At 42.4% G+C, this 144,179-nt stretch overlaps 1 protein-coding gene and 1 pseudogene across 1 annotated transcript; both read right to left on the bottom strand.

Moving 5' to 3' along the window:
• Positions 1-9,251: 9,251 nt before the first annotated feature.
• Positions 9,252-10,151, bottom strand: LOC128045742 (olfactory receptor 10AG1-like; annotated as a pseudogene).
• Positions 10,152-15,188: 5,037 nt separating this feature from the next.
• LOC128044773 (alpha-1,3-mannosyl-glycoprotein 4-beta-N-acetylglucosaminyltransferase C-like) lies at positions 15,189-75,695 on the bottom strand. Its single transcript, XM_052637195.1, has 4 exons — positions 75,588-75,695; positions 73,837-73,990; positions 69,802-70,856; positions 15,189-15,302 (listed from the first exon to the last, which is right to left on the bottom strand). Exons 1-4 carry the CDS (start codon positions 75,693-75,695, stop codon positions 15,189-15,191), a joined length of 1,431 nt encoding a protein of 476 aa, XP_052493155.1.
• Positions 75,696-144,179: the final 68,484 nt, after the last annotated feature.

Here is a 144,179-nt window from a genome sequence, read left to right on the forward strand (position 1 = left end):
GATGCCATCCAGCCATCTCATCCTCGGTCATCCCCTTCTCCTCCTGCCACCAATCCCTCCCAGCATCAGAGTCTTTTCCAATGAGTCAACTCGTCTCATGAGGTGGCCAAAGTACTGGAGTTTCAGCTTTAGCATCATTCCTTCCAAAGAAATCCCAGGGTTGATCTCCTTCAGAATGGACTGGTTGGATCTCCTTGCAGTCCAAGGGACTCTCAAGAGTCTTCTCCAACACCACAGTTCAAAAGCATCAATTCTTCGGCACTCAGCCTTCTTCACAGTCCAACTCTCACATCCATACATGACCACAGGAAAAACCATAGCTTTGACTAGACGGACCCTAGTCGGCAAAGTAATGTCTCTGCTTTTGAATATGCTATCTAGGTTGGTCATAACTTTTCTTCCAAGGAGTAAGCATCTTTTAATTTCCTGGCTGCGGTCACCATCTGCAGTGATTTTGGAGCCCAAAATAATAAAGTCTGACACTGTTTCCACTGTTTCTCCATCTATTTCCCATGAAGTGATGGGACTGGATGCCATGATCTTGGTTTTCCGAATGTTGAGCTTTAAGCCAACTTTTTCACTCTCCTCTTTCACTTTCATCAAGAGGCTTTTTAGCTCCTCTTCACTTTCTGCCATAAGGGTGATGTCATCTGCATATCTGAGGTTATTGATATTTCTCCCTGCAATCTTGATTCCAGCTTGTGTTTCTTCCAGTCCAGCGTTTCTCATGATGTACTCTGCATAGAAGTTAAATAAGCAGGGTAACAATATACAGCCTTGGCGTACTCCTTTTCCTATTTGGAACCAGTCTGTTGTTCCATGTCCAGTTCTAACTGTTGCTTCCTGACCTGCATACAGATTTCTCAAGAGGTAAGTCAGGTGGTCTGGTATTCCCATCTCTTTCAGAATTTTCCACAGTTTATTGTGATCCACACAGTCAAAGGCTTTGGCATAGTCAATAAAGCAGAAATAGATGTTTTTCTGGAACTCTTGCTTTTTCCATGATCCAGGGGATGTTGGCAATTTGATCTCTGGTTCCTCTGCCTTTTCTAAAACCAGCTTGAACATCTGGAAGTTCATGGTTCACGTATTGCTGAAGCCTGGCTTGGAGAATTTTGAGCATTACTTTACTAGCATGTGAGATGAGTGCAATTGTGCAGTAGTGTGAGCATTCTTTGGCATTGCCTTTCTTTGGAATTTATAAGTAGTTATCTCTACCCAAAGAATCTCTGCCACCTGGCACATTTAAATTTCCAATTAAAATCATCACTTTGTGAATTTTCTAGCTTGTTGTATTTTTTTTTTAATTTTCCCAGATAGCTCTCACTCAGAAAACGTTTTCCTTCAGCCTCTCCAGGGAAGAGGACACAGTGCATTTTATTTCTTAGATGTGAACAGAGTGCTAAGTAATATTATTTGTGGGCTCCCCAGGTGGTACAGTTTGTAAAGAATTGGCCTGCCAGTGCAGGAGATGCAAGAGACACAGGTTTGATCCCTGGGTCAGGAAATTCACCTGGAGTAGGAAATGGCAACCCACTCCAGAATCCTTGCTGGGAGAATTCCACGAACAGAGGAGCCTGGTGGGCTACAGAGTCATAGATGATTAAGCACATACACTCACACAGTATTATTTGGGTCAATCCAAAACAGGCACCCATCCAGTTCTTACCTTAACTAATATGAATGCATTATGCAGAGCCTCTGTATGATATGTTCCTTGATTCCTAGTTAGAGGACAGATCTGTGTAATAGTTATAATACATATTCTGATGGCAAATATTTTTATGTGCAAAAGTAGTGTGTTATTGATTTCTTCAGCAACTTGAGATTTAGCTGATGAATGTATTAAACATACATCAAAATTTAAAAATTTAACCCAAGGTTAATCGTAGTAGGAGAAAATTTTTCCTCTCCTTTGCAGCCTACCACCAATTTTTCCCAAATTTATTTTACATGTTCAAGGTGTGAATACTTTCAGACTCTAGTTACAATAAAATGAGACTCTGGAATAAGCACAGCTGAGATCATGGGAAAGATTCTAAGCAAAAAGTTTGTGAGTTATATGTTTCAAATGTGGAAAAATTTCTCCAACATAAAGATTGTTTAAAAATCTTAGCTTAGAGCCAGGTTCTCATAACCCCAAAAATTGGATATTGTTTCCTATTATTTAGTAAATAGTGATTTCTTAAGGTTTATGATTATGAAGAGAAAACATTTACAAGAGGGAACATATAGTAATGTGGCAGTGCAAGTGATTTGGAAGGTTAATTAAAAAGTATCAGGGGCCTCAAGGAAAGATCACAGAAGGCCCATGAGTAGTGGGTGGTGGGACAGGCTTCTCATGGGGACCGGATGTGATAAAGGACAGAAGGGGAGTGAAAGGCCAGCCAGGCTGAGCTCCTGCAGGAGCTCACCCAAGAAATAGGTAGTGCTGGGAAGGAGTTACAAGACCTTGTGATTCGCATAGTGCAATATTATGCCTGGGCTTCTCAGGTGGCTCAGTGGTAAAGAATCTGCCTACCAAGGCAGGAGAGGCCAAGGATGCAGGTTTGATTCCTGAGTCAGGAAGATCCCTGGGAGTGGGAAATGGCAATCCACTCCAGTATTCTTGTCTGGGAAATCCCAGGGACAGAGGAGCCTGGCAGGCTATTGTTTATGGAATCTGACGAAGAGTCTGACACAGCTGAGTGACTGAGCACAGCACAGCACAGGATCATGCATAAATAAGCCTTCTGATGGAATGGAATAGAAATTCCAGAAAAGACTCAAATATACATGAAAAATTGTCATTGACTAAAAATAGCCTACCAAATTGGTAAAGCATGGGCATTTAAAATAACTGTTATTCAGACAACTCGGCAGCCTTAGAGTGAAAAAAAAACATTATGTGTATTTTTGATAACTATCTCACAGCAGGATAAGCCCTAAATGATATACAATTTTGTATATTTTAGACTGAAATGATGACAGTATTCTAAGAAATGGGGTTTATGGTTTTGGAGTAAGGAAAGTTTAACTTATTAAAATTTAGAATGCAAGACACACACACACACACACACACAAACTGTGTAAAAATAAATGATTCTAGATGCTAAAAAGTAGCAAGCCCCCAAAGTGTCAACTATAATTAATATAATGGAAAAAACTGTTACAATTGATTTCAAAAAAAGTGATCTCGGCTCCTTCTTTAATACAGAGGAAAAGTCCAAAGTATAAATTTTAAAAATAGGTAAAGCAGATGAGTTAACAATTCACAGAAGAAAATTATTCCTTCAACATACAGACAGCAGCTTCATTTGTTAAAAAAAAAAAAAAAAGTAAATTGTAATCTGAACAATGATACAGTGTTAAAAAAAATCTGAGACATTTTCCTATGCATTGTGTATGTGTGGAGAGGAATATTCAATTGACCAATATCACAATTGTGCTCACTCTTTGAATTAATCAGTAAGCATGCACACATACTAAGATACGCAGTAGCATGATATTACAACAAATTTGTGCTTGAAAAACTGTGACTATTTTATGACTTAATGACCCTTGATTTTGATATTGTCATCTATTCTTTTTTCTCCCACAGTTATATATCTTTAAAATATGTTCTATAATTTATCAAAAATTTCTAGTGCTTGAAAGTAGATTGGCTTATTGTGACCCAGTGCCTCTTAACCACAAATGAAAGTTATTTGTTTTTAATTGTTTTACAGGTTGGAAAATTAAACTTGGCTTTAAGTGTGTCCTTTTATAAAGTTGTTGATTTATTTTTTGAAGCAATTCTGTAGCATCATCAGTCTTGAATCATATTTTTGTTGCTTGATCACTACTTTTTATAATAAAAGGTAATTCATTTTTCTAAATTAGTTTCAGAAAAAAATAGAAGCATAGCCAAAAGTAAGACAGAGTATTATGCTTTTTTCCATGATAAAATATGCTCATTAAATAAAATTTAGGAAATAGAGGGAATTATGTATATACATATGATAAATGGTGTGCTAAATACTGCTTTTCACCTTAACAAAAAGGAAATGTACAGTATGATTATGATTTGGTTTGCTTAAAAATATGCTTAATGCATGCTGTATGTAATTGCATTTTATTCATTCCTATAAGTCCTTGGTTTTCCTCTGTGTGAAATTATCACAATTATAGTCAATTCTAGTTTGATAAAGATTCGACATTATGAATGATGCAAAATGAGCATTCTCAGATGAGTCCCTTGACACACATGTGCACACATTTCTTCCGGTATAAGGGCAAGCTTTTCTTGATGAAGGCAGGCTGTGTGCCAATATGTTGTACAGTTCACACACCAGCATCAGGGGAGAGCTTTCATTACTCTACATCCTTCACGTATGTGATAGGGTGAGTTTTTTGTTTATTTCATCCTTGTAATGAATGTGTCATAGATTTCATTTGGTTTTAATCTGCTTTTAATTTGCATTTACTGGTTTCTAATGAGTTATTTTCTTCTTTTTTCTGGACATTTACTTTATTATGTCTTGTGAAATGCACCTTTAAGTCTGTTGTCAATTTTTCTCCTGAATTTTTGATGTCTTTGATTTAGAGCACTCCTTTAACTATAGTGTATTTAAACATTTTATGCTGAAAATTTTCACTCTGAAGAGCAATATTTCTTCTTTCAGGAAGTGCAACAGATTAATGTTTACATTATGACTAATAATTTTATCAAAAACACTTTTCTCACACCAACATCAGGAAGTTAATAAACATTATCTTGGAAAAGACTCATTGTTATGCATTTTACTTAAGTTTACAAGTAATGTATCTGAGATTACATTTTAAAATACATTTTGTGAAGTGAGGGTCAAGCTCTCTTCTTTCGCACCATTATAGATAATTAAATTAATATAATTTACTAAATGGCCATCTTTTCTACATTTTCTGCAGTATGAACTTTGGCTTATTCAAGTGTGCCCATGTTCTATAGTCATTCAACGAATATTCTCTAAAGCTTTCCATATGCAGTAATCTTTGCTAGCTGAAATCTTTTTAAGTAAGTTATAACAATACAGAGGGAGACAAAATAGAATATACATTATGAATTTTGGGTAAAAATATTGGGAGGCCAACTGATAGATAAAATATACTATATTGTCTTAGTACTTTGGCCACCTGATGCAGAGCCAACTCAATGTAAAAGACCCTGATGCTAGCAAAGATGAAGGCAAAAAAGGAGGAAACAGCAGAGGATGAGACGGTTAGATATTAATAGTGTCACTGATGCAATGGACATGAATCTAAGCAAATTCCAGACATACTGGAAGACTGAGGAGCCTGGCGTGCTATGGTCCATGAAGACACAAAGAGTCAGACATGACTTACCAACTGAACAACAAATCGAATAAGCAGTGAATTTTTGCTGACAGAGACTAGTCCATTAAGTATGAGATCAGCAAAAAAATTAATTTTTTATAAATACAAACACTAAGGAGATAATCCTGATATCAGAAAGTCAAGCATAAAATGGCAAGTTCATGAGGATAATCAATTTATATTAATACAGGAAGCAAAATTTCAAATAATGTCTGATTAAGACAAGAGCAGAACTAAGTGGGGAAAAAGATCACTAGCTCAAAGCAGTGGATAAGATGTTAAACATTAAGGCAGTCATTTTCTCAAGACTGTCGTGACATCCTTATTCCTCAGAGTATATATCATGGGATTAAACATCAGGTAACATGGTATAGAAAGGAGAGAGAAAAAACCTTTCCTGTAAAAATGTTTGGAATCACATCATAAATACGTAATGGTTCTGGGTCCACAAAATAAAGGCTCAACTATGGGGCTTCCCAGGTGGCACTAATGGTAAAGAACCTACCTGCCAATGCAAGAGACATAAGGGAAGCAGGTTCGATCCTTGGGTAGGGAAGATCCCCTGGAGAAGGGCACAGCAGCCCATTCCAGTGGTCTTGCCTGGAGAATCCCATGGACACAGGAGCCGGCTGGGCTACGGTCCACAGGGTTGAAGAGAGTCGTACACAACCGAAGCAACTTAGTGCACATGCATGATGTGAGGTGAGCAGGTGGAGAAAACTTTGGCTCATCCCATTGCTGATGGCAAGATAGGATGAAGAAGTGATTTTACTGTAGGAGCCAAGTGTCAACTGAAAAGGGGTCATGATGAACGATTCACTAATAGTACAACTACAGAGACTGACATCTCATTCAGAAAAACATCGCCACAGTCCACTTGTAGTTAGATCCAAAAATGACAGAGGGGAAATGTGGCATGTTTGCCTTATCCTGGAAGTAACACCACTGATCCAAGAGCTAAGCATCATCAGCTGAATACAGAGCTCCTGGTTTATAAGTAGAGAAAGTTGCGGAAGTTATAGTTGGCCACATAGCAGTCACGGGCCATAACTGTCAAGACCAAGTATTTTGTGTCCCCAAGAATACAAATAAAATATATCTTTGTAGTGCATGCAAAAAATAATATAAGTTACTGAGGAAAAAATACATGGGAATTTGAGAGCCTGGTCAACTGTGATTATAAGAGTATTGTTGGCTGATACATGTTGATGTATGGCAAAATCAATATAATATTGTAAAGTAATTAACCTCCAATTAAAATAAATATATTTATTTAAAAAATAAAAAGAGTATTGTTGTTGCTTCTCACCAGGACAATCACATAAAAAAGGAAAATATTACAAAGAGAAACACTCAAACATTGGGAATACAGAAAAATCAAAAAAACAGTGTTATCACTGAAGTGAGATGTGCTTCTTGGTTGTGTGTGTGTGTGTGTGTGTGTGTGTGTGTGTTTGATGTTATCTCTATGAAAAGAGTGAAATCAGTAATTTTTATTTTTATTTTCTATAGTAACTTTATTTTATATAGTATAGCTGTATATAAATATATATTTGTTGTTGTTCAGTCTTCCAGCCGTGTCCAGCTCTTCACATCCCTATGGACTGCAGCACTCCAGGCCACCCTGTCCCTCACCATCTTCCAGAGTTTTCTCAAGTTCATGTCCATTGCATCCATGATGTCATTCAATCCTCTCATCCTCTGACATCCTCTTCTCCTTCTACCCTCAATCTTTCCTAGCATCAGAGTCAGCATCAGAGTCTTTTCTAATGAGTTGGCTGTTTGCATCAGGTGGTCAAAGTATTGGAGGTTCAGCTTCAGCATCAGTCCTTCCAAGGAATATTAAAATATATATGTTTATATTATATAAAATATATATTATACATATGTAAAAGTGTCTATGTACATATGTATACATTTCATAATCTTAAAATTTATCTCTATTTGTAACTATTATTAAATCCATTTTAGTCCTTTTTTAAAGACATGACCAAACATTATATATTCTGGCTCTGTCTAGTTCATAAAAAATGTGCTATTTCTTTCAAACATCAAATATTATTTGGCTGGTATTGAAATTTCTGTTAGCTACTAAATATTCTGTAGAATGTTGGGAGGCAATAAGAAAAGAAATGTAGTAATTTTCTTCCATATGTAGTTTTTATTTTCTGAATAAAATTTATTATTTTTGTGATGGGCATATTATTCTCTTTATAATTAATCCATACTACAAAAACAGTATAAATAAATAAATAAGTCAGACATTATCTGAACTCCTATCACTGTAAAGCAGCCATTTCTCTCTTCTGATACACATCCAGATATTGCTGACATATATACACACCAAATAGAGAGATGCACATGTGAAATGCCATGTGAATATATGGATGCTATCTCCCTTTGCTTCACAAATATAGAGTTATGTTTTATATATGTATTTATGTACTTACTTACATGCCTGAAAAGCTTGGGATCTCCTCACTGGTGTGGCTCTAAAACATTGTCTTGAGAGACTGTGCGGCATCACATGGGAAACGTGCACCCGTGTCTACTATGTTCCAAATAAGAACAGCTTCCCTTTGCTTTGCTAGTATTGTCTTTTGCAGTATTAAAAAAGCTTTTAATAAACATCCTTGAGCAATTAACCATCATTCTTGGGCAAATATTTTTATGAGGGTTCATTCATATAGTTTTTAAAGTAAAAAAATATATACATTTTTTAAAATCATTGTTCCCAAAAGATACAGAATTTATTCCAGATGATTAGAATAAAAACACATTAATAAAATAACTGCTTACACAGTGTATTACTTTCCTAGATGTAATGTAACAAATTATCACAAAATTGAGTGGTTTAAAGAACAAAAGTTGACTTTCTCACATCTTTAAAAGCCAGTGTCCCAAATCACAGTGCTGGCAGGGTTTTCCTCCACAGACTCTAAAAGGGTAGTCGCTTCTTGCCTCTTTCAGCTTTTGGTGGTCCCTGACCTGCTTTGCTTCATGGCTGTGTCACTCCTGGTTGCTTCCTCCATCTTCACGTGATATTCTTCTATGTGTCACTGTGTCTCTATTTTTAACTTAATCGCTCTTCCCCCCTTATGAGAACAAAGAACACTGATCATAGGATATAGTGCCCTTCCCTTAAATTAAGATAATCTTATTTCAAAGTCCTCAACTGAATTACATCTGCAAAGGCTCTTATTTTCCTAATAAGTTCAGGTTTGCAGGTTGTAACCTGACATGTATTTAGAGGGATCAACATTCAACCCAATGCAGTTTATAGTTTAAATCCTAATACTCCTAGTACTAAGGAGACACTACAAGAGCAAAACATGAAGCTACAAGCCAGAGGAAATGATGTCACCAGAGAACAGTCAGCACTGAGGTAACAAAGGATCCTTTCAGGGTTTGTACTCTGAAAGGGTTATGGACAGATGCAAAACAGAGAAAGAAGGAAAAACTGCAAGAAAGCACTCAGATTCCCCTACTCCCACCAACTTGGATGTGCTTGTTGTTTTCTCATCTAAAACCAATCCTAAATAACAGAAAAGGACAGTGAATATGCCTGAAGGAATGGGAAGTTTCAAGCAAATTTCTTACAGGGCATGACCATGATCATTAGTTATATAGCAGTTAACTATCATTTTATTGGTCAGGAAATCTCTTAATTCACTCTTTCCTAGTGAGAAGAAAGATAAGTCTTCAGAACAGATCATTGCCATGGAGATAATATGTGCTTTGATAACCCAGAAACCCTTAGCTCTTTGAAACTAAGGTCCTTTCACATAATGTGAGATGGCAGTGATGATATTAAATATCATTTTATAGGAACATAGAAATAAACTAGATTATATTTTCTGATGTATTTACATGAGAAACATAGAAACAAATTGCTTCTGTAATTTCAAGCCTTCGAGTCAAGTTGATAATTTACTTAGTAGTTTTCTCAGTGCTACTGTGATATATTTGTTCCTCATAGTATATATAATTCAATATTGGGATCCAAACTGTGTAGAAAAGAGAGATCAGCTTCCCAGTTTTTTCAGATTGATTTGGTTTGGGTTGTAAATAGGTGGTAGAGGCTGTGCCATAGAATAAGACCACCACTGTGAGATGAGACGAGCAAGTGGAGAAGGCTTTAGCCCTCGCTCTGGCAGATGGCGATTTCAGAATTTTGGAGATGATTTTACCATAGTCAACAGAAATGGAACCATGATGAACACCACTGAAACTGCATAGACTGCTATCTCATTCACAAATGTGTCTCCACAAGCAAGCTTGAATACTGGGGGGAGGTCACAGAAAAAATGATGAATTGTGGTAGACCCACAAAAGGGCAGAGAGAAAACCTACCATGTTTGCTCCATTACAACAGGAACTCCACTGACCCAGGAGGCAGTGACCAGCTGGACACAGACCTGGGGGCTCTTGATCAGACCATGGTGAAGAGGGTTACAAATGGCCACATAGCAGTCATAGGCCATCATGACCAAGAGGAGACACCCTAAACCTCCAAACAGAAGGACCAAACACATTTGTGTAGCACAGGCAATGAAAGAAATGTGCCCTTTCTGGTTCAGAAGGTCTGTGAGCATTCTTGGGATAGTGACAGTTACATAACAGATTTCTAAAATGGAAAAGTGGTTGAGGAAAAAGTACATGGGGGTCTGGAGAGTAGGGTCAATTCTTGTTATCAGTACAATGACATTATTGCACATCAGGATGGTCAGATAGAGAACTAAAAATATCCCCAAAAGAATCCATTGGAAATTGGGAATATCAGAAAACCCCAAAAGAATAAATTCCATCACTGTGGTAATATTTGGAGAAGGTAATGGCTCCCCACTCCAGTACTCTTGCCTGGAAAACCCCATGGGCAGAGGAGCCTGGTAGGCTGCAATTCATGGGGTCTCGAAGAGTCGGACACGACTGAACGACTTCACTTTCACTTTTCACTTTCATGCATTGGAGAAGGAAATAGCAACCCACTCCAGTGTTTTTGTCTGGAGAATCCCAGGGACAGGGGAGCCTGGTGGGCTGCCATCTATGGGGTCGCACAGAGTCAGACACGACTGAAGTGACTTAGCAGTAGCAGTAGCAGTTGCAGCAGCAGTGGTGATATTTGACTTTTCTGTTCCTAATTTGTACTCCATCTGTAGATATGGTAAACTCAAGATGGTTAATTCATTAATGCTTTTGAGCAATGTTTCCCTTCTGTTAACTGGATCAGATGCATGAACCTATTTACATAATTCATGCAAGTGTTCCTGCCTTTGCCTTGCTCAGTTTCTAAGAGATGAGATTTGAAACCTCAGCAATGAACTGATGTGCAGTTAAAATCAAGTAGAGAAATAAAATCTCCATTTTCTTATACTTGGATGTAATGATACCAGAAGGCTTCCCTGGTATCTCAGCAGTAAAATAATTTGCCTGAAATGCAGGAGATACAGGAGATGTAGGTTTGATCCTTGGGCAAGGAAGATCCCTTGGAGGAGGGGATGGCAACCCACTCCAGTATTCTTGCCTAAAAAATTCCATGGACAACGAGCCTGGTGGGCTATGGCCCATGGGATCACAAAGAGTCAGACATGATGGAAGTGACTGAGCAGCAGCAATAATGATACCAGAAACAATACGATGTGTACATTTTTATTTAGAGCTTATTGTGCAGCAATAGTATTAAATTATTTCACCCCTTTTAAAAGTGAAATTATACACAGGTTTGCTATTGTTTTTCTTTGAGTTCATCCATTTCTTTTTCTGTACCTATTGACTTATTCCATTTCCTTTCAATTCAAAGATTTTCACTTAAAACTTTTGCCTAATTCTTATTCAAAACATTTTAAGCCCTCCCATTTCTACTCCAATGAGAACTGACTTTCTTAAACTCATTCCTTGTTACTGGGGGAACAGATATGTGTAATCATATTGTTCTCATCTGTGTACCTCATCCATTGGTTATGCTACACATGGAAAGCATGTTACATCATGGGGTCCAATAATGTTCCCTATTAATACCCTCTGTACACTGCATTACAAATACCAATTAACCTTTATCTCAGTCCATAAATATGACCCATTCTTCATGATATTTGGGGTTCCATGATAGCTCAGTTGGTAAAGAATCCACCTGCAATGCAGGAGACCCTAGTATGATTCCAAGGTCAGGAAGATCCACTGGAGAAGGGATAGGCTACCCACTCCAGTATTCTCAGTCTTCCCTTGTGACTCAGCTGGTAAAGAATCTGACTGCAAGGAGGGAAACTTGGCTTCCATCCCTGGGTTGGGAAGATCCCCTGGAGAAGGGAAAGGCTACCCACTCTAGTATTCTGGCCTGGAGAAGTCTATGGACTGTCCACGTGGTCACAAAGAGTCAGACATGACTGAATGATTTTCACTTTCATGATATTTTAATATAGTCTGTTCTTAACATATGTGATTCTCTGATCCATTGTCATCTCTTCAGTTCAGTTCAGTCGCCCAGTCGTGTCCGACTCTTTGCGACCCCATGAATCACAGCACACCAGGCCTCTCTGTCCATCACCAACTCCCAGAGTTCACTCAGACTAGCGTCCATCGACTCAGTGATGCCATTCAGCCACCTCATCCTCTGTCGTCCCCTTCTCCTCCTGCCCCCAATCCCTCCCAGCATCCAAGTCTTTTCCAATGAGTCAACTCTTCGCATAAGGTGGCCAAAGTCAAATAAAATATGTCCTATATAATTCTGTTGTAGTTTTATCTAATAAATGTAACTTTATTTAAACCTTATGATTATTTATTTTAAGAATGCTAATGGCAAAAGCATGAATGGGACTAACACACACACACATACACACAGGCCCGTTATCTTGCTTTGCTTCAAGTTCATATAATCAGATATCAGGCAGTCCACACTTTGACAATTCTCATAACACTTCATTAATGTTTGTTCTCTAACTGTTTTCATATTCCATTAAATCTACTCTATCTGTTCTCGTCTTCCAGCCCTACAAACTATTGTTTTTGCATTCAGTTCAATTCAGTTCAGTAGCTCAGTCGTGTCTGATTCTTTGCAACCCCATGAATCGCAGCACGCTAGGCCTCCCTGTCCATCACCAACTCCCGGAGTTCATTCAAACTCACATCCATCGAGTCGGTGACGCCATCCAGCCATCTCATCCTCTGTCGTCCCCTTCTCCTCCTGCCCCCAATCCCTCCCAGCATCAGAGTCTTTTCCACTGAGTCAACTCTTCGCATGAGGTAGCCAAGGTACTGGAGTTTCAGCTTTAGCATCATTCCTTCTGAAGAACACCCAGGGCTGATCTTCTTTAGAATGGACTGGTTGGATCTCCTTGCAGTCTAAGGGACTCTCAGGAGTCTTCTCTAACACCACAGTTCAAACGCATCAATTCTTTGTCGCTCAGCCTTCTTCACAGTCCAACTCTCACATCCATACATGACCACTGGAAAAATCATAGCCTTGACTAGATGGACCTTAGTTGGCAAAGTAATGTCTCTGCTTTTGAATATGCTATCTAGGTTGGTCATAACTTTTCTTTCAAGGAGTAAGCATCTTTTAATTTCATGGCTGCAGTCATCATTTGCATTAGCACTTTGATAAATAAAATTGAGTCAACAGATACTTTCTCATATTTCTCTATTTCCACTAGAATTAGGTTTCAAAATTATCTTAAGTGAAAGTTTTATTATAAATAATAATATTATTATTGTTATTTCTCTTATATCTAATTGTATTTATCATTTTAAAAGTTAAGAAATACATTGGTTAAGTTATTAACTAATTTTCAGATCAAGGTCTCAGAATTTCATATTTTTATGTTTTATCCTTTGCATCTTAAACCTTAAATTCAGAACTATTTTAAATAAAACCATCTAACATCTTAACTTCATTGATTTACATGAAGTTATCTATGAGAATATAGACGTTTTGACCCTGTAAACTTTTATAATTCTTTTGAGTCAGGAAGTCACTGTCATTCTGGAGGATTCTTCAAAGATCAGCTGTTCTGAAATAGGAAGTAGTTGACTTCCCTGGTGGCTCAGACAGTAAAGCGTCTGTCTACAATGCGAGAGACCTGGGTTCGATCCCTGGGTTGGGAAGATCCTCTGGAGAAGGAAATGGCAATCCACTCCAGGACTATTGCCTGGAAAATCCCATGGACAGAAAAGAACCTGGTAGGCTACAGTCCATGGGGTCGCAAAGAGTAGGACACGACTGAGCAACGTCACTTCACTTCACTTCATGCTCACCCTGGGGGACATTTTCTCTTGAGTATCATTTTAATTTCTAGAAGACTGCTTCTGTTTGCTGATCATCTGGGTTTATGTTTTAAAATTACTTTTTCCGTAGATGACTTGTCTTCTGCAGCTCCTTCTTGGCATAAATGTTCCCCTCTGTGGGGGTACAAACTTAGTAGAGAAATGACACTCAATTTTCTCATATCAATAGTACTTTCTGGAAAAAAAATAAAACTTTCAATTTATTGCATTTCAGACCATTAGTAATTGCTGTAAATTTGCCTTCCTTAATTTTATTCCCATAATTCATCCAGATCTCATCTTTCACATCTTTAGAAAAATGTGTCACTTACTAATACACAAATGTGGTACGTTTGTTCTTTCCAATCCATTCCAGGGAAGGTTAGATCCCTTTTCAGAAGTGGAACACTCTGTTCCTAGATTAACTTTTGTTAATGTTAATGTTGTATCTGCTGACAAAAATCTGGGTAGTTTTATTCATGTTAGGATATCTAGTTGGTCATCAGTGTAGGTATCTAGCAGATTCAAAATGAAAGGCACCCTAAAAATGACTTAGAGCCTGTTGTGCAGAGTGAAGTAAGTCAGAAAGAAAAAGACAGCTATCCTATATTAACACATATGTGCACATGTATATGTGTGTGTGTGTGTGTGTGCTTGAGAAAAATGATACTGAAAAACCTATTTGCAAGGCACGAATGTGGATGCAGACATAGACAACAGACCTGTGGACACAGCAAAGGAAGGAGAGGGTGTGACGAACTGAAAGATTAACACTGAGACATACACACCACCGCATGTAAAGCAGATGGCTAGTGGGAAGTTTCTAAATATATAAAACAGGGAGCTCAACCTTAATCTCTGTGACAACCTGGGGGTGATGGGGTGGGGTGTGGGAGGGAGGTTAAAGACAGAGGGGATGTATATACACCTATGACTGATTTACTTTGTTGTACTGCAGAACCAACACAACACTCTAAAGCAATTATCCTCCAATTAATAATTAAAAAAAAAACCATTTTAAACTCAATTATTTAAGACAGGGAAAAAAAAAAAACACTCCTACAAAATGCTTTTTTATTTCAGCTACTTCCAGGCAGGTATGTAGGTAAAATTGTCAGGAATGAGGTTACAATGCCAATATCCACTTCTGCTCATAAGCACATTTTTTTCTTTCTGTTTAGAGATTCTTTGACAATTTGAAATACTATTCATGTTTCTAAAATTGCGTTTCTTTTTTGTATTTTAAATTTGCTTCTCTTTATTACAGCATGTTCCTCATAAATTGGACTTATGTATTCTTTTTTAGGATTGATGTTGTATCCATGTCATTTAATGTCATGTTTATTTACAAATGAGAATTGCACTGATGATTTATTTCAACTAAGTTTTACTTACAGGATGGAAAAAACTGAATGTCCGCCACCCATCACCCATGTGAGTAAACTGATGTAATCCTTAAATCTATAGTTATGATAGTGAATTGAATGTTTCTGTGTTCAAGTAAATATCATCATCACCTGAAAACAAATCTACACTCTGAGACAATACCTCAAATATATCGGTGTAAAAAAATAAAGAAACATTTTACAACCATATTACAGCACACGTTTGCAGTCAATGATGAAGAAACCCTGGTTGTTTTCATCTAGGAGTCCCACTGTTCCTACTTCTTCTTTGTAGTTTTCTACTGGATCTTCAGCATGAAGATCCTGAGATGGCAAACAGACAGAACATAAGGAAACAAATACACTATTCAGAGCCTCTATACATAATAAACACAACACTTCTACCCACACATCATTGTAGAAACTAATCACCTGGTCCAATGTAGTTCTGAAAAGGTTAGAAAATGATGCTCATTGTATGTCAATAAAACAGATGTATTTGAAGAGCATAAAGCCAAACTCTGCCACTGTCCTCACTTTTGGTCACTAAGAAAAGGGTGTTATAGCATGCTGCAACATGTATACCTTTAGACTGATGACTTAGCATGACACATAACAGAATAAGTATTCATGGTACATATTTATGCATATTAATTTGTTTTATAGATATATTTGAGCCTAACAACACAACATTATTATTATTTTCATTAGGCTTTGATGCTTAAATTAGCAATAGTGGTGAGGCATAATTTACATAACATAAAGCACGACCTTTAAAATTCAGTGATTAGTTGAGATATACTTGACTTATAGCATTATATTAACTTCTGCTGAACAACATAAATATATTTTAAATGATCATCACAATGTCTAATTTTAATATCCATCAATGTTAGTATCCATCACCACACAAAGTTATGCATTTTTTTCTTGTGATGTGAATTTTTAAAAATTTCTCTTCAGTTCAGTTCAGTTCAGTTCAGTCACTCAGTCGTGTCTGACTCTGCAACCCCATGAATCGCAGCACGCCAGGCCTCCCTGTCCATCACGAACTCCCGGAGTTCACTCAGACTTGCATCCATTGAGTCAGTCATGCCATCCAGCCATCTCATCCTCTGTCATCCCCTTTTCTTCCTGCCCCCAATTGCTCCTAGCATCAGTCTTTTCCAATGAGTCAACTCTTCACATGAGATGGCCAAAGTACTGGAGTTTCAGCTTTAGCATCATTCCTTTCAAAGAACACCCAGGGCTGATCTCCTTTAGAATGACTGATTGGATCTCCTTGCAATCCAAGGAACTCTCAAGAGTCTTCTCCAACACCACAGGTCAAAAGCATCAATTCTTCGGCACTCAACCTTCTTCACAGTCCAACTCTCACATCCATACATGACCACTGGAAAAACCATAGCAACTTTCAAATATGCAAAATTATTTAAGTATAATCACCATGCTCTATATTATTTTATTGGGCACCAAAATCAGTGTGGCTGGTGAGCAGCCAAGAAATCAAAAGGCATTTGTTTCTTGGAAGAAAAGCTATAACAAACCTAGAGTGGGTATTAAAAAGCAAAGAGATCACTTTGTTGACAAAGCTCCATATAGTTAAAGCTATGGTTTTTCCAGTAGTCACGTGTGGATATGAGAATTAGAATATAAAGTAGGCTGAGTGCCGAAGAATTGCTGCTTTCAAACTGTGATGTTGGAGAAGAATTTTGAGGGTCCCTTGAACAGGAAGGAAATCAAACTGGTTAATCCTAAAGGAAATCAACCCTGAATATTCACTGCGGAATTGGTGCTGAAGCTGAAGCTTCAATAGTTTGGTCATGTCATGTGAAGAGCCAGCTCATTGACAAAAGGAGAAGGGGACGATGGAGGATGAGATGGCATCACTGACTCAATGGACATGAGTTTAAACAAACTCCAGGAGATAATGAAGGACAAGGAAGCCTGACATGCTGCAGTTCATGTGGTTGCAGAGTCAGTCAAGACTTAGCCACTGAACAACATCAACACCATGCTGTACATTGATTGGATTGCTATACATTTTAATAGTAGTTTTATAAATATGACTAAATTTAAATTTACTGCCTTGCTGTTTGTGTTTTATTTCTCTTATACATATATTTTCTCTTATACATATATATTTTCAATGTTTTCTCATATTATTTTTTGTGATTTTAATATACTTTTAGTATTTATGTATCACTTAGACACCATATTAAAAAGGAGAGACATTACTTTGACAACAAAGGTCCATCTAGTCAAGGCTATGGTTTTTCCTGTAGTCATGTATGGGTGTGAGAGTTGGACTATAAAGTTGAGCACTGAAGAATTGATGCTTTTGAACTGTAGTGTTGGAGAAGACTCTTGAGAGTCCCTTGGACTGCAAGGAGATCCAACTAATCCATCCTAAAGAAGATCAGACCTGAATATTCATTGGAAGGACTGATGCTGAAGTTGAAACTCTAATATTTTGGCCACCTGATATAAAGAACTGACTCACTTGAAAAAACCCTGATGCTGGGAAAGATTGAGGGTAAGAGGAGAAGGGGATGACAGAGGATGAGCTGGTTGGATGGCATCACCAAATCAATGGACATTAGTTTCAGCAAACTCTGGCTGTTGGTGATGGACAGGGAGGCCTGGGGTTCTTCAGTCCATGGGATCTCAAAGAGTCGGATACAGCTGAGCTACGAACTGAACCATTTTGTTAATCCAATGCTCCTTATTAATTTTTAGCTGTAACTGTAGAGTTTGCAAAATAAATATCTGCCTAATACAATCTATCATTAAATAAATTATATACTTTAATATGCAAAATGTTGAGATCCCCCCCAAAAAATACTCCTATTTGGACAACATTATCTTTTGTTTTGTATTATTGCTTTACACTTACTCTTTTTTTAATTTTTATGAGAATATAGATGATTTCCAATGTTATATAGCTTCTGCTATACAGCAGAGTGAATCAGTGATACATAAGCATACTTTGACTCTTAAGATTCTATTCCCACATAGATTACTGCAGAGTATTGAGTAGGGCTTCTGTGCTATACAGTAGGCTCTTAGTTAGTTAGTGAAATCGCTCAGTTGTGTCCAACTTTTTGCAACCCCGTGGACTGTAGCTTACCAGGCTCCTCTGTCTATGGGATTTTCCAGGCAAGAATACTGGAGTGGGTTGCCATTTCCTTCTCCACAGAATAGGTTCTTACTAGCTATCTATTTAGACAGTTTAGTTTGTATATTTCAACCCCAATCTCTCAGTTTACCCCTGCCCTTCCAACCTGGTAACTTTAAGTTTGTTTGAAACGTGTGTAATTCTATTTCTGCTTTGTTCCAGTTCCAGTTCAGTCACTCAGTCGATTCTTTGCGACCCCATGAACTGCAGCATGCCAGGCCTCCCTGTCCATCACGAACTCCTGGAGTTCATCCAAACCCATGTCCATTGAGTTGGCGGTGCCATCCAAACATCTCATCCTCTGTTGTCCCCTTCTCCTCCTGCCCTCAATCTTTCCCAGCACCAGGGCCTTTTCAAATGAGTCAGCTCTTCACATCAGGTAGCCAAAGTACTGGAGTTTCAGCTTCAACATCAGTCCTTCCAAAGAAAATTCAGGACTGGTTTCCTTTAGGATGGACTGATCGGATCTCCTTGCAGTTCAAGGGAATCTCAAGAGTCTTCTGCAACACCACAGTTCAAAAGCATCAATTCTTTGGTGCTCAGTTTTCTTTATAGTCCAACTCACATCCATACATGACCACTGGAAAAACCATAGCCTTGACTAGACAGACCTTTGTTGGCAAAGTAATGTCTCTGCTGTTTAATATGCTGTCTAGGTTGGTCATACTTTTCTTCCAAGAGTAAGTCTCTTTTAATTTCACGGCTGCAGTCACCATCTGCAGTGATTGTGGAGCCAAGAAAAAAAAAATCTGCCACTGTTTCCACTGTTTCCCCACCTATTTCCCATGAAGTGATGGAACCAGAAGCCATGATCTTCATTTTCTGAATGTTGAGCTTTAAGCCAACTTTTTCACTCTCCTCTTTCACTTCCATCAAGAGGCTTTTTAGTTCTTCACTTTCTGACATAAGGGTGGTGTCATCTGCATATCTGAGGTTATTGATATTCTTCCTGGCAATCTTAATTCCAGCTTGTGTGTCTTCCAGCCCAGTGTTTCTCATTATGTACTCTGCATATAAGCTAAATAAGCAGGTTGATAATATACAGCCTTGACATACTCCTTTTCCTATTCGGAACCAGTCTGTTGTTCCATGACCAGCTCTAACTGTTGCTTCCTGACCTGCATATAGATATCTCAAGAGGCAGGTCAGGTGGTCTGGTATATCCATCTCTTTCAGAATATTTATTCCACAGTTTGTTGTGATCCACACGGTCAAAAGCTTTGGCATACTCGATAAAGCAAAAATAGATGTTTTTCTGAAACTCTCTTTCTTTCTCGATGACCAACGGATGTTGGCATTTTGATTTCTGGTTCCTCTGGCTTTTCTAAAACCAGATTGAACATCTGGAAGTTCACGGTTCACATATTATTGAAGCCTGCCTTGGAGAATTTTGACCATTACTTTACTAGCATGTGGGGGATGTGTGAGATGAGTGCAGCTGTGTGGTAGTTTGAGCATTCTTTGTCATTGCCTTTCTTTGGGATTGGAATGAAAACTGACCTTTCCAGTCCTGTGGCCACTGAGGAGTTTTCCATATATGTTGGCATATTGAGTGAAGTACTTTCACAGCATTATCTTTTAGGATTTGAAATAGCTCAACTGGAATTCCATCACCTCCCCTAGCTTTGTTCATACTGATGCTTCCTAAGCCCCACTTGACTTTACATTCCAGGATGTCTGGCTCTAGTTGAGTGATCATACCATTGTGATTATCTGGGTGATGAAGGTCTTTTTTATATAGTTCTTCTGTATCTTCTTGCCACCTTTACTCAATATCTTCTGCTCCTGTTAGGTCCATACCATTTCCATCCTTTATCGAGCCCATCTTTGCATGAAATGTTCCCTTGGTATCTCTAATTTTCTTGGAGATTTCTAGTCTTTCCCATTCTACTCTGTTCCTCTATTTCTTTGCACTGATCACTGAGGAAGGCTTTCATCAGTCTCCTTGCTATTCTTTGAAGTTCTGCATTCAAATGGGTATATCTTTCCTTTTCTCATTTGCTTTTGGCTTCTCTTCTTTTCACAGCAATTTTTAAGAGCTCTTCAGACAGCCATTTTCCTTTTCTTGCATTTCTTTCTCTTGGGGATGGTCTTGATTCTTGTCTCCTGTACAATATCATGAACCTTTGCCCATAGTTCATCAGGCACTCTGTATATCAGATACAATCCCTTGAATCTATTTCTCACTTTCACTGTATAATCATAAGGGATTTTATTCAGGTCATACCTGAATGGTCTAGTGGTTTCCCCTACTTTCTTCAATTTAAGTCTGAATTTGGAAATAAGGAGTTCATGATCTGAGCCACAGTCAGCTCCTGGTCTTGTTTTTGCTGACTGTATAGAGCTTCTCCATCTTTGGCTGCAAAGAATGTCGCAGTCTGATTTTGATGTTGACCATCTGGCGATGTCCATGTGTAGAGTCTTCTCTTGCGTTGTTGGAAGAGGGTGTTTGCTATGACCAGTGTGTTCTCTTGGCAAAATTCTATTAGCCTTTTCTTGCTTCATTCTGTACTCCAAGGCCAAATTTGCCCGTTACTCCAGGTGTTTCTTGACTTCCTACTTTTGCATTCCAGTACCCTGTAATGAAAAGGACATCTTTTTTGGGTGTTAGTTCTAGAAGGTCTTGTACGTCTTCATAGAACCATTCAACTTCAGCTTCTTCAGCATTACAGGCCAGGGCATAGACTTAGAATACCGTGATATGGAATGGTTTGCCTTGGAAACGAACAGAGATCATTCTCTTATTTTTGAAATTGCATCCAAGAACTGCATTTTGGATTCTTTTGTTGAACATGATGGCTACTCCATTTCTTCTGAGGTAATCTTGACCATGATAGTAGATATAATGGTCATCTCAGTTAAATTCACCCATTCCAGCCAATTTTAGTTTGCCAATTCCTAAAATGTCAACGTTCACTCTTGCCATCTGCCATTTAACCACTTCCAAATTGCCTTGATTCATGGACCTAACATTCCACGTTCCTATGCAATATTGCTCTTTACAGCATAGGACTTCACTTCCATAACTGAGTGTTGTTATTGCTTTGGCTCCGTCTCTTCATTCTTTCTGGAGTTATATCTCCACTGATCTCCAGTAGCATATTGAGCACCTACCAACCTAAATAGACCTAAGTCGACCAAAATTGAACTGCTGCTACTGCTAAGTCGCTTCAGTCATGTCCGACTCTGTGCGACCCCATAGACGGCAGCACACTGGGCTCCCCCATCCCTGGGATTCTCTAGGCAAGAATACTGGAGTGGGTTGCCATTTCCTTCTCCAATGCATGAAAGTGAAAAGTCAAAGTGAAGTCGCTCAGTCGTGTCCAACTCTTAGCGACCCCATGGACTGCAGCCTACCAGGCTCCTCCATTCATGGGATTTTCTAGGCAAGAGTACTGGAGTGGGGTGCCATTGCCTTCTCCAAAACTGAACTAAGATTATTAAAATAGATAGTCATGGCTCCTCATTACTTCCTGGAATTGAGCCACTTAATAGCCCCAGAAACCTTTCAATGAAGGGGAATTTTGGCCCTCTAAAGAAGGACTTGCAACAATAGCCATCATTTTTGTTTGTAATATTTATCCCACCCTCCCAAGAGAAACACAAAAATTTTGTCAAGGTAAATGCACTTGGGAAAAGGAAATAATCATAATTTTCTAAAACTACTGGACACTTTATTGGGGGGGGCTCCGAAATCACTGCAGATAGAGACTGCAGCCTTGAAATCAAAAGATGCTTGCTCCTTGGAAGAAAAGCTATGATCAACCTAGACAGCATTCTAAAAAGCAAAGACATTACTTTGCCAACTAAGGTCCATCTTGTCAAAGCTATGGTTTTTCCTGTAGTCATGTATCGATGTGAGAGTTGGACTCTAAAGAAACTTGAGAACTGAAGAATTTATGCTTTTGAACTGTGGTATTGGAGAAGACACCTGAGAGTCCCTTGGACTGCAAGGAAATCCCACCAGTCAATCCTAAAGGAAATCAGTCCTGAATATTCATTGGAACGACTGATGCTGAAACTGAAACTCCAGTACTTTGGTCATCTGGTGTGAAGAGCTGACTCATTGGAAAAGACCCTGATGCTGGGAAAGTTTGAAGGCAAGAAGAGAAGGGGACAACATAGGATGAGTTGGTTGGATGGCATCACTGACTTGATGGACATGATGGACATGAGTTTGAGTAAGCTCTGGGAATTGGTGATGGACAGGGAAGACTGATGTGCTTCAATCCATGGGGTCGCAAAGAGTTGGACACAACTGATCCACTGAACTGAACTGAACAGTGGTTGTGAAATGACACTGATTCCAAGGGACACAAATTGTCACTGTGATCACCCAGGTAAAGTAGAACCTTATGGGGGTCAACTTATCAACAGAATTTTAGCTCAGATTCATCTCATAGTGAGTCCAGGGAGTTCCTGAGCTCATTCTATAGCTATTTTCCAAGTTCCAGAATGTATAATTAGAATAGATATTCTTAGCAGTTGGCAGCACCCCAACACAGGTTCCCTAAACTGTAGTGGTGGTGTAGTGGTGTCATGGTGAGAAAGTCCAAATGGAAGCCATTAAAACTGACCATTTCTGGGAAAATTTCACAGTAGTACTACATTCCTGGAGGTACAGAGATGGATGCTGTCCTAGTGCATGCATGTGTGCTGAGTCACTTCATTTGTATCCTACTCTTTGAGACCCCCCTGAACTCGACAGGAGGCCTGACAACCCTGTTACAACTCAAGAGAAAAGTGGAGTTCTATGCCTCAAAACGAGACGAGGCCTGACTCCCCTGTTGAAACTCGATAGGAACCTCAAGATGCCTGTCGCAACTGGAGAGGAACCCAGAGTTTCCCACCTCAACTCAAGATGAGGCCCTATTGACCTGCAGCGACTCAACAGGAATCCCAAGGTGCCCCTCGCAACTTGAAAGGAGGTCTGACTTCCCTGAGGCAACATGAGAGGTTCCCTGAGGTCCCCGTCACAACTCAAGAGGAACCCTGAACACCTCCCATAACTCTAGAGGAACCCCAAGTTCCCCTTCTGCGGCTCGAGTGGAACCCTGTGTTCCATGCTAAAACTCGAGAGGAACCCTGAGACTCCACCACAACCCTAGAGGAGCTCTGAGTTACCTGCTGCAACTCAACAGGAACCAAGTCTCCCATGGCTACTCAAGAGGAATCCTGCATTCCCACCCGCAACTCAAGTGGAGCCCCAAGCCCACTATTTCAACTCAAGAGGAACCCCAAGTTTCCCACCACAACTGGAGAGGAAACCCGTGTTTTCTGCCACAATTCGAGAAGAGGCCCAACTCCCCTGCTGCAACTCGAGAGGAGCCCCAAGTTCCAGATTGCAACTGGAGATGAGTCCCAAGCCCCCTGATGTAACTTGAGAGGAGTCCCAATGTCCCCAATGAAACTCAAGAGGAACTGTGAGAATCCACCCTAATTCAAGAGGAGCCATATTCTGCATCATGAGGGGAGTCCCTGGCAACACATCAGTGACACTCCCCTCCAAGAGCTGGAGAGGATCCCCTCACCACAACTAGAGAGGAGGCCCCAGAACATCGCACCTAAAAAAGAGGCACCGTGCCACAAATAGTGATGAGCACACTGAAATAATTCAAGAGAATCTCTCACAGTTACAAAGGAGGAGTCCCTTGAAAAACTAGTGAGGAGAATCCAGGCCAAAGTCAGAGAGGACTCCCCACCCACTGAGACAATCCTCCACAACTTGAAAGGAGACACACCAAAACTCAAGGGGAGCTCTGAGTCCCCTACCTCAATTCAAGTGGAGCCTTCCATGGCAACTAGAGAGGAACTGTGAATTCCAAGCTGTAATCGAGAGGAACACCAAGTACCTGCTTCAAATCGAGAAGAGCCCTGAGTCCATTGCTGCAAATCGAGAGGTGGCACGAAAAGAACTTGAGAGGAGCTCTGAGTCCCCTGCCTCAACTCAAGAGGAGCTCTCATGGCAAATCGAGATAAGACCTCAGCACAACTAGAGAGGAGCACCACACCACCACATAAGAGGAGCCCATGCATACACATCACTACAAGAGAGGATCACCCACAGCACAATTAGAGATGTGCAGCTTGCCACAGTTAGAGAGGAGCCCCACCACACAATGCAACTATTGCAGAAAACCTCTGTCCAATGCAACCAGAGAGGAGACCTCCAACACAAGTAGAGACTTGACCACCCACCACAAATAGAGAGTTACCCAACTGTAACAAGAGAGGAGCCTTCTGGATAAAACTAGATTGGAAACCCCACCACAACTAGAGAGCAGCCGCTTGCCAATAGCAAATAGAGTAACAACTATAACAACTCAAAGGAGCCACCACACCACAAATCATTAGAAACCCCTAATACAGTGCAACTAGAGAGAGGCCCTGGCCACAACTAGTGTGTTGACCAGGTGCCACAATGAGAGAGGAGCCTGCATACCACATCTGGACAAGAGGCTTTGCATCCCACAATGATTGAGGAATAACACTGCCAAATACAACTTTAGAGGAATCACCAAGTCCTATGCTACAACATGAACAGAGTCACTGGCCACAACAGAGGAGCTACCCACCAAAACTGGAGAGGTTTCCTCCAACACAAGTAGAGAGTAATCCACCATGACATCACATAGAGAGGAGCCCCTCTGCTGCGAATAAAGATGACCCCACTGAAGTAACTCAAGAGTAGGCCCTCACAAGTAGAGAGGAGCAATCATGCTGCAATTTTGAGGAACACGTAGTGCTCAAAGAAGAGAGAACCCCCCTGCAGAGCCCCCCATCACAACCTAAGATGAGGCCCCAATGCAAATCGAGGAGCCCCGAGTCCACTGCCACAACTCAAGAGGAGGACTCCACCGCTACTCTAGAGACGCCACCTGCCACAATGCGAGAGGATGTCCCAGACATCATACCTAGAAGGAGTCACTCTCCAGCAAATATAGATGAGCCCCCCTCCACCAAAAAAGAAAGGAGGCCCCTGCACACTGCAATGAGAGAGGACTCACTGCAGATATTACAACTAAATAGCCCCTTAGTTCTGTTCAGTTCAGTTGCTCAGTCGTGTCTGACTCTTTGCGACCCCATGAACCGCGGCACACCAGGCTTCCCTGTCCATCACCAACTCCTGGAGTCCACTCAAACCCATGTCAGTTCATCTTTCATTGTCCTATCTTTTTGCCTTTTCATACTGTTCATGGGGTTCTCAAGGTAAGAATACTGAAGTGGTTTTCCATTTTCTTCTCCAGTGGACCACATTCTGTCAGACCTCTCCACCATGACCCAGCCATCTTGGGTGGCCCCACATGGCATGGCTTAGTTTCATTGAGTTAGACAAGGCTGTGGTCCATGTGATCAGCTGGCTAGTTGTCTGTGATTATGGTTTCAGTCTGTCTGCCCTCTGATGCCCTCTTTCAGTGCCTACCGTCTTACTTGGTTTTCCCTTACCTTGGATGTAGGGTATCTCTTCATGGCTGCTCCAACAAAGTGCAGCCACTTCTCCTTACCTCGGACATGGGGTAGCTCCTCCCGGCCACTGCCCCTGACCTCAGGTGTGGGGTAGCTCCTCCCGGTCACTGCCCCTGACCTCGGGCTTGGGGTAGCTCCTCTTGGCTGCGCTTGTGCACTGTCGCAGTTGCCCACACTTGTGCGACATCATAGCTGTCCCACTTGTGCCCCTCACCACAACTAAAAAGGAGCCAGCACACCACAACTAGAGAGAAGCACACCAGAACTAGAAAGGAGCAGCCACACCACAGCTAGAGATATTCCCCAACCACAGCTAAAAAGGAGATCCCACTGATACTCAAGAGGAGCTCACCAGCACACCACAACTATAAAGCAACCCCCAACCAACAGGTAGAGAGGAGTCCCCAACCACAACTAGAGAGGAGCCCACCACTGAAACTGGAGAGGAGCCCCCTGCTTCATCTCAACAGGATCAGCTGCATAATTTTAGAGCAGCCCCAAAGCCCCACAACAAATTGATATGTGCCTATTGAGACTATTAGAAAGGAGCCCATGACCGCAAGTACAGAGATGCAACAACCACAACTTGAGAGCCCAGTGAACACCGCAGCTATCTTGGAGTGTCCTGCCACAACAAGAAACTTGAACCCTGCCACAACTGCAGAGGAGCCTGCACATCAAAACTAGAGAGAAGACCTGCACAACTAGACAGGAGCCACTGGAATTCAACTTCAGGAAGAGCTCGCCAGCACAACAATACACAAGCTTCCTGCCACAACTCCAGAGGAGACTACGTTCCTCAGGCTGAGAAGAGCCCCATACATCCTGTAACTGTTACAGAAAAGCCCCACCCAATGCAACTAGACAAGTGCTCCCTCAACCCAACTAGAGACTTGACCACCCATCACAACTAGAGAGGGTAAGTGCCTCCAAAGTTATTGAAAAACCCCTAGCACTAAAAGAAAAGACCCCTCACCATGGAGTCCCCCACATGACGAACGCGAAAGGAGGCACAACCGCAACTCAAAAGGAGACCCGAGTACCTTGTGGATCTGGAGGAGCCCTACAATGAAACTCGAGAAAAGCCACTGTCCTCAATGAGAGAGGAGCCCTCCGGACATCACATCCAGAGAGGAGCTCCCATGGAACAACTAGATAAGTGCAGTTTGCCACAAGTAGAGAGGAGCCTGCACACCACATCTGGAGAAGAGTCCCACGCATACCACAATGATTGAGAAACACCACTACCCAAGGCAACTAGAGAGGAACTACCGAGTCCTTTGCTGAAACATGAGAGGAGCCACTGGCCACAATGACAGAGGACCCCACCACCACCACCACCACCAAAACTGGGGAAGTTTCCCTCACCACAAGTAGAGAGAAGCCCACCAAGACATCACACATAGATAGGAATGCCTCTGCTGTAGATAGAGATGAACCCCCCGAAGTAACTTAAGAGGAGGCCCTCACAAATAGAAAGGAGCAACCATACAAAAATTTGTGAGAAAAACCTAGTGCCAAAAGAGGAGAGGACCACCCTGCACAGCCACCCAGCAGAATATAAGAGCAGTGACAACTGCAACTCTAGAGGAGCCACAAGCCCACTGTCACAACTCAAGAGGAGGATGCTGCTGATACTTGAGAGAAGTCACAGACCACAATACGAAAGGATGTGCCCTGATATAGCACCTAGAGATGAGTCGCTCTGTGGCAGTTATAGATGAGTGCCCCAACCACAACAAGAAAAAAGGCCCCTGCACATAGCAATGAGAGAGGACTCCCCTCAGATATTGCAACTAAAGAGACCCACACCATAACTAGAAAGGAGCCCACACACCAGAACTAGAGAGTAGACCACAAGCACACCACAACTACAAAGGGGCAGCCATATCACAGCTGGAGAAAACCCCCACACACAACTAGAGTGGAGCCCCCACTGACACTTTAGTGGAGCTCACCAGAATACAACTAGAAAGAAACCCCCATGCCACACATGGAGAGGAGTCCCCAGCCACAATTAGAGAGTCTGCCACTGAAACTTGAGAGGAGCCACCTGCTTCATCTCAACTGGATTCACTGCCTCCTTTTGGAAGAGCCCAAGCCCCCACAGCAAACTGATATGTGTTTCCTGAGACAAAAGGATGGCCAACTTTTTCGCTCTCCTCTTTCACTTTCATCAAGAGGCTCTTTAGCTCCTCTTCACTTTCTGCCATAAGGGTGGTGTCATCTGCATATCTGAGGTTATTGATATTTCTCCCTGCAATCTTGATTCCAGCTTGTGTTTCTTCCAGTCCAGCGTTTCTCAGGATGTATTCCGCATATAAGTTAAATAAGCAGGGTGATAATATACAGCCTTGACGTACTCCTTTTCCTATTTGGAACCAGTCTGTTGTTCCATGTCCAGTTCGAACTGTTGCTTCCTGACCTGCATACAGATTTCTCAAGAGGCAGGTCAGGTGGTCGGTATTCCCATCTCTTTCAGAATTTTCCACAGTTTATTGTGATCTACACAGTCAAAGGCTTTGGCATAGCCAATAAAGCAGAAATAGATGTTTTTTTCTGGAATGCTCTTGCTTTTTCCATGATCCAGCAGATGTTGGCGATTTGATCTCTGGTTCCTCTGCCTTTTCTAAAACCAGCTTGAACATCAGGGAGTTCACGGTTCACGTATTGCTGAAGCCTCGTTTGGAGAATTTTGAGCATTACTTTACAAGCATGTGAGATGAGTGCAATTGTCCGGTAGTTTGAGCATTCTTTTGCATTGCCTTTCTTTGGGATTGGAATGAAAACTGACCTTTTCCAGTCCTGTGGCCACTGCTGAGTTTTCCAGATTTGCTGGCATATTGAGTGCAGCATTTTCACAGCATTATCTTTCAGGATTTGAAACAGCTCAACTGGAATTCCATCACCTCCACTATCTTTGTTCATAGTGATGCTTTCTAAGGCCCACTTGACTTCACATTCCAAGATGTCTGGCTCTAGATTAGTGATCACATCATCATGATTATCTGGGTCATGAAGATCTTTTTGTACAGTTCTTCTGTGTATTCTTGCCACCTCTTCTAAATATCTTCTGCTTCTGTTAGTTCCATGCCATTTCTGTCCTTTATCGAGCCCATCTTTGCATGAAATGTTCCCTTGGTATCTCTAATTTTCTTGAAGAGATCTCTAGTCTTTCCTATTCTGTTGTTTGCCTCTATTTCTTTGCATTGATCGCTGAAAAAGGCTTTCTTATCTCTTCTTGCTATTCTTTGGAACTCTGCACTCAGATGCTTATATCTTTCCTTTTCTCCTTTGCTTTTCGCCTCTCTTCTTTTCACAGCTATTTATAAGTCTTCCCCGGACAGCCATTTTGCTTTTTTGCATTTCTTTTCCATGGGGATGGTCTTGATCCCTGTCTCCTGTACAATGTCACGGACCTCATTCCATAGTTATCAGGCACTCTATCTTTCAGATCTAGGCCCTTAAATCTATTTCTCATTTCCACTGTATAATCATAAGGGATTTGATTTAGGTCATACCTGAATGGTCTAGCGGTTTTCCCTACTTTCTTCAATTTAAGTCTGAATTTGGTAATAAGGAGTTCATGATCTGAGCCACAGTCAGCTCCTGGTCTTGTTTTTGCTGACTGTATAGAGCTTTTCCATCTTTGGCTCCATAGAATATAATCAATCTGATTTTGGTGTTGAACATCTGGTGATGTCCATGTGTAGAGTCTTCTCTTGTGTTGTTGGAAGAGGGTGTTTGCTATGACCAGTGCATTTTCTTGGCAAAACTCTATTAGTCTTTGCCCTGCTTCATTCTGCATTCCAAGGCCAAATTTGCCTGGTACTCCAGATGTTTCTTGACTTCCTACTTTTGCATTCCAGTCCCCTATAATGAAAAGGACACCTTTTGGGGGTGTTAGTTCTAAAAGGTCTCATAAGTCTTCATAAAACCATTCAACTTCAGCTTCTTCAGCGTTGCTGGTTGGGGCATTGACTTGGATACCTGTGATATTGAAGGTTTGCCTTGGAGATGAACAGAGATCATTCTGTCATTTTTGAGATTGCATCCAAGTACTGCATTTTGGACTCTTTTGTTGACCATGATGGCTAGTCCATTTCTTCTGAGGGATTCCTGCCCGCAGCAGTAGATATAATGGTCATCTCAGTTAAATTCACCCATTCCAGTCCGTTTTAGTTCGCTGATTCCTAGAATGTCGGCGTTCACCCTTGCCATCTCTTGTTTGACTGCTTCCAATTTGCCTTGATTCATGGACCTGACATTCCAGGCTCCTATGCAATATTGCTCTTTATAGCATAGGATCTTGCTTCCATCACCAGTCAAATCCACAGCTGGGTATTGTTTTTGCTTTGGCTCCATCCCTTCATTCTCTCTGGAATTATTTCTCCACTGATCTCCAGTAGCATATTGGGCACCTAATGACCTGGGGAGTTCCTCTTTTGGTATCCTATCACTTTGCCTTTTCATACTGTTCATGGGGTTCTTAAGGCAAGAATACTGAAGTGGCTTGCCATTTCCTTCTCCAGTGGACCACGTTCTGTCAGACTTCTCCACCATGACCCACCCGTCTTGGGTTGCCCCACAGGCATGGCTTGGTTTCATTGAGTTAGACAGGGCTGTGGTCCTAGTGTGATAGTGAAGTGAATTCCCCTGGCACAAGCAGAGTGGACACCCCAGAATATCACACCTAGAGAGAAGCCCCTCTGCCACACATACAGATGAGCTCCCTGAAGTAAGTTGGGTGGAGTTCCTCACAACTAGAGAGAAGCAACCCCACTATTAGCAAGGAACCCCTAGCGCCAAAATTACAGAGGATCTACCCCGTGGAAATTCCCACACCCTAACCAGAGAGGGCACAGCCCCACAACTCAAGAAGAGCCCTCTAGACCTCACACATAGAGAGTAGCCCCTCTGCTGCTAATAGAGATGAACCTCGCACCACAACTAGAGAGAATCGAACCCACCACAACTACAGAGTTTACTCTGAAAACAACTAGAGAAAAGACAAATGTCAAAACTAGTGACCAGCCACCCACACATTGCAACAAAACAGGACTACCCTTCACATCCTTGCTAGAGGTGAGCCTCCCCAAGGCAATTCAAGAGGAGGCCCCACTGTAACTTGGGAGGGAGCCCCACCACAACTAGAGAGGAACCCTGCGTACCCCTCAACTCGAGAGGAATGCCAAGTTCCCCCCATGGCTCGAGTGGAACCCTGAGTTCCATGCTGCAACTGGAGAATAATGGTGTTCTCACCACAACTTGAAAGGAACTCTGAGGCTCCTGCCTCAAAATCAAGAGAAGCCTTCCATGGCAACTAGAGACGAAATTCAAGTTGTGCACTGTAACTGAGAGGAACACAGAATATCCACTCCAGCTCATGAGGAGCCCCGATTCCCCTGGTGCAACTCAAGAGGAACCCCGAGCTTCCTGCTTCAACTCTAAAGGACCCGGAGTCCCCTGCTGCAACTCAAGAGGAGGCACCACCAGAAACCTAGCGGAGCTCTGAGTCCCTTGCCTCAACTCAATAGGAGCTCTCATGGGAAATTGAGCTAAGACCTCAGCACAACTAGAGAGGAGCAACATGCCACCACAAAGAGGAGCCCAGGCACACATCATTACAAGAGAGGAGCACCCATAGCACAACTAGAGAAGTGCAGCTCGCCACAACTAGAGAGGCACCCACAGACCACATCTGGAGAACAGCCCCACCACGCATCACAACTATGAGGAAAAGCCCTGCCCAATGCAACAGAGAGGGGATGCCCACCACAAGTAGTGATTTAACCAAGAACCACAACTAGAGAGTTGACCCCCACTGCAACTAGAGAGGAGCCTTCTGGATAAAACTAGATTGGATAACCCACCTCAACTAGAGAGTAGCACCTTGCCCACAGCAACTAGAATAATGACTGCAACAACTTGAAGAAGCAGCACACCACAACTAGAGAGAAACTCCTAGTACAGTGCAACTAGAGAGAGCCCCCGGCCACAGCTAGCTTGTTGACCACATGCCAAAATGAGAGAGGAGTCTGCACACCACACATGTATAGAGTCCCCTGCATACTGCAGTGACTGAGAAACACCACTGCCCAAGGCAACAGAGACGTACCACAGAGTTCTTTGCTGCAACACAAGAGGAGTCACTGGCCACAATGACAGAGGAGACCTCCACCAAAACTGAAGAGGTTTCCCCGACCACAAGTAGAGAGGAGTTCACCAAGACATCACACATAGAGAGGAGCTCCTCTGCCACAAACAGAAGGGAGCCCCCTGAAGTAAACCGAGAAGAGGCCCTCACAAGTAGAGAGGAGCAACCAGCCTAAAATTTGTGAGGAAAACCTATTGTTCTAAGAAGAGAGGACCCACCTGTAGATGCCCATCACAACCTAAGAGAAGGGACCACTGAAACTCGAGAAAAGCCCCGAGTCCATGGCCAAAACTCAAGAAGAGCTCTCCACCACTACTCGAGAAAATCCACTGGACACAATGCAAGAGGATGCCCCCACACATCATACATAGAGAGGAATCACACTGTGGCAAATATCGGTGAGCTACCCCACCACAATAATAAAGGGGGCTTTTGCACATTGCAGTGAGAGAGGACTCACCTCAGATGTTGCAACTAAAGAGACTCTCACCATAGCTAGAGAGGAGCCTGCACACCAGAACTGGAGAGTAGCCCACCAGCACACCAGAGATAGAAGGGAGCAATCACACCACAGCTAGAGATAATCACCCACCACAACTAGAGAAGAGCCCCCACTGGCAACTCAAGAGGAGCTCACCAGCACACCACAACTAGAAAGAAACCCTCATGCCACGGGTAGAGAGGAGTCCCCAAGAACCATTAGAGAGGAGCCCTCCCACAGAAACTCCAGAGGAGCCCCCTCTTTCATCTCAGAAAGATCTGCTGCCTACTTTTAGAGGAGCCCCAAGCCCCCACAGCAAAATGACATGTGCCTCCAGAGACAAATAAAAAGGAGCCCACCACCACAACTACAACTCTAGAGCCCCATGAACAATGCAGCTAGCTTGGAGTCCTTTGTCACAGTAAGAAAGTTGCACCCTGCCACCACTAGAGAGAGAAGCCTCCCACAGCTAAACAGGAGCACCTGGAATTAGACTTAGAGAGGAACCCGCCTTAACAATAAACAAGCCTCCTGCCGAAACTCCAGAGAAGCCTGCATTTCTTATGTGGAGAAGAGCCCCATACACACTGTAACTGTTGAAGAAAAGCCCTGCCCAATGCAACTAGGGAGGAGCTCCCTCACCACAACTAGAGAGTTGACCACCCATCACAACTAGAGGGGGTAAACCCCACAAAAATGAGTTAGGAACCCATAGCACTAAAAGTAGAGAAGACCCCTTGCCCTGAAGCCCCCCACATGGCAAATGTTACAGGAGACACAATCACATCTCAAGAGGAGTTCCAAGTACCCTGTGAAAACTCTAGAGGAGACGTTCGACCCAACTCGAGAGAAGCCCCCGTCCACAACTGGAGAGGAGCCCCTCCTAACACCACATCTAGAGAGGAGCCCATTCACTGCAGAGAGACAAGTCTCACACTACAACTAGAGACAAGACCCCCCTGCATATCGCAATGAGAGAGGAATCCCCACAGACATCCCAACTAAAGAAGAGCATCTCACTACAACTAGAGAGGAGCCTGCACACTGCAACTAGAAAGAGGCCCCCATATTACAGCTATAGATGAGTCCACCATCACACCTAGAAAGGAGCTGCCCACTGAAACTTAAGGGGAGCTCACCAGCACAACACAGCTAGAAAGGAGGCACCATGCCACAGCTAGAAAGGAGTCCCCCACCACAATTACAGATGACTGTATTAGCTGCTCAGTTGTCTCCAACTCTTTGTGATGCCGTGGACTGTGTAGCTAGCCAGGCTCTTCTGTCCATGGGATTCTACAGGCAAGAATGCCAGAGTGAGTTGCCTGCACTTCTCCAGGGAATCTTCCTGACCCAGGGATCAAACTCAGGTCTTCTGCATCCCAGGCAGATTCTTTACCATCTTAGTCACTGGGGGCCTATGATGAAAAGTGAAAGTGAATTTGCTCAGTAATGTCCGATTCTTTGCAACTCCATGGACTATAGCCTATCAGGCTCCTCCATCCATGGGATTTTCCAGGCATAAGTACTGAAGTTGGTTGCCATTTCCATCTCCAATTACAGATGAGCCCCCCCACCAAAACTCAAGAGGTGCCCCCTGCAGCAACTTAAGAGGTGACTCATGCTACAACTGGAGAGGACCCCCAGCCACAAGTTGAGAGCCTCATGCACCCTGCAGCTAGCTTAGAGCCCACTGTCACAACTAAAAAGGAACACCCCTCCACAACTAGAGAGGAGCCTGCACAACACAACTAGAGAAAAGGCCTCCACAACTAGAGAGGAGCTTTCACTCAGATCATAATAAGAAAGAAATCCCACACCCCAACTAGAGGGGAGAACCCCATGGGAATTAGACATTAATTTCACTGATCATCACCACTAGAGAGAAGCACACCAACACATCACAGCTAAACATAAGCCCCTTGCTATGAGTAGAGACGAGGCCAGCACACCACAACAAAAGAGGACGTCCCTTGCCACAATTAGAGTATATTCCTTCAACTCACAACTGGAAAAAGTGCCCTTTCACATCACAAGCAGAGAAGAGGCACCCTCACCACAGTCCAAGAAGAGTGTGTTACCACATCTAGAGAGGAATCCCCATACCACAACTAAAGAGGAGCCCCCACTCACCCTGCCACAACTGTAAATGGGTCTGCAAATCACAACTAGAGGGGAGCAGAAACAAAAATGTCAGTTGACCTCCACTGCAACTAGAGTGGAACCCCATGCTGTAATTATACAGTAGCCTACCACACATCACAAGTAGACAGGAGCCAGCCTGCTAATTGCTAGTAGAGAGGAGCTGCCTCACGCAGCTTGAGAGAACAGCCTTCCACAACTCTAAAGGAACCCCAAGTTACCTGTCACAACTCGAGAGGAACACTGAGCCCTCCACCACAACTCGACTGGAGTTCTTTGCCATCACAAGGAAGGAGCCCCCAGCGACAAAGCTAGGAGCCCCACCCCCCACCAAAACTGGAGAGGATTCCCCTGCCAAAACCAGAGAGGAGCCCTCTGGCACATTGCACCTAAAGAGGAGCTCCTGTGCCGCAAACAGTGATGAAGACACTAAAGTAATTTGAGAGGAGCCCATTACAAGTAGAGCAGAGCAACCCTGTGAAAACTAGTTAGGACCCCCAAACAACAAGTAGAGCTAATACCCACCCTACAGAGAACCCCAGATGAGCCACTCTGCAATGAGAGAGGAGCCTCCAAACCCCTCCTGAATTTGAGAGGAGGCCTATGCCACAACTCAAGATAAGCCCATGCCACAATGAGAGAGGAGCCCATCTGCCAGAACTAGAGTATCCCCCCTACCACAGCTAAAGAGGAGACTCTGGACATTGCATCTAGAGAGGGCCACCTCCACAGCAAAAAGAGATGGGCTCGCTCCTGCAGGTCCCGTAGAGCCCCTACAAATGTCAGAGAGAAACAAACTTGCCAAAACTAGCAAGTAGATCACACACCACAAATAGAGAGCAGTTCCCTGAACATTGACACTTGAGAGAAGCACTCCAGCACATTACAATTAGACAGAAGTCTCCTGCCAAAACAAGAGAGAAGGCACACACACAACGACTAAAGAGGAGGGGCCATGCCAAAATTAGAGAGTAGGCTTGCGGATATCACACCTGGAAAGAGTGCCTGTGCAAACCACTCCCAGAGAGCAAGCCTCCACCACCATTCAAGAGGAACACTCCACCACAACTCTAGAGGGGCCCCACAACACCGCAACTAGAGAAGACCCCCCTTAACACAACTTGAAAGGAGCCTGGACACCACAACTAGGGAGAAGCCCACCCGACACGACTAAGTGTTGACGCCCCACACCAACTAGAGAGAAGCCCCATGCCACAGGTAGTTTAGCCACCCACACATCACAACTAAACAGAAGCCACTCTGCACACTGCTACTACAGAGGAGCCACACACCCCAAAAAAACTTAAGTGGAGGCCCTACCTCAACTCAAGAGGAGCAACAATTCCCATGACACAACTCGATTGGAGTCCCCCACCACAACTAGAGAGGAGCCCACACACTGAAACAAAGGAGCCCAACCAGACACCACATGAAGAAAGGAGGCCCTGCACCCCACCCCTAGAGAGAAGCAGTCTTGCACACCACATCTAGAGAGGAGGATCCACTCCAATACTAGAGAGTAGCCACTCAAACCACAAATAGAGATGAATAGCAAACTGCACCTAGAGAGGAGCAGCACAGTATAATGCAGCAAGACAGGAGTTCCCACTCCACAGCTAGAGAGGACAACCCCCGGAAGAGTACAGCTAGGTAGGACCACCCCAGCACATCACAACTAGAGTGAAGCCCAACCACCAAAACTAGAGAGTTGAATATATACCACAACTAGATAGTTGACATTCAGGCATAACTAGTAAGGAGCATATCACCACAACTACAGAGGTGCCACCCCCACCTTAAGTCACAACTGGAGTGGAGCACCACTGCCATAACTAGAGTGGATAGATAGATAGGAGCACAGATAGGTAGACAGATAGGATCCCTTGCACAGATAGATAGGAGCATGCCCAACACATCACAGTTAGAGAAAAGTGCCCATGCACATCAAAACTAGAGTGGAACTCCCACACGGATCATAATGAAAGAGGAAGCCAACACTACAAGTAAAGAGGAGACCCCTGCTGAAACTAAAGATAAGCCCCCCGTTAGAGAGGAGCATACCCACATATCACAATTAGACAGAAGTCCCCTGCCACGAGTAGAGAGGAGCCCACCATACCACAACTAAAGAAAACACCCACTGACACAGCTAGAGAGTAGCCTCCTGCACATGGCAACTAGAAAAAGCGCCCCTTCACATCACAACCAGAGAGGAGCTACATCCATCAAATTTGAGAAGAGCTCTTTACTGCAATTAGAGAGGAGCCCAACCACACAACTAAGGAGGATCCCCTCTGCCACAACTAGAGAGGAGTCTGCAAATGACAACTACAGAGGAGCTGACCCACCACAAATAAAGACTGGATCCCCACTGCAACTAGAGAGTAGAGTCCCACAAATTGCAACAAGACAGGAGCCAGCCTGCACATCACTTCTAGAGGATCTATCCCAGTGCAATTCAGGAGGAGGCTCCACCACAACTTAAAGGAACCCTGAGTCCCATGCTGAAATTCAAGAGAAATGCCAAGTTCCCCACTGCAATTCAACTGGAACACTATGCTGTAACAAGAAAGGATACCCTGGCCACAATGACAGAGGAGACTCCCTGGCACAACCGTAGTGAATACCCCAGGCAGAAATAGAGTTGAGTCCCCCAGGACATCACACCTAGAGAGAAGTCCCTCTGAAGCATATAGAAACAAGCACCCTGAATTAAATCGAGTGGAGTCCCTCACAACTAGAGAGAAGCCAAGCCCACTAATATTTGTTAGGAACCTCTAGCACCAAAAGTAGAGAGGGCCTTTCCTGGGGCGCCACCCATACCCCAACCAGAGAGGGTACAGCCCCATAACTCAAGAGGAGCCCTCCATCACAACTCGAGAGGAGCCTGCTGGATATCACACATAGAAAGGAGCTCCTCTGCTGCTAATAGAGACAACCCTCACTCCACAACTAGACACGAGCTTGCAGACCACAACTGGAGAGAATCGAACCCACCAAAACTACAGAGTTGACCCCGACCCTAACTAGAGAAAAGTCCCATGCCAAAACTAGTGAACAGCCACCTGCACGTTGTAACAAGAGAGAAGCCAACCTGCACATCCCTGCTAGAGACCAGTCACCCCAAGACATCATGAGAGAAGGCCCCGTTACAACATGAGAGGAACTATGGGTAACCCCCCAATTTGAGAAGAAAACTGAGTTCCCTATCACAGCTCAAGTGGAACCCTGAGTCCCACATTGCAACTTGAGAGGAACCCTGAGATCCTGCCACAACTCAAGGGGAGCTCTGAGTACCCTGATGTAACTTGAAAGGAACCCCAAGATTCGTGCTGCAACTTGAGAGGAACACAGTGTTCCCAGCCACAACTCGAGTGGAAACCCAAGTCCCCTGTTGCAACTAGAGAGGAACCCCGAGTTCCTTGCCTCGACTCAAGAGGAGATCTGACTCCCCGGTTGCAACTCGAGACAAACCCCGAGTTCCCCATCACAACTCAACAGGAATCCTGAGTTTCCCACTGAAACTTGAGAGGAACCCTGAGTTACCCACTTCAACTCGAGAAGAGGCCCAATTCCCCTGCTACTACTCGAGATGAACACCAAGTTCCCCGTCACAAATCAAGATGAGCCTCAAGCACTGATGCAACTCGAGAGGATTCCCAAGAGGAGCCACCCCCACCACAATTCAAGACGAGAACTCTACCTCAACAAGAGAAGTAGCTCCATACCACAACTAAAGAGGAGGCCTCCCCTGCCACAGCTAGAGAGGAGTCCTCAAACCACAACTAGAGAGGAGCTGAAGCAAAAACGTCAGTTGACCCCACTGCAACTAAAGTGGAGCCCCATGCTGTAACTATACAGTACAGCACACCACAAGTAGACAGGAGGCAGCCTGCTAATCTCGACTAGAGAGGAGCTGCCCATGCAGCCCAAGAGGAGGCCCCACCACAACTCTAAAGGAACCCCAAGTCACCTGTCCCAACTTGAGAGGATCTCTGAGTCCCCCACCGCATCTCGAGAGGAGCCCTGTGATGCCACAAGGAAGAATTCCCTAGGGACAAAGCTAGGCGCCCCACCCCCACCAAAACTGGAGAGGATTCCCCTGCCAAAATTAGATAGGACCCATCCAGCACATTGCACCTAGAGAAGAGACCCTCTGCTGCAAATAGAGAAGAGCCCCTCTGCTGCAAATAGAGACGAGGTCCCTGAAGTACTTGAGATGGGCCTGTAACTAGATGGGAGGAACCCCGTGAAAACTAGTGAGGAACCCCAATTACAAAAGTAGAGAGAACAAACCCCTACATAAAGCCCTCAGAGGAGTCAGCACCCCAATTAGAGAGGAGCCCCAAGTCCTCTCCTGAACTTGAGAGGAGGCCTATGCTTCAGCTCAAGAGAAGCCCATGGCCACAATGAGAGAGAATCTCACCTGCCAAAACTGGAGAGTGTCCCACCACAACAGAAGAGGAAACCCTAGACATTGCACCTAGAGAGAGTCCCCTCCACCACAAATGGAGATGAGCCCCTACTACAAATCAAATACATCCCCCTACTACCATCAGAGAGGAATAACCTTGCCACACCTAGAAAGTAGACCCCATGCCACAACCAGAGAGCAGCCCCCTGAACATCACCACTTGAGAGGAGCATTCCCACACATTGCAATTAGACAAAGGTCTCCTTCCACAACTAGAGAGGAGGCTCCCATGCCACAACTAAAGTGGAGGGGCCATACCAAATTTAGAGAGCAGGCTTGCAAATATCACACCTGGAAAGAGTGCCTGTGTACATCGCTACCAGAGAGGAAACCCCCGTCCCAATTTGAGAGGAACACTCCACTGTAGCTCTAGAGGTGCCCACACACACACGATGAATAGAGAAGAGATCCCTAACACAACTCAAGAGGAGACTGCACACCACAACTAGAGAGAAGCCGAACCGACACAACTAAGAATTGACCCCACACCAGCTAGAGAGGAGCCCCATGCTGCAGGGAGTTTAGCCACCTAGACATTGCAACTCAACAGAAACCACCCTGCACATTGCTCCTAGAGAGGAACCACCATACCACAACTCGAGTGGAGGCACCACCTCAATGAGAGAAGAACACCAAGTCCCCTGATGAAACTCGAGAGGAGTCCCCCACCACAACTAGAGAGAAGACCACACACTGCAACAAGAGAGGAGCCCACCCAGACACCGCATGAAGAAAGGAGGCCCCACACCCCACCCCTAGAGAGTAGCAATTTCATACACCACATCTAGGGAGGCTCTAAACCAATACTGGAGAGTACCCCGTCAAACCACAAATAGAGATGAGCCAGAAAACTGCACCTTGAGAAGAGCAGCACAGCATAATGCAACAAGACAGGAGTTCCCACTCCACAGCTAAAGAGGACTTCCCCAAGCACAGCACACCTAGGGAGGAGAGCCCCGGCACATCACAACTAGAGGGAAGTCCAACCGCCAAAACTGGAGAGTTGAATACACACCACAACTAGATAGTTGACCCTCAGGCGCAACTAGAGGAGCACACCGCCAAAACTAGAGAGGTGCTCCACCCTCCCTTACATCGCATTTAGAGTGGAGAACCACTGCCACAGCTCGAGTGGACAGCCTTCCCACAGGTAGATGTGAGCGTGCCCCACTCATCACAATTAGCAAAGGTGCCCATGCACATCACAACTAGAGTGGAACTCCCACATGGATAATAACAAAATAGGAGGCCAACACCAAAACTAGAGAGGAGACCCCTGCCACAATTAGAGAGAATTCCCCCTGAACATCACCATTAGAGAGGAGGATACCCACACATCACAATTAGACAGAAGCCCCCTTCCAAAGCAGAGTGGAGCCCACTGTGCTACAACTAAAGAGGCCTCCCATTGCCACAACTAGAGAATAGCCTCATGTACATCAAAACTAGAAAAAGCGCCCCTTCACATCACAACCAGATAGTAGTCACCCCCACCACAATTTGAAAAGAGCACTCTTCCGCAACTAGAGAGGAGGCCAACTGCCACAACTAAAGAGGAGCCCCTCTGACACAACTAGAGAGGAGTCTGCAAAAGACAATTAGAGAGGAGCTGACTCACCACAAATAAAGACTGGACCCCCACTGCAACTATAGTGGAGCCCCATGCCTCAACTAGAGAGTAGCCTCCTGTACATTGCAGCTAGACAGGGGCCGGCCTGCACAGAGCTACTAGAGAGGACCTGCCCCAATGCAATTTGAGAGGAGGCTCTACCACAACACTAAAGGAACCCTGAGTCACCTGCTATAACTCAAGAGACACCCCGAGTTCCCTGCTGCAATTTGACAGGAGCCCTAGCCAATAACAAGAAAAGGGGCCTCTGGCCATAATGATAGCAGGGCTCCCTGGACAAAACAGAAGCTGATTCCCCCAGAAAAACTAGGGTGGATTCCCCCAGGACATCACATCTAGAGAGAAGCTCCTCTGCCACAAATAGACACGAGCTCTCTGAAGTAAGTCAAGTGGCGTCCTTCACAACTAGAGAGAAGTAATCCAAACTAGTAATGCCAAAACTAGTGAGTAGCCACCCGCACATTGCAACAAGGCAGGAGCCACCCTGCACATCACTGCTAGAGATGAACTGCCCTGAGGAAACTCGAGAGGAGGCCCCACCACAAGTTGAGAAGAACCCTGAGTACTCCCCCAATTTGAGAGGAACACAAGTTCCTTGCCATGCCTCGAGTGGAACCCTGAGTCCAACGGTGTAACTGGAGAGCAAAACTGAATTCCCACTGCAACTAAAGGGGAGCTCTGAGTCCCCTGACGCAACTCAAGAGGAATCCCGAGGTCTCCGCTGCAACTTGAGAGGAACCCTAGGATCAGATTTCCACATTCTCCAGAGTGACACCCTTCACAGACCCTGAAGCTGGATCACACGTCCACGTTCACCAGGGTGCAACCCCTCCCATTTCTTGTACCTGGCATCACACATCCACAGTCTCCACTGTGACCCCATGTCTCTGGCTCTGCATCTGGAGTCACGTGGCTACAGTCTCCAATGTGACTCCCCTCTTGCACCTGGGGTCACATATCCATAGATTCCAGGTGACCCCATATCACAGACCCTGAACCTGGGGCCACATACCCACAGTCTCCAATGTGACCACCCTTCTGTACCTGGGGTCACACGTCCATAGATTCCAGGGTGACACCCCTCCCAAGCCCTGCAGCTGGGATTACTTGTCCATAGTCTCCAGTGTGACCCCACCTCACCAAACCTTGTACCTCAGGTCACATGGCCTCAATCTCCAGGGTGACCCCATATCTCACACCCTGTACCTGGAGCCACATGGACACAAATCACCATGGTGACCCCAACTTCCAGACCCTGTACCTGGGGTCACACATACACAGGCTCCAAGGTGAACCCCCTTGCAGACACTCCCTCTGGAGTCCACAGTCTCCAGAGTGACTCATCCAAAATCCTGTATCTGGGGTCACATGTCTAGTCTCCAGGGTTTCCCCACCCTCAAGAGCCTGTACCTGGGGTCACATGCCCAGTCTCCAGGGTGACTCCCTCCCAGACCCTGCACCTGGTATCACATGTTCACAGTCTCCTGTGTGATGTCATTTCCCAGACACTGCACCTGTGGTCACAGGTCCACAGCTCCAGTGTAACCCCCTTCTGAGACTATGTAATTGGGATCACTTGTCCTCAGTTTCCAGTGTGACCCCACCTCTTATGATCTGTACCTGGGGTGAGTAGTCCACAGTTTCCAGGGTGACCCCCCTGCCAGACCCTGTATTCTTTTCATACATCCACAGTGTCCAGGATGACCATCCTCCTACGCCCTGCACCTGGATTCACATGTCCACAGTGTCCAGTGTGAACTCCATTTCACACAGTGCACCTGGGCTCATACATCCACATTCTCCAAGGTGACACCCTTTGAAGACCCTTTACCTGTGGTTAAAAGTCTGCTGTCTCCAGAGTGACCCCCTCATGGACTGTGCCTGGGCTCACATGTCCAGAGTCTCCTGAGTCACTCCAGTCCCAGACCCTGTACCTGGGTTCAGATATTTAAGTGTCTAGGGTGACCCCATTCAGACCCTGTACCTATGGTCACATGTCCAGTCTCCAGGATGACATCTCTCCCAGTGTACCTGTGATCACAGGTCCACAGTCTGCAGGGTGACACCCTTTTCATACCCTGAACCTTGGGTCACACATCCATGGTCTCCAGGGTGATGACCCTCCCACTCAGTACACCTGGGGTCAAACATGTACAGTCTCTAGGATAACACCCATCCCAGACCCTGTAGCTGGGGACACATGTCCAGTGTCCAGGGTAACCCTACCCTTCAGACCCTGTACCTGCACTCACACATGCACAGCCTCTAGCATGACCTCCCTGCACCTGGGGTCACACATCCACAGTCTCCAGAGTGACATACTCCCAGACCTTGTTACTGGGGTCACATGGTCAAGTCAGCAGGTTGAAACCCTCCCAAACACTGTATATGTCCATGTCCACAGACTCCAGGTTGACCACCCTCCCAGACTTTGCACCTGGGGTCACATGTTCACAGTCTTCAATGTGACTCCCTCCTGCACCTTGGGTCACAGATCCACAGATTCCAGGGTGACACCCCTCCCAAGACCCTGCACCTGGGGTTACATGTGCACTATCTCCAGGGTGACAATAACACACCACACTATCAGGGAATGTTCAACAGGAGGATTCCTACATGCTGTTTCTCATAAATTCTCTGTTCCTTATCAGTTCCTATTCCTAGAGTGAGTAGACCTGCATGCAGCTCTCAAGACTGAGATCATGAGAAATGGTATCTGCTTGGATTCCTTTCAGTAACTCCCTTCAGTAACTCTTTTCAGCTTCAGCGACCTTATATGTATTAGACTATCCATATTGTGGCTATTGATAAATTTTAATCCTGTATAATAGCTGAGTAATTATCTTACTAAAAAATATATAAGCCTGCATTTCTGCTAATAAAATACCTTTGCTCCATCAGAGCTTGGGTCCCCATGTCTTTCTCTTTCTTTCTCTCTCTCTCTCTCTCTCCCTCCCTCCCTCCGGCTCTCTCTCTCTTTCACTTTCTTATCATCGACTCCAGACCACCAGGTTCTGGTCCATTAAAGGACCCCAATACCAGACCATGTATCTGTGGTCACCTGTCCACAGTCATAGGGTGACCCCAACTCACCACACCTTTTTATCTCAGGTCACACATCCACAGTCTCCAAGGTGAGCCTCTCCCCTCAGACCCTGCTTCTGGGGTACACATACATAGTCTCCAGGATGACACCACCCAGACCCTTACTAGGGTTCACACGTCCACAGTCTCCAGGTTGACCCCACCACACCAAACCATGCAACTAGGGTCACATCTCCACAGTTTCCAGGGTGACACCCTCCCAAAGAGTGTAACTAGTGTCACATTTCACTGTAACTAGTGTCACATATCTACAGTCCCCTGGGTGACTCATCCAGAACTCTGTACCTGGGGTCACACAACCACAGTCTCCATGGTGCCCCCTACCAAACCTGCACCTGAAGTCACATGTCCACACTCTCTGTGGTGACATTCCCCAGACCCTGCACCTGGTCATATATCCAGTCTCCTAGGTTACCCCACTTTCCTTAAGATGCCCCTGGGGTCACACTTCCACAGTCTCCAGAGTGATTCCCCTCCAAAACTCTGTACTTGGTACAAGCCCACAGCCTCCAGGATAACCCCACCTTCAAGACCATGAACCTGAGGTCACAAGTCCACGGTCTCCAGGATGAGTTCACTTCCCAGATCCTGCACTTGGAGTCACATGTCCAGAGTCTCCAGGGTGACCCCACCTCCCAGAAGCTGTGCCTAGGGTGAAATGTCCACAGTCTTTAGGGTGACCCGACCTCCCAGGTCACCAGGTTTATCCCTTCCAAAACCCTGTAATAGGGGTCACATGTCCACAGTTTCCTATGTGTCACCACTTCCCAGACCCTGTACCTGGGTCATACATATTCAGGCTCCATGGTGAAACCCTCGCAGACCCTGCACCTGGAGTCACATATCCACAGTCTCCTGGGTGACCCTTCCCTAACCTGTACCTAGGGGCACATGTCCACACTTTCCATGGTGACCATCCCCCAGACCCTGTACCTGGCGTCGTATATACACAGTCTCCTGGTTTACCCCACTTCCCATACCAGGCACCTAGGATCACACCTCCAAAGTCTCCAGAGCTTCTTCCAAAGATCTCCAGAGCTTCTGCCAGAGCTAGCTTTGCTCTGCACTTCAGCATTTTGCAGGCCAGCCACTGGCCCACCACTCTTCACCAGGGGCCCTTAGGAGGTGCCAGGTGCCCTCAGCCAGGTGACCCCAGCATGGCACCCAGCCCCCTCAGACACACTCCCACAGCCTCCTTCCCCACAGGTAGGACCAAGCTGAACTAGGAATGTGTTTGCAAGGCTTTGAGAGTACAGGGAGATACATGGCCCTGAATTGAGAATTGAGGCCCTCGGAGCAGGCCGGGAGGTCTGGCTTCTGAGGAGCCATACCCTTGCTGCCAGATAGAGGCCTGAAAACCCATTCTCTGGGGCTGCCATTCCTGCCTCCAAGGAAGATAGCATTCCCAGCTGCCTACAGGCTGAGGGTCAGACCCAGATGGGAAGCGCTGGCTGGGAAGTCACTTCTCAGTGGCAATGGCCCCTGAGGCCCTGCACCCAGGGAGGGCTCCCACACTCCTAGGGAACGTCAAGACAACCTCCACATGACTGTTCAGTCACGTTTGCCCTGCAGGAGAGAGCTTATGAGCCTAGGTCTGTCTGCACCATGCTTGGATCCTGTGGGGAGAACACCCTGGGCAACCACCTGGATCCCGGGCCTAGGGGACGAAATTCACATATTTCTCCCATGGAGCTCTAAAGCAAGGCAGCTCAGCAACTGCTTGCAAAGGCATCCCATTGCTGTTTGCTTCCTTCTGCCATAGCTAGCTTTGCTCCCCGCTTTGGCATTTGGCAAACCAGGGTGCAGCCAGCCAATCCTCCCCAGGGGCCCATGGGAGGTGCCAGGTGCCCTCAGCCAGGTGACCCCAGCATTGCACCTTGCCCCCTCAGACACACTCCCACAGCCTCCTTCCCCATGGGCAGGACTGCGCTCACCTAGGAAACTGCAAGGCTCGGAGAGTGCAGGCAGACACATGGCCCTGACTCGGGAATTGAGCCCCTCGGATAGGCCCAGAGGTCTGGCATCCAAAGAGCCACACCCTTGCTGCCAGATAAAGGCCTGAAAACCCACTCTCTATGGCTGCTGTTCCTGCCTCCAAGGAAAAGAGCTTCCCCAGCCGCCTACAGGCAGAGGGTCAGACCCAGATGGGAAGCACTGGCTGGGATGTCACTTCTCAGTGGCAATGGCCCCTGAGGCCCTGTACCCAGGGAGGGCTCTCACACTCCCAGGGAATGTCAAGGCAACCTCCACGCTGCTCTTTCATCACATTTGCTCTGCAGGAGAGAGCTCATGAGCCTAGGTATGTCTGGAATGTTCTTGGATCCTGCAGGGAAAACACCCTGGGCACCCACCTGGATCCCGGGTCTAGGGTCCCAAACTGGCCTTTGTCTCCTGGGGAGCCCTAACAAGGGGCAGCCCAGCAACTGCTAGCAAAGGCATCCAGTTGCTGTTTGCTTCCTTCTGACAGAGCTAACTTGGCTCCCCACTTTGGGATTTCTGAAGCAAGGGGGAGGCCCACAACGTTCAGCTGGGGACCATTGGAGGTGCAAGATGCCCTCAAACCGGTGACACTAGTATGGCATCTGGCCTCTTCAGACACATTCCCACACCCTGATTCCTCTTGGGCAGGACCACTCTGAACTAGGATGTGTTTGCAAGGCTTGTAATGTGCAGGGAGACACACGGCTCTGACTCTGGATTTGAGACCCTCAGAGCCGACCTAGAGGTCTGACTTCTGAGAATAGAAACTCTTGCTGCAAGTTTGAAGCCTAAAACACAATCTCTCTGGATGCCTTTCCTTCCTCTAATGAAGATAGCTTTGCCAGCTGCCCACATACTGAGAGTCACACACAGCTTTAAAAGGCCTGCTTGGAGTTATTTTTCAATGGCAAATGCCTCTGAGTCTCTGCACTTAGGGAGGGCTCCCACACTCCCAGGGACCATGAAAGCAACCTCCAAACTTCTGTTCCTTCATGTTTCCTGTGCAGCAGAGAGCTAACGAGCCTAGGTGTGTCTGGAACATTCTTGGATCCTGCGGGGAAAACACCCTGTGCGTCCACCTAGATACTGAGCCTGGGAGCCAAAATTTGCCTTTTACTCCTGGGGAGCCCTAGCAGGATGCGGCCTAGCAACTGCTTGACAGTCCATCCGGTTGCTGTTTGCTTCCTTCTGACAGAGCTAGCTTGGCTTCCGCCTTGGAATTTCTGAAGCAAGGGGGGAGACTGGCAACTCCTGAGCTGGGGCCTGTTGGAGGTGCAAGGTGCCCTTGACCAGGTGACGCCAGTATGGCAACTGGTCTCTTCAGACACACTCATGCATCCTGATTCCTCATAGGCAGTACTGTTTTGACCTCAGAATGTGTTTGCAATGGTCGGAAAGTACAAGGAGAAACATGTCCCTAACTCTGGAAGTGAGGCCCTCAGACCAGGTCTGGAGGTCTGACATCCGAGAAGCAAAACACTTGCCGCAAGTTAGAAGCATGACAACACAATCTCTGTGGATTCCTTTCCTTCTTCCAAGGAAGATAGCTTTGCCAGTCTGCTGGAAAGGGCCTGTTTGGAGGACATTTTTCCGTGGCAATGGCCTCTGAGGCTCTGGGCCTAGAGACAGTTCCCACACTCCCAGGGAACATCAAAGCAACCTCCAAACGTCTATTCCTTCACATTTCCTGTGCAGGAGAGAGCTAGTGAGCCTAAGTATGTCTGGAACATTCTTGGATCCTGCATAGAAAACACCCTGTTTCTCCACCTGGATGCTGGGCCTAGGGGCCAAAATTCGCCTTTTTCTCCTGGGGAGCCCTAGCAGGGTGCGGCCTAGCAACTGCTTGAAAATCCATCCAGTTGCTGTTTGCTTCCTTCTGACAGAGCTAGCTTGGCTCCTGCTTTGGAATTTCTGAAGCAAGGGGGAGACCAGCAATTCCTGAGCTAGGGCCTGTTGGAGGTGCAAGATGACCTTGACCAGGTGACCCCAGTATGGCACCCAGCCTCCTCAAACACACTCTTGCAGCCTGATTCTTCATGAACAGTATTGCTCTGACCTACAAATGTGTTTGCAAGGCTCAAAACATGCAGGGAGACACACAGCCCTGACTCTGGAATTGAGACCCTCAGAGCAGGCCTGTGGTTGATATCGGAGAAGCGAAACACTTGCTGCCAGTTAGAAGCCTGAAAACACAATCTCTCTGGATGCTTTTCCTTCCTCCAAGGAAAATATCTTTGCCATCCTCCTGCATACTGAGACTCACATATGGCTGGAAAGTGCCAGCTTGGAGGTCATTTTTCAGTGGCATAGGCTTCTGAGTCTCTGTACTTAGAGAGGGCTCCCACACTCCCAGGGAACGTCAAAGCAACCTCCATATGTCTGTTCCTTCACGTTTCCTATGTAGGAGAGATCTAGTGAGCCTAGGTGTGTCTGGTGTACATCCACCAGGTTGCCGGGCTTAGAGGACAAAATTCACCTTCTACTCCTGGGGAGCCCAAGCAGGGTGTGGCTTAGCAGCTGCTTGAAAATCCATCCAGCTGCTGTTTGCGTCCTTCTGACAGAGCTAGCTTGGCTTCCGCCTTGGAATTTCTGAAGCAAAGGGGAGACTGGCAATTCCTGAGCTGGGGCCTGTTGGAGGTGCAAGGTACCCTCGACCAGGTAACACCAGTATGGCAACCGGTCTCCTCAGATACACTCCAACATCCTGATTCCTCATAGGCAGTACTGTTCTGACCTCGAAATGTGTTTGCAATGGTCGGAAAGTACAAGGAGAAACATGTTCCTGACTCTGGAAATGAGGCCCTTGGACCAGAGGGTCTGACATCTGAGAAAAAGCTTGCTGCAAGTTAGACGCATGAAAACACAATCTCTGTGGATGCCTTCCCTTCTTCCAAGGAAGATAGCTTTGCCAGCCTGCAGCATACTGAGTCATGCACAAGTGGAAAGGGCCTGTTTGGAGAACATTTTTCCATGGCAAAGGCCTCTGAAGCTCTGGCTATAGGGAGACTCCCACACTCCCAGGAAACGTCAAAGCAACTTCCAAACGTCTGTTCCTTCACGTTTCCTGTGCAGGAGAGAGCTAGTGAGCCTAGTAGGGTGGAAAGTTCTTGGATCCTACATGGAAAACACCCTGTGCATCCACCTGGTTGCCGGGCCTAGGGGCCAAAATTCGCCTTTCTCTCCTGGGGAGCCCTAGGGGGGTGCGGCCTAACCAGTGCTTGAAAATCCATCCAGTTGCTGTTTGCTTCCTTCTGACAGAGCTAGCTTGGCTCCCCGCTTTGGGATTTCTGAAGCAAGGGGGAGACCCGCAGCTCCTCAGCTGGGGCCTATTGGAGGTGCAATGTGCCCTCGACCGGGTGACTCCAGTATGGCACCCAGCCTTCCCAGACATGCTCCTGCAGCCTGATTCCTCGTGGGTAGTACCACTGTGACCTAGGAATGTGTTTACAAGGCTCAGAATGTGCACGGAGACACACGGCCCTGACTCTGGAATTGAGGCCCTTGGAGTGGGCCAGGAGGTCTGACATATGAGAAGCGTAATGCTTGGTGCAAGTTAGAAGCCTGAAGACACTGTCTCTGGGGATGCCTTTCCTTCCTCCAAGGAGATATCATTGCCAGCCTCCTGTGTACGGAGAGTCACACACAGCTGGAAAGCACCTGCTTGGAGGTCATTTTTCAGTAGCAAAGTCCTCTGAGGCTCTGAGCCTAGGGAGGGCTCCTACACTTCCAGGGAACATCAAAGCAACCTTCAAACATCTGTTCCTTCATATTTCCTGTGCAGGAGAGAGGTAGTGAACCTAGGTGTGTCTGAAACTTCTTGGATCCTGCAGGAAAACACCCTGTGCTTTAACCTGGATACAGGGCCTAGTGGCCAAAATTCACCTTTATCTCCCAGGGAGATCTAAGAGGGTGCAGCCTAGCAACTGCTTGAAAATCCATCTAGTTGCTCTTTGCTTCCTCTGACAGAGCTAGCTTGGCTCCCCTCTATGGGATTTCTGAAGCAAGGGGGAGGCCCCCAACTCCTCAGCTGGGGCCCGAAACACAATCTGAGTGAATGCCTTTCATTCCTCCAAGGAAGATAGCTTTGCCATCCTCCTGCATACTGAGAGTCACACAAGGCTGGAAAGCGCCTGTTTGGAGGTCATTTTTCAGGGGCAAAGGCCTCTGAGACCATGCACCTAGGGAGGGCTCCCACACTCCCTGGGAACCTCAAAGCAACCTCCATAAGTCTGTTCCTTCATGTTCCTGTGCCAGAGAGAGCTAGTGAGCTTAGGTGTCTCTGGAACGTTCTTGGATCCTGGGTGGAAAACTCCCTGGAAGTCTACCAGAAGGCCAGACCTAGAGGCCAAAATTTGCCTTTTTCTTCAGACGAGCCCTAACGGGGTGCGGCCTAGCAACTGCTTGAAAATCTATCCAGTTGCTGTTTGCTTCCTTCTGACAGAGCTAGCCTGGCTCCCTGCTTTGGGATTTCTGAAGCAAGGGGGAGGCCCACAACTCCTCAGCTCTGGCCCATCGGAGTTGCAAGGTACCCTCGACCAGGTGACCCCAGTATGGCACCCAGTGTCCTCAAACACACTCTCACAGCCTGATTCCTCCTGGGCAATACTACTCTGACCTAGGAATATGTTTGCAAGTCTCAGAAAGTGCAGGGAGACATATGGCCCTGACTCTGGAATTGAGACCCTCAGTCCAGGTCTGGAGGTCTGACATCTGAGAAGCGAAACACTTGCTGCAAATAGAGGCCTGAAAACAAAATCTCTGTGGATGTCTTTCCTTCTTCCAAGGAAGATAGCTTTGTCAGCCTTCTGCATACTGAGAGTCACACACAGCTGGAAAGTGCTTGCTTGGAGGTCATTTTCCAGTGGCAATGGCCCCTGAGTCCCTGCTCCCAGGGAGGGCTTCCACACTCCCAGGGAATGTCAAAGCAAACTCCAAATGTCTGTTCCGTCACGTTTCCTCTGCAGGAGAGAGCTAGTAAGCCTAGGTCTGTCTGGGACATTCTTGGATCTTGTGGGGAAAACACCCTCTGTGTCCACGTGGATACTTGGCCTAGGGGTAAAAGTTCGTATCCAAGTCTTTGGAGTATCCTGACTATCATTATTTTGAATTATCTTTCAGGTCGATTGCTTATTTCCTTTTTGTTTATTTTCTTTGTGAGCTTCTCCCTTGTTCTTCCATTTGTGCTGTATTTCTGTCTTTTCAATTTTTTTCTTACTCTGCTTGAGGTCTCCTTTTCCCAGGCCTTAGGGTGTATTCCTTCTTCCTTTTGGTTTTTGCCTTTGGAGGGAAATGTTGGTTGAGTGGTTTGTGTTGGTTTTCTTGTTAGGGGTGACTTGTGCCTATTTTCTAGTTGGAGGAGATCAAAAAGGTCATTAGAGAAATAATAGGACATATACACACACTTTCACACAGAGTTATAACCAAAGTATTCTGAAGAAAAGAGTACAGGAGATTATCTTGGTGAACAAGGGAAACCAAAAGGGATATCAACCAATTAAAAGAAGAGCTAGCTAATGCTCAACCTGAAAAACTAAGCCTGAGCAGGGTGCCAACTGGGGAATATAGCAAAGAGAGCTCAACAATTTAACTTGCAAAAAAGAAAGAGTGAAAGCAAAAGGGAAGAGAAAGAGAAAAAAAGAGAAGAGAGAGAAAAGAGAAAGGGAAGGGGTGGAAAGGGTTAAAAAAGAAAAAGTGAAAAAAGGAAAAATAGAAAAGCAAAGATAAATAGCTCCATGTGAAAAAGATTGTTATATAGTCAGGAGCAGCTGTAGCAGATAAAGAACTAAGAAAAGCAGTCAAATATACCAAAAACAAAATCAGGGGGAAAAAATCACCAAAAAAAATGGTGAAAAAGGAAAAAAAAAAAAACCTTTAAAAATTTTTAACAAATAAAAAGAGGAAAACTCCACAGCACTGCAAAGGGCTAATGTGAATATAGAAATATGTAGGGGGAAAAATAGTGTGATGTATAAAAAAATTTTAAAAAGTTCTCAAGATCATAGTTCTTGGTTGTGGAGTCTGCCCCTGTAGATGGGGCTGGGTTAGTGTCCTGCGATGTTTTCCTCGTTGGGGGAATTTGTGCCTGTGTTCTGATTGATGGAGCTGGATCTTGTCTCTCTGAAGGACAGTGCAGTGTACAGTAGTAGATTTTGGGGTGTCTATGGATTCTGTATGTCTTTGGGCAGTCCTTCTGGCTTTGGCAGTGTTAGACATGTCTATTTCCATAGCCACTATCAAAGTGGCCCTCTCAGCATATCTTTCACTGCTGCCAGCCCCCTTACTTGTCCCTGGAATCTTTGCTGGTTCTTCTGTTCTCCAGTTCTTCTCTGCATTGCAGGCCAAAACTTGCTAGTTAGGGGCTGGAGTGGATCTTTTCTCAGCTCCCCAACCCTGCCCTCTGTGTCACTGAGAATTGTGTGGATTCCCTCAGGCTGCTGAGCTTTCCCTCTGTGTCATGGGGCTTGTGTGCACTTGTCTCAGCCTCCTGGGCCTGCCTTCTGCATTGTAGGACTTTGGTGCACTTGTCTTGACTCACTGGACCCACCTTTTACTTCACAGAATGTGTGTGTTCTTTCAGTCCCTGGGACCCACTCTCTGTGCCCCTAGGTTTGTGTGTGCTGGAGAGGTTTGCGTGCCACACCTCTCTTGGCACCCCAGGCTCGCCCTTTGTGCTGTGGGGCTTCTGTGGGCTTCTCTCAGTTCCCCAAGCCTGAAATCTGGCTGGGGCCAAGTCCGTGAGTTGTTATGGGCTGAGAAGTGCAGTTTTCTCTGTTTTCTGCCTTCTAATCCTGTGCTTTGCCCTGTTATCTGAGATTCCACAGCTACCCCTTGGGCCCTCCTGTGAGGGAGCTTCCCAGTGCATGGGAACTCTTCCTGCTTCATGACTCTCTCCCTCCTTCAAGGCACAAGCTCCCATCAAGAAGTTCTCTTGTCTTTTCCCATTTTTGTCTCCATTCTCTCTCCTACCTCATTCCAGGGAGCTTAGCCTGCCCCTCTGGAGGCCTGGGGCCTTCTGCTGTCACCTAGAGGTTGCTTTGTGGGAGTTGTCCCATATTTTGATGAATTTTTGATGTATCAAAATTTGTGAGGAGGCTGGCAATCTCCCTGTCTTACTGATCCATCATCTTCTTCTGCTCCCAAGCCATACATATACACATACATTTACACAGTCTTTGATTGTGTGGATCACAACAAACTGTAGGAAATTCTTAAAGAGATGGGAACACTCTGCCACCTTACCTGTCTCCTGATTAACCTGTACACATGTCAAGAAGCAAGTTAGAACAAGACGTGGAACAATGAACTGGTTCTAAATTGGGAAAGGAGTATGTCAAGGTTGTATATTGTCATCCTGCTTTTTTTACTTATATGCAAAGTATATCATGCAAAATCCCTAGCTGGATGACTCACAAGCTGGAATGAAGATTGCCAGGAGAAATATCAACAACCTCAGATATGCAGATGATATCACCCTAATGGCAAAAAGCTAAGAAGAACTATGGAGCCTCTTGATGAAGGTCAAAGAGGAGAGTGAAAAAGCTGGCTTAAAACTCAACATTCAAAAAACTAAGATCATGGGATCCTGTCCCATCACCTCATGACAAACAGAAAGGGAAAAAATGAAAACACTGGCAGATTTCATTTTCTTGGCCTCCAAAATCACCATGAATTTTGACTGCAGCCATGAAATTAAAAGATGCTTGCTCTTTGGAAGAAAAGATTTGACATACCTAGGCAGCATATTAAAAAGCAGAGACATTACTTTGCCAACAAAGATCCATATAGTCCAAGCTATCATGTTTCCACTAGTCATATATGTATGTGAGAGTTGGACCATAAAGAAGGCTGAGCATGGAAAAATTGATGCTTTCAAACTGTGGTGTTGGAGAAGACTCGTGAGTCCCTTGGACTGGAAGGAGAACAAACTAGTCTATCCTAAAGGAAATCAACCCTGAATATTCATAGAAAGGACTGATGCTGAAGCTCCAATACCTTGGCCACTTGATGCAGAGCCAACTGATTAGAAAAGACCCTGATGCTGGGAAAGATTGAAGGCTGTAGGAGAAGCACTCGACAGAGGATGAGGTGGTTGGATGGCATCACCAACTCAATGGACATGAGTTTGTGCAAACTCTCAGAGATAGTGAAAGATAGGGAAGCCTGGCATGCTGCAGGGATCGCAGAGTCGGACATGACTGAGCAACTCAACAAGAACAATTATACCACTCACGATAATGCAGTATCAGTGGGAGCCTTGGGATTGTTTTCCTGAAACTAGATAGTCTCATCTGGGTGTGATGCGAGACAATAACACCTGAAGTTTGTTGTTCATGTCCAATCTACTCCATAATCTTGTTTTGATTGCTGTCACTGCAGAAGATAAGATGCTGCAAACGGAAGCAGACTTTTCAGTGCTTTTGTGGCAATCTCAGGACTTTGACTTTAATCCAGAATGTATGGAGATTTGAAGTTGCTTCAAACCTACTTTCAAAACCACCATCATTTGCCGTCTCAAGCAGTTGCTCCTCTTGTAGCACAGACAAAGTAGATTCATCTGGCTTATTCAGATGGGTCATGGATCCATTCCTTCCCAGTTCAGGGGTCTTTTGTGGTTGGGAAGTAATGCTCAAACTCTTTTGAAAGCTGAGATAGGTGATGGTGCACCAGCTGGGAGAAAAAAGCCCTAGTTCAGTCCCTTTCAAAATCTCTACTGATATGTGAAATCTCAAAAATATGAAAGATCACTCATCACTCCCCATAATTCCAGTTTGGCTTTGAATGCAGCCACTTTATTTGCTTACTTGAACACAGTTGTTCTCCCCTGAAGTGACAGATAGAGTTCATTGAGCAGGTTGAATATGTTAAACAAGTAAGCAAGTTTTGTCTTCAGTTCAGTTCAGTCACTCAGTCATGTCCGACTCTTTGCGACCCCACGAATCACAGCACGTGAGGCCTCCCTGTCCATCACCATCTCCCGGAGTTCACTCAGACTCACGTCCATCGAGTCCGTGATGCCATCCAGCCATCTCATCCTCGGTCGTCCCCTTCTCTTCCTGCCCCCAATCTCTCCCAGCATCAGAGTCTTTTCCAATGAGTCAACTCTTCGCATGAGGTGGCCAAAATACTGGAGCTTCAGCTTTAGCATCATTCCTTCCAAACAAATCCCAGGGTTGATCTCCTTGCAGTCCAAGGGACTCTCAAGAGTCTTCTCCAACACCACACTTCAAAAGCATCAACTCTTTGGCGCTCAGCCTTCTTCACAGTCCAACTCTCACATCCATAGATGACCACTGGAAAAACAATAGCCTTGACTAGATGGACTTAAGTCTTCAAAGTAATGTCTCTGCTTTTGAATATACTATCTAGGCTGGTCATAACTTTTCTTCCAAGGAGTAAGAGTCTTTTAGTTTCATGGCTGCAGTCACCATCTGCAGTGATTTTGGAGCCCCCCAAAATAAAATCTGACACTGTTTCCACTGTTTCCCCATCTATTTCCCATGAAGTGATGGGACCGGATGCCATGATCTTCGTTTTCTGAATGTTGAGCTTTAAGCCAACTTTTTCGCTCTCCTCTTTCACTTTCATCAAGAGGCTTTTTAGCTCCTCTTCACTTTCTGCCATAAGGGTGGTATCATCTGCATATCTGAGGTTATTGATATATCTCCCGGCAATCTTGATTCCAGCTTGTGTTTCTTCCAGTCCGGCGTTTCTCATGATGTACTCTGCATAGAAGTTAAATAAGCAGGGTGACAATATACAGCCTTGACGTACTCCTTTTCCTATTTGGAACCATTCTGTTGTTCCATGTCCAGTTCTAACTGTTGCTTCCTGACCTGCATACAGATTTCTCAAGAGGCAGGTTAGGTGGTCTGGTATTCCCATCTCTTTCAGAATTTTCCACAGTTTCTTGTGATCCACACAGTCAAAGGCTTTGGCATAAATCTCTGGAGCAGTTCTGATAACTCAAAAACTCTGGCCAGTTGTCTACCTTTAGAAAGCCATCTCACTTCGTGTATAAAAGAAGATGTGTGTGCTCTGCATTCATCTCCATAAAGCTGAATGAACAGATGTGACTTGAGGTTATGTACTTCAGTGTGGTTGATAATTTTAATCACAGCCCACAAATCATTGTTAATACAGGTAACGTTTCTTGGCTAGTTAACATTTCCCTATAGATGATATAGGCTGTGTTCTATGGTCAGAAGCTACCTTTTTGTCCCAAGTACTGAAATCAGAAACAGTTCAGTTTTCCTGATATGTAATCATTCAAAGACCTGAATAATTCTGCAGCTGTGATGTTAGTGACAAAAGTGCACATAACATATGCACACTTTCCTGGAAAATATACTGGAAAGGAAGTGCAGACATATTTGATGAAGTGGTGACCTTCAATAATTCCTTCTGTTCTTTGTGTTTATGTTTTTTTCTTTTGAAAAACTCCAAAGACTTTGTTTCACTTTTTAAAAGTTTTAATTGAAGGATAATTGCTTTATAATATTTTGTTAGCTTCTGCCATACATAAACATGGATCAGCTATAGGTATACATATGGCCCTTCCCTCTTGAACCTCCCTCCCATCTCCTACCCCATCCCACCCCTCTGTGTTGTCATAGAGCATCAGATTTGAGCTCTCTGCATCATACACTGGTTATCTATTTTAGGTGGCAATGTATATGTTTCAATGTTACTCTTTCAATTCATCCCACACTCTCCTTCCTCCACTGTATCCACAAGTCTGTTCTCTATGTTTGCATCTCCACTGCTGCAAAAGATCATCTTTTAATGCAGAGTGCTTAGTCTCCATGTGGCAAAGAAGATTTGAAGGTTTCATGGCTTTATTGGTTAGCCAGTCACCACATATTATACAAAGTGGGCTTAGAGAATGTGGCTAACCTGTTGCAATGAACCCATAGTTTAGGACTCTTGGTGTTCTTTAAAATTTGGCTTTCTTTTTGTTGACAGTCTTAGAGTCTTCTGCTATCTCATCACTGGGTCTTTCCCCCTGTTCAAAGAAGCTCTCCAGAGACATTTGTTTTTTACTCCTCTTGGGTAGGTTAGATTTTGGGCTTATCAAAACTGTAACTGAGACAAATGCAGTGCATGAAATAGTCATGGATAGAAGTGATAAATAAAATAATATGTGAGCTATGCATGCACTAAAATAAGTATCAGATTTTGATTTAAAGTCTGCCACCAGATGCAGCTTAATTGTCACTTGCCATTCACTGATAGGGTTTTGATATGAGTCTGTAAACAATTGATTTATTATGATATCTGTGCAGCCAAACCTCTTTGCTAATGATGATCTCCATCTGTGGCCACTTCCCTGTGCTAGCTTTACCACCTCAGCTCTACCTCAGATCATCAGGCATTAAATTCTCATAAAGAGTGCTCAACCTAGATCCCTTGCATGCACAACTGATGGTAGGGCTCCCCCTTCCATAAGAATCTAATGCCTTTGCTGATCTGACAGGAAGTGGAGCTCAGAGTATAATGTGAACAATGGGGAATAGCTGCAAATATAGATGAAGCTTTGCTCACTTACCTGTCACTCACTTACTGCTGTGCAGGCCAGTTCCTAACAGGCTATGGACTGATAGTGGTCCATAACCTGGGAGTTGAGGACCCCTGTTCAAGTATGTTCCACTTGATATTATACAATTGTGATTTATTATATAGCTTAATTTATATAATAATACTTTGCTTAGAATATCTTCACCTTTGCTTATGAAAAACATGGCCTATACTTTATTTTCTAATGTCGTGGTAGAATTACGGTGTCAGTGTTATAGCAGCCTCACAAAAGAAACTGGAAAGCCTTTCATTTTTCTCCACAAGTGGCAAATGCAGATTATTTATGAGTTAAAATTTTTTTAATTATTTGGGTATTTTATAATTGCAGACCTATAATTTTGTTTGTGGAAAGTTTTTGTTGCTTCTGTGGTTAGTTGGTCTGGCTTTTTAATTATATTTTTTTCTTTTTTAAAGATTTATTTATTTTTTAATTGAAGGATAATTGCTTTACAGAATTTTGTTGTTTCCTATCAAACATCAACATAAATCAGTCATAGGTGTACATATGTCCCCTCCCTCTTAAACCTCCCTCCCATCTCCCTCCCCATCCTACCCCTCCAGGTTGATAGAGACCCTGTTTGAGTCCCCTGAGTCATACAGCAACTCCCTTGACTATCTGTTTTACTTATGGTAATATAAGTTGCCATGTTACTCTCTCCCTACATCTTGACCTCTCCTCCCCTCTCACCATGTCCATGTCTGTTCTCTATGTCTGTTTCTCCTCCGCTGCCTTGCAAATAAATTCATCAGTACCATCTTTCTAGATTCTATATATATGTGTTAGTATACCACACTTATCTTTCTTTTTCTGACTTCACTTGATATAGTAGTCTCTGCTGCTGTGGCTGCTAAGTCACTTCAGTCGTGTCCAACTCTGTGTGACCCCATAGATGGCAGACTCCCCCGTCCCTGGGATTCTCCAGGCAAGAACGCTGGAGTGGGTTTCCATTTCCTTCTCCAATACATGAAAGTGAAAAGTGAAAGTGAAGTCGCTGAGTCGTGTCCAACTTTTCACGACCCCATGGACGCTTCAGTCGTGTCCAACTCTGTGCAACCCCATAGACGTCAGACCACCAAGGCTCCTCCATCCATGGGATTTTCCAGGCAAGAGTACTGGAGTGGGTTGCCATTTCCTTCTCCAGGTATAATAGTCTCTAGGTTCATCCATCTCATTAGAACTGACTCAAGTGTGTTCCTTTTTATAGCTAATTATTAATTTGATTTATTTAGTAGATATATACATTTTTCTAATTTTATTCTATTTTTATGTGTCAATTATGATACATTGGTATTTATAACATACTGAATTTTGACCTCTGTTGTTTAATTATTAGTCCTAAGTATCTTACAAAGTTCTCTAACTACCTTGTCAGGGTCTAGTTCAGTTCAGTTCAGTTCAGTCACTCAGTCATGTCCAACTCTTTGTGACCCCATGAATCGCAGCACACCAGGCCTCCCTGTCCACCACCATCTCCCAGAGTTCACTCAGACTCACATCCATCGAGTTGGTGATGCCATCCAGCCATCTCATCCTCTGTCGTCCCCTTTTCCTCCTCCCCCGAACCCCTCCCAGCATCAGAATCTTTTCCAATGAGTCAACTCTTCTCATGAGGTGGCCAAAGTATTGGTGTTCAGCTTCAATATCAGTCCTTTCAATGAACACCCAGAACTTATCTCCTTTAGGATCGACTGGTTGGATCTCCTTGCAGTCCAAGGAACTCTCAAGAGTCTTATCCAACACCACACTTCAAAAGCATCAATTTTTCGGTGCTCAGCTCTCTTCACAATCCAACTCTCACATCCATATATGACCACAGGAAAAACCATAGCCTTCACTAGACGGACCTTTGTTGGCAAAGTAATGTCTCTGCTTCTGAATATGCTATCTAGGTTGGTCATAACTTTCTTTCCAAGGAGTAAGCGTCTTTTAATTTCATGGCTGCAATCACCACCTGCAGTGATTTTGGAACCCAAAATAATAAAGTCTGACATTGTTTCCACTCTTTCCCGATCTATTTCCCATGAAGTGATGAGACCAGATGCTATGATCTTCATTTTCTGAATGTTGAGCTTTAACCCAAATTTTTCACTCTCCTCTTTCACTTTCATCAAGAGGTACTTTAGTTCCTCTTCACTTTCTGCCATAAGGGTGGTGTCATCTGCATATCTGAGGTTATTGATATTTCTCCGGGCAATCATGATTCCAGCTTGTGCTTCTTCCAGCACAGAGCTTCTCATGATGTGTTCTGCATGTAAGTTAAATAAGCAGGGTGACAATAAACAGCCTTCCTATTTGGAACCAGTCTGTTGTTCCATGCCCAGTTATAACTGTTGCTTCCTGACCTGCATACAGATTTCTCAAGAGGCAGGTTAGGTGGTCTGGTATTCCCATCTCTTTCAGAATTTTCCACAGTTTCTTGTGATCCACACAGTCAAAGGCTTTGGCATAGTCAATAAAGCAGAAATAGATGCTTTTCTGGAATTCTCTTGCTTTTTCGATGATCCAGCAGATGTTGGCAATTTGATCTCTGGTTCCTCTGCCTTTTCTAACATCTGGAAGTTCACGGTCCATGTATTGCTGAAGCCTGGCTTGGAGAATTTTGAGCATTACTTTACTAGTGTGTGAGATGAGTGCAATTGTTCGGTAGTTTGATCATTCTTTGGCATTGCCTTTCTTTGGAATTGGAATGAAAACTGACCTTTTCCAGTCCTGTGGCCACTGCTGAGTTTTCCCAATTTGCTGGCATATTGAGTGCAGCATTTTCACAGCATCATCTAAGTGCTATATAAAGAATTCTTCTCAACTGATTTCTGATACTGGATATTTGTGGTTTCTTCCTTTTTCTTTTGTTTAATTAGTTTTACTAGTATTTTACTAAGCACAGGAGGCTGTGAGCCAGAGCACGAAGCACAGCCAAGAGGAGCTACCCCACGTCCAAGGTCAGGGGCAGCGGCCTAGAGTGCCAGGCTGTGACGGCACAGGAACGGCCGAGAGGAGCTACCCTGTGTCCGAGGTCAATGGTGGCCGAGAGGAGCTACCCCACATCTGAGGTCAGTGGCAGCCAGGAGGAGACACCCCACGTCCAGGGTCAGGGCGGAAGCCGGGAGGAGCTACCCCGCGTCCGAGGCCAGTGGCGGCCAGGAGGAGACACCCCGCATCCGAGGTCAGGGGCAGCCGGGAGAAGCCACCTCGCACCCGATGCCTGGGGCAGTAACCCCGAGGAGCCACCCTGAGCCCGAGGCCAGGGGCAACAGCTGGGAGGAGCCACCCACGCCCGAGGCCAGGGCCGGTGGCCGGGAGGAGCAACCCAAGGAGTGGTGGCTGTGCAGGCACAGGAGGGCCTAGAGGAGCTATCCTACGAAGAATGTCAGGAACGGCGGTGGTAAGGAGATACCCCTCGTCCAAGGTAAGAAGCAGCAGCTGTGCTTTGCTGGAGCAGCCGTGAAGAGATACCCCACACCCAAGGTAAGAGAAACCCAAGTAAGACAGTAGGTGTTGCAAGAGGGCATCAGAGGGCAGACACACTGAAACCATACTCACAAAAAACTAGTCAATCTAATCACACTAGGACCACAGCCTTGTCTAACTCAATGAAACCAAGCCATGCCTGCGGGGCAACCCAAGATGGGTGGGTCATGGCGGAGAGGTCTGACAGAATGTGGTCCACTGGAGAAGGCAATGGCAAGCCACTTCAGTATTCTTGCCTTGAGAACCCCATGAACAGTATGAAAAGGCAAAATGACAGGATACCAAAAGAGGAACTCCCCAGGTCATTAGGTGCCCAATATGCTACTGGAGATCAGTGGAGAAATAACTCCAGAAAGAATGAAAGGATGGAGCCAAAGCAAAAACAATACCCAGCTGTGGATGTGACTGGTGATAGAAGCAAGGTCCGATGCTGTAAAGAGCAATATTGCATAGGAACCTGGAGTGTCAGGTCCATGAATCAAGGCAAATTGGAAATGGTCAAACAAGAGATGGCAAGAGTGAACGTCAACATTCTAGGAATCAGTGAACTCAAATGGACTGGAATGGGTGAATTTAACTCAGATGACCATTATATCTACTACTGCGGGCAGGAATCCCTCAGAAGAAATGGACTAGCCATGATGGTCAACAAAAGAGTCCAAAATGCAGTACTTGGATGCAATCTCAAAAATGACAGAATGATCTCTGTTCATCTCCAAGGCAAACCATTCAGTATCACAGTTATCCAAGTCTATGCCCCAACCAGTAACACTGAAGAAGCTGAAGTTGAACGGTTTTATGAAGACCTACAAGACCTTTTAGAACTAACACCCAAAAAAGATGTCCTTTTCATTATAGGGGACTGGAATGCAAAAGTACGAAGTCAAGAAACACCTGGAGTAACAGGCAAATTTGGCCTTGGAATGCAGAATGAAGCAGGGCAAAGACTAATAGAGTTTTGCCAAGAAAATGCACTGGTCATAGCAAACACCCTCTTCCAACACCACAAGGGAAGACTCTATACATGGACATCACCAGATGATCAACACCGAAATCAGATTGATTATATTCTATGCAGCCAAAGATGGAAAAGCTCTATACAGTCAGCAAAAACAAGACCAGGAGCTGACTGTGGCTCAGATCATGAACTCCTTATTACCAAATTCAGACTTAAATTGAAGAAAGTAGGGAAAACCGTTAGACCATTCAGGTATGACCTAAATCAAATCCCTTATGATTATACAGTGGAAATGAGAAATAGATTTAAGGGCCTAGATCTGATAGATAGAGTGCCTGATGACTATGGAATGAGGTCCGTGACATTGTACAGGAGACAGGGATCAAGACCATCCCCATGGAAAAGAAATGCAAAAAAGCAAAATGGCTGTCTGGGGAAGCCTTACAAATAGCTGTGAAAAGAAGAGAGGCGAAAAGCAAAGGAGAAAAGGAAAGATATAAGCATCTGAATGCAGAGTTCCAAAGAATAGCAAGAAGAGATAAGAAAGCCTTCTTCAGCGATCAATGCAAAGAAATAGAGGCAAACAACAGAATAGGAAAGACTAGAGATCTCTTCAAGAAAATTAGAGATACCAAGGGGACATTTCATGCAAAGATGGGCAGAAATGGTATGGACCTAACAGAAGCAGAAGATATTAAGAAGAGGCGGCAAGAATACATGGAAGAACTGTACAAAAAACATCTTCATGACCCAGATAATCATGATGATGTGATCACTAATCTAGAGCCAGACATCTTGGAATGTGAAGTCAAGTGGGCCTTAGAAAGCATCACTATGAACAAAGCTAGTGGAGGTGATGGAATTCCAGTTGAACTGTTTCAAATCCTGAAAGATGATGCTATGAAAGTGCTGCACTCAATATGCCAGCAAATTTGGAAAACTCAGCAGTGGCCACAGGACTGGAAAAGGTCCGTTTTCATTCCGATTCCAAAGAAAGGCAATGCAAAAGAATGCTCAAACTACTGCACAATTGCACTCATCTCACATGCTAGTAAAGTAATGCTCAAAATTCTCCAAGCCAGGCTTCAGCAATACGTGAACCATGAACTCCCTGATGTTCAAGCTGGTTTTAGAAAAGGCAGAGGAACCAGAGATCAAATTGCCACATCCGCTGGATCATGGAAAAAGCAAGAGCATTCCAGAAAAACATCTATTTCTGCTTTATTGACTATGCCAAAACCTTTGACTGTGTGGATCACAAGAAACTGTGGAAAATTCTGAAAGAGATGGGAATACCGACCACCTGACCTGCCTCTTGAGAAATCTGTATGCAGGTCAGGAAGCAACAGTTAGAACTGGGCATGGAACAACAGACTGGTTCCAAATAGGAAAAGGAGTACGTCAAGGCTGTATATTGTCATCCTGCTTATTTAACTTCTATGAAGAATATATCATGAGAAACGCTGAACTGGAAGAAACACAAGCTGGAATCAAGATTGACGGGAGACATATCAATAACCTCAGATATGCAGAAGACACCACCTTTATGGCAGAAAGTGAAGAGGAGCTAAAAAGCCTCTTGATGAAAGTGAAAGAGGAGAGCGAAAAAGTTGGCTTAAAGCTCAACATTCAGAAAACGAAGATCATGGCATCCAGTCCCATCACTTCATGGGAAATAGATGGGGAAACAGTGGAAACAGTGTCAGACTTTATTTTGGGGGGCTCCAAAATCACTGCAGATGGTGACTGCAGCCATGAAACTAAAAGACTCTTACTCCTTGGAAGAAAAGTTATGACCAACCTAGACAGTATATTCAGAAGCAGAGACATTACTTTGCCGACTAAGGTCCGTCTAGTCAAGGCTATGGTTTTTCCAGTGGTCATCTATGGATGTGAGAGTTGGACTGTGAAGAAGGCTGAGCACCGAAGAATTGATGCTTTTGAAGTGTGGTGTTGGAGAAGACTCTTGAGAGTCCCTTGGACTGCAAGGAGATCCAACCAGTCCATTCTGAAGGAGATCAGCCCTGGGATTTCTTTGGAAGGAATGATGCTAAAGCTGAAACTCCAGTACTTTGGCTACCTCATGCGAAGAGTTGACTCATTGGAAAAGACTCTGATGCTGGGAGGGGTTGGGGGCAGAAAGAGAAGGGGACGACAGAGGATGACATGGCTGGATGGCATCACGGACTCGATGGACGTGAGTCTGAGTGAACTTCGAGAGATGGTGTGGACAGGGAGGCCTGGCGTGCTGCAATTCATTGAGTCGCAAAGAGTCGGATATGACTGAGCGACTGAACTGAACTAGTATTTTGTTAACTTGGAGAATAACTATTAGTTTTGTAAAATATAGAAATTTAGAAAACTATTAATTTTATTAACAGTTTATTAAGCCTGCAGAATCCACGTGGACAGAGGAGCCTGGCATGGTACAGTCCATGGGATTGCAGAGTCAAACATGACTGAGTGACTAAGCACAGCACAGCATGGAGATTGTATGCTTAGCTTCACAAGAATCTGGCAAGATGTCTTCCCAAGCAGCTTTACCATTTGGATTCCCATCAGCAATGAGGAAGTTTTTCTGTTGTCTTACATCTTCACCAGCAATTGGTAGTCTCAGTTTTTATTTCTTAGCCATTTTAATAGATGGATAAGCATATCACTGTTTTTTCCTTTGCTTTCTCTTGTGCATGATGCATTTTATTTTCCATATTTCCCCAATGTTGAGGACTTTATATATGCTTTGGTAAGATGTCTATTTATATGTCTACTTGTTTCAATTCAGGGATTTTTCTCTTACTGTGAAGTTTGACTAGTTTTTTGTGGGTTTGTTTTTTTTTTTTTTAGTATTTTTAATGAAAATCTTTCCTCACATAATGTGTTTTGCAAATATATTCTAGAGACTTACCTTTCCATTCTTTGAATATTTTCTGTTTTCCACAGAGTGTACATTTTAGATTTAATAAAGTGTATATTACTGATTTTTCCTTCATGGATCATGCTCCTCATGTTGTATATAAAAACTAAACATCAAACTAGCTTATGTAAATTTTCTCATGTGAAGTTTCCCACTATAATTTTTATAGTTTTTTATTTAAGTTGATGTTGAGAGAATTTATGTCTAAGGTCCAAAGTTTGTGTCTATTTCTTTTATTATAACTATCCATTTGTGGTTGATGATTAAAGACTAATGGACAAAAGATTAAAAACTAAAGGATTTCTCAGATGGCTAAGTGGGTAAAGAATTTGCTTGCAATGAAGGAGACACAAGTTCAATCCCTGGATCAGGAAGATCCCCAGGAGAAGGAAATGGCAACCCACTGCAGTATTCTTGCCCGTGAAATCCCATGGACAGAGGAGCTTGGTGGGTTACAGTGCCTTGGGTCCAAAAGTCAGACACAACTTACACCTGAAACTAATATAATATTGAAAGTCAACTATACTTCTATTTTTTAAAGATATGCATTTATTAGAGTTACACTCTCCTTACTTATCTTCACAATTTTATACTTAGAAATGAGTTTTTAAAGCTCATTTTATCTTTTATTAAAGTATAGTTGATTTACAATGTTGTGTTAATTTTAGATGTACTGTAAATATAATTCATGTATACATATTTGAATTTTTCAGATTCTTTTCCCTTAGAGGTTATTACAAGACTAGTTCCCTGTGCTGTCCTAAAGGTCTTTGTTGATTATCTAATTTACATATATGAGCATATATATATATTAATCCAAAACTCCTAATATATCCCTCCCCCATTTCCCCTTTGGTATTCATAAATTTGTTTTCCATGTATATGGGTCTATTTCTATTTTACAAAGAAGTTTGTGTCTTCTTTTTACATTCCACATATAACCAATATCATATGATATTTGTCTTTCTCTAACTTACCTCATTTCATATGACAATTTGTAGGTCCATCTATGTTTCTGGAAGTGACATTATTTCATTCTTTTTTAATGTCTGTGTAATAGTCCATTCTTGGTTATTGCAAATCATGCTGCTATGAACATTGGGGTGCATGTATCTTTTCTTTTTAGAAGTTCTAAGAATGTGTTGGGACAGAGAGTATTGAAAGAGCACAGTATATACAGCAGAAGCTAATACAAAGTTGGAAAGCAACTACATTTCAATAATATATTAATTTATATGTAAATATAAATTTATATAGATTTATATTTATCCATATATATAAGTAAACACAATATTCCATTAAAAATACAACCTACTGTGATACATGAAATACACTATTTAAAGTCATATGTATAAAAGGCATTTATAGTCATAAAGTCTAATTCTGTTTTGTAAATAAGTTCATTTGCATCATTTTTTAGATTTCCTCATATAAGTGAAGAATCAGGTAAACATGACACCAGCAAAGGAAACTAATAAAATGCCAATATCCCACCCTGAATAATAGGAGATCAATGAACTGTCTGACAAAGAATTCAGAATTATCCTCTTAAAGGCATTTAGAGACCTATAAACACACACATAGCTACTTGAAATTAAGGCACAATACATAAACAAAATGAGAAGTTCAACAAATAAATGAAAACTACCTCCCTCCCCACCGCCCCCCCCCCAACACACACACAGATAAAACCAGAAATCCTAAAACAGGAAAATGGAATGGTTGAATAGAAAAAACTATTGTGCCCTTGAACAGCAGCTCACAAACTCTACCAAACAGAAAAATGAATCCATGAACTCAGATGATTGTTTGAAATTACCCAGTCAGAGGAAAAAATAGACAAAAATGAAAAAGAATGAAGAAAACCTACAGCAATTAAGGGACACCAGTAAGAGAAACAATTTATTGCAAGTCCTAAAAGGAGAACAGAAAGAGAAAGGGTCTATATATAATGGCTGAAAACTTCCAAAACATGGAGGGAGAAATATAGAGAGAGATCTACGAGACCCACAGAACCCCAAAATAAGTTGAAATTGAAAAGGGCTACCCCAAGAGATGTTATAATTTAATTGTCAAGCTGCTCCTGCTGCTCCTGCTAAGTCGCTTCAGTCATGTCCGACTCTTCGCGACCCCATGGACTGTAGCCTACCAGGCTCCTCCGTCCATGGGATTTTCCAGGCAAGAGTACTGGATTGGGTTGCCATTGCCTTCTTAAATTGTCAAGTCAAAGGCAAAGAGAGAATTTTGAAAGAAGAGGAAAACAACACACCATATACAAGGGGAGCCTCCATAAGGCAAGAAGCAGATTTCTCAGCATAAACTACAAGCCAGGAGAGATTGAAATGATGCATTCAAAATATTGAAAGAAAATATCATACTATGCAAAACTGCCCTTCATAAACAAAAGACTTTCCATGAAAAAAAAAAAAAAGCTGAGGCTTTCCATCACCACTAGACCTACCTTACCAGGAATACAAAAGGTTGTACTTCAGACTGAAATGAAAGGATGCTGATTAACATCATAAAAACACAAATATAAGAAAACTCACTGAGAAATTTAAGTACATAGTCAAAGTTAGATTGATGTTGTAATGGTCATGTGTAGATAATTTACAACTATCAGAAAGTTAAAAGTGAATATTGAAAGTAACCATAACTCTAATAATTTTATACTGAATACACAATAAGAAAAATAAATTATATCAGTAACCTGAAATGTAAGCTGAAGACATTAAAGTGTAAAGTTTCTGTATGCTATTAAATTAACCATTAAAACAGGATATTATAACATATTTTATGTATCATAGTAACTACAAAGGGAAAGCCTGAAGTCCATAAACAAAATATTATAAAGAGTCATCATCCCATCTTAAAAGTTATAAAATCACCATAAAGAATTATTAAATCACAGCAAGACATCAAAAGACAAGAAGAGAGGAGGAAAGGAGAAAATGGATTTGCAAAAGGCTCAGAAAACAATTTTTAAATGGTGACACAATTCCTTATATACCAATACTTACTTAATTGTAAATGGATTACATTTTATAATAAAAAGAGAAAGACTGAATGGATAAAAAAAATAATATCCAACAATACGTTACCTTCAAGAGATTCATTTTAGCTTTAAGAACACATGGAGGCTGAGAGTGAGGAGATATAAAAAGATATTTCAAGCAAATGATAACCTAAAGATGATAAGGGTAGTTATAACTTTATCATACAAAATAGGCTTTAAGCTAACAATGATCATAAGGGACAAAGAATTTCATTATATGAAGATGCCAATTCATCTAAAGGAAATAATAAAGGTAAATGCTTATGCACTCGATGTCAGAGCACCTAACCATATAAATAAACACTAAAAGAAAAGAATAAATAAACAGCAATATGATAATAGTTTCAGATATTATACCTCACTCTAAACAATGCATATATCACCCAAACAGAGAATAAACTGTAAAAAAAAAAAAAAAAGTTAACCTGAACATTATTACAAAATGAACCTAATATACATATATAGAACATTTCATCCAAAAGCAGCAGAATATGTTTCTCCTCAAGTGTATATGAAACATTTTCTAGCATACATCACATATCACACCACAAAACAATTCTCAAAAAATTCAAGAAGATAGAAATTACATCAAGTATCTTTTCCTACCACAATGGAATGAAACTAGAAATCAAGTAAAGGAAGATTATTAAAGATTTCATAATACACGGAAATTAAAGAATCTTCATTTTACTAGCCATTTTCTTAGCATATTCTCAATACCTTTTTAATAGTTCACATTTGCCAAGAAGCTGAAAATGGGATTTGAGAGTCAAGAGATTTACTGGTGGAGGGAGATTTTTACTGGCAAGGCTTCAGATTGTGGTGAAGTTCTGAAAACTGTGAAAGGTGACAGAGAAAGAAGAACTGGCTAGGAAGAGTCTAGGATTGCAGCAGTATTCTAAGAAAGTTTCAAACAGGTCGATGGTGAGTCCTTGAGTTGATATCACCTATTGGGACTCCACCATCTTGCCAGAATGGGACTTGATAGTGTTTCTGGTGTGTCAGTCATTGACTGGGAGCATTCTGTGGGAAACATGGCCCTGACACACCAACACTGGGGTGAATTCAGAGGGCAATTCGTGGAGTTATCAGTCAATCATCCTGCCTGTAGCAGGAGATTTGAATTGTGCATTTTCATATCTATGGGATACACTGGCCCCATTCCCCTGCACCTGATGCTCTCAAAGCATTTACTTTCCATTGTTATTTTATTTTCCCCAATCCCTTTCCTTGTTTCCATCCTATTCTCCTATTTCAAAAATTTCCAGATCTTTCTAAGATTTTTTATTTCATTTCAGTTCTCCTCAAATAGTTCTCCTAAAACTGTCCTTTCTTTTTCCTTATCCCATGCCTTCACAGAATGTGTTCTCAAGCTAGGAAAAACCATACACTGCTCATTAGTTGAGCTCAGGGCTGAGAGCTCAAACTTTTCTGAGTGTAAAGATCTCATACCCAAACTGAACTTTAAAAATGTTAATAAAACATCCAAAGTTTTCCTATCAGAAACATCCAGAGATACACCTATGGAAATAAAACTTATAGTCCCGGAGATAAAACTATGCTGGGGACAGGATCTACCAGAAATCAAAGAAAATTATTTTTAATAATTTTAATTCCATCTAGAAAAGAATATTCTGGCATGTTGAGTGGTTATGTAGAAGAGGATTCTACCTAACCATAGAGATAGTCAATAAACACTTGTCAAATGAATAACTGTCTTATAATGGCAAATGACATTACGGAGAGGTCATGTTTCCCTCCTGACCAATCTACTTCTTCCTGCCACACAGGAAGGAATGAATCTCTTGGATGTGATATGAGCATCAATCAATCCTACCTACATGTTGTTGTTCCTAGAAGCCTGGTATTCTCACCCAAGGAACAAATTTTGGATGGTAGATCCTTTTGGATAGAAAACCAGTGAAGGGTTTGACAAGCCTACTTCTTCCACTAGTGGCTCTCTGGTACCAAGAGGATGTTACCTTCACTCTGCCTTTCAGCATGCTATTATTAATTATTATTATTAATAATATTGAAAAGACCCAACAATGAGATGTCCCTGGCCAATTTCAAGACTTTAATTTTTTAAACTCTGTGTACTCTAACCTCCAGTATAACCACTCCAGAACTCCCAGTGGCTTCTCTACGTATTACTTAAACTTCACTTAACCCAGATGTTAATGTGCCTGACTATTATTCCAGAGGATGAAGTTGCTGTCACTAGCAATCTCACACATTTTACCTTCTTCCCAGACTTGTTAGATAATACTTGCTTATTTAGGATGCCATTTACCAGTAGTCCCAGCAGAATATAGTCATCACAGTCATTGATCTGATTAGTAGAAGAATAGCCAAGTTCTATTTGTCCCTCTTTCAGCTGATTCTCACCTTTTAGGTCAAAGCCAGTCAACACTTGAACTCGGACCACTTTAGCAGGTGAGTCCAAAACCACAGTCAGATGGCTTCCAGCTTCAGCTGACTTGGCATAAAAGAAATTCTTATTCAAGCTATAGGCATTCATGGGAACAGAGTCATTGGTAGCCTTCAGGCTAGTATAGAGGGAGGCAGCAGGGTTGTTGGGAGAACTAATGTCATCCTCTTCAAACTCTTTATCCTTGAGACTGTTGAATTTGTCTTCAAAGGAGGAGTAATTGCCCATGTGCTGGAAGAGGGAAGGGAGGAACTGGACAGGTGTTTGCTGCATGAGAAGATCATGAAAATGGGACAGGAGGGAGTCACAGGGCATTTCTTGGTAGAAGAGGAGAAGGAAATTAACAAAACAAGGGAGGTCTTTAGTACAAAAGAGTTTTCCAGTGAAGCCCAACGGAGAGAATTCCAGAGTCACCCAAGGTTTGTTTTCCCATGCAGACACTGTAGTAGCTATCTGGGTGACAAATCCAGGGACACATTTCACATCATCCTCAATCATCAAGAAATAGTCAGAGTGGTTGGTAGCAAAGTTCATGAGGAAGGCGTAATCCATGTTCCTCTTGGAATGGAAGGCTACATAGTCAGGAGTGTCATTAAAGTTTCTCTTAAGGCTCTTCAAGGGAAGATAGCTTTTAAGAGGCGTGTTAATCACCACTAGCTTGCTGGCCTGGATATATGGTTTAAAGATGGTTGAGATATTGGAGATCGTTTGACCATGCCACATGGGATCAGGATCTGCCAAGTGTACCAGAACAATGAAGTGTTTCTGCTCAGATAAGGAGGAAGAATAAAAGAGAGATTCCAGGGTGTCCAAGAGGTAGCTCCTTTGGGGACGCTTCATGGAGGAAATCCCTATGGTCAGCAATCCTAGGATTGAGGGGAAAAAATAGAACTTGTATCAACATAGGGAAGTGAAGGAAATAGTTGCTATAGTTGAGGTTATAAGATTTTCTTATGTCTTTCCAATATGCCAACTCTCTGTATTATTATAGCTACTTTACACTTTCTCCCCTCTAGACCTGAGTATGGACTATGTTAGGAGTAATGCTTCATCACAAGTTGTGAGGGTTTTTTTAGTGTTAACTTTGAAAAACTATTGTGGAAGAAATAAAGATGATAGACTAAAAACATTTGCACCTGTGTCTCCTCCTTCCCAAAATCGCATTGAAAAACCAGAAAGGTTACCATGAGAGAATTGCAATATTTAATGAATTTCTGCAAGAATGAGAGAATATGCAATAGGAATGGAGAAATCTAAGCATAAGAATTCATATTTCAAAAGACACACAGAGAAAATGACTGCACAGATACGTCTTTATTCTAAAAGCCTCAGAAGAATTCTAAGTTTGAGCCACCAAACACAAAGGAAAGGGCCCTGGATGGTCACCTGGATAATTAATCACGAAATTATTTCCAAAACTACTGAATCAGTGATCACCAAGTGGCTGGTGGGAGATCTGCCAGGGTGTGAGTCCTATGGCTGGAGAGAACTTAAGAATGGAAGCCAAGAACTCTAGACACAAGAGGGAAAAAGGAAAAAACACAGCTGACTGGCATTTGTTTATATGGTAAAGTTCTACGTATGGTTCCTTGAAGAACATGAAGTAGATATTCAGAACTATAGAGGTTGCCAGAGAAGTTCATCTAAGCAGATAAGGAAGGAAATAGCACAGGTGACTTAGAGCTCTAATAGAAGAGACAAAGGGTTAGTTCACCCGAATCAGCTACCCACATTCCTTGCTTTCTGCTTATGTCACTGCTTCCCTGCAATCTAATGAGGCAAGCTTTCTTAATCACAACCCACTGCAACAGAGTGGTAAACAGAGATGGCTATTTAGAGAGAACAAATAAACAATCTAGATTCTTGAATATTAATCTGAAAGATAAATCGCCAAACATTTGATTATAAAGCTTGAAGCAAGAATCACCAATATAAAGAAAGAAAAACAACTCAACCAAGAACAGAACTCTGAAAATAGAAACTAACAGGAAACAGTGCATAGAAGAACATTTCAAATATATTAAATCCAGTCTCAAAGAGATTGGAGAGGAAATCAAATTCTTTGGCAAAAGAACAAACTTGTAGAGGTTAGAGTTTGTAGAAAATATTGACATGAGGATTTGATCAAATTCAGGTTATATTTTCTGGCAATAATACTTTATGAGTTGGTGATACATTCTTCTCTCAGAAGGCATATAATGGCAGGTTATTTCTGTGTTTAGGATGTTAGCAGACTTTGAAGTTCAGTGTCTAGATTCATTAATACTCCAGAGGTTGCAATATGGTGATATTCTAAGGCTAACATTCCTTATTCATTTGTTAACTGGAATGCTATATAGAACAGTCTTTTGTACTCTGTGGGAGAGGAAGAGGGTGGGATGATTTGGGAGAATGGCATTGAAACATGTATAATATCGTATATGAAACGAGTCACCAGTCCAGGTTATCATGGGGCTGGTGCACTGAGACGACCCAGAGGAATGGTACGGGGACAGAGGAGGGAGGGAGGTTCAGGATGGGGAATACGTGTATACCTGTGGCAGATACATGTTGATGTATGGCAAAACCAATGCAATATTGTAAAGTAATTAACCTCCAATTAATATAAATAAATTTATATTTTAAAAAAAAGAGAAAATTCCCTTCATCTACTTCTTGGTTTCCAAGTAGTATAGTTCACATAAGGAAAGTGAGATAAATATTTGATTCTTTCCCTTTATTTACTAGCTTTCAAAATAATGCTAGGAGCTGGTTCCCTCACGTTCTCCATAGTGACAAAATTTTTGCTTTTTGGTTGTTGTTGTTGTTGTTGTTTATATATCTATGTACTCATGGTTTTCATACCATTGAAATTTTATCTTTATCGATGTTCAAATTTTCCTATCTTTGGTAGGATAATTAATTATCAGAGATAATCAGCCTCTTAAAATTGGGTCCTGAGCCCTTTTGATACAACTTTAGCTGTATTCAAAAGCTTCCTTTCTATATGGAATAGTTCCTGCCTGTGACCCAGAGTCAGCCTTTTTCCAAGGAACTCCTTTTAGAGGAAGTTCTTTCTAGTGAAAAATGGGATTTATATAATGAGTGCTCATTGTAGTAAGTCATTTCTAGGCTCTAGTGAACAGAGCTGAAACATTTTTAAGAGATAAAACACATTATGAGTTCAATACCGATATTTCAAAATGCATTCAACTCAAAAATGCACTTAAATGTAAAGAAAACAAAAGGTGTTTTCCTTATGAAGAGTATCAAAAGTCCTGATTTAAAAGGTCTCATGTTCCCTAGCTAGCCATAGACTTCAGTAACAGATGCCAGCATGGTTGTCAGGGACAAGAGAGAAAGGGATACTGCAGCAGAGGCCAGTGAGGATAACAGCTACACTTACCTCAAGATTATAGGCTGCTGCTGTAGATGATACTGAAAACCATGAGACTGGGTGAGTGAACCAAGAAACTAAGCTTATAGGGTATTGGGTATTGCAACCCATAATGGAATACAACCTGCAAAAAATCAAATCACAATGCTATACAATGAAACTAATACAGTATTGTAAATCAACTATACTTTAACTTTTAAAAATGTAAGTCTAGATAAGGACTGAGCTCTGGGGTATATTAACATTTAGATGTTGGAGACAGAAGATAAATCAGCATGAGAGTGAGGAACTATCAAGAAATTTAGAGGGAAATCATAAGAATCTAGGATCCTTGGAAGCAATTAAAGAATGTTGAAAGAGAGTGATCTGTGTCAAATGTTGTCATAGGTCCCTTTTGCTTTCCACCTGCCTTCTTTATATACCCTTGAATAACCTGCCCCTGCATCGCATATCCTCTTGAGCACACTCACTTTTTTTCACAGGAGGAGCTCCAATCAAGATACAGGAATCCACATCTTTTAGTGGTTCTGAGTTTTTCTGCATATCTTTGAAGGTTTCCACGTAGTTTGTTCTACTAGGGCTGATCTGCATCCGGGCTCTTTGCCAAGCTACCATCTCCTTTTCCTGCTGAGAAAAGGGTAAGCCTCACTTATAACATTCATGCCTTGTGAGAATAATGCCTGGATTCCCCTTTGTACAACATAATAACCTGTCTCCAGGACAGAGGGCAGCTTGCTCAGGGCTCATTTCAGTTTCTTACTTATCTTCTGAAAAAGTTTTACACCAGAGGTTCTTACATAGGTTATGGGTCCTGGAGTGAAGGGAGATGGTATTTATTTAGTTATCTTCCATTTTATGTAGGGAATGAGATAATGTCAGTCTATGCCATTTTTCACCCACAATCATCTTTATGACTATAGTCTGACATGGGTCATTTAATCCCATGAAGGGCAAAACATGTTAGGTGTGAGAGATACAGGAGTGCTCAGTTGCTTAGTCATGTCCAACTCCTTGTGACTCCATGAACTGTAGCCTGACAGTCTCCTCTGTCTATAAGATTTTTCCAGCAAGAGTACTGGAGTGGGTTTCCATTTCCTTCTCCAGGTGATATTACTGGCCCAGGGATTGAACACGTCTCCTGCATCTCCTCCATTAGCAGGTGGATTCTTTACCACTGCACCATCTGGGAAGCCCAAGAGATACAGCAGACAACCTTGTCTCCTTTAGAATTATGGGAGACCAGGTAATACTACCCCAATGCCCCAATCTAAACTCTTTCCCATTGGTGGCACTTCACCCTTCCAAATTCATTAACCACTCTACCTTTTCTTCTTTGCTGTTACTGTTTTCTGGTGAAATTTTCTTGAAAGTGAAAGTGTTCATTGTTTAGTCATGTCCGACTCTTTGCGACTCCATGGACTCTAGACAGCCAGGCTTCTCTGTCCATGGAATTCTCTAGGCAAGAATACTGGAGTGGGTAGCCTGTCCCTTCTCCAGGGTCTCTTCCTCACCCATGGATCAAATCTGCATCTACTGCATCACGAGCACTGTCTAAGCCACCAGGGAAGCCCAACTCCCTAGAATTTTCTTGGCTTGGGGAAATGACAACTTCTCTGAGGTTTGAGATCCTATTGTATAAAAATTGGGGGAAATGTATAACTTTGAAACCAAGGGAAATTTTCTAAATTTTTTTTAAACAAGGAAAATATTTTCTACTTTATCAATTGCTGTTAAAAAAAGGAGGGGAGGGCAGCTTTAAGTAAACATTAAACAGTGTTATTTCTTCCCAGCCCTGAATTCTCTCTTTTCAGAGTGCCACATCCCTTACTGTTTCCATCAAAGAAAAATGATATATCGAGTCCTTAAGATTTGTTATCTTTCTTTTTGAGTGTCTAGGATTCCCTGGTGGCTCAGATGGTAAAGAGTCTGCCTGTAATGTGGGAGACCCGGGTTTGATCCCTGGGTCAGGAAGATCCCCTGGAGAAGGAAATGCAACCCACTCCAGTATTCTTGCCTGGAAAATCCCATAGACAGAGGAGCCTGGCCGACTACAGTCCATGGGGTTGCAAAGAGTCAGATACTCAAAGTGAGTGACTTCACTTTTACTTTCTTCGAGTCTACTATTTAGTGATAATTTCACACAAATAGACACTTAATGTCCCCCTTTTTTTCTAGTCCAGAGATTTCAACTTTTACCCCACCCATACTTTCTGGTACTTACCAAAGACAGGAAACTTGCAGTATCAAAGGGGTTTTCTTTAATGAAAAAAAATATTGGGAATACCATCGCTATTGCAATAACAATGAGTATCCATAGGAAATCTTTCATGGTGCCGACACGGGGAGCTTGTACAGCAGCTGGTTCTCAATCTGTGATCCTTGGATGCACACTTATAATCTGCAATTTACACACTATTGAGAAAAGTTTTCATTTGGTAGTGATATTTTGCTAATGAATCAAGAAAATACAGCTTACTTGTGTAATTAGCATTCTTTTTTAAAGATAATTTTTAGGGCAGTTTTAAGTTTGCAGCAAAATTGAAAAAAGATACAGAGATTTTCCATTTACCCCCTTGCCCTTACATATGCATCATCAGAGTGATGCATTTGTTACAATTGATTAATCCACATTGACACATCATTATTACTCAAAGTCCACAGTTTACAGTAAGGTTCATTCTTGGTGTTGTACATTCTATGGGTTTAGTATAAATGACATAAATGTATAAATGACATGTATCAACCATTTTAATATCATTCAGAGTATTTTCACTGCCCTAGAAGTCCTCTGTAATCTACCTGTTCATTCTTTTACCCACTACCCAATCCCCACTTATGCTTTAACTGTCTCCATAGTTTTTCCTTTTCCAGAAAGTTGGGATTAGACGGTGTGTAGTCTTTTGATATTGACTTCTTTCAATTGGTAATATGTGTTAAGGTACCTCCATTTCTTTTCATTACTTCATAGCTTATTTCTTTTTAGCACTGAATAATATTCCATTATCTGGATTACCACCATCTATCCTTTCACCTGTTGAAGGATGTCTTGGTTGCTTCCGTTTCAGCAATTATGACTATGGCTGCTATAAAGATCTGTATGCAGGCTTTTGTGTGGACATAAGTTTTCAGCTCTTTTGGGCAAACACTAAGGAGCACAATTGCTGGATCATATGGTAAGAGTAAGTTTAGTTTCATAAGAAACAGCTAATCTGTCTTCCAAAGTGCTTTGCCATTAGCAGTGTATGAGAATTTCTGTTGCTCCAATCTTTGCCAGCATTTCTTGTCAGAGTTCTGGATTTTGGTCATTCTAATAGATGTGTCGTGGTGTTTCTCATTGCTGTTTTAATTTGCATTTCCTTATTGGCATATGATGTGGAGTATCTTTTCATATGCTTATTTGCTATCTGCTATCTGTATATCCTCTTCAGTTAGACATCTGTTAAGGTCTTTAGCTCATTTGTTAACTGGATGGCAAAAACCATCACAATATTGTAAAGTAATTATTCTCCAATTAAGACAAATTAATTTTTTTAAAAGGAATGGTAAAAATAGACTTCTTCATTTTGTACCTAATTTTAGTGGGAAAACTGAGTTTCTCCTTGTTAATTGTGATTTAATGGTGGGTATTTCATAGTCTTTATTAAACTGAGAAAGTTTCCATATATTTTTTTTCTTCCCCTCTATTCTTCATTTATTGATAGATTTTACCATGGATGGTATTGGATTTTGTCATATCCTTTTACTGCAACTACTGATAATATCATGTGATTTTTCTTTTTTAGTCTGTTGAATATGATGGATTATATTAATGATTTTAGAACATTAGCACAGCTTTTAATGCCTGGGGTAAATCCTACCTGGTTATGGGGTATAATTGTTTTTTTACACTGCTGGTTTCAAATCGCCAGTGTTTTGTTGAAGAGCAATGCATCTAAGCAGGAGACATGTTGGCCTGTTGTTTTCTTTTTCTGTATTGTCTTTGTCTGATTTTAGTATCAGCGTGGTATTTGCCCCAAAGTAATTTTGGAAATGTTCCCTCTCCTTCTATTTTCTGGAAAAGATTGTGTAAAATTGCTGCTAATTATTTAGATAATTAATAAGAATTGGGTAGAATTCACCAATAAACCCACTTGGGCCTGGTGCTTTTTGTTTTGGAAAGTTATTCATTATTAATTCAATTTCTTTAATAGAACAGGCCTATCTAGAGTCTATTTCTTCTTGTTTGAGTTTTGGCTGATTGTGTCTTTCAAGAAGTTTGTTTCTTGTAGGTTATCAAATTTGTGGGCAAAGGGATGTTCATATTATTATTTTATTATTAATTTTCATGGGATCTGTAGTGATATTCCCTCTTTCATTTCTGATATTATTAATATTTTGGGTCTTTTTTGTTTTTTCTTAGTCTAGATGCTTATTGATTGTATTGATCTTTTCAAGGAAACAGCTTTTGATTTCATTGATTCTTCTCTATTGGTTTTCCACTTTCAATTTCATTGATTCTGCTTAATTCTTAGCTCTTTCTGTTCAATTTACTTTGGATTTAGCTTTCTCATCTGTAATTTCCTAATGAAAGTAGGATTATTGATTTTTATAACTTTCTTTTTCCTAATACATGCATTCATGTAAATGAATAATATAAATTTTCTTCTAAGAGCTATTTCACTTTATCCCACAAATTTTGGCAAGTTGAGTTTTCATTTTCATTTAGTTTAAAATATTTTAAAATTTGTCTTGTGATTTCTTCTTTGACCCGTGTGTTATTGAGAAGTGTTTTGTTTGGTTTGTTTAATTTCCATATATTTTTTATATTCTTGTTATTTTTCTGTTACTGGTTTCTGGTCGTTTGAAAGCATGCATTATGTGGCTTCTATTCTTTTAGTTTGTTAAAATGTGTCTAATGGCTGAGAACTGGTGAATTACCATGTGAACTTGAAAAGAATGTGTATTCTGGTGTTGTTAGATGAAATGGTCTATGGATGTCAATTATGTCCAGTTGGTTAATATTGTTGGGTTCAACTATATCCTTACTGATTTTCTGCCTAACGAATTCGTCCATTTATGATAAAGGAGTGTTGAGGTTTTCAGTTATGATAATGGATTCATCTTTTTCTCCTTTCAGTTCTCAGTTTTCACCTCATTCATTTTGACACACTTTTTAGGTGCATGTACATTAAGGATTCATATCTTCATGTTAATGTCTTCATGAAGAATTTCCCTCTTTATCATATGCAATGCTCTTTTTAAAAATCCCTGACAACTTGTCTTGCTTTGAAGTCTGCTCTATCGAAATTAATATAGCTACCCCTGCTTCTTTCTTTCCCTTCCTTCCTTCCTTGCCTGCTCTTTTCCTTCCTCCCCTTCTTCACTCCTTATCTTACTTTTTGCCTTTCTTTATTCCTTCCTCTAACCATCTTAACAATTTTTCAGTGTACAGTCCAGTGGTATTAAATACATTCCATTGTTGTGCAACCATCATCACCATATCTCCCCATGATACTTTTCATCTTATAAAATTGAAACTCTATACTCATTAAAAAATAAGTCCCTGTTTCACTCCTCCAGTCCCACGAAACCACAATTATATTTCTTTGTTAATTATGTTTACTTCTCTAAGTATTTCATATAAATTTCATATAAATGGAATCCTACAATATGTCTTTTTGTTTCTGGTTTGTTTCACTTGGCATAATGTAATGAAGGTTTATCCAGGTTGTAGCATATTGCAGAATTTTCTTCCTTTTTAAAGATGAAAAAATATTCTGTTGTATGATATACCTATTTTATTTATCTGTTCATGCATGAGTGGACATTTTGTTTCCTTGTGTTTTTCTTGTAATTTGTTGTTGTTTAGTCACTCAGTCATGTTCAACTCTTTGTGGACTGCATGGACTGCAGCACGCCAGCCTTCCCTGTCCTTCATTACCTCCTGGAATTTGCTCAAACTCGTGTCCACTGAATTGGTGATGGTATCCAAACATCGTATCCTCTGTCATCCTCTTCTCTTCCAGCCATCAATCTTTCCCAGCATCAAGGTTCTTTCCAATGAGTCAGCTTTTGCATCAGGTGACCAAAGTATTGGAGTTTCAGCTCTGGCATCAGTCCTACCAATGAATATTCAGGACTGATTTCCTTTAGGATTCTGGTTGGATCTCCTTGCAGTCCAAGCGACCCTCAAGAGTCTTCTCCAGCACCACAGTTTGAAATCACCAATTCTTCCACTCTCAGCATTCTTTATGGTCCAAATCTCACGTCCATACATGACTATCAGGAAAAAAAAAAAATAGCTTTGACTATACAGACCTTTGTTGGCAAAGTGCTATCTCTGCTTTTTAATACTGCTGTCTAGGTTTTTCATAGCTTTTCTTCCAAGGATTTCATGGCTGCCATCACCGTCCACAGTGATTTTGAAGCCAAAGAAAATAGTCTGTCACTGTTGCCATTTTTTTCCATCTATTCGCCATGAAGTGATGGGACCAGATGCCCTGATGTTAGTTTTTTGAATGTTGTGTTTTAAGCCAGCTTTTTCACCTTTATCAAGAGGCTCTTTCTGCCATTAGGGTGGTTCATCTTTCTGCCATTAGGGTGGTTCATCTGTATATCTGAGGTTGTTGATATTTCTCCTGGCAACCTTGATTTCAGCTTGCGAGCCATCCAGCCAGGCATTTCACATAATATGCTCTGGATATAAGTTAAATAAGCAGGTGACAATATACAACCTTGATGTACTCCTTTCCCAAATTGTAACCAGTCCATCTTTCCATTGCACAGTTCTAACTGTTGCTTCTTGATCTGCATACAGGTTTCTCAGCAGACAGGTAAGGTGGTCTGGTATTCCCATCTCTTTTTTTTTTTTTTAATAGTTTTTTATTTTTTTAATTTTAAAATCTTTAATTCTTACATGTGTTCCCAAACATGAACCCCCCTCCCACCTCCCTCCCCATAACATCTCTGTGGGTCATCCCCATGCACCAGCCCCAAGCATGCTGTATCCTGCGTCAGACATAGACTGGCGATTCAATTCTTACATGATAGTATACATGATAGAATGCCATTCTCCCATCTCTTTAAGAATTCCACAGTTTGTTGTGATCCACATAGTCCAAGTCTTCAGTGTAGTCGATGAAGCAGAATTAGATGCTTTCTGGAATTCCCTTGCTTTTTCTGTGATCTAATGGATGTTGGCAGTTAGACCTCTGGTTCCTCCGCCTTTTGTAAATTCAGCATGTACATCTAGAAGTTCTCAGTTCATGTACTGTTGAAGCCTAGCTAGAAGGATTTTGAGCATTACCTACCTTGCTAGCATGTGAAATGAGTGCAGTTGTGTTTTAGTTTGAACATTCTTTGGCATTGCCCTTCTTTGGGATTGGCATCAAAACTGATCCTTTTCAGTCTTGTAGCCACTGTTGAGTTTTCCAAATTTCCTTGTATATTATCTTCCATTTTTTATTTATTTTCTATTAGAGGATAATTGTTTTACGATATTGTATTAGTTTCTGCTATACATCAACATGAATCAGCCATAGGTATACGTGTCCCCTCCCTCTTGAACCTCCCTCCAAAATCCACCCCATTCCACTCCTCTAGATTGTTACAGAGCACCAGATTTGAGCTCCCTGTGTCATACAGTAAAGTCCCATTAGCTATCTATTTTCAATATGGTAATGGATCTGTTTCAATGTTCCTCTTGCAATTGGTCCCTCCCTCACCTTTCACAACTGTGTCCACAAGTCTATTCTCTATATCTGTGTCTCCATTGTTGCCCTGCAAATAGGTTCAGTAGTACAATATTTCTAGATTTCATATATATGCATGGCTATTGTTCAGTCACTATGTCATGTCCAATTCCTTGTGACTCCATGCTAAGAATTTCTGTGTATTGATTTTATGTCCTGTGAATTTACTATTTTCATTGATTAGCTCTAGCAATTTTCTAATGGCATATTTAGGATTTTCTATATCTAGAATCATGTCATCTGAAAATGGTGAGGGCTTTCCTTCTTTTACAAACTATTTTCATTTTTTGTTTTTTCTTCTCTAGTTGTTGTAGCTAGGACTTCCAAAACTGTGGAATAATGTTGGCAGCATGCCAGGCTTCTCTGTCCTTCATTATGTTTGCTCAGATTCAAGTCCACTGAACCAGTGATACTATCTAACCTTCTTATCCTCCGTCTCCTTCTTCTCCTTTTGTTTTCAGTTGTTCCCAGAGTCAAGGTATTTTCCACTGAGTCAGCTCTTTGCATCAGGGAACCAAAGTATTGGAGCTTCAGTTTCAACATCAGCCCTTCCAATTAATATTCAAAATTGATTTCCTTTAGGATTGACTGGTTTGATCTCCATGCTTTTCAAGGGACTCTCAAGAGTCTTTTCCAGCACCTCAATTTGAAGCATAAGTTCTTTGCCATTCAGCCTTTTTTATGATCTGACATTCTTTGTGACCTATGGACGGTAGCTTTCCAGCCCCTCTGTCCGTGGAATTCTCCAGGCCAGAATACTGGAGTGGGTAACTGTTCTTCTCTCCAGGAGATCTCCCCAACTCAGAGATCGAACCCAGGTCTACTGCATTGCAGGTGCATTCTTAACATGTAAGACACCAGGGAAACCCCACATGCATACATGACTACTGTAAAAACTATAGCTTTGACTATAATTAACCTTTGTCAGAAAAGTGATGTTTTTGCTTTTAAACATAGTGTCTAGGTTTATAGTAGCTTTTCTTTCAAGGAACAAGCCTCTTTTAAGTCCATGGCTGCAGTTGCCATCCACAGTGATTTTGGAGCCTCTATCTATTTGCCATGAAGTAATGGAACCAGATGTGATTATCTTGGTTTTTTGAGTAATGAGTTATAAGCCAGCATTAGTATATGATATTTGTTTTTCTCTATTCTCTTTTACTTCACACTGTATAATATATGCTCTAGGTCCATCCACCTTATTAAAACTGACTTAAATGCACTCCATTATATGGCTCAGTAATATTCCATTATATATATGTACCACAATTCTTTATCCATATGGGCTTCCCTTGTAGCTCAGCTGGTAAAGAATCTGCCTGCAATGCAGGAGAGCCTGGTTTGATTCCTGGGTCAGGAAGATCCCTTGGAGAAGGGATAGTCTACCCTCTCCAGTATTTTTGGGCTTGCCTGGTAGCTCAGATGGTAAATAATCTGGCTGCAATGTGTGAGACATGGGTTTGATCCCTGGGTCGGGAAGATCTTTTGGAGGAGGGTATGGCAATTCATTCCAGTATTCTTGCCTGGAGAATCCTCATGGAAAGAGAAGCCTGGAAAGCTACAGTCCATAGGGTTGCAAAGAGTCAGACACGACTGAGTGACTGAGAACAATATCTATTAGTGGACATCTAGGTTGTTTCCATGTCCTGCTGCTGCTGCTGCTGCTAAGTCGCTTCAGTCGTGTCCGACTCTGTGTGACCCCATAGACGGCAGCCCACCAGGCTCCTCTGTCCCTGGGATTCTCCAGGCAAGAACACTGGAGTGGGTTGCCATGTCCTTCTCCAATGCAGGAAAGTGAAGAGTGAAAGTGAAGTCGCTCAGTCCTAGCTATTGTAAATAGTCTGTGTTTAACATTGGACTACATGTATGTTTTTCAATTGTGGTTTTCTTGCGGTGTATGTTCACTAGTGGTAATTTTGAGTCACATGGTAGTTTTATTCCTAATTTTTAAAGGAATATTCATAGTTAACTCCCTAGTGGCTATATCAATTTACATTCCCACCAACAATATAAGAAGTTTCCCCTTTCTCCACACTTTCTCAAGCATTTATTGCTTGTAAATTTCTTGATGATAGTCATTCTAACCGGTGTAAAGTGATAACCTCATTATACTTTAGATTTGCATTTATCTAATAATGAGTGATCTCTAATTTCTTGAAGAGATCTCTAGTCTTTCCCATCCTGTTGTTTTCCTCTATTTCTTTGCATTGATCGCTGAAAAAGGCTTTCTTATCTCTTCTTGCTATTCTTTGGAACTCTGCATTTAGATGCTTATATCTTTCCTTTTCTCCTTTGCTTTTCACCTCTCTTCTTTTCACAGCTATTTGTAAGGCCTCCTCAGACAGCCATTTTGCTTTTATGCATTTCTTTTCCATGGGGATGGTCTTGATCCCTGTCTCCTGTAAAATGTCACGGACCTCATTCCATAGACATCAGGCACTCTATCTATCAGATCTAGGCCCTTAATTCTATTTCTCATTTCCACTGTATAATCATAAGGGATTTTATTTAGGTCATACCTAAATGGTCTAGCAGTTTTCCCTACTTTCTTCAATTTAAGTCTGAATTTGGCCATGAGGAGTTCATGATCTGAGCCACAGTCAGCTCCTGGTCTTGTTTTTGCTGACTGTATAGAGCTTCTCCATCTTTGGCTGCATAGGATATAATCAATCTGATTTCGGTGTTGACCATCTGGTGATGTCCATGTGTAGAGTCTTCTCTTGTGTTGTTGGAAGAGGGTGTTTGCTATGACCAGTGCATTATCTTGGCAAAACTATTAGTCTTTGCCCTGCTTCATTCTGCATTCCAAGGCCAAATTTGCCTGTACTCCAGGTGTTTCTTGACTTCCTACTTTTGCATTCCAGTCCCCTATAACGAAAAGGACATCTTTTGTGGGTTTTCGTTCTAAAAGGTCTTGTAGGTCCTTCATAGAACCATTCAACTTCAGCTTCTTCAGCATTACTGGCTGGGGCATAGACTTGGATTATGGTGATATTGAATGCTTTGCCTTGGAGACGAACAGAGATCTGAGTTTTTGAGATTGCATCCAAGTACTGCATTTCAGACCCTTTTGCTGACCATGATGGCTACTCCATTTCTTCTGAGGGATTCCTGCCAACAGTAGTAGATATAATGGTCATCTGAATTAAATTCGCCCCTTCCAGTCCATTTTAGTGTGCTGATTCCTAGATGTCGACGTTCACTGTTGCCATCTCTTGTTTGACCATTTCCAATTTGCCTTGATTCATGGACTGGACATTCCAGGTTCCTATGCAATATTGCTCTTTACAGCATCGGACTTTGTTTCTATCACCAGTCACATTCACAGCTGGGTATTGTCAGAAGCAGAAGATAATTAAAAAGAGGTGGCAAGAATACGCAGAAGAACTGTACAAAAAGATCTTCACGACCCGGATAATCACAATGGGGTGATCACTCAGCTAGAGCCAGACATCTTGGAATGTGAAGTCAAGTGGGCCTTAGAAAGCATCACTATGAACAAAGCTAGTGGAAGTGATGGAATTCCAGTTGAGCTATTTCAACTCCTGAAAGATGATGCTGTGAAAGTGCTGCACTCCATATGCCAGCAAATTTGGAAAACTCAGCAGTGGCCACAGGACTGGAAAAGGTCCGTTTTCATTCCAATCCCAAAGAAAGGCAATGCCAAAGAATGCTCAAACTACCGTACAATTGCACTCATCTCACACGCTAGTAAAGTAATGCTCAAAATTCTCCAAGCCAGGCTTCAACAATATGTGAACCGTGAACTTCCTGATGTTCAAGCTGGTTTTAGAAAAGGCAGAGGAACCAGAGATCAAATTGCCAACATCTGCTGGATCATGGAAAAAGCGAGAGAGTTCCAGAAAAACATCTATTTATGCTTTATTGACTATGCCAAAGCCTTTGACTGTGTGGATCACAACAAACTGTGGATATTCTGAAAGGGATGGGAATACCAGGCAACCTGACCTGCCTCTTGAGAAATCTGTATGCAGGTCAGGAAGCAACAGTTAGAACTGGACATGGAACAACAGACTGGTTCCAAATAGGAAAAGGAGTGTGTCAAGGCTGTATATTGTCACCCTGCTTATTTAACTTATATGCAGAGTACATCATGAGAAATGCTGGATGGGAAGAAAAACAAGCTGGAATCAAGACTGGCGGGAGAAATATCAATAACCTCAGATACGCAGATGACACCACCTTTATGGCAGAAAGTGAAGAGGAACTAAAAAGCCTCTTGATGAAAGTGAAAGAGGAGAGTGAAAAAGTTGGCTTAAAGTTCAACATTCAGAAAACGAAGATCATGGCATCTGGTCCCATCACTTCATGGGAAATAGATGAGGAAACAGCGGAAACAGTGTCAGGCTTTATTTTGGGGGGCTCCAAAATCACTGCAGATGGTGACTGCAGCCATGAAATTAAAAGACACTTACTCCTTGGAAGGAAAGTTATGACCAACTTAGATAGCATTTTGAGAAGCTGAGACATTACTTTGCCAGCAATGGTCCGTCTAGTCAAGGCTATGGTTTTTCCAGTGGTCATGTATGGATGTGAGAGTTGGACTGTGAAGAAAGCTGAGCGCTGAAGAATTGGTGCTTTTGAACTGTAGTGTTGGAAAAGACTCTTGAGAGTCCCTTGGACTGCAAGGAGATTCAACCAGTCCATTCTGAAAGAGATCAGCCCTGGGTGTTCTTTGGAAGGAATGTTGCTAAAGCTGAAACTCCAGTACTTTCGCCACCTCATACGAAGAGTTGACTCTTTGGAAAGACTTTGATGTTGGGAGGGATTGGGGGCAGGAGGAGAAGAGGACGACAAAGGATGAGATGGCTGGATGGCATCACTGACTAGATGGACGTGAGTCTGAGTGAACTCCGAGAGTTGGTGATGGACAGGGAGGCCTGGCGATTCATGGGGTCGCAAAGAGTCGGACAACGGAATGCCATCTGCATGTCTTCTTTGGAAAACGTCTGTTTAGGTGTTCTGTCCACTTTTTGATTGGGTTATTTGTTTTTCTGGTATTGAATTGTGAGAGCTCCTTGTGTATTTTAGAGATTAATGCTTTGTCAATTGTTTCATTTGTTATTATTTTCTCCAACTCTGAAGGTTGTCTTTTCAACTTATTTGTCATTTCCTTTGCTGTGGACAAGCTTTTAAGTTTAATTGCAAGTGTCATTTTTTATCTCCCCCTTAAATGGCAGGAGGAAACAAACTCTCTATGGAAATTTTTTTAATCTATGCTAATGACACTATGTATTTTCATCCGAATTTGCCTTTCTTCAAAATGGTTCCACCCAAGACTCATATTTTCTTCTTTTCTCAAACCTTGGGCTGATAACAGCTCAACAAACCAGTACTCATATCTATTATTTTATGGCTGGGGGATGACACACCTCATGCCATCCTATCTTAAAAATGCATATTGTGGGAGAGGGGCCTGGTGAAACTCCATCAGCCTTGAGGTGTCTCTCTTATCTGACTAATGGCTTTCTAACAGACATAAAACAGCTTGCTAAACCTAGCTTGAGGTACTCTCTGTCCCCCTTCTGATGTCTGTCAGAAGCTTTCTCTGAGCCTTTCTCTTTAATAAAACTCAGCTATACTAAAGCTCCTGAGCGATCACGTCTAGTCCCTGGTCCCAAAGTTAAATCTTTGAATTTGACACCATTCACTGTAAGCTATCATCTTGGGGCCTCATCTGGGATCTTCAGGGCAAGGTAGAAGCACTCAGATCTGTAGCCTCTTTGCTTTCTCAGATACACACTTTCTGCTTTACTTCACTAACTCTAGGATGTGCTTGACACACCTGCATGAAGCAAGTGATGAGCCCTGCTCTGTGGTTTCGAGGTGCCTCATAATGACTGAAGTTTATACCGACTTGCCAATGCCAAGAGACACCCAACCTCCCTGTGAGGGGAGCAGCCAGAAATGGGCAAAGCATGTGGACCAAACTTTCTTTTCTCGGTCACATTTTCCTGGTCTCTTTGACCATTTCTTAATTGCTTGGGGAATTAGAACTACTAACCTAATCTGTCAGACCATAGACTTTCAAGGGACTTGTGATCTATGCTGTTACTGTGTATTGTTTCTTAGGTCCCAACCTTAGATTGATAGTCAGGAAGTGCCTCGCTTCACTGGGAGTTTAAAGTTCAGAGGCTAGATGGCGCTCTAGCTCCAAGAGCATCTCTCAGGTTAAAAGTTGCTCAGATAGAAAGTACAGTGGCATCTTCCTTTGGTAGTGCTAGCTTTTAGTAAACCAGAGGAGGCTCTCTGGTGGCTTTTGTCCCAACTCCTCAGATATTCTTTCTGTGGAATCTGTGGGAATGAACTGGAAGGACTGGCCCTAATAACTCGAGGACAAAAATCACTTTTTCCTCACTGGCCAGCCCTTCACCATCTCTTTTGCTATCGCTTATACTGGTGTGGTGTTGCTTGGAAGGAACATCTTGGTTTTATGTTCATACCAGTTTTATTGTGGTCAGGAATATACTCAGGGTCATACACAGGCACTTAGATGATGAATGTTTCCCCCAGCAGTCTTAGCTTGGAAGGCATTCCGGAAGGTTACTCTGATTGCACCCCAGTGGCATCAGAGGCAAGGAAAGTTTTTAATGGTGAGGAACTGGACACTAGCCTGGGAGGCCATCAGGTCTACCCTTGGTGCATCTCCACCCCACCTCGGTGGTAAAAACAGGAGGGACAACTATGGTGCCTGCATCAGTAAGGGACAGGCTAAGTCTGACGAGGGAAGAAAAGGTTTGGTATAAAGTCTGTCTATACTCCCATCTAGAGCAGGGAAGGCTGCTTCCAGTAGAAAGATGGTGCTGGTTGCTTTTTTCTCTCTTACAGATGGGAGCTAACAATTCCAGCCTCACTCCTTTGAACTCTATCCTGAAAAACTGGGGTAGATTTAATCCCCAGGGCTTAAAGGAGACACTCCTGATCTTCCTATATGATACTGCATGGCCACGGTACCCACTTGAGGACGGCGACGGTGGCCAGTTGGAGGATCTCTTAATTATAATACTGTTTGACAATTAGTCCAGTTCTGTAGAAAACAAAGGAAAAGGGTAGAAGTAGCATACGTGTTGTCCTTTTTCTCTCTGTGAGACATCCCAGATTTATGTCCTAAGAGTATAGACTTGGATATGAAACTTTCAGCTCCCTCCTGTCCTCCTACTTTGTCCCCGTTTCATAGGCTGCAAACTGAGCAAACTGAAAGTCAGAGGAACCTGCCTCCCCCAGCCCCCGCCCCAGGAAAGGTTGCCTTGGTCTCAGTAACAACCCAAACTGAGATTCAAAATGCCCAAGTAGAGGTCCAAACAACCCCTGTCTCAGTACAACCTCAGACTACTCTGATTTCAATAGAAATTCAGACAATCGAAGTAAGAGAAGCTCAGACAGCAAAAGCTAAGGGTGAAATGCAGGATGAGATGGAGGACAGGAGACCAAGAGATAAAGAAAAAGAGGTCTCTCCAATCTATCCCTGGGATCATATGTGCTGAGCAGCCAGAGAGACTGAGGAACAGCCACACAAGCTGTTGCCTCTCCATAAAGCACCCACTGGGAGAAATAATCAGTCTATGAGAGTTAATACACCCTTTTCTTATCAAGAAATACAAAGAATCAAGGAGGATCTGGGAGACTATTTAGAGGACCCAGAAAAATATATTAGAGCCTTTAAGGGTGTTACTCTGCTTTATGACCTTACTTGGAAGGATGTGATGTATGTTCTGGGACAGACGCTAACTCCTGACTCAAGAATTTGAGTTTTGGGAAAAGCAATTCCCTGTGGAGATGAATGGCTTGGTAATAAATTAGTAGGGAAGAGGGAGGATGAGATAGCCGCTCTCCCCAGTGGGAATCAGGCTGTCCCAATTATAGAACGAGATTGGGACTACAACACAGCTAAAGGAAGATGGGATCAGAGTCATTTTGTCAGATGTGTTCTTGAAGGACTCAGGCAAGCATGTGGCCGAGACTTTATGCCAAATTGGTGAACATAGAACAGGAGGAGAAGGAAGCTTCTGGTAAATTCCTAGATAGACTAAGGGAAGTCCTTCACAGATTCACTGAGATTGATCCCAAAAGCAAAGAGGGAAGAGTGATCTTAAAAGATAGATTTCTCACTCATTCAGCTCCAGGTATCCACCATAAGCTATTAAAACAAGCGTATGGACCAAATCAGTCTTTACAAGCCATCTGTTGCAACTGGCTCAGACAGTCTATTATGGAGGGAATATGAGGAAAAGAAAGAGAAGTAGCAAAAGATGAAGGAACAGGCAGAGGCCCTTGTAATGGCTGTCAGAACCATTCTTAAATAGCCTGAGAAAAATGCCCAGAGGGACCCAGGTGAAAGGGATGGGCTTGTTATTACTGTGGAAAGGAGGGGCCCCTCAAGCGGGATTGCCCTCAGGCATCTAAGCCGCCCCCAGCTCCATGTCCAGTCTGCAAAGGACCACACTGGAGGAGAGACTGCCCCCAAAGGCATAGGTTTCAGGGGTCGGACTCTCAGGACAAGCAGGACTGAAAGTGCCCAGGGGTCCCCACACAACTCCCATCCTAATTACACCTGAGGAACCCTGGGTATTAATAATTGTGGGGGGCACTCTCCACCCCCTTCTGATGTCTGTCAGAAGCTTTCTCTGTCCCTTTTCATACGTTAATAAAACTCTGCTACACAAAAGCTCTTGAGTGATCAAGCCTGGTCCCTGGTCCCAAAGCTAAATCGTCTTTGGAGATCACAAATCTGACACCGTTCACCATATGCTATCACTTCACTCTGTAAAATAGGCTCATTTCATTTACCTCATTAGAACTTATCAAATGCATTCCTTTTTATAGCTGAGTAATTCCATTGTGTATATGTACCACAACTTCCTTATCCACTCACACTATACTACAAAACTACAGTCATTAAGACAGTATGGTACGGACGAAAACAGAAATATAGATCAAAGGAACAAAACAGATAGCCCAGAGATAAACCCATGCACCTATGAACAACTTATCCTTGAAAAAGGGGGCAAAAGTGTACAATGAAGAGAAGACGATCTCTTCAACAAGTGGTGCTGGGAAAACTGGTCAACCATGTGCAAAAGAATGAAATTAGAACACTTTCTAACACCATACACAAAAATAAAATCAAAATTGTTTAAACACCTAAACACAAGACCAGAAACTATAAAAAGGAGAACAGTCTGACACAAATCACAGCAAGATCCTCTAATGACCCACCTCCCAGAGAAATGGAAATAAAAACAAAAATAAACAAATGGGACTTAATTAAGCTTAAAAGCTTTTGCACAATGAAGGAAACTATAAGCAATGTTAAAAGACAGCTCTCAGAATAGGAGAAAATAATAGCAAAAGAAACAACTGTCAAAAAATTAATTTCCAAAATATACAAAAATAGCTTATGCAGCTCAATATCAGAAAAACAATCTAATAAAAAAGTGGGTGGAGGACCTAACAGTAATCTCTCCAAATAAGACATACAGATAGCTAATGAACACATGAAAAAAATGCTCAACATCACTCATTATTAGAGAAATGCAAATCAAAACAATGATAAGTTATCATCTCACACTGGTCAGAATGGCCATCATCAAAATGTCTACAAAAAATAAATGTTGGAGAGGGTGCAGAGGAAAGCACACCCTCTTACACTGTTGGTGGGAGTGCAAACTGATAGAAACCACTATGGAAAATAGAATGTAGATTCCTAAAAAAAAAAAAAAAAAAAGACTAGGAATAAAACTACCATAGGATTCAGCAATCCCACTACTGGGCATATACCCTGAATAAATCAGAACTAAAAAATAAACATGCACCCCAATATTCATTGCAGCACTATTTACAATAGCAAGAACACAGAAACAACCTAGATGTCCATCAGCAGATGAATGGTTAGGGAAGTTGTGGTATGTGTACACATGGAATATTACTCAGCTATAAAAAGCAATGCATTTGAGTCAGTTCTAATGAGGTGCATGGACCTAGAGCTTATTGTACAGAGTGAAGTTAAGTCAGAAAGAGAAAGACAGATATCATATATTAATGTAAACATACACAATCTAGAAAGATGGTACTGGCAATCCTATGTGCAGGGCAGCAAAGGAGACACAGATGTAAAGAACAAGCTTTTGGACTCAGTAGGAGACGAAGAGGGTGGGATGATTTGAGTGAATAGCATTGAAACATGAATATTACCATATGTAAACCAGATAATCAGTATGAGTTTGATGTATGATGCAAGGCACTCAAAGCCACTGCTCTATTTCAACCTGGAGGGATAGGGTGGGAGGGAGACAGGAGGGTGGTTCAAAATGGATGGAACACATGTATACCTATAACTAATTCATGTTGATATATGGCAAAAACCATCACAATATTGTAAAGTAATTAACCCCCAATTAAAATAAATAAATAAATTTAAAATAATAATACTCAAAAAAACAGTAGGGCATTCAAGCCAATAAACAAAGCCATAATAGAAAATGAACACTGAGAATCAGCCCAGCAAGAATACAAAATGAAAACCATGGGGGAAAATGCAACAAAGGGTCCTAGGAAAATAGGCAAATAAAATAAAATGAAGTTATTTAAGAACAAGATGTTTAAAAAGGATAAACTCAATTATGAAAGATTATCAAAGATTAAAGGATTAATATAAAAAGAATAAGAATATGAAAAAGAAAAAGGGAAAGAAAAAAACAGAAAAAATTAGATAGAGTGGTAGTAAGAGGAATGTCCTCATGGTTCCTCTATTTTCTACTCCAGACAGTGTGCTTCAGTCAATCTGCATACTCACAAAGCCCTCTAGTATTTCTAGGAAGGTCTCTGCACCTTTTGTAGGCAGTGGAGGGTCAGGTCAGTCTCAGACCTGACCTTACTCCAGCTAATTGTGGCGGTGGTTTAATAGCTAAGTCATGTCTGACCCTTGTGACCCCATGGACTTAACCCGCCAGGTTCCTCTGTCCATGGTAGGCTCCTCTCTCCATGGAATTTTCCAGGCAAGAATACTGGAGTGAGTTATCATTCTCTTCTCCAGGGGATCTTCCTAACCCAGGGATGAAACTTGGGTCTCCTGCATTGCAGGCAGATTCTTTACAAACTGAGCCACCAGGGGAGTCCCACACCATCTTATACTGGCTCCCGAAGCACATGCTGCTGCTGCTGCTGCTGCTGCTGCTGCTGCTGCTGCTGCTGCTGAGTCGCTTCAGTCGTGTCCAACTCTGTGCGACCCCATAGATGGCAGCCCACCAGGCTCGCCCATCCCTGGGGTTCTCCAGGCAAGAACACTGGAGTGGGTTGCCATTTCCTTCTCCAATGAATAGAAGTGAAAAGTGAAAGTGAAGTCGCTCAGTCGTGTCGGACTCTTCGCGACCCCATGGACTGCAGCCTACCAGGCTCCTCCGTCCATGGGATTTTCCAGGCAAGAGTACTGGAGTGGGCTGCCATCACCTTCTTCACCCAAAGCACATAGTTGCCCCTAAAGTCTATAGTCTCAGGGTAACTGTGGGATTTAATCCACTGCACCTGTGGCTGCAGGAGTTAATTCCCTTTCTATTCTTCCATCACACGTCCCTTGGTGTTCTGCTTTGGTTTGGGCCCTGGCTCTGTTTGTAGGTTGATCTCCAGTGTCTGTTCCCTACCCAAGCAACAGGGGACAAAGGCCAAGGCTTATCAGAGTTCACTTGCTCACTTGGATTGGGAAAAGAGAGGGGTATGGCAGCCCCAATTACGATGTACTGGGGAGTGTCTGCAGTGCTAGAAACCTACTGGATGTTGCGTACTCTCTCCCAGAGGAATCGGCCTCAGTGCGTGGGTATCCGGGAAAAGTCAAACTGCTTAGGCTCCCAGCAGTGTGTGAGCAGTAACCTCTGCCTGCTCACAGCTGGTGGCAGCTGCCACCTCTGGGATCAGGATCACAGCAGCCTCATTTTTGTCCACTGCCTCAAGCTCTTTCCCTGGCTTTGTCAGTGGCTAGTGGCTTGTTTCCCCTTCTGGGATCTTAAACTGTAGTGGCATCTGATTCTGCTGCTGGCACGCCTACTGGTTCTGCTGGCTTTCGCCACTACTGCCAAGGCACACAGCCACAATCTTTGAATGTGTAGAGTTAGAGTATGTGAGCAAGAGTGATCTCTTGTCACTCTGGGGTGCCCAGACTTTTCCCTAGACCCCTTCAGTTGTGTTGTATTAGCCCCCTCAGAGTATCCTCATAGCAGCCAAACCCTGGCCTTCTCCCTGGTTTCTGACACCCAAGCCTGACCCTAGCACCCCACACCCACTCTCTGCTGTGGGCTCAGGTGTGTGAGACGCTTCTCAGCTGGGAAATGCTATTTGGCAAAGATCTCTGTGGTGAATTCTCCACGTTTTGCCTTCTGAGCAACCACTATTACATTCCCCTCTGAAGTTATGAAGCTCCCTCCTGTCCCCACCCATGAGTGTGAGAAAACTTTTCCTCCTTCACGACTCCCTCCCTGGGGCAAAGGTCTCCATCCTGTAATCCTTTCTTTCTCTCTCTCTCTTTTTTTTCCCCCTCATCTTTGACCTTACTTCATTCTAAGGAGATTGGCTTGCCTTTGTAGAAGTCTAGGATCTTCTGCCAACATTCAGAATGTGTTCTGTAGGAGCTGTTCCATACACAGATGAATTTTTGATGTATTTGTGGGGAGGGAAGTTATCTCCCCATGTTAGTCCTCCATCTTGGAAGTTTCCCCTGCTTTTGTATTTTAGCCACTGAATAAGTAATGTTGCTATTGGGTGTACAAACATCTCTTTGAGATCATACTTTAAATTCCAGTATATACCAGAAATGGATTTTCTGAATCACATAACAATTCTATGTTTAACAATTTTTTCTTGAATTGTCATACTGCTTTCCACAGTGGCTGTACCAATTTACAATTTCACCAACAATGCACAAGGGTTCCAATTACTGCACATCCTTACTAACACTTGCTTTCATTTTTTTAATAGTAGCCATCTTAATGGATGTGAGACAGTATCTCATTGTAGTTTTGATTTGCATTTCCCTAATGATTAATGTGACATTGAGCATCTTTTCATATGTTTACTGGCCAGTTGTATATCTCTTTTTTTGTATAAATGCTATTCATGTCCTCTGCCCATTTCTGAATCAGGTTATTTGCTTTTTGGTTGTTAAGTTTTAGGAGTTAAGTTCTCTATATACTCAGGATATTAATACCTTATCAGATATATAATTTGAAAATATTTTCTCTTATTCTGTGGGTTTACTTTCTACTCCATTAATAGTGTTTTTTATGTAAAAAGTGTTTTAATTTTCATGAAGTCCAATCTGTCATTTTTTCTTTTGCTTCCTGTGCCTGTCGTATCATATCCAGGAAATCATAGCTATATTCAACCCTCATATTCACAAAATTGCTGCCAAATCCTATTAATATTTTGTGAGGTTTTATCCTATATTTTATTCTGAGAGTTATACTGTTTTAGATGTCACATTTGGGTCCTTGATACACTTGAGTTTTTTGTATATGGTGTAGTGAATAGACAAAGGGAAAGGGACAATTTTATTCTTTTTCATGTGGATATGTGGTTTTCCCAGCATCATTTGTTGAGAAGACTATTCTTTCTCCCATCGGATTATCTTGGCAGTCTTGCAAAAAGTCATTTTATACACACACACACACACACACACACACACACACACACACATAGGTTTGTTTCTGGGTACTCACTTCTAGTCTATGCTGTCTATGTAAATACTGCACTGTTCTTCTTAACTATAGTTTTGTAGTAAGTTTTAGAATTAGCAACTCTGAGTCTTTTAGTTTTGTTCTTTTTCAAGATTGTTTTCACTATTGGGGTCCTCTGGTATTTCATATGAAATTTAGGTTGGGTTTTTCTTTTTCTGCAAAAAGAAAAAAAATGTCATTTAAATTTTGATAGGAATTGCATTGAGTCTGTAGGTCGCCTTGGGCAGGATTGACATCTTAATAATGTCAGGTTTTTTTTTTTTTCCAAATGTATAAACATGGAATGGAGTTCCATTATTTATGTCTTCAAATTTTTTTCAGCAATGTTTTGTAATTTTGATTGTATAAGATTTGCACCTGCTTGGTTAATAATCCCTAACTATTTTATTCTTCTCAATGTTATTCTTCATTGTTCATGTGTAAAACTCCAACTGATACTTTTGTGTTGACTTTGTATCCTGCTTCTTCACTGAATATATTTATTCGTTCTAACAGATTTTTGTATATATGTAATATTTAAGATGATGCTGTGAAAGTGCTACACTCAATATGTCAGCAAATTTGGAAAACTCAGCAGTGGCCACAGGACAGGAAAAGCTCCCTTTTCATTCCAATTCCAAAGAAAGGCAATACCAAAGAATGCTCAAACTACCGTACAATTGCATTCATCTCACATGCTAGTAAAGTAATGGGCAAAATTCTGCAAGCCATACTTCAGCAATACATGAACCGTGAACTTCCAGATGTTCAAGCTGGTTTTAGAAAAGGCAGAGAAACCAGAGATCAAATTGCCAACATCCTCTGGATCATCAAAAGTGCAAGAGAGTTCCAGAAAAACATCTATTTCTGCTTTATTGACTATGCCAAAGCCTTTGACTGTGTGGATCACAAGAAACTGTGGAAAATTCTGAAAGAGATGGGAATACTAGACCACCTGACCTGCCTTTTGAGAAACCTATATGCAAGTCAGGAGGCAACAGTTAGAACTGGACATGGAACAACAGACTGGTTCCAAATAGGAAAAGGAGTACGTCAAGGCTGTATATTGTCACCCTGCTTATTTAACTTATATGTGGAGTACATCCTGAGAAACGCTGGCCTGGAAGAAGCACAAACTGGAATCAAGATTGCCGGGAGAAATATCAATAACCTCAGATATGCAGATGATACCACTCTGATGGCAGAAAGTGAAGAGGAACTAAACATTCTCTTGATGAAAGTGAAAGTGGAGAGTGAAAAATTTGGCTTAAAGCTCAACATTCAGAAAATGAAGATCGTGGCATCCCCCATCACTTAATGGCAAATAGATGGGGAAACAATGGAAAAGTGTCAGACTTTATTTTGGGGGGCTCCAAAATCACTGCAGATGGTGACTGCAGCCATGAAATTAAAAGACGCTTATTCCTTGGAAGGAAAGTTATGACCAACATAGATAGCATATTGAGAAGCAGAGACCTTACTTTGCCAACAAAGGTCCGTCTAGTTAAGGCTATGGTTTTTCCAGTGGTCATGTATGGATGTGAGAGTTGGAGTGTGAAGAAAGCTGAGCGCTGAAGAATTGATGCTTTTGAACTGTGGTGTTGGAAAAGACTCTTGAGAGTCCCTTGGACTGCAAGGAGATCCAACCAGTCCATTCTAAAGATCAGCCCTGGCTGTTCTTTGGAAGGAATGATGCTAAAGCTGAAGCTCCAGTACTTTGGCCACCTCATGCGAAGAGTTGACTCATTAGAAAAGACTCTGATGATGGGAGCGATTGGGGACAGGAGAAAAAGGGGACGACAGAGGATGAGATGGCTGGATGGCATCACTGACTTGATGGACGTGAGTCTGAGTGAACTCCGGGAGTTGGTGATGGACAGGGAGGCCTGGCATGCTGCTATTCATGGGGTTGCAAAGCGTCGGACACGACTGAGTGGCTGAACGGAACTAAACTGAAGAAATAGACAAATTCTTAGAAAAATATAACCTTCCAAAACTGGATCAGAAAGAAATAGAAAATAGGAACATAAGCACAGAATCACAAGCACAGAAATCAAAACTGTAATAAAAAATTTTCCAACAAACAAAAGGGCCAAATGGCTTCACAAGTGAATTCTACCACTCTCTATATGAGGCCACCATCACACCCTGGTACCTAAAGCAGACCAAGATGCCACAAAAAATTTGAGGCTAATATCACTGATGAACATAAATGCAAAAACCCTCTAGAAAATATTAGCAAACAGAATCCAACAATACATTAAAAGAACAATACATCATGATCTAGGTGGCTTTATCCCAGGGCTGCTAGGATTTTTCAACATATGCAAATCAATCAATGGGATAAGCCATATTAACCAATTGAAAGATACAAATACAATATTGTAAAGTAATTAACCTCCAAAAAAATAAATAAATAAAAATAAAATAAAATAAAGAGGAACCAGAAAAAAAAAATATGATGATCTCAATAGATGCAGAGAAAGCTTTTGACAAAATTCAACACCTATTTATGATTAAAAAAAAAACTCTCCAGAAAGTAGGCATAGAAGGACAGATCCTCAACCTAATAAAGTCCATTTATGACAAATAAACAGAAACATTATTCTCAATGATGAAAACTGAAAGCATTTCCTCTAAGATCAGGAACAAGAAAAGGTTGCTCACTCTCACCATTATTTTTCAACATAATTTTGATGTCCTAGAGAGGAAAAAGAAATAAGAGAGATCCAGATTGGAAAAGAAGAAAACTCTCATTATTTGCAGATGACATGATAGAAAGCCCTAAAGATGCCACCAGAAAATTAATAGAGCTAATCAATAAATATAGTAAATTCACCGGATATAAAATTAATCTTCAGAAATTCCTAGCATTCCTATAAGCTAACAATGAAAAATCAGAAAAAGAAATTAAGGAAACAATCCCACTTGCCACTGCAACAAAAAATAATAAAATACCTAGGAACAAACATGCCTAAAGAGACAAAAGACCTATATGCAGAAAACTAGAAGACACTGATGAAAGAAATCAAAGATGACACAGATGGAAAGATGTATCATGTTCTTGGATTGCAAGAATCAATATTGTGAAAAAAAACTATACTACTCAAAGCAATGTACAGATTCAATGCAGTCCCTATTAAACTACCAGTGGTGTTTTTTTACAGAACTAGAGCAAAATATTTCACAATTTGTATGGAAACACAAACGACCCCAAACAGCCAGAACAAATCTTGAAAAAGAAAAATGGAACTGGAGGAATCAACCTTCCTAAGGTCAGACAGTACTACAAAGCTGCAGTTATCAAGACAGTATGGTACTGGCACATTAAAAGTTAGACCTGTGGAAAGTGAAAGTGAAGTCGCTCAGTCGTGTCCGACCCTCAGCGACCCCATGGACTGCAGCCTACCAGGCTCCTCCGTCCATGGGATTTTCCAGGCAAGAGTACTGGAGAGGGATGCCATTGCCTTCTCCATAGACCTGTGGAACAAGATACAAAGCCTAGCGGTAAACTCATGCACCTATGAGCACCTTATCTTTGACAAAGAAGGCAAGAATGGAGAAAAGACAGATTCTTCAATAAGTGGTGCTGGGAATACCCGACAGCTGCACATGAAAGAAGGAAACTAAACACTTCTTAAGACTGTACACAAACGTAAACTCAAAATGGATTAAATGCTTAAATATAAGTCCAGTAACTAGACAGCTCCTGGAGGAAAAAACGTTCTCTTGACAAAACTCTCTATTAGCCTTTGTCCTGCTTCATTCTGTACTCCAAGGCCAAACTTGCCTGTTACTCCAGGAATTTCTTGACTTCCTACTTTTCTATTCCAGTCCCCTATAATGAAAAGGACATCTTTTGGGGGTGTTAGTTCTAGAAGGTCTTGTAGTTCTTCATAGAACCATTCAACTTCAGCTTCTTCAGCATTACTGGTTGGGGAATAGACGTGGATTACCATGATATTGAATGCCTTGCCTTGGAAATGAACAGAGATCATTCTGTCGTTTTTGAGATTGCATCCAATTCATTATAGGGGGCTGGAATCACACCCTGATGCTGTGAAAGTGCTACACTCAATATGCCAACAAGTTTGGAAAACTCAGCAGTGGCCACAGGACTGGAAAAGGTCAGTTTTCATTCCAATCCCAAAGAAAGGCAATGCCAAAGAATGCTCAAACTACCGCACAATTGCACTCATCTCACACGCTAGTAAAGTAATGCTCAAAATTCTCCAAGCCAGGCTTCAGCAATACGTGAACCATGAACCTCCAGATGTTCAAGCTGGTTTTAGAAAAGGCAGAGGAATCAGAGATCAAATTGCCAACATCCTCTGGATCAGCAAAAAAGCAAGAGAGTTCCAGAAAAACATCTATTTCTGCTTTATTGACTATGCCAAAACCTTTAACTGTGTGGATCACAATAAACTGGAAAATTCTGAAAGAGATGGGAATACCAGACCACCTGACCTGCCTCTTGAGAAATCGGTATGCAGGTCAGGAAGCAACAGTTAGAACTGAACATGGAACAACAGACTGCTTCCAAATAGGAAAAGGAGTATGTCAAAGCTGTATATTGTCATGCTGCTTATTTAACTTCTATGCAGAGTACATCATGAGAAATGCTGGGCTGGATGAAGCACAAGCTGGAATCAAGATTGCTGGGAGATATATCAATAACTTCCTGATATGCAGATGACACCACCCTTATGGCAGAAAGTGAAGAAGAACTAAACATCCTCTTGATGAAAGTGGAAAAGGGGAGTGAAAAAGTTGGCTTAAAGCTCAACATTCAGACAACTAAGATCATGGCATCTGGCCCCATCACTTCATGGCAAATAGATGGAAAAACAGTGGAAACAGTGAGAAACTTTATTGTTTTGGGCTCCAAATCACAGCAGATGGTGACTGCAGCCATGAAATTAAAAGAGGCTTACCCCTTGGAAGGAAAGTTATAACCAACCTAGAGAGCATATTAAAAAGCATAGATGTTACTTTGCCAACAAAATTCTGTCTAGTCAAGGCTATGATTTTTCCAGTAGTCATGTATGGATGTGAGAGTTGGACTATGAAGAAAGCTGAGTGCCAAAGAATTGATGCTTTTGAACTGTGGTGTTGGAGAAGACTCTTGAGAGTCCCTTGGACTGCAAGGAGATCCAACCAGTCCATCCTAAAAGAAATCAGTCCTGAATATTCATTGGAAGGACTGATGCTGAAGCTGAAATTCCAATACTTTGGCCACCTGATGCAAAGAGCTGACTCATTGGGAAAGACCCTGATGCTGGGAAAGAGTGAAGGCAGGAGGAGAAGGGGGCAACAGAGGATGAGATGGTTGGATGGCATCACTGACTCTATGGACATGAGTTTGAGTAAACTCTGGTAGTTGGTGATGGACAGGGAGGCCTGGTGTGCTGCAGTCCATGGGGTCACAAAGAGTCAGACACTACTGAGCAACTGAACTGAACTGAGAGGAAAAAGCATGGGAAGTACATCTCTTAACACAGATCCTCTGTGACCCACTTCCTAGAATAATGGCAATGAAAAGAAAAATAAATAAGTAGGACTAATTAAACTTAAAAACTTTTGCACAATTAAGGAAATTACAAGCAATGTGAAAAGACAATCCTCAAAATGGAAGAAAATAATAGCAACAGAAACAACTGGCGAGGAATTAAATCTCCAAAATATATAAGCATCTCAATACCAGAAAAATAAACAACCCAAGCAAAAAGTGGACAGAAAACCTAAAGAGACATTTCTCCAAAGAAGACATACAGATGGCTAATAAACACATGAAAAGATGCTTGACTTCACTCATTATTAGAGAAATGCAAATCTAAAGTACAATTAGGTGTCACCTCATACCCGTCATGAAAAAAAAAATGGCCATCATGAAAAAAATCTACAAACAATAAATGCTGGAGAGTGTGTGTAGAAAGTGAATCCTCTTGCACTGTTGATGGGAATGTAAATTGATACAGCCACTATGGAGAACAATATGGAGATTACTTTAAAAACCCAACAATCCCACTACCAAACATGTACCTTGAGAAATCTATAATTGAAAAAGCCACATATACTAGAATGTTCATTGCAGCACCATTTACAATAGCTGGGACATGGAAGCAATCTAGATGTCCATTGACTGATGAATGGATAAAGAAGTTATAGAACATATATACAACATATTTGAGTCAGTTCTAATGAGATCGATGAACCTAGAGCCTATTATAAAGACTGAAGTAAGAAAGAGAAAAACAAATGTCATGTATTTGCACATATATGTGAAATATAGATAGATAGTACTGATGAACATATTTGTAGAGCAGCAATGGAGACACAGAAGTGAAAACATTTGTGGACACAGTGGGAGAATGAGAGAGGATGAATTAAAAGAATAACATTGAAAAACATTGAAACATATGTATAGTGAGTGTGAATTTGCTGTGTGATGTAGGGAACTCAGACCTGGTGCTCTGTGACAACTTAGAGGCAAGGAATGAGGTGAAGGTGAGGTTCAAGAGAGAGGAGATATATGTATACCTATGGCTGATTCCTATTGATATAGAGCAGAAACTAACACAATATTGTAAAGCAATTGTCCTCTAATTAAATTTTTTTAAAAAGAAAACATGAAGTCTTTTGTCTGAAATTAGGGTGAAAGTGTATGATATTAGTGTGAAAATACTGAAGTGGGTAGCCCTTCCCTTCTCCAGGGGATTTTCCCAACCCGGAGATCGCACCCAGGTCTCCCAGTTTGCAGGCAGATTCTTTACCAACTGAGCCACTGCTGCTGCTAAGTCACTTCAGTCGTGTCTGACTCTGTGCGACGCCACAGACGGCAGCCCACCAGGCTCCCTCATCTCTGGGATTCTCCAGGCAAGAACACTGGAGTGGGTTGCCATTTCTTTCTCCAACTGAGCCACTAGGGAAGCCCAATATTAGTATATTATATATTAGTATCAGTTCAGTTCAGTTCATTTCAGTCGCTCAGTCGTGTCCGACTCTTTGCGACCCCATGAATTGCAGCACGCCAGGCCTCCCTGTCCATCACCAACTCCCGGAGTTCACTCAGACTCACCTCCATCGAGTCAGTGATGCCATCCAGCCATCTCATCCTCAGTCGTCCCCTTCTCCTCCTACCCCCAATCCCTCCCAGCATCAAAGTTTTGTCCAATGAGTCAACTCTTCTCATGAGGTGGCCAAAGTACTGGAGTTTCAGCTTTAGCATCATTCCTTCCAAAGAAATCCCCAGGTTGATCTCCTTTATAGCTACCCTTATTCTCTTTGGTTTTCTATTTGCATGGAATATCTTTTTCCATCCTTTTACTTACAACCTTTTTTCATCTTTGTATCTAAAATGAGTCTCCAACTATGACACAGCACATAGTTGGAGCATATTTATTATGCATCCTACCAATATCTGTCTTTTGATCAGAGGGTCCAATCTATTTACATTTAAAGTAGTTACTCATAAGGGGATACTGCTGCCTTTCTTATTATGCGTTTTTTAAATACCTTATAGTTTTTTTGTCCTTCATCTCCTGTATTATGGCCACTTTTTCATTTAGTTGATTTTTTTTAATAGTGACACATTTCAGTTATCCTATCATTTCCTCTTGTGTCTACCTTTGTGTCTAGCTATTTTCTTTGTAGCTACCATTTAACATTCTAAAGTTAAAACATTAAGTTGAATTTGTACATGCTGAACTGTAATAACATAGAAAACTCTGCTTCTTTACAACTCCATTCCTACCCCTTTCAGTTGCTGATATCATAAAATTACACCTAATATATTGTGTACCCAAAAACACACACTAATAATGCCTTTAAGTGCATTAATCTCTTAAATTCTGTAGAATATAACATTTGCAGTCACAAACCGAAGTTTAAAATAATGCTAGCATTTTACACTAACAATTTTTCTTTAAATATGTCTGTTAAACCATGATTTTTAAAAAAACTACAGTTACAAATCATTGTTAAAATATTATCAGCTTTTATAATTGCCCATATATTTACCTTTACTGAAAATCCTTATTTCTACACATGTCTTTGAGTTACTGTCTAGTGTCCTTTCATTGTACTTTGGAGGACTCCCTTGAGCATTGTTTGCAGGGAAGGTCTAGTGGCAAAAACTCCTTCAGCTCTTATCTTGTAGTGTCTTAATTTCTCCTTCACTTCTGAAGGACAGTTTTGTTGGATAATGAATTATTGGATGATGGGTTTTTTTTCTTTTAGTACTTTGAATATATTAGCACACTGTCTTGCTACCTCCAAAACTTCTGATGAGAGATCTGTTGCTAATCTTATTGAGGATCACTTTTGTGTAATAATTTACTTTCCTCTTGATGCTTTCAAGATTCTCTTTCTTTCTGACTTTTGAAAGTTTGATTATACTATATATCAGTGTTGGTCTTTTTGAGTTCATTTTACTTGGAGTTTGTTGAGCCTCTTGGATGTTTAAATTCATCAAATTTGGGAAGACTTAAGCCATTATTCTTCAGATATTCTCTCTGCCTCTTTCTCTCCTTCTCTTTCTTCTGGAGCTCCCATAATGTTTATGTTGATCTGCTCTTTGCTTAAGCTGGGAGATACATTTTCTTCTGCTCTCAGACATGGCACTTTTAACTCTCATTTCTTTGGATTTAGATTCCCCTTGTTCTTGGGCCTTCATGTTTTGCTAGAACCACACCACCAGCTTTCCTGGCCTTCTAGCTGAAGACAGGAAATTGTGAGTCTTAGCCTCTAAGCCTCTAATCGTAGGACATGAGCCGATCCCTCTTAATAAATCTACTTTTACATTATCTATCTATATATATATTTATCCTATTAGTTTTGCTTTTCTGGAGAACCCTGACTAACATAGGCACTTATTAAGGATATGAGATAAGCTATAAATGGGATCAAGTCAGAGATCTAAGAGATAATCACTCTCTAAGGCTTCCATTCTGAGGCTTCCATTCCCTGAAGACTTCAGGGGAGACACTATGAAATTTACATACACATATTTGTTTCAGCCACAACACATCAATGTCCTCACCTTGACTGGAGCTGTAGTTCCATCTGAGACTTTTTTCTGGGTGCACAGGCACTCAATTCCATACCTCTTAAGTGTTCAGGACTTTCCCTAAAGTCAAGAAGAAAATATGTTTAGGGGTTTGTGATAGGCAAGATTATGCATGCTATGAGGTAAGACAAAGTTGGCCAGGCTCTCAGGTGACACCCCTCTGACAACCATTGTTCTATCTGAATGAGCCCTGTTTACCATGCCAAACACCAGCTCCTTGGTGAGGGTCCCCAGGGAAACTATGAGAAAGTTCTGATATCAGCTTCTCAAGAGTCTGACTTAGATTCAGAACTGTGATCTTTATGTGGGCCACCTTTTTCTCCAAATAAAAGTAGTTTTATTGGCATTTTCCCCAGTTAAGTATATGACACATGTTCAATGTAAAACATTGAATTGATTACCAAGAGAAAAAAAAAAAAAAGAATAAAGATTACTCAAAATCTTAATGGTCAGAGATAACCTTTGGTTAACATCTGGTGAACATCTTGAATCAAAATGAAAAGAGTGGATTGGAATTTAGCTTTATGGCAACAAAGGTCAACCTACTAAATTCCCCCAAGAAAGTCTTTTGGGCAACGGAACTTATTAAACATGGCAATCTCTCAGAGAGTTTAGAGAAAAGGTAAATCTATCTATGCAAATTTACCATTTTCAGTTTCCTCGGGTAACTTCTAATTCCCACTTATCCTAGACATCTGATTTTTTTCCTAAAAATCTCCCTTCTCTTTATCTTTTCATTTTTTTATCCTTATTAATGCCCTAAATCTGTGTTTCTAACCCTCACCTCCCACCCATCATTCTCAGATTGCTCTGGATAAAATAAACACTAGTCACTATCTAAGGAAAAATGAGAGCAATAGAATACATTTATAAGCCCAGTGTCCACTGTTTAAGAATATCTTTCCAAAAGAACTAGATCTGCAATAAGAACCAGCTTTATTTGGTGATGATGTTTCTCTGATAAAGCCTTTTACTCAAGATACTAAGATTCTATCTTCCCCTTCCTTTTCATTGACTGTTTTTCCCCTTCCACTTCCTCATTTTCTTGATCCACATTCTCCCCTTTATACATTTATGTTTCTTCACCTTGTAACCAAAAACTACTCACAAAGAATAACGTTATGAGTAAAAGACAGAAAGGGGCTTCCCTGGCGGTTCAGCGGTAAAGAATCTGCCTGCACTGTAGGAGACCCTAGGTTCAATCTCTGGGTCTGGAAGATCCCCTGGAGGAAGGAATGGCAACCCATCCCAGTACTGTTGCCTAGAGAATCCCATGGACAGAAGAGCTTGGCAGAGTGCATTTCATAGGGTCGCACAGAGTTGGACATAACTGAAGCAACTAAGCAGCAGCAGCAATGGTCAGAAAGAGCTCTGGGTGTGAAGACTCAACAGGAGGAGAGAATATCCTAGGCCTGGAAAAGGTGAAGACAGGGCAGAGCATGGCCACCACTTGGGCTTGAAACAAACTCATTCGTGGTACAGGCTGAGGCCTTCTCTTCAACATGTCCTTGATGATGATTGGTTCTCTCCTTGGTAGAGTGAGGCTGGGCTTGGGCCAAGGGTAGGGTAGGAGACTGACAGGGACCACTGTTTTCCTCAGAGAATAAAAATGCACTGTTTGTTCTGTGTCTGATGCAGAGTTGTTGATGTATTTGGATATTTAGAGGAAATTATGATGAGGAGTTCCAAGGGTTACAGAGAAATTTGATGGACAAGATGCAGAAGAGAAAAAAATCATCCATGTCACATTTTTTTTTAATAAATATATCTCCTCAGCAGCTGGAAGTTTTCTGGGCTTAACTTAGTGGTGTTATGACACCGTCACAACTTCAAAGAGATAAAATAGCTGATGACATATTTGACAGGCTGTCACCATTTATGGATTTTCTGTATTTCAAAGAAATGTTTCTGGGGAATAGAAAAGGAATGTCAGGTGCTGGACATAAGCAGTGATTTTGTGGTCACTTCATTGCATAAAGCATCTTCCAGGAAAACTCTGCAATGCTAGTTCTCGCCTCAAGCCAATGGGATTGCTTTGGACATGTATATCCCAATAGGTTGTTAGATGCTTAGACTAGTAATGAAAGAAGAGTATGTCCTGGAAAGACTAAATTTGCTTGTGGTTGTTCATTAATGTTAAGCACTGATGAGGCAAAAAGAAAATTATAAGTTTTTGAATTGTTGAGATGACAACCCTTTTCAAATTGATATACAGTTATAATTTTGTTGCTGTTGTTTAGTTGATATGTCGTGTCGGACTGTTTTTGCAACTCCATGGACAATAGTCTGCCAGGCTCCTTTGCCCATGGAATTTTCCAGGCAAGAATACTGGAGTGAGTTGCTATTTCCTTCCCCATGGGATTTTCCTGACCTGGGGATCGAATCTGCATCTCCTGCATTGGCAGGTGAATTATTTACCACTGAGCCACAAGGGAAGCCCTAAATATAATGTCATCCCCTATCAATCTAAAACAAAACCATTCCATTTCTTCTTCTAGTTTCTCACACTTCACTCCTACCACCAGATGTGTGGGATTTTCCACACCAAGCAATTAAATTCAATTCTTGCACTGTCTACTGAGGAATTAGTGTCAGATCCCACAGTTTAAGAATTCAGTCCCACAAGACTGCTTCCCAATTCAGGTGCCAGCCACAAGTATGCATCTCTGGTACTTCTGACCAACTGGCTATAAATTGGCCTCTGCCACAACTCCCTCATCAAGTTCCATTATTCACTAGAATGGCTCATAGAACTCAAGGAAGAAATTCTTAGTATTTGCCAGTTTACTGTATAATAGAGGACACAGATGAATCACAGGAACATAGGATGAGGGCGCTGAGGGCAGAAGCTTTTATTTCTGTGGAGTCAGGGCACACCATCCTCCCACCACGTGGAGGTGCTAGCCAACCTGCAACTTCTCTAAACCCCCCAGTTAGGGGTTTTTATGAAGGCTAAATTGATTAGGCATGATTGACAATTGACTCAATCTCTAGCCACTTCCTGCCTACAGCATAGGGAGATTATACAACTGCAAGTCTCAAGTTTCCAATCATGACTTGGTCTTTCTGTTGACTAATCTCCACCCTACCTTTGCATTCCAGTCCCCTATAATGAAAAGGACATCTTTTGGGGTATTAGTTCTAAAGGTATTGTAGGTCTTCATAAAACCATTCAACTTCAGTTTCTTCAGCATTACTGGTTGGGGCATAGACTTGGATAAAAGTAAGAAGCCAAGAAACACCTGGAGTAACAGGCAAATTTGGCCTTGGAATGCGGAATGAAGCAGGGCAAAGACTAATAGAGTTTTGCCAAGAAAATGCACTGGTCATAAGACTCTACACATGGACATCACCAGATGGTCAACACTGAAATCAGATTGATTATATTCTTTGCAGCCAAAGATGGAGAAGCTCTATACAGTCAACAAAAACAAGACCAGGAGCTGACTGTGGCTCAGATCATGAACTCCTTATTACCAAATTCAGACGCAAATTGAAGAAAGCAGGGAAAACTGCTAGACCATTCAGGTATGACCTAAATCAAATCCCTTATGATTATACAGTGGAAATGAGAAATAGATTTAAGGGCCTAGATCTGATAGATAGAATGCCTGGTGAACTATGGAATGAGGTTCGTGACATTGTACAGGAGACAGGGATCAAGACCATCCCCATGGAAAAGAAATGCAAAAAAGAAAAACGGCCATCTGGCGAGGCCTTACAAATTGCTGTGAAAAGAAGAGGGGCGAAAAGCAAAGGAGAAAAGGAAAGATATAAGCATCTGAATGCAGAGTTCCAAAGAATAGCAAGAGATAAGAAAGCCTTCTTCAGCAATCAATGCAAAGAAATAGAGGAAAACAACAGAATGGGAAAGACTAGAGATCTCCTCAAGAAAATTAGAGATACCAAGGGAACATTTCACGCAAAGATGGGCTCGATAAAGGACAGAAATGGTATGGAACTAACAGAAGCAGAAGATATTAAGAAGAGGTGGCAAGAATACATGGAAGAACTGTACAAAAAACATCTTCACGACCCAGATAATCATGATGATGTGATCACTAATCTAGAGCCAGACATCTTGGAATGTGAAGTCAAGTGGGCCTTAGAAAGCATCACTATGAACAAAGCTAGTGGAGGTGATGGAATTCCAGTTGAGCTGTTTCAAATCCTGAAAGATGATGCTGTGAAAGTGCTGCAGTCAATATGCCAGCAAATTTGGAAACTCAGCAGTGGCCACAGGACTGGAAAAGGTCAGTTTTCATTCCAATTCCAAAGAAAAGCAATGCAAAAGAATGCTCAAACTACTGCACAATTGCACTCATCTCACATGCTAGTAAAGTAATGCTCAAAATTCTTCAAGCCAGGCTTCAGCAATACGTGAACCGTGAACTCCCTGATGTTCAAGCTGGTTTTAGAAAAGGCAGAGGAACCAGAGATGGAATTGCCAACATCTGCTGGATCATGGAAAAAGCAAGAGAGTTCCAGAAAAACATCTATTTCTGCTTTATTGACTATGCCAAAGCCTTTGACTGTGTGGATCACAATAAACTGTGGAAAATTCTGAAAGAGATGGGAATACCAGACCACCTATCCTGCCTATTGAGAAACCTGTATGCAGGTCAGGAGACAACAGTTAGAACTGGACATGGAACAACAGACTGCTTCCAAATAGGAAAAGGAGTACGTCAGGGCTGTATATTGTCACCCTGCTTATTTAAATTCTATGCAGAGTACATCATGAGAAACGCTGGACTGGAAGAAACACAAGCTGGAATCAAGATTGCCGGGAGAAATATCAATAATCTCAGATATGCAGATGACACCACCCTTATGGCAGAAAGTGAAGAGGAGCTAAAAAGCTTCTTGATGAAAGTGAAAGAGGAGAGCAAAAAAGTTGGCGTAAAGCTCAACATTCAGAAAACGAAGATCATGGCATCTGGTCCTATCACTTCATGGGAAATAGCTAGAGAAACAGTGGAAACAGTGTCAGACTTTATTTTGGGGGGCTCCAAAATCACTGCAGATGGTGACTGCAGCCATGAAATTAAAAGATGCTTACTCCTTGAAAGAAAAGTTATGACCAACCTAGATATTATATTCAAAAGCAGAGACATTACTTTGCCGACTAAGGTCCATCTAGTCAAGGCTATGGTTTTTCCTGTGGTCATGTATGGATGAGAGTTGGACTGTGAAGAAAGCTGAGCACCGTAGAATTGATGCTTTTGAACTGTGATGTTGGAGAAGACTCTTGAGAGTCCCTTGGACTGCAAGGAGATCCAACCAGTCCATTCTGAAGGAGTTCAGCCCTGGGATTCCTTTGGAGGGAATGATGCTGAAGCTGAAACTCCAAAGTGTTGACTCATTGGAAAAGACTCTGATGCTGAGAGGGATTGGGAGCAAGAGGAAAAGAGGATGACAGGGAATGAGATGGCTGGATGGCATCACCAACTCGATGTATGTGAGTTTGAGTGGACTCCGGGAGTTGGTGATGGACAGGGAGGCCCGGCGTGCTGTGATTCGTGGGGTCACAAAGAGTTGGACACGACTGAGCAGCTGAGCTGAACTGAACTGAACTGAAAAGAAACAGGCTCTAGAAGTTAGTTCCCCTTTTGTTTTGTTCTGCTTCTCCTTACAGGCAAGAGGGTTCTATACACTCCTCGTTTTATCTATACTTTTGAAGACACTAGAACTCTGTGTTACTTCAGATCTAGAGATATATTGTTTGTCCCAAAGCAACACCAAGGGAGAAGCAGGAGCTCGGCTTCAATAGTTTTCCTCCTACCTTTCCCTCCCACAGTTATGCCTGGCTGACTCCTGTCCAGACCAAAAGCCTGACCAGTTCAAAAGAAGTTACATCACAACATCCAAGGTTTCTCATGCTGCTGCTACTGCTAAGTTGCTTCAGACGTGTCTGACTCTGTGCGACCCCATAGACGGCAGCCCACCAGGCTCCCCCGTCCCTGGGATTCTCCAGGCAAGAACACTGGAGTGGGTTGCCATTTCCTTCTCCAATGCATGAAAGTGAAAAGTGAAAGTGAAATCACTCAGTCATGTCCAACTCTTAGCAACCCCATGGACTGCAGCCCACCAGGCTCCTCCATCCATGGGATTCTCCAGGCAAGAGTGCTGGAGTGGGGTGCCATTGCCTTCTCCAAAGGTTTCTCAGTTTTCTCCATTTCTTGGTGTTTTTTCCTATAAAATTCTCCTGAGCTTGATCTTGGGAGACTGAGGTCAACAGATGTCTTGGAAGGAACTGCTGGTATAGTTTCCTCTTTTTCTGTACTGTAGTTATGAAACTACACAAAATGTATTAGACAGCTTCATTTGTCCTTTCATATGGTATACAGGAGTTTGTCTGCAAAGCAGGAAGTCAGCAGTAATTACTTATCCATTCCTCATGCTTAATATTGTTCTGTATGATAGGGAAATACTGGTGAATCAAGACAAAGAGACAAATAACAACAACTAAGAGTAATATCTTCCCTGGGGATTCCCAGGATTGCCTTCCCTGGTGACTCAGAGGTTAAAGCATCTGCCTGCAATGCAGGAGACCTGGGTTCAATCCCTGGGTTGGGAAGATCCCCTGGAGAATGAAATGGCAACCCACTCCAGTATTCTTGCCTGGAAAATACCATGGACAGAGGAGCCTGGTGAGCTACAGTCCATGGGGTCCAAAGAGTCGGACACGACTGAGCGACTTCACTTTCACTTTCACTTTAAGAGCCTCCCTGTCCACCATCAACTCCCGGAGTTTACTCAAACTCATGTCCATTGAGTCAGTGATGCCACCCAATCATCTCGCCCTCTGTTATCCCCTTCTCCTCCTACCTTCAATCTCTCCCAGCATCAAGGTCCTTTCCAATGAGTCAGTTCCTTGCATTAAGTGAGCAAAGTATTGGAGTTTCAGCTTCAGGATCAGTCCTTCCAATGAACACTCAGGACTGATTTCTTTTAGGATGGACTGGATGGATCTCCTTGCAGTCAAAGGGACTCTCAAGAGTCTGCTCCAAAACCACAGTTCAAAAGCAGCAATTTTTGGCACTCAGCTTTCTTTATAGTCCAACTCTCACATCCGTATATGACTACTGGAAAAACCACAGCCTTGACTAGATGGACCTTTGTTGGCAAAGTAATGTCTCTGGTTTTTAATATGCTGTCTAGGTTGATCATAACTTTCCTTCCAAGGAGCAAGCATCTTTTAATTTCATGGCTGCAGTCACCATCTTCAGTGATTTTGGAGCCCCAAAATTTTCTCATTGTTTCCACTGTTTCCCCATCTATTTGCCATGAACAGATGGGCCCAGATGCCATGATCTTAGTTGTCTGAATGTTGAGTTTTAAGCCAGCATTTTCACTTTCCTCTTTCACTTTCATCAAGAGGTTCTTTAGTTCTTCAATTTCTGCCATAAGAGTGGTGGCATCTGCATATGTGAGGTTATTGATACTTCTCCCAGCAACCTTTATTCCAGTTTGTGCTTCACCCAGTCCAACATTTCTCATTATGTACTCTGCGTGTAAGTTAAATAAGCAAGGTGACGATATACAGCCTTGACATAATCCTTCCCCAGGAAAAGGACTGATTTGGAACCAGTCTTTATTGACTATGCTTTGGAGTAGTCAATAAAGCAGAAGTAGATGTTTTTCTGGAACTCTCTTCCTTTTTTGATGATTCAACGGATGTTGGCAATTTGACCTCTGGTTCCCCTGGCTTTTCTAAATCCAGCTTGAACATCTGGAAAGCATTGGTTCACGTACTGTTGAAGACTGGCTTGGAGAATTTTGAGCATTACTTTGCTAGCATGTGAGATGAGTGCAATTGTGTGGCAGTTTGAACATTTTATGGCATTGTCTTTCTTTGGAATTGGAATGAAAACTGACCTTTCCAGTCCTGTGGCCACTGCTGAGTTTTCCAAATTTGCTGGCATTTTGAGTGCAGCACGTACACAGCATCATCTTTCAGAATTTGAAATAGCTAAACAGGAATTCCATCACCTCCACTAGCTTTGTTCATAGTAAAGCTTCCTAAGGCTCACTTGACTTCACATTCCAGAATATCTGGCTCTAGGTGAGTGATCATACCATCGTGATTAGCTGGGTCATGGAGATCTTTTTTGTATAGTTCTGTGTATTCTTGCCACCTCTTCTTAATATCTTCTGCTTCTATTAGGTCCATACCATTTCTGTCTTGTATTGTGCCCATCTTTACATGAAATTTTCCCTTGGTATCTCTAATTTTCGTGAAGAGATATCTAGTCTTTCCCATTCTATTGTTTTCCTCTATTTCTTTGCATTGATCACTGAGGAAAGCTTTCTTGTCTCTCCTTGCTATTCTTTGGAACTCTGCATTCAAATGGGTATATCTTTCCTTTTCTCCTTTGCCTTTAGCTTCTTTTCTTTTCACAGCTATTTGTAAGGCCTCCTCAGAAAACCATTTTGCCTTTTTGCATTTCTTTTTCTTGGGGATGGTCTTCATCACTGCCTCCTGTAGAATGTCATGAACCTCCATCCACAGTTCTGCAGGCATTCTGGCTATCAGATCTAATCCTTTGAATCTATTTGTCACTTCACTGTAAGGGATTCAGTTTAGATCATACCTAAATTGTCTAGTGGATTTTCCCTACTTTCTTTAATTAAAGTCTGAACCTGACAATAAGGAGTTCATGAACCACAGTCAGCTCCTGGTCTTGTTTTTGCTGACTGTATAAAGCTTCTCCATCTTTGGCTGCAAAGAATAAAATAAATCTGATCTTGGTATTGATCATCTAGTGATGTCCACGTGTAGGGTCTTCTCTTGTGTTGCTGGAAGAGGGTGTGTTGCTATGACCAGTGCCTTCTCATGGCAGAACTCTGTTAGCCTTTGCCCTGCTTCATTCTGTACTCCAAAGCCAAATTTGCCTGTTAGTCCAGGTGTTTCTTGACTTCCTACTTTTGCATTCCAGTCCCCTATAATGAAAAGGACATCATTTTGGAGTGTTAGTTCTAAAAGATCTTGTAGGTCTTCATAGAACCATTCAACTTCAGCTTCTTCAGCATTGCTGTTTGAGGCATAGACTTGGATTACTGTGATATTGAATGGTTTTCCTTGGAAACGAACAGAGATCATTCTGTCATTTTTGAGAATGCACCCAAGTGCTGCATTTCAGACTCTTTTGTTGACTATGATGACTATTTGATTTTTTCTAAGGGATTCTTCCCCACAGTAGTAGATATAGTGGACATCTGAGTTAAATTCACCCATTCCAGTCTGTTTTAGTTTGCTAATTCCTAAAATGTTGACGTTCACTCTTGCCATCTCCTGATTGACCACTTCCAATTTGCCTTGATTCATGGACCTAACATTCCAGTTTCCTATGCAATATTGCTCTTTACAGCATTGGGCTTTACTTCCATCACCAGTCACATCCACAACTGGATGTTGTCTTTACATTGGCTCTACATTTTTAATCTTTGGCGTTATTTCTCTACTGATCTCCAGTAGCATATTGAGCACCTACTGACCTGGGAGTTCATCTTTCAGAGTCCTATCTTTTTGCCTTTTCATACTGTTCATGGGGTTCTGAAGGCAAGAATACTGAAGTGGTTTGCCATTCCCTTCTCCAGTGGACCACGTTTTGTCAGAACTCTCCACCATGACCTGGCCATGTTGGGTGGCCCTACATGGCATGGCTTATAGTTTTATTGAGTTAGACAAGGCTGTGGTCCATGTGATCAGATGGGTTAGTTTTCTGTGATTGTGGTTTTCAGTCTGTCTGCTCTCTGCTGGAGAAAGATAAAGAGGCTTATGGAAGCTTCCTGATGGGAGAGACTGACTGAGTGGGAAACTGGGCCTTGTAAAATGGTAGCCACTTTGAAAAACAGGTTGGCATTTTCTTACAAAAGTAAATATATTCTTACTGTAAAATCCAGCAGTTGTGTTCCTTGATATTTACCTAAAGGAGTTAAAAATTTGTTTTAGTGAATTATTATGTAAATTGGATTTTGGAGGTGATGATGTGTCAATGACAGCCCATCAGTTATAAGGAATGAACCAGGGAATGAACCACATTTTGGGTGTGGTGACTCAAGGTTGAAAAATCAGATAAAACCAAGAAGGGTCTTGGAATGCAGGAATGGAAAAACCAGACCCTTATCGTCCTTCCCTCCCCCTGTTGTAACTATTAGCAGATTTCGGGTTCTTCTGAACAGTATAACCTGTCTCCCTTCCTACCCCATAGGGAGAAGATATTTGCCTTACTCTCCCCCAACCCCCACCCAGTATATGTGCCTCACCCAATCAGCAAAAGACCCACAAGACCCCTATCCCACTCCTTGTACCCTGGGCATAAAAGTGGACTAAGAACCCTTGTTCAATGTTGGTTCTCCCTTGAGCTGGCTCACTGTTCTAACAGCATCTCCCACTCTAATAAACTTTATTTTCCTCTCATTCTGTCTCATGTCTGGTAATTCCTTTCCAACTTGTGCCCAGACCATGACAATGGGGATAATGGGAGAACCTAAAACTGCCTTAAAAGTGAAGTCTTTAAAAGAAAATAAGTAGTGTAACAGAGAGTCAAGAAGAATGCTAGGTTTCAGAAATGTGATATTCAAGTTGCAACTTGAATGATGAGAAAGATATGAAGATCTAGGGGGAAAGATTTCTAACCACAGATATCTGAAAATTCAGTAGTCCAGAGGAAGGAATAAATCTGGTCTATTTATGGGATGAAAACAAGTTGATATGTCTGGTACCTGGAAATTATTTACTCCTCAAAAGTTTTAAAGAAATCATTCATAGAGCTATCTAAGGTAGAATTCATTATGAAAGATAAAAATTTAATAGCTTTTTTCAGTTTCTTAGATTCTTTCTTATGAATCTATTTTGGTGTGTGTAACTTTTAAGCTATGTCCTGGAAAATCTGTTATTTCATTGAGGTATAAAGCAACATTTGTATATTTCATTTCCACAGTTTCCTTAAATGAACTCTCTCCTCAGTTGTAATATATGTTCTTTTACTTCTCAGTTAATGTTTTCTGAACAGTCTTCTTTCATCCATTTTGTTATTTTTGTCTCAGATAATCAGCTCTTGGATGCACTACTTTATCAGTTTCATTTTTTTAAATGTATTGTTTTCTCTTTGTTATCTCTTGGGTTTTTAAGTGTTTTTATTTGTCCTAGTCTTAATTTCTTGATTTGAATGCAATAGAAAACACATCTTTTTTGTTTCAATACATATGTATTTTCATTTTCTCTACTTATTCCAAGCTGTATGTATGCCTCCTAAAGCAATATATATAGAAAGTTCCCAGACTGCTTGCATGATAGTTGTGTGCCAGTCATTCAGTTGTGTCCAATTCTTTGTGACCTAGATTCCTCCATCCATGGGATTCTCCAGGAGAGAATACTGGAATGGGTTGCTATTTCCTTCACCAAGGGATCTTCCTAACCCAGGGATTGAACCCAGGTCTCCTGCATTGCAGGCAGATTCTTTACCATCTGAGCCACCAAGGAAGCTTGAATGATAGGGAGAAGGTTAAAGTTAAAAGGAAGGAAAACAATTCTCTAGTTTAAAATATCCTTTGAGAGTGCTTGGTAGAGAGTTGGGTGGTGATAGGACATAAGAATGAATCCTGCACTCTATGGATTATAGATGGAAATCAAGACATGGATAATGAACAAGAATTTGTAATCTGGTTGTCCATTCTCAGGGTCTCTGTATTCATTTCCCATCCCACACCACAGCTTGTATTGGTGAACCATGAAAAATATATGCAGTTTCCTTGTTTTGGAGCATTAAACTAGTGCTTCCCTTAGGCAACTGTGGTGGATGAAGCAGGGTCACTTTCACCCGAGGCAGAGCTGAGCTGAAAGGATTAGCTGCCCTTCTGCACCTCGAGGTTTCTTCTCTGTTCCTGTCCTAGGGGAGATGAAATTTGAGGCTTCCACAGGGTTTTCCTAAGTTCAGGTGAATTTAAAGTGAAAGTTTAGTCACTCAGTCGTGTCCAACTCTTTGCAACCCCATGGACTGTAGCCCACCAAACTCCTCTGCCCATAAGATTTTCCAGGCAAGAATTCTGGAGTAGGTTGCCATTACCCTCTCCAGAAGATCTTCCTTACCCAGGGGTTGAACCCAGGTCTCTCACATTGTAGGCAGATGCTTTACCATCCGATCCACCAGGAAAGTCCTACGAAATACAGTCTAATGGGTCTTAAACGTCAAAATTGGTTACCTCTTTCAGGGAGCACCCTCTGGCCATCATTGCTCTCAATAGGGCTGGAGATGCACGCAGAAATTTCACTTTATTCCTCAAGTGTATGTTACTTAAAGGAAGGAAGGAAGTTCTGATGTCTAACATGAAGATTCTTTGGTGATTACTGGCGATTTGTTTGCTCAGCATCCAGTTCAACCTCTTACTAATCTGCTTCACTGTTCTTCAGAGGCTGGCAAGCTAAAATCTACATTTCTCAGATTCCTTAGCAGCTATGTTCCAGTATAATTTTGATTTAGGCATCTATAATCAAATGGACATGTATGAGATCTCATTGAGGTCAAAGAATGTTACATTTATAAAACAAGGGTGAGAATAATATCTACTTCATTGGACTTGAAATCATATAGAAATATATATATGTGTGTGTATATATATATAAACTACTATATACATATAATGGCATAAACTATATATACTGTATAGCATATTATGAATACATATATATTTATACATATATGTCACATATATGTATTAATAGAACATATATGTGTATATAATGGAGTGCCTGGGCTCACAGTAAGCAGTTAGGTATTATTAGCTATTACTACAGCAATACGTGAACTGTGAACTTCCCGATGTTCAAGCTGGTTTTCAAAAAGGCAGAGGAACCAGAGATCAAATTGCCAACATCCACTGGATCATTGAAAAAGCAAGAGAGTTCCAGAAAAACATCTATTTCTGCTTTATTGACTATGCCAAAGCCTTTGACTGTGTGGATCACAATAAACTGTGGAAAATTCTGAGATAGATGGGAATACCAGACCACCTGACCTGCCTCTTGAGAAATCTGTATGCAGGTCAGGAAGCAACAGTTAGAACGGGACATGGAACAACAGACTGGTTCCAAATAGGAAAAGGAGTTTGTCAGGGCTATATATTGTCACCCTGCTTATTTAACTTCTATGCAGAGTACATCATGAGAAATGCTGGATGGGAAGAAACACAAGCTGGAATCAAGATTGCCAGGAGAAATATCAATAACCTCAGATATGCAGATGACACCACCCTTATGGCAGAAAGGGAGAACAAATGAGACTCTTGATGAAAGTGAAAGAGGAGAGTGAAAAAGTTGGCTTAAAGCTCAACATTCAGAAAACGAAGATCATAGCATCTGGTCCCATCACTTCATGGCAAATAGATGGGGAAACAGTGAAAACAGTGTCAGACTTTATTTTTTGGACTCCAAAATCACTGTAGATGGTGATTGCAGCCATGAAATTAAAAGACATTTACTCCTTGGAAGAAAAGTTATGACCAACCTAGATAGCATATTGAGAAATAGAGGCATTACTTTGCCAAAAAACGTCTGTCTAGTTAAGGCTATGGTTTTTCCTGTGGTCATGTATGGATGTGAGAGTTGGACTGTGAAGAAGGCTGAGTGCCGAAGAATTGATGCTCTTGAATTGTGGTGTTGGAGAAGACTCTTGGAGAGTCCCTTGAACTGCAAAGAGATCCAACCAGTCCATTCTAAAGGAGATCAGCCCTGGGTGTTCTTTGGAAGGACTGATGCTAAAGCTGAAACTCCAGTACTTTGGCCACCTCATGCGAAGAGTTGACTCATTGGAAAAGACTCTGATGCTGGGAGGAATTGGGGGCAGGAGGGAAAGGGGATGACAGAGGATGAGATGGTTGTATGGCATCACCAACTCGATGGATGTGAGTCTGAGTGAACTCTGGGAGTTGGTGATGGACAGGGAGGCCTGGCGTGCTGTGATTCATAGGGTCACAAAGAGTCAGACACGACTGAGCGACTGAACTGAATATTTATAAACATTTCAAAGTGATAAAAAATATAGCCAAGGTAGGAGCCATTGATTTTATTTTTTATGCATTCATTTTTTATATTATTTTCCATTATGGTTTATCACAGAATATTAAATATAGTTCCCTGTGCTATATATTAAGATCTTATTTCTTATCCATTCCAAATGTAATACTACCAACCCCAGACTCCCATTTCATCTCTCTCCCATCCCCTCTCCACCTTGGCGACCACAAGTCTCTTCTCTATGTTGATGAGTCTGTTTTTGTTGTATAGATAGGTTTATTTATGCCATATTTTAGATTCCTTATATAAGAGATATCAAATTGAAAGGTTTTTACTGAATCACGAAAGGCCAGGATTCTTGGCCTCTGGAGGAGAATTCAATCTGGGGCCAATGACAAGGCTTGATCACTCAGAGCTTTTGTGTAAGTGTAAGCTTTTGTGTAAGCTTTTTAAGTTTTATTAAAGTATAAAAGAGATAGAGAAATCTTCTGACATAGACATCAGAAGGGGGCAAAAATAGTGCCCCCTGCTAGTCTTTCACTGGATGTTATATAGCTACTAACAGTCTGCTAATTAGAGAAAGGAAATGTGTCAAAACTTAGAAACTGGCACCAGGCCCCTCACCCATAACATGAATTTTGAGACGACATTGGTACAAGGTGAGTCATCCCAGGCCATAAAATGATTGACATGAATCTTGAAGAAAGGCAGGTTTCCAAGCAAATACAGTTTCATCAACATTGCTTAAGAAAACATTTGCATGAGTAAAACATACTGATTTGTCAAGTCGGTTCTGAGCCTTAGGTGAGCCAACTGGAAGACAGAGACTAGGGTATGTAGCTCATTAACATAGCTTAAGACAGACATTTCCATAAGAAAAATGCGTTGGTTAGCTCAAGGTTTGAGGAAAGTTAAGTTGGTGAAACCATGTGTCCTCAGGCAACACAGAATTTTAAAAGAAACCTCTTTTTAAATTTGTATAGAGAAGGGGGAAAAATCTTAACACTTGTAGTTTGTTTCCTCCTGCTGCTTAAGAGAGATAAAAAATGTCTGACACTTGCAGCCTACTTCCTCCATTTGGAGAGCCCTGGCCTTCCTGCCTGTTATCCTCTCAAAATGGTATTTGTCTTTCTCTTTCTAACTTACTTAACTTTTTATTGTTAGGTAGTTAGAATAGGAAAAAGGAGTCCAGAATGGCGGTGGCTAAAAGACAAGGAAGGGAAAAGCCCATGAAAATAGAACAAAGGAAGGTCCAAGGACCAGAGTGAGGACCTCAGGTAGAACAAACAGCACTCCTGGCTGACCCAATTTACATAGGACAGGTCCAGGGAGAGGAAAAAAAAACATATTAAAAGGAGGAGCCAAAGGGCCGGGCTCTCTTGCAGGCATGCACTCTCTCTCTTTCTTCTCTTTGCGTCTTTTGGGTCAGCATGCCCTCACACCTCGAGGATGTGTTTTCCTTTATTTTCTAAATAAAACTGAGCTGTAACACGGAGCTGTAACACTGATCTGTCTGAGAGCTGTAACACTGATCTATCCAAGAGCTGAGATATGGTCTGTCCGAGAGCTGTGGCACTTCAAGGGCTTTAACGTCTGTCGCTTCAAATTTTTGTTGTGACAAGACAGAACCAAGGAAATTACACACTCCTGGCCCTTTGCTTCCTCTTTTTATATGTTTTTTTTTTTTTTTTCCCTCCCCCGGACCTGTCCTATGTAAATTGGGTCAGCCAGGAGTGCTGTTTGTTCTACCTGAGGTCCTCACCCTGGTCCTTGGACTTTCCTTTGTTCTGTTTTCATGGGGTTTTCCCTTCTTTGTCGTTTAGCCACTGCCATTCTGGACTACTTTTTCCTATTCTAACTACCTAACATTCCCCCTTCAAGAGATGGGAGGCCCAAATCTTTGGAAATAGGGGCATTGAGGTCTTTCTGGCTACTTCCTGCTGAACTGGGACAGTTCAGAGTCCTTATAGCAGTGTCTATCTAAAGGTGAGTGATATTTTCCATGGTCAGCTGTAGTTTTATATATCTTTGTTGAACTGGTACTGCATGCTGTAACTTGTTGACCTGGGCAGAGACAAAACGGGTTAAACAATTGATAATACATGGAGCAATCATCACTTCAGTTCAGTCGTTCAGTCATGTCTGACTCTTTGCGACCCCATGAATCGCAGCACACCAGGCCTCCCTGTCCATCACCATCTCCTGGAGTTCACTCAGACTCATGTCCATCGAGTCAGTGATGCCATCCAGCCATCTCATCCTCTGTCGTCCCCTTTTTCTCCTGCCCCCAATCTCTCCCAGCATCAGAGTCTTTTCCAATGAGTCAACTCTTTGCATGAGGTGGCCAAAGTACTGGAGTTTCGGCTTTAGCATCAGTCCTTCCAAAGAAATCCCAGGGCTGATCTCCTTCAGAATGGACTGGTTGGATCGCCTTGCAGTCCAAGGGACTCTCAAGAGTCTTCTCCAACACCAGAGTTCAAAAGCATCAATTCTTCGGCACTCAGCCTTCTTCACAGTCCAACTCTCACATCCATATATGACTACTGGAAAAACCATAGCCTTGACTAGATGGACCTTAGTCGGCAAAGTAATGTCTCTGCTTTTGAATATACTATCTAGGTTGATCATAATTTCTCTTACAAAAGAGTAAGCGTCTTTTAATTCATGGCTGCAGTCACCATCTGCAGTGATTTTGGAGCCCCCTAAAATAAAGTCTGACACTGTTTCCACTGTTTCCCTATCTATTTCCCATGAAGTGATGGGACCGCATGCCATGATCTTAGTTTTCTGAATGTTGAGCTTTAAGCCAACTTTTTCACTCTCCTCTTTCACTTTCATCAAGAGGCTTTTTAGTTCCTCTTCACTTTCTGCCATAAAGGTGGTGTCATCTCTGTATCTGAGGTTATTGATATTTCTCCTGGCAATCTTGATTCCAGCTTGTGTTTCTTCCAGTCCAGCGTTTCTCATGATGTACTCTGCATAGAAGTTAAATAAGCAGGGTGACAATATACAGCCTTGACGTACTCCTTTTCCTATTTGAAACCAGTCTGTTGTTCCATGTCCTGTTCTAACTGTTGCTTCCTGACCTGCATACAGGTTTCTCAAGAGGCAGGTCAGGTGGTCTAGTATTCCTATCTCTCTCAGAATTTTCCACAGTTTATTGTGATCCACACACTCAAAGGCCTTGACATAGTCAATAAAGCAGAAATAGATGTTTTTCTGGAACTCTCTTGCTTTTTCGATGATCCAGCAGATGTTGGCAATTTGATCTCTGGTTCCTCTGCCTTTTAGAAAACCAGCTTGAACATCAGGAAGTTCACAGTTCACGTAATGCTGAAGCCTGGCTTGGAGAATTTTGAGCATTACTTTACTAGCATGTGAGATGAGTGCAATTGTGCGGTAGTTTGAGCATTCTTTGGCATTGCCTTTCTTTGGGATTGGAATGAAAACTGACCTTTCGGTTTAACAAGGACTAGTAGGGGCATTAGCCAACTCCAAATTTCCATCACCAGAATGGCTCAAATCCCTCTTTGTTCAAGGATCAAAAGCTCTATCTCCTATCTGTTTTGGAGTACAATCCCTGCCAAGCTATGTTGGCTCCTTAGAGTTGTCCTGAAAAATATTATCCCCAGAAACTTGATTTTGCTCAAGGTGTTCATTAGGATGGCTCTCATTTGTAGTTCTGAATAGGTATCTGAGATCTCCCAGGGGCAGGTATATTGAGTGTCCTCTTGTTTTCTTCCATGGCTTGACTCATGAACTGCTGTGGGGGTAGAAAGTATTACAGGGTAGGGGCCCTTCCATGTGGGCTGGAGTTGAGCCTTTGGGGACCCACCAAGACTTTAATTAGGACTTGAGTCCCTGGAGCATATAGTAGTGATTCCTTAAAATCTTTTGGGTCCTAGTTGACACCACACAAACATATACCCTGCTGGAATTGACCAATGGCCATAGTATAAGACTGGATGGTCTGAGCCTCTGGATCTAGAAAGAGGTCATTGACATAAACAAAAGGTCTCTTCCTTAGGGGCAACACGGGTGCAGAGGAGAGCTATTGCTAAAGCCTCCTTCCATCCCAGGGAGGTCCCCTGGGTTATCTTTTTTATCACTGATTTTAAGAATTGGTTGGCTCTTTCTACTTTTCCTGAAGACTAAGGCCCCTAGGCACAATGGAGATAATAAGTAATGCCCAATGCTTTAGAGACCCCTTGGGTGACCTTAGAAGTAAATGATGTCCCATTGTCACTTTGAAATGACCTGGGCAGACCAAATCTCAGAATGATTTCATGAAGTAGTTTTTTTTTACCACCTCCTCAGCGTTCTCAGTCCGGGTGGGAAAGACTTCAATCCATCCTATGAATGTATCTATCATGATTAACAGGTATTTATACCCTTGAGAAACTGGCATCTGGGTGAAGTCCATCTGCCAGTCCTCTCCTGGGTAGGTCCCACATCTTTGGATAGGCTGGGCCTTCTGTGGTCTTTGAGCTCCTTGGAAGTTATTTAATTGGCAAGTGGGACAAGAGGAATCCACTTGCCTTATAGTCACGTGGAGGCCTGTTCCTCTGAAGGACCTTTCTCCAGAGGAATCTTTGGAGGGCCTTTTCTTCTAAATGAGTGGTGGCACGTAAGGAGTTAACCAACTTCCGTTGGAGGTTCCCAGGCAGAAACAGGAGTCCCTTCTTTTGGAACCATCCCATATGATCTTCTTGAAAGCCCTCCCTCTTAGCTTTAAGAGTCTCACCTTCAGTATATGAAGGAGTTTATGACAAATTAGTCTGCGGAACTAAGGTGGCAACCCCTACTAGATCATTGTTCTGTAATGCTGTTCTCTTTGCTGCCTGATTGGCTGCCTGGTTCCCTCGTGCCACTTCTGTGCTCCCTTTTTGGTGTCCTTTACAGTGGGAGACTGAGACCTCAGCAGGCAGATGGACTGCCTCCAAGAGTCTAAGGATTTGATCACCAAATTTGATTGGGGACACTCGGGTGGTCAAGTGGCCTCTTTCTTTCCAAATAGCAGCATGTGCATGTAGCACCAGAAAGGCATACTTGGAGTCAATCTAAATGGCTACTCTTTTTCCTTTTCCTAGCTCTAAAGCTTGAGTCAGGGCTATAAGTTCAGCTAACTGGGCTGAAGTACCTGGTGGCAAAGGCTTAGCCTCAATGGTCTCAAAATTAGGGATTACTGCATATCTGGCTCTTCTTTTTCCATCCAAGACAAAAGTGCTTTCATCAATGTACCAGATTTCCTCAGGATTGGTCAGAGGACCTTCCAACAATCTCTCTTGGGGTTTTGTCCAGTGGTCCAAGATTTCTAGGCAAGAGTGAAAGGGGAGAAAGCCCTCGGGGGTAGGTAGGAGGGTGGCTGGGTTAAGAACCTCACAAGAGGATGTAATTAGGCCTGGATTTTCTATCAGCACTACTTGATATCTGAGGATTCTTTGATCAGACATCCATAAACGGCCTCTCCCATTTAGGAGTTGTTTCACTTGGTGGCTGGTAAAAATAGTTTGCCCTCAAAAGAGAGTTTTAAAGCATCTTCTATCAGGATTTCAATAGCTGCAAAGTTTCAAAGGCAGGGAGAGATTTCTTCCAAATAAGGGAGGGGGACAGTCAAAAACCACTAGAAACTGTTGGGAAAATATTAGCCCATCCCAGCAACAAAGTGCTCAGGTGAATCTTTTTGTAACTGTTTTTCCTGTAGCACCCCCAAGTAGTACAGGTTTGGGAGGAGAAGGCTACAGAGTAGGAAGTCAGGACAGAGTAGGTGGCCCCTGTGTCAAACAAGAAATTCTCAGACCTACCTACCACATCCAGTTGCACCCTAGGCTCCAGCCCTGTGATGGTTATCTGTGACAGGTGGGTTGGCTGGAGTGGACTGCTGCATCAGTCCTATTGAACCATCGTGAGAGAAGGCTTGGTGCTAGACTTTGAGGCTCTTGGGTCCCGAGGGCAGAGTGCTGCCCAATGTCCCAATCGATGGCATTTGTAGCAAAGTAATTTAGAAGACTTGTCATGGTTTGGACACTCTTTGGCCCAATGCCTCACCTGTCTACAGATTAGGCATTTGCCTCATGCCTTGTCCTTCAAGGACTCGGGATTTGCAATAGGGCTTCCCTGGAGGGCAGCCAGCATCTGGACATGCCTTGTCTCTTTCCTTTTCTCCTTCTCCTGGGCCTTGGCCTTCTTCTCCTGTTCTCTGTTATGAAAGGTATTGGTGGCTCTCTGGACCATCTCATCTAAAGAGGCAGCAGGGTCCTGCTGCTGTGGTTGTAGTAACTTTATCTTGATGTCGGATGCACATTGGGACAGGAAGTCCAGATTGGTAATCTTTTGGAGGGCCTCTTTCAGGCTTTCCAAAAAGGCAATGGGGCTCTCATCAGCGGGCTCCTAAGTTATTGCTGAGACTGGGCACAGTCCCACAAGGTAATAGGCTTCCTTCTATTTCCATGGATGGACTTCCTTAGGGGTGAGTCTTTTTGAGACTTATCCTACCCAGGACTGTTGCAACCTAAGAGCCAGGCATCCCTGGGTCAGGGTGCAGATCCCCAGCCAAGCTGAGGCCTGACAGTCTCCTGGAGATCAGATCCCCAGGCAGGTCGAGGCAGGTTGGTCTCCTAAGAATTGGGTCCCAGGGCAGGTCGAGGCGTGACGACCTACTGGGACCTCTAGACTAGTGGATCCCTGAGCAGTTTGAGGTATGACAACCTTTCAAGGACCAGATCCCTAGGCAGGTCAAGGCAGGTTGACCTACTGGGACCCCCCAGACTGGAGTTGGGTGTCCCCAAGGGCTCCAATGTGACCAGTGCTGGGTAGGATTAAAGGGTTGTAATTTTAACTTATTGCCAGTTTGTTCACTGCAGATGGGAATAGATATGATGTAAAGCAATCCAAGTCTGTGCCTTGAGACTGTGAACCTGGTGAAACAGTCATAAGCCTTATCCTCTTACTGCTCTAAGGGATTGTGAGTTAGTGATTTCCTCCCCTAGTCCTCCATAAGAGCAGTTAAGGTGCTTCCAATGGTAAACATTTCATTGTCATAGATCCACTTTAGGTAATAACAGAAGTAATGACAAAGTAGTGGGTTATCTGGCCCATGTTAGGGGCATTAAAGTATTTTAATAATAGACTGGGTGGAGTAATGTTGCCTACAAGGGAGCAGGGTCCTGGTTGTAAGAGTTAGTAATTGGCTTAAGGACAAAGTGGTAAGAGGCAACAGACCAGATGTTCTATAAAAATGGACTGGAGCTTTGATTCAGGGTTATGTTTGTTACTTTAAGAGAAGGGTGCCCAAACAGCCTGCAGGGCTAACTCCCAAAGTAGCAAACATTATCCCTGGAAGCCCAATTGCCTAGAAGGGATGCCAACAGATGGACTTCTAGCAGGTGTGCCTGTCGCCCACCCTAGCGGGTTCACTGAGAGATACTGACGTTGCACATGTTATAGGAAACATGGAAGATGAAGGCCTGACTATCTAGAGGAATTGAATATTATACAGTATTTCCCTCCCAGGGGCCAGCTATTTTCTGGCTGTCCCTCCAGAAGATTTTGGAGGCAATATTGTGGGCCTGGATGGGGCTCGGGAAAGAGCATGAAACAGGAGGGAAGGGGTTAGGGCACAACTTTTGAAAGAATGGCATAGAGCAAGGGAATAACATAAACCGATTAAAATCAGTTCGGTCCAAGATAACAAGTCAAATTCAGTTCAGTCCAGTTCAGTCACTCAGTCATGTCTGACTCTTTGCAACCCCATGAATCATAGCACACCAGGCCTCCCTGTCCATCACCAACTCCCAGAGTTCACTCAGACTCATATCCATTGAGTCGGTGATGCCATCCAGCCATCTCATCCTCTGTCGTCCCCTTCTCCTCCTGCCCCCAATCCCTCCCAGCATCAGAGTCTTTTCCAATGAGTCAACTCTTCACATGAGGTGGCCAAAGTACTGGAGTTTCAGCTTCAGCATCATTGCCTCCAAAGGAATCCCAGGGCTGATCTCCTTCAGAATGGACTGGTTGGATCTCCTTGCAGTCCAAGGGACTCTCAAGAGTCTTCTCTAACACCACAGTTCAAAAGCATCAATTCTTCGGCGCTCAGCTTCCTTCACAGTCCTACTCTCCCATCCACACATAAAAGTGAAGTCGCTCAGTAGTGTCCGACTCTTTGCAACCCCATGGACTGTAGCCTGCCAGGTTCCACCATCCATGAGATTTTCCAGGCAAGAATACTGGAGTGGGTTGCCATTTCCTTCTCCATACATGACCACTGGAAAAACCATAGCCTTGATTAGACGGACCTTTGTTGGCAAAGTAATGTTTCTGCTTTTCAATATGCTATCTAGGTTGGTCATAAATTTTCTGCCAAGGAATAAGTGTCTTGCTGCTGCTGCTGCTGCTGCTGCTGCCAAGTCGCTTCAGTCGTGTCCGACTCTGTGCAACCCCATGGATGGCAGCCAACCAGGCTCCCCTGTCCTGGGGATTCTCCAGGCATGAACACTGGAGTGGGTCGCGATTTCCTTCTCCAATGCGTGAAAGTGAAAAGTGAAAGTGAAGTCGCTCAATCGTGTCTGACTCTTAGCGACCCCATGGACTGCAGCCCACCAGGCTCCACCATCCATAGGATTTTCCAGGCAGGAGTACTGGAGTGGGGTGCCATTGCCTTCTCCGAATAAGTGTCTTAGAGCACCATATTTCCTGCTGCCCTAGCCACTGGCTCCCCTCAGTACCTGGTGCTGCCAGTGCTCCTATGATCCAAGCAGCTGCACCAGCTCCACAACTGGCCCTCACTGGGGCATACCCAAGGCCTCCAAAACAGCCTCAGGAGCAACCCCCTGTGAACAAACCATGTGCAGAGGTGGTGATAAAACTACAGTTGAAACCCAGAGACAGTGTGGTAAAGGAAGAGGACCCTAAACCTTCCCACCAGCTGTACAAGCCTTAGATTAAATCCACATGATCAACTAGGAAGACTCTGTGTCTATGGAATATGTAAAAGGACAGTGAGAGTTCTCACAAAAGAAAACGCACTAGTTCTGACAGTGTGGACCTTGGAGGAAAGAACACATAGGAGTAGGACAAGTTTAGAGTCTCAGTTGCCCCCGCAGCAGGTCCAGAGACCAGCCCAGTGTTGGAGGGCATCCTAGGAAAATGAGGTGAACTGAGACTCTCAGTAAGGAAAGGACACTGACAGCAGAGACTCAAGAAAGACATTTATTATTCTTATATTTTGACATGTTCTGCAGTTGCTTCTGGATTTATTTTTCCTTTTTTCCCCTCTGTTGTTGTACTTGTCCGTTTCATTCATTCAGTTCAGTTCAGCCACTCAGTCGTGTCCGACTCTTTGAGACCCCATGAATCACAGCACACCAGGGCTCCTTGTCCATCACCAACTGCCAGAGTCTACCCAAACCCACGTCCATCGAGTTGGTGATTCCATCCAGCCATCTTATCCTCTGTCGTTCCTTTCTCCTCCTGCCCCCAATCCTTCCCAGCATTAGGGTTTTTCCAATGAGTCAACTCTTTGCATGAGGTGGTCAAAGTATTAGCATTTCAGCTTCAACATCAGTCCTTCCAATAAACACCCAGGACTCATCTCTTTTAGGATGGACTGGTTAGATCTTCTTGCAGTCCAAGGAACTCTCAAGAGTCTTCTCCAAAACCACAGTTCAAAACCATCAACTCTTAAGTGCTCCGCTTTCTTCACCATCCAACTCTCACATCCATACATGACTACTGGGAAAACCATACCCTTGACTAGACAGAAAGTGCTGCACTCAATATGCCAGCAAATTTGGAAAACTCAGCAGTGGCCACAGGACTGGAAAAGGGCAGTTTTCATTCCAATCCCAAAGAAAGGCAATGCCAAAGAATGATCAAACTACCACACAATTGCACTCATCTCACACACTAATAAAGTAATGCTCAAAATTCTCCAAGCCAGGCTTCAGCAATACATGAACCATGAACTTCCAGATGTCCAAGCTGATTTTAGAAAAGGCAGAAGAACCAGAAATCAAATTGCCAACATCTGCTGGATAATGGAAAAAGGAAGAGAGTTGCAGAGAAAACATCTATTTCTTCTTTATTGACTATGCCAAGGCCTTTGACCCTGTGGATCACAATAAACTGTGGAAAATTCTGAAAGAGATGGGAATACCAGACCACCTGACCTGCCTCTTGAGAAACCTGTATGCAGGTCAGGAAGCAGCAGTTAGAACTGGACATGGAACAACAGACTGGTTCCAAATAGGAAAAGGAGTACGTCAAGGCTGTATATTGTCACCCTGCTTATATGCAGAATACATCATGAGAAACGCTGGACTGGAAGAAACACAAGCTGGAATCAAGATTGCCGGGAGAAATATCAATAACCTCAGATATGCAGATGACACCACCCTTATGGCAGAAAGTGAAGAAGAACTAAAAAGCCTCTTGATGAAAGTGAAAGAGGAGAGTGAAAAAGTTGGCTTAAAGCTCAACATTCAGAAAACTAAGATCATGGCATCTGGTCCCATCATTTCATGGGAAAGAGATGGGGAAACAGTGGAAACAGTGTCAGACTTTATTTTGGGGGGCTCCAAAATCACTGCAGATGGTGATTGAAGCCATGAAATTAAAAGAGGCTTACTTCTTGGAAGAAAAGTTATGACCAACCTAGATAGCATATTCAAAAGCAGAGACATTACTTTGCCAACAATGGTCTGTCTAGTCAAGGCTATGGTTTTTCCAATGGTCATGTATGGATGTGAAAGTTGGACTGTGAAGAAAGCTGAGCGCTAAAGAATTGATGCTTTCGAACTGTGATGTTGGAGAAGACTCTTGAGAGTCCCTTGGACTGCAAGGCGATCCAACCAGTCCATTCTGAAGGAGATCAGTCCTGGGATTTCTTTGGAAGGACTGATGCTGAAGCTGAAACTCCAGTACTTTGGCCACCTGATGCGAAGAGTTGACTCTTTGGAAAAGACTCTGATGCTGGGAGGGATTGGGGGCAGGAGGAGAAGGGGACAACGGAGGATGAGATAGCTGGATGGAGTCACCAACTCAATGCACATGAGTTTGGGTAAACTCTGGGAGTTGTTGGCGGACAGGGACCCTGGCATGCTGCAATTCATGGGGTCGCAAAGAGTCGGACACGACTGAGCTGAACTGACTAGACCTACCTTTGTTGGCAAGTGATGTCTCTGCTTTTGAATATGCTATCTAGGTTGTTCATAACTTTCCTTCCAAGGAGTAAGCGTCTTTTAATTTCATGGCTTCAATCACCATCTGCAGTGATTTTGGAGCCCCCCAAAATAAAGTCTGACACTGTTTCCACTGTTTTCCCATCTCTTTCCCATGAAATGATGGGACCAGATGCCATGATCTTAGTTTTCTGAATGTTGAGCTTTAAGCCAACTTTTTCACTCTCCTCCTTCACTTCCATCAAGAAGCTCTTTAGTTCTTCTTCCCTTGCCATAAGGGTGGTGTCGTCTGCATATCTGAAGTTATTGATATTTCTCCTGGCAATCTTGATTCCAGCTTGTGCTTCTTCCCATCCAGCATTTCTCATGATGTACTCTGCATATAAGTTAAATAAGCAGGGTGACAATATACAGCCTTGACGTACTCCTTTTCCTATTCGGAACCAGTCTGTTGTTCCATGTCCAGTTCTATCTGTTACTTCTGGACCTGCATACAGGTTCCTCAAGAGGCAGGTCAGATGGTCTGGTATTCCCATCTCTTTAAGAATTTTCCACAGTTTCATTAGTACTATTATATTTATTTACACTTTTGAGAATTTATCACACTTTTTATTTCTGTTAGATACTTCTGTGTCTACATTGGCCTTTCGTGGCTCCGTAGGTTTTTCCTCTCTGTTTTCTTTTTCTTTTTTTCTCTCTTATTTTTTAAACTTTTAGTTTGTAAATTTTATTATTTTTTCCACACTTATTTTGCTTATTTCCACCCTTTGTTTGCATTTCCTACTGTTCCTACTGTTCTTTTCCCACTGTCTTAATCTTTAATATATATAAATTTTCTTGATCTACCTCTATTTAACTTTGCATCTATTCTTGCTTTCTTTTCTTTCTTTTTCTCATCATATTTGTTAGTTTGCTTTACTTTCATTGCTTTATTCCCCAGTTGTCTCTTTCCTTTAGTCTTATTTTTCAGTTGGTGTTTTTGTTAGTTTTGTTCTTAACTGGTGGATATCATTTTTGTTTTCCTTTGTTTGCTGGGTCAATCTGTTGTACTAATTTTTTTGTTTTTTTGGACTGCTTTGGTTTTGCTTATGGGTCAATATGTTTGTGTGTATATTCCATTGTTTTAGTTATTATTTGCCAAATTTTGTAATTGCCATTTGTCTGGGGTGCATCTTTTATTTCTCACTTTTACATATTTGTTTTCATCTTAATACCGTAACAGACCACCTGTTGAATCTCCATTCCTGGGCAGAGATCAAGCTCTGAGCATTTGGAGTGGGAGAACTGACTGCAAGATCCTAGACGATAATAGAACTCCTAACCCTAGGGAGTATCATATAGTGAGAATTCCCATAAAGGCAACCACTTGTATACAAGACCCAGCATCACTCAATTGCCAGCAGCACTTTGTGCAGGACACCTCATCCAAACAGCAAAGACAAAAATAAAAACTCAATCATCAGCATACAGGATTACAACCTCACTCAGCCCTTCTCATAGAATGAAAGAATTCAACCTCAAAGTCTGGAAAAAGGAGACCTCTAATGCAACAAATTTTTAAAAAATAATGAAAAGGTAGAGAAATACTGTGCAAATGAAGGCACAATCTAGAAACACACAAGTCCAAATAAAAAGGAAATAGTAAAATGACCTGCAAAATAATTCAGAATAATGATAGTAAAGATGATCCAAAACCTTGAAAACAGAATGGAGAAAATGCAAGAACCAATTAACAAAGACCTAGAAGAAATAAAGAATAAATAAACAGAGACAAACAACACAATTACTGAAATTCAAAATACTTTAGAAGGAATCAATAGCAGAATATCTGAGGCAGAAGAACAGATAAGTGAACTGGAAGTTTGAACGGTGGAAATAATGGTTGAAGAGCAGAATAAAGTAAAAAGAATGAAAAAACTGAGGATAGTCTCAGAGACCTCTGGGACCATATTAAGTGAAGCAACATTTGAATTATAAGAGTCCCAGAAGAAGAGAAAAAGAAAAGGCATGAAAATTTTTTGAAGAGATTATAGCTGAAAATTTCCCCATCCTGAGAAAAGAAATAGTCCATCAAGTACAAGAAGCATAAAGACTCCCATACAAAATAAACTCAAGGAGAAACACCCCAAGCCACGTACTAATCAAACTAGCAAAGGTTAAACACAAAGAAAGAATACTAAAAGCAGCAAGGAAAAGCAACAAGTAACACACAGGGGAAACCCCATACATTTAACAGCTGATCTTTCAGCAGAAACTCTGAAAGGGAATGGCAGGATATATTTAAAGTACTGAAAGGGAAAACTTTTCAACCAAGCTTACTATACCCAGCAAGGATCTCAGTCTATGTCTGACGCAGGATACAGCATGCTTGGGGCTGGTGCATGGGCATGACCCACAGAGATGTTATGGGGAGGGAGGTGGGAGGGGGTTTCATGTTTGGGAACACATGTAAGAATTAAAGATTTTAAAATTAAAAAAATAAAAAACTTAATACTAAAAAAAACAAAAAAACTAAAGTGCGATATACTAATCAATAAATAACTCAAGTAGACTGAATAATGCCCCCACCCTCAATATCCACATCCTAATCCCTGGAACCTATGGATGTTTCCTTATATGGCAAAAATAAAAATTAAAAACAAAAAAAAAAAAAAAGAAAGAAAGAAAATAGATTTCAACTTAAAAAAAAAAAAAAAAACTGATGGAGAAATCAAAAGCTTTACAGACAAGCAAAAGTTAAGAGAATTTAGTACCACCAAACCAGCTTTACATCAAATGTTAAAGAGACTTATATGGTCAGGAAATACAAGAGAAGAAAAAGATCTTTAAAAAAACTCAAGAAAATGGATATATATATATATATATATACTTCATATTGATATATGAAGTATATCATACATACATATCAATATGTTCATATGATATATGAGCACATATATCAATAATTATTTTAAATGAAAACAAATTAAATGCTCCAACCAAAAGACACAGAATGGCTGAATGAATACAAAATCGAGACCCATATATATGAGTCTACAAGAAACCCACTTCAGACATAAAGACACAGATAGACTAAATGTGAGAGGGTGGAAAACTATATTCCATCCAAATGGAAATCAAAAGAAAGCTGGAGTATCAATCCTCATATCAGACAAAACAGACCATAAAATAAAGAATAGTATAAGAGAAAAGGAATGACACTACATAATGATCAAGAAATCAGTCCAAGTGAAAACAACAACTGTAAATATCTATACACCCTACATAGGAGCACCTCAATACATAAGACAAGTACTAACAGACATAAAAAGAGAAATTGACAGTAACATAATGATAGTAGGAGAATTTAACACCCCACTTACAGCAATGGACAGATCATCAAAACAGAAAATAAGGGAACACAAGCCTTAAATGACATATTAGACCAGAGGGATCTCATTGATATCCTTAGGATGTTCCATCCAAATGCAGAAGAATACACTTTCTTCTCAAGTGCACATGGAACATTCTCCAGGGCGTAGGCTACCATGTCTTAGGTCATACAAATCAAGCCTTGGTAAATTTAAGAAAATTGAAATCATATCAAGCACCTCTTCTGACCACAATGCTAAGAGACTAGCTATCAATTACAAGAAAATAACTGTTAAAAAAAAAAAAAAAAAAAAACCACTTGGAGATGAAACAACACATTCTAAATAACAAGCAGGTTACTGAAGAAATCAAAAGGAAAATTTTAAAAATCTTAGAAACAAATGACAATGAAAGCATGACAACTCAAAACCTATGGGATGCAGGAAAAACCAGTTCTAAGAGGGAAACTTATAGCAATAAAATCCTACCTCAATAAACAAGAAAAACATTGAATAGACACCCTAACTTGACACCTAAAACAACTGGAAAAAGAATAACAAAAAAAACCAAAGTTAGCAGAAGGAAAGAAATCATAATGATCAGAGCAGAAATAATCGAAAAAGAAATGAAAGAAACAATAGTAATGATTAATAAACTAAAAGCCTGTTCTCTGAGAAGATAAACAAAATAGACAAACCTTTAGCCAGACTCATCAAGAAAAAAAGGGAAGAAAAACAAATAAACAAAATTAGAAATAAAAAAGGAGTGGTTACAACAGACAATGCAGAAACATAAATAATTATAAGAGGCTATTATGAACAACTATACAGCAATAAAATGGGCAACCTGAAAGTAATGGAAAGATTTTTAGAAATGTTCAATCTTCCAAGACTGAACCAGGAGGAAATTGAATTTATGAACAACCCAATTACAAGCACTGAAATCAAAACTGTGATAAAAAAAAAAAAATCTCCCCCCAAAAAATAAAAGCCCAGGGCCCAATGACTACACAGGTGAATTCTATCAAACGTTTAGAGAAGAGCTAATGCCTATCCTTCTAAAACTTTTTCAAAAAATTGCAGGGGAAGGAACACTTCCAAAGTCATTCTAGGAGGTCACCATCACCCTGATACCAAAACCAGGCAAAATCAACACAAAAAAAGAAAACTATAGACCAATATCACTGACGAACATAGATGCAAAAATCCTTAACAAAATTATAGCAAACATAATTCAACAACACATTAAAAAGTTCATACACGTTGATCAAGTTGGATTTATCCCAGGAATGCAAGGATTCTTCAATATACACAAATCAATGTGATACACCATATTAACAAATTGAAACATACAAACCATATGATAATCTTAATAGATGCAGGGAAAGCCTCTGATTAAATTCAGCACCTATTTATGATAAAAAAAAAATCTTTTTCAAAAATATGCATAGGAGGAACCTACCTATGCCTCCTATCTAGGCCATGTAAGATAAACCCATAGCAAACCTTATTCTCAATGGTGAAAAACTGAAAGCATTCCCTCTAAGATCAGGAACAAGACAAGGGTGCCCACTCTTGTCACTATTATTCAACATAGTTTTGGAAGTCCTAGCTATGGCAATCAGAGAAGAAGAAGAAATAAAAGGAATCCAGACTGGAAAAGAAGTTACTCTCTCACTGTTTGCAGATGACATGATACTATACATAGAAAACCCTAAAGATACTATCAGAAAATTACTAGAGCTAATCAGTGAATTTAGCAAAGTAGTGGGATACAAAATCAATACACAGAAAGTACTAACAGTGAAAAATGAGAAAGAAAAATTAAAGAATCAATCCCATTCATGATTGCAACAAAAAGAATAAAATATCTAGCAATAGCCTACCTAAGGAGACAAAATAACTGCATACAGAAAATTATACAACACTGGGCTTGCCTTATAGTTCAGTCAGTAAAGAATCTGCCTGCAGTGCAGGAGACCCAGGTTCTATCCCTGGGTTGGGAAGATCCCCTGGAGAAGGAAATGGCAACCCACTCCAGAATCCTTGCCTGGAAAATCTCATGGACAGAGGAACCTGGTGGATTGCAGTCCATGGGGTCGCAAAGAGTCGGGCACGACTGAGTGGCTAACACACACACACACTGAAGAAAGAAATCAAAGACGACATAAACAGATGGACAGCTATCCCATGCTTCTGGGTTAAAAGACTCAATATTGGAAAAATGACCATACTACCAAATGCAATCTACAGATGCAATGCAATCCCTAAAAAATTACCAACAGCATTTTTCACAGAACTAAAACAATTTTTACTAGAAGTCAAATAAGGTCTTTATTGGTGGTTTAGTTGCTAAGTCGTGTCCAACTCTTTCAACCCCATGGATTGTAGCCTGCCAGGTTCCTCTGTCCATAGGATTTTCCAGACAAGAATACTGGAGTGAGTTGCCATTTCCTTCTCCAGGAGATCTGCCTGACCTGGGGACTGAACCCTGGTCTCCTGCACTGCAGGCAGATTCTTTACTGATTGAGCTACCAGGAAGGTCTTGAACTAGAACAAAGAATTTTACAATGCATATGGAAACACAAAAGACCCCAAATAGACAAAGGAGTTTTGAGCAAGAAGAATGGAGCTGAAGGAATCAACCTTCCTGACTTCAGACTGTACTACAAAGCTACAGTCATCAAGGCAGTATAGTAATGGCACAAAAACAGAAATATAGACCAGTGGACCAAGATAGAGCCCAAAGATGAAACCATGCACCTATGGGTGCCTTATTTTTGACAAAGGATGCAAGAATATACAATGGGGCAAAGAGAGCCTCTTCAATAAGTGGTGCTAGGAAACTGGACAGCTATGCATAAAGCAATGAAATTAGAATACTCCTAACACCTTACACAAAGATAAACTCAAAATGGATTAAAGACTTAAATGTAAGACGAGAAACTATAAAACTCTTCGAGGAGAACATAGGCAGAACATTAGGTGACATAAATCAAAGCAAGAGCCTCCATGACAAACCTCTTAGAGTAATGGAAATAAAAACAACAATAAACAAGTGGGACCTAATTAAACTTAAAAGCTTTTGCACAGCAAAGGAAACTATAAACCAGGTGAAAAGAATGGGAGAAAATAGTAAGAAGAAAACTGAAATGAAACAACTGACAAAGGATTAATTTCCAAAATATACAAGCAACTCATACAAGTCAATACTAGAAAAACACACAACCCAATCAAAAAGTGGGGAAAAAAGGCCTAAACAGCCATTTCTATAAAGAAGACATACAGATGGCTAACAAACATGAAAAGGTGCTCAACATCGTTCATTATTAGAGAAACACAAATCAAAACTACAACTACCTCACACCAATCAGAATGGCCATCATCAAAAATTCTACAAATGATAAATGCTGGAGAGGACATGGAGAAAAGGGAACCCTCTTCCACTGTTGGTGGGAATGTAAATTGATACAGCCACCATGGAAATGGTAAGGAGATTCATTTAAAAACTAGAAATAAAGCCACCATATGACACAGCAATCCCACTACTGGGCGTATACCCTGAGGAAACCAAAACTGAAAAGATACATGTGCCCCAATGTTCACTGTAGCACTATTTACAATAGTTAGAACATGGAAGCAACTTAGATGTCCATCAACAGATGAATGGATAAAAAAGCTGTGGTATATATATACAATGGAATATTAGCCATAAAAAGGAATGCATTTGAGTCAGTTTTAATGAGATGATGAACCTGGAGCCTATTATACAGAGTGAAGTAAGTCAGAAATACAAAGATAGATATTATATACTAACACATGTATATGGAATCTAGAAAGATGGTACTGATGAATTTATTTGCAGGGCAACCATGAAGACTCAGACATAGAAAATAGACTTATGGACATGAGGGCAGTGCAGGGGGAGGAAAGAAAGGGTAAGATGTATAGAGAGAGTAACACATAAACTTACATTACCATATGTAAAATAGACAACCAATGGGAATTTGCTGCATGACTCAAGGGACCCAAACACAGGCTCTGTAACAACCTAGAAGGGTAGGATGGGGAGGAAGATTTAAGAGGAAGGGAACATATGTATACGTATGGCTGATTCATGTTGATATTCAGCAGAAAACAAAAAATTCTGTAAAGTAATTATCTTTCTATTAAAAAATAAATAAATTTTTTTAAAAGAAACTTAGTTGAAAAACTTTTGGCTTGCGTGTCTTCTATTCAGTTCAACAAGTTCCTTATCTAACATTTGAGTTCTTTTAAAGAAACAGGCTGCTTGCAACTCCTTGTTAGGAGGTCATCTCAGGGTGCATTTTCACTTAACCAGGTTAGTTGTAGGTATAATAATAACTAATCACAAAACACTCTGTTCAAACAAGTGTTCACACAGAAATATCCAGTGTGTCCTGTATGTGTCTCTGAACTGCTCAGGAACATGCTGTGTGTAAACCTGGAAATCAGAGCCTGTGGCAAAGTTGTATATTCTGCCCATGAAAGCTAGGTAGTTTTAGACTCAAAGTTACTTGGTTTGCTTTTCTTTTATTCAGTTCAACAACTTCCTTATCTAATTCTTGAGGTTTTTGAAAGAAACAAGCTTCTTGAAACTCCTTGTTAGTCCATCTCAGAATGTATTTTCACCTAACCAGGGTTGTTATTGGCATAGTACTAACTATCATAGAACTCACTGCTCGAACACGCATTCTCACAGAATAATCCAGTGAGTCCTGTTTGTGTCCCTACACTATTCAGAAACATGCTGTGTATGAACCTAGAAATCTTAGTCTGTTGGTAAAACTTCATGTTCTGCCTCTGAAAGCTAGATAGTTTTAGACTGAAAGTTACTTGAAAAGCACTTTGTTTTTTTTTTAATTCAGTTCAACAACTTCTTGAGTATAACCCTTGAATTTTCTGAAAGAAACGGGTTGCTTGCGACTCCTGCCTAGGAGGTCATCTCACACTACAGTCTCATCTAACCAGGATAGTGAGATGCATGGCACTCATCACTCACCACTCACAGAACACTCTGTGGAAACAAGTATTTTTATGGATGGGTCCAATGTGTCTTATGTGGGCCTTTACACTGCTTGGAAGCTGAAGGAATATATTCTGTGTGTGGAAATGGGCGCTTGCTGGCAAAAGCAGTATTTTTCCCCTGTGAAATTATAGTTGAGGCCTAAAAGCTGCCTGAAAAACACTCTGGTTTCTTTCCTTCTATTCATTGCAGTGACACCTTTAGTCAAATGATAATTTTTCTAAAAGAAATAGGCTGTTTTTAACTCCTTGCTGGGAGGTCTTCTCACAGTAGTTTTGTCTAACCAGGGCAATAGTAGGTATGACATTCACCACTCACAGAACGCTCTGCAAAAATAAGTTTTCTTATAGAAAGATCCAGTGCATCTTTGGTGTGTCTTTCCACTGCTCTGAAAATGCATGGAAATATGCTATTTGTGAACCTGAGTGTGGCAGGTTAGATATTGGTGACAAGGGTAGGCATTTTCCATGTGTATTGAAATGAGGGTAGTAGGTATGTAGAGGGGTATATTGGGTGAGGGGCCTGTTAGGGCAAAACAGGTAGGCATGAGGTGAGGCAAGTTGGGATGAGGTGGGTAGATGTGTAGTGTGGTGGTTTGGGATGAAGAGAGTGAGAGGGTAACAGGCAAGAAGGTCAGGGGTCTCCAAACAGAGAAAATAGGCTGCAAGTGTCAGATGTTTTTATCTCTCTCTTTAGTGACAGGAGGAAACAAACTGGTGATATATATTTTTCCCCTTCTCTATACAAATTTAAAAGGAGGTTTCTCTTAAAATACTGTGTTGCCATAATGACATCTGGTTCCACCTGAAGTTAACTATTCTCAAACCTTGAGTTAACCAATGCATTTTTCTTATGAAAATGTTTGTCTTAAGCTATGTTAATGTACTTTGCATTTACCCCAGACTATTCTTCAAGTCAGTTCCTCCTAATGGCTCAGAACCACTTGGCAAACCATTATGTTATACTCAGACATTGTTCCCTTAATCTATGTAAATGAAAGTATTTATATGGTAATCTGCCCTTCTACAAGATTCAAGTCAATCATTTTATTGCCTGGGATGACTCATTGGTGCCAAGATTATCCCAAAATATATCTTATGGATGAGGGGCCTGGTGCCATTCTGAATTTTAAGACATTCTTTTCTTTCATTAACAGACTGCTAGTGACTGTATAACATCCAGCTAAAAACTAGCAGGGGGGTACTTTTTCTGCCCCCTTCTGATGCCTATGTCAGAAGCTTTCTCTATCTCCTTTATACTTTAATAAAACTTTATTACACAAAAGCTCTGAGTGGTTAAGCCTTGTCTCTGGCCCCAGATTGAATTCTTCTCCTCTGGAGGCCAAGAATCCCAGCGTCTTTTCATGGGTCAACAACAACCTTTCAAGAGCAGATGTGAGGTGGTATGGGCTGGGGTGAGGAGGATGGCATGTGTGGTTGTTGTGGTAAAATGGGTAGGGGTGTGATGTAGCCAGTACTGGCAAGATAGCTAGGCAAACACAGGTTAGGTTGAGGCAGGTAGGTTTGTGTCATTGGAGAACAGGTAAGGCATGGTGAGTGTGTATGATAACGGGTGGGTTAGATCAAGGCTGTTAGGCCTCCAGTGTATCAATGTGGGCTGAAGTAGGTAAGCATATTGTTGGGCGGGTTGTGGAGAGGCAGGTAGGAATGTGATGGTGTGATTTGAGTGAGGTAGGCAGGTGTGAGGAGGCATGTTGTGGGGTGTTGTGGGGTGTTGTGGAGAGTTGTGTTGGCATGTGACACTGTGGGACGGAACAAGTTGGGAGGGATGTGGCAAGGCAAGTTGTGGTGACAGGTTTAAGCTTGTGGCAGGGTAGACTGGGGTGTCAGGGATAGGTATTTGTGGAACAGGTTTGGGTGATGTGGGTAGGCATGTAACAAGGTGGGGTGGCAGAAGGAGGCAAGACAGGTAGGCCTGTCAAGGGGCCTGTCAGGATTAGGCAGATTAACATGTGTTGGGGTAGGTTAGGCTGCCTAGTGTATATGTGTGGTTAGGCAGGTTAAGGATAGGCAGGTAGGCATATAGCAGAACAGCTTGGGGCAAGGTAAGTATGCACATGGCTGGGCCAGTTTAGGCAAGGCAGGTAGGCATGTTATGTGGTGGTTTGGTGTGTGGTAGGTAGATGTGTGGCAGAAAGGATTGAGATAGGGTGGGTAGCCATGTGGTGCAGGGGTTTGGGGAGGTGGGTAGGCATAAGGAGGTGCAGGTTTGGAAAGGTAGGTTGGTGTCTGGCAGGGTAGGTTAGGGTGGTGGGTGTAAGCATGTGGCAGGATGTGTTAAGGAGAGATGACATGTAAGGTAGGCATTTGCTGGGCAGGTTGGTGCCAGGTGAGTAGATATGTGGTGGGGTAGTTTAGGGTGATGCATATAGGCATGTTATAGAGCAAGGCATGGTGTGGTGGTAGGTTTGTAGCAGGTTGCATTGAAATTAGGCTGGTAGGCATGTAGAGGAACATGCTGGAGCAACTCATGTATGTGTGTTTTGGGGCAAATTGGGGTGAAGCATGTAGGCATGGGGCAGGACTGCTTGGGGTGAGGGGCTAGGCGTGTGGCAGAGCAGGTTAAAGCATGATGCATAAGCATGTTGAAGGACAGGTTGGGATGAGGCCTACATAAGTGTCTGGCATGCCAGTTTGGGGTGAGGCAGGTAGACAAGTGGCAGGGCAGTTAGGGGTGATGGAGTTAAGCATGTGGCAGGGCAGATTGGGTGGTGAAGTGGCCATTTGTCAGACGGTTGGATAAGGTGGGTGGGCATGTGAAAAGGCAGGTTTGGGCTCCACATGTAGGTGGATTGTGGGGCAGGTTAAGGATAGACAGTAAACATGTGGTGGGGCGGGGTGGGGCCGGTCGATAGGCATGTGACATGGTGGGTTTGGAAAGGGGAATAGGCATTTGGTGGGACAAGTTAGAGTGAGGCAGTAGGCATGTGACTGGGCAGGTTCAGTGAATCTGGCAGCTGTTTGGCATTGCAGATTGGGGTGGCATGTGTAGTTTTGTGGGAGGAAGCTGTGGCAAGGCACTTTTTCATGTGGCGAAGTTGGTTGAGGCAAGGCATGTAGGCCTCTGGTCGGGTCCATTGAGGTGAGGCACCTAGGAGTATGTAGAGCCCAGCTGGGGTAAGGTGCTTATGTACGCAGGAGATGGTTTGGAGTGAGGCGGATTGGCATGTCATGAGGCAGGTTGGGGGAAGGATGATCAACATGTAGAGAGGCAGGTGGGTAAGAGGTGGGTAGGTTTGTGGCAGGGTCAGTTGAGGTGAGGTGGGTAGGTGCAAGTCAGAGCAAGTTGGCAAGAGGTGGTTAGGCGTGTTAGGTGGGAGATTTGGAATAAATAGGAGTTTGGTGAAGCTGATTGGGTCGAATGTGTTGGTGAAGGCTGGATGGGTTCAGTAAGGCAGGTAGGCATGTGGTGAGGTGGTTTGGTACAAGGTGGGGTGGCCTGGATGGTTAGGTGTATGGAGAGTGCGACGAATAAAACAGGTAGGTGTGTGAAGGGATGGAAGATAGGTTTGTGGTGGAGTGGATTGTGGCAAGGTAAGTAGGGGAGTATAAGCACAAGTTGGGGAGAAGAGAGTAAGCATGTGGTAGGGCGTGTTGGAGCAGGGTGTGTATGTGTGAGATGGGACATGTTGGCTGAAGCAGGTAGGCATACCAAGGGTTAAGTCCATATGAGGTGGGTAGGATTGTTGTGGGGTATGTTGGGGTGAGCTGTGTTGCCATGTGACAAGGTGAGATGTGAGGCTGGTCTGCATACAGCAAGGTGGGTTGGGTTGAGTTGGGTAGGTGTGTGGCAGTATAGCTTGCAGCAAGGTGGGTAAACATGTGTCATACTGGGTTGACAATAAGTGGATGTGTGGCAGAGTTTTGTGATGAATAGGCTAGGGCATTTGGCACTGTAGAAGGGGGCAAAATGGGTAAGCATTGGCTGGACAGATCCAGCGAGGCAGGTAAGCATGTGTCAGGGTGGGTTGGGGCAATGCAGGTAGGCGTTTGGAGGGAAAATTGGTGTGGGGCGGGTAAGCATAGGCTGGGCAGTTTAGGGTGGTGGGGATAGGTGTGTGGTGGGGCTGGTTAAGGTGATGCAGGTATGCACATGGTGGGGCAGGTTGTAGTGAAGTGGGTGGACAAATGGTGGGGTATATTGAGGTGGTGGAGACTGGCATGTTTCTGGGCATGTTGGGGCAAGGCTCTCAGACCTGTGTCAAAATGAGTTGAGATGTGGCCACCTGGCTTGTGGCAGTGCAGCATATGGCAGAGCAAGTGGGCATGTGGAGTGACAGATTCAAGTGAGGTGGTTAGGCTTCTGGTTGGGAGGCGAGAAGGCCTGTGACAGGGTGGATTAGAGTGAGGTGGGTTGGAGGGTTACCAGGTGGGTTGGCAGGATGCATATAGGTGAGGTATGTTGTGGTGAGGTGGGTGGGCAAGTGGCAGGGCTGGTAGGGGTAACAAGGTTAAGCGTGTGGCAGGGCATATAGGGGTAACAGGGATAAGCACTTGTCAAGTAGGATGGGGCCAGGAAGTTGGGCAAGTGGAGGGTCAGGATAGGGTCTCATGGTAGGCAGGGGGGTGGTGGTAGGCATGGGGTTAGAAGGTTTGGGCAAGGCACATAGGTGTGTGGTGGGACAAGTTCAGGCAAGGAGGTAAGCATGTGACATTGCAGTTTGGGGTGGCTGTCAGTGTGTTTCAGAGGGTTACAGCAAGGCAGGTTTTTGTTTTTCAGTGTGGGTTGAGGCAGAGCAAGTAGGCCTATGGTGGGGTCTATTGAAATGAGTCAGTTATGCATATAGTGAGGGCAGTTGGGGCTAGGTGGCTATGCACATAGGGGATCTGTTGGAGTGAGGTAGGTAGGCATGTGGCAAGGCATGTTAAGTGAGACATGTACGCTTATTACCAGGTGGGATGGCAGGAGGCATATAGTTATGTGGTGGGGTGTGTTGGGGTGAGGTAGGTAGGCTTGTGGTAGGTCTACTTGGTATGAAGTGGAATGTGTGCTGTGGGGTGGGTTGGGGAAAGGTGGTTAGGTGTGTAACTGGGTGTGATGGGCAAAATGGGTAGACATATGGAGGGGTGAGTCAGTGCAAGGGGGATAGGCCTTTGGTGGGGCAGGTTGGGATGAAGTGGGTAGGCAAGTTTAAGTGCAGGTTTTAAGAAGGAAGTTGACATATGGAGAGGATGTTCATGTGGCAGTGTGGATTGTGGTGCAGTAGGTAGGCCCATGGTGGGGTCCTTTGGAGTGAGTCAGCTAGGCATGTGGCAGAGCCAGTTGTGTTGAATTGGCTATGCATCTTGGGGGTGAGTTCAGGTGAGGTTTCTCAATGTGTGGTGAGGCAGGTTGGGATGAGATGGGTAGGTGTGTTGCAGAGTGGGCTGGGGCAAGGCAGGTAGTCCTGAGTCAGAGTGGATTTTGAGATATGAGTAGGTTTGGGGAGGGGAGGTTTGGGGTGAATGGAGTAGGCTTTTGGCACAGCAGGATAGGTTGATGCAGATAGGCATTGGTTGAATAGGTACAGTGAAGCACTAGGCATGCTGCTGGGTGGGTTGGGGTGAGTTGGGCAGGCATTTGGAGGGGTGAGTTGGTGTGAGGCATGTAGGTGTAGGCTGAGCAACTTGGGGTGGCAAGGGTAGGTGTGGGGTGAGGTGGGATAAGGAGAGGTATGAGGCATGTGGTGGGGGTTAGTGTGAGGCAATAGGTGAGTGATGGGGCAGGTTGGGGAGAGGGTGGTAGGCTTTTGACGGGGTAAACTGAGTCTCAACCACTAGGCTTGTGGTGGTGTGTGGTTCAGTGGAATGTGTAAGAATGTGGAGGGTTGGGTTCAGGCAAGTTGGGTAGGCATGTTGTGGGGTAGGATGGGACTAAGTAGGTAGGCATCTGTCTGGGCAGGTTGGCATGAGACTGGTAGGCCTGCAATGGAGTGGATCAGGGCAGGGCATGTAGGCATCTTTCAGGGTGAATTGGAAAGTGTTGAGCCAAGGCAGGTAGAGGTGTGACCAGGTGGATTTGGTTAAGGTGGGTTGGCATGTGGGAGGGTGGATAGGCATGTGGTGGGGTGGGTAGGTCTGGGTTAGGTCTGGGTGGATTAGTCAAGCAGTTAGGTCTGTGGTGGTACGGGTTGGGCAAGGTATGTAAGTGTGTGTCTTGGTGTAAGGGTGTCGGGGTTAGGAGTGTGGAGATGTGAATTGGGGTGTGGGATAGTTGTGTGGCAGGCCAGTTTGGTGCAAGGCAGGTAGCCATTTGAAGGGGCGAGTTGGGTTGAAATGGGTAGGCGTGAGGTATTGCAATCAGGATGCAGAGATTGGCATGTGGCAAGGTGAGTTAAGTTGAGATGTGTAGGTTTGTGTTGGGGCCAATTCAGGTGAGGCGGATAGACATTTAGCAGAGTGGGGGGATCAAGGCAGGTGGTTGGTTGTGGTGCGGGTTTGGACAAGGTGGATAGGCTTCTGGTATGCAGGTTGGGGCATGGCAGTAGGTGTGTGGCTGGGTGACATGAGGTGGGCAGGTTATGCATGTAGCATGGCAGATTAAGATGGCGGGGTTAGGCACTTGGGGGTGAGGTGGCTGGGTGTGTGGTAGTGTCCACTGGGGCTAGCAGCTAGTCTTCTGGTGGGGCCAGTTAAGGGGTGGCAGTTAGTTGTTCAAAGACTGGGTTGGGGACAAAGGGGTAGGTGTGTCATGGGGCAGAGTGG

This window comes from Budorcas taxicolor, chromosome 3, assembly GCF_023091745.1.
Source record: "Budorcas taxicolor isolate Tak-1 chromosome 3, Takin1.1, whole genome shotgun sequence".
Taxonomy (NCBI): domain Eukaryota; kingdom Metazoa; phylum Chordata; class Mammalia; order Artiodactyla; family Bovidae; genus Budorcas; species Budorcas taxicolor.

Bases quoted from the DNA above. Each gene is read 5' to 3' on its own strand.
- LOC128044773 (XM_052637195.1), bottom strand. From the start codon at position 75,695: ATGAAAGATTTCCTATGGATACTCATTGTTATTGCAATAGCGATGGTA. The intron at 73,991-75,587 runs GTAAGTACCAGA...TTTTCTCAGCAG, and splicing joins CTGCAAGTTTCCTGTCTTTG to GAAAAGGAGATGGTAGCTTG. The intron at 70,857-73,836 runs GTGAGTGTGCTC...CCTCAATCCTAG, and splicing joins AGCTCCTCCTGTGAAAAAAA to GATTGCTGACCATAGGGATT.